This window comes from Ursus arctos, unplaced genomic scaffold (assembly GCF_023065955.2).
Source record: "Ursus arctos isolate Adak ecotype North America unplaced genomic scaffold, UrsArc2.0 scaffold_10, whole genome shotgun sequence".
Taxonomy (NCBI): domain Eukaryota; kingdom Metazoa; phylum Chordata; class Mammalia; order Carnivora; family Ursidae; genus Ursus; species Ursus arctos.
This window is the reverse complement of record NW_026622764.1, coordinates 38,683,692-38,827,870: the sequence shown is the minus strand read 5'-3', so window position 1 is coordinate 38,827,870 and position 144,179 is coordinate 38,683,692. Positions and strand designations below refer to the sequence as shown.

General features: G+C 34.6%; 1 non-coding gene and 1 pseudogene across 1 annotated transcript; one reads left to right on the top strand and one right to left on the bottom strand.

Moving 5' to 3' along the window:
• Nucleotides 1-15,189: 15,189 nt before the first annotated feature.
• On the bottom strand, nucleotides 15,190-15,292 carry LOC113251598 (U6 spliceosomal RNA). The gene has a single exon (XR_003314568.1). It is a non-coding gene; the product is annotated as a U6 spliceosomal RNA (small nuclear RNA).
• An 18,632-nt stretch (nucleotides 15,293-33,924) lies between these two features.
• Nucleotides 33,925-118,642, top strand: LOC113251113 (ubiquitin-40S ribosomal protein S27a-like; annotated as a pseudogene).
• The last annotated feature ends 25,537 nt before the right edge of the window (nucleotides 118,643-144,179 follow it).

The following is a 144,179-nucleotide window of genomic DNA, read 5'->3' as shown; positions in this document are numbered from 1 at the left end:
CTTCATAGCCACTTAGCAAGTGGGAAGGACGCAGGTGTGCACAGCAACTGAGTAACAATCTGAAATGAAGCAAGCACAGCAGAGTGAAGGAGGCAGAGGACAGACGGACATCAGTTACAGAGTGAGTGTGGAACTCCCTGTTTGACATTGTAGCAGCCTAAATGGCATAAAGATTAATGGCAAAATGAATAACGTGTAACCAGTCTGCCAGATTAAGAAATAGAATATCACTAATAGTTTTAAAACTATCTGCTTGGCCATAAATATCTCACATTCCTTTCTCTTTCCAGTGCCCTTTATTAAATTTTGTGTTTCTTTGTTCTTTTTATTTTTTTTAAAGATTTCCTTAATTTGTTCAGATAGTTAAATAATAGGGCTTTTTTTTCTTTTTCCTAGGGGTGGAAGGAGTAGGGATTTTTTTAACTTAATACAAATAGAATCATGGTATATAATTATTTTTTAATGTATTAATCAAATTAACTGATTCTTCGTTTCTCCAGAAGCTTTTGGAATTATCACTCTGTAACAGAATAGAGAGTGCATTTTCAGTGGGACAATATCATTTCCAAGGGGGTGAAAATTAGTTCTTGGCATAGGAAAAACATTACCATTATGATTAAGGCACGCTGTATCTGTAGTACTAAAATTCTGTATCAGAGGGAGATTAGGGGGAGAAACAGTGTAAAAAGATTTTTTAGGTGGGCAGTCATGAAACAGGTTAAAAAGTTCTTAAGTAGATGTGTAAGAATGGGTAAATCAATAATGAAAACCAAACAAAGCTTTCTTCGTGAAGGAAGGAAGGAAGGGAGGGAGGGAGGACAGAAGGAGAAGGAGTAAGAAGAAAGAAAGACGAAGGAAGGGAGGAAGGAAGGAAGCAAAGAAAATAAGGAAAAACAGGGAATGAGAGCCACGCAGCAGGCCTAGAGGCCAGTCAGTTTGGATCGAGTGAGGTGAGCAGCCTCGGGACACCCATTGCTGAGAAAAATACCACCTGTTGCTGAGAAAAATTTAAAAAAAAAAATGACTTCTTGATGGCAGAACATATTGCAAGAAGGGAGGTGGGAAAAATATGTGTGTTAACATGAAGTAAGACAGACTGAAGCACGTAAGAGTTGAGGAATTACAGCACCCAGAAAACTTTCTTGGAAGAAAACAAAACAAAACACAACACAATTCAGTGATGCTATCCAGACAAGAAAGTAATAATCAAAATGAAAAATTGCTTAATATACCAGCACTGGTAAAAAAAAAAAAATCGATTGTGAACTCTGCATTTATTTAAATATACAACTGAGACTAAACAAAATTATGGACAAAAAACCCCAGAATGTGTATGTTGTTAAGCCAAAAAAGATATACAAATATATTTTTAACAAATATCCAATGTTGGAAAAAGCAAGATGGCAGGAAGTGTATTTTTACTATTTCCTAAATTTCTAATCAAGAAGGCAACTGATAAGATTCTGAAAGAAAAAAGAAACTAAAAGGTAAATCTTCCCTTATCTCTCTCTCCGTATTACAAGTTGTGGTGAGGGTTGGAAATCAAGATTCAGTATTCTCTCTTGCCTTGACATCTGAAAGCTGGAGAGCCTTGAATGGCAGAGCACGTTTCCCTCTCCCGTTGAACTCTCGTGGATAAGGACCCCTAGCCAAATAATCCCTCTCGTAAGGGGCATCGGGTGTGGGGCTTGCTTACTGCTGAACAGCAGGTTTCCGTTCCCAGCCAGCCTGCTCAATTATTCAGAGTCAACTGCAACTTCCCATGGGAACCAGGAATCACCTCACTTTTGGCTCCTGTAAAGGATGCTCCCTCAGCTCCTTCTTGTTCACTCTGTTCCAGAGTACGTGATAGGCGGTGTTCTGTACCCTGGGCTGTGAGAACATGTGGCTAAATCAACTGCTGTCGGGGCACCTGCGTGGCTCAGTCGATTAAGCGGGTTAAGTGTCTGCCTTTGGCTCAGGTCATGATCCCAGGGTCCTGGGAAATCCTTGCTCACCGGGGGGCCTGCTTCTCCCTCTCCCTCTGCCCCTTCTCATGTTCTCTCTCTCTCTCTCTCTCTCCCTCTCTCAGATAAATAAATAAAGTCTTTAAAAAAATAAATCAACTGCTGTCAGTCTCCTCTCACCAGTGGTGGGTGTCATGTGTTTGGCCATCCCCTTATTCTAGGGCAGGAATCCATCCCTCATCAGCAGGGTGAAAAGGAGGTAATCAAAACACAAGTTCCAGCCAGCCAGATTGCCATGTTCATTTATGCTGTTGAGATATATATTTTTTTAAAAAGGCCAAAAAAAACCCATCTGTTTTCTTTATTTGCAAGATTTAAGGTATATGTCATATAATTTTTCCATAAAAATTTGGGATATTGATTAATTTCTCTGAGAAAAAAAAATTATTCTCTTTTAAGTATTGAATGTGAAAAGCTGAGTAACTAAAAATACGATCTCATAGTAACCATAGAGGACTTTTAAAATTTTGAGGTTTTTAGGGTATTAAGAAGTTGTTTCCATTTTGTATTTTCCATTTTGTTGAAAGAAGAATAGATATTTCATTTTACCCTTTAGAGAGAGCACGGAGGACAGGAGAGGGAGAGGGAAGGGAGAAGTGAGGAGAGGTAGGAGAAGGGGGAGGGGAGGGGGGGACAGGAGAGAAGATACTGAGACAGAAGGACAGAGCAAAGATTCCACCTATTGCAATTTTATTCATATTTTCAAAATAAAAAATAATGGGAAAGTCACAGTGATTTATTTCTAATAATAAGACTTTCTCTTTGTGAGAGTCACTAGAAAATACGCTTTCAATCCTAAGTAAGGGCATTTTACAAAGACTACAGAATTGATTTACTATTTCCCATTGATCTTGCTGTCAGTCGATCCTTGCACTAAACACAGAAGAAACAGGCCTTATGAGACAGGCCAGTGGCAACTAAATTGATAATTAAAGTGTGGTTGTACACGTATGACCTGAAAATGTAAGCAGAGTCACCAAGGGAACAATAGAGGGTGATTGATACGGTTTACATTAGCATGCAATTTGCAAGTAAGAGGTTTGAATTGGGGCATGCCCACAAGGATACGAGTAGACAGCTGTTAAAAAGGAGACACAAATCTCACAGAGCCCAAGCATGCAAGACTTCAGATGAAGGACAAATTCATGATATTGATGTAGAAACCACATTTTACAGGAAGAAATAAAATACTGTGGAAATCTAATCTGAACACAGCAGACAACTGGCATTATGCTTCATATCCAAAGCCACAGAATTCCCCTTACTACAATCAGCCAGTGAGTTGAGATTTGTCAGGGTACTTTTTTCTGGGATATTTCCATACATTTGCCATTGAATTTATGGGAAAGCAGGCACTCGTTCTGTCTATGTGGTCAGTGACATTCTAGTCCTAGAGTAAGTTGGGACATCCCAACATGCATGACACCACAGATAAAATTTGAGGACTGTCAAGAGAGAAGATATCTCGGACCATTAAAGTGTTCCATTAGTTTGTGTGTACAGGTAGTCATACAGGAAAAAAAAAAATGTAATTTTATTTACTCATTGATTACCACTGTTAAGGAAATGCGGATTTCTTTGATGCCTACTTTATAGTTGAAAGTTAACGTTATTGCCTGAAAGATCCCAAAAAAGTTTGTAATTTAAGACTATATAGATTACTAAAAATCTCTTTCCCTGCTAAACGAGAAAGAAAGAAAGAAAAACCGTACTTGCCAATATTAGGAATGAAACAGAGGACATCGAATCACTACCACTTCCACAGACGTTAAAAGTCCTATGGGAATATGTTGCAAACAACTTTATATCCATAAATTCTACACGTCGAACAAATGGACCAGTTCCTTGAAAGTGACACACTAACAGAACTAACCCAAGAATAATTGAATGATCTGATTGTTCTACACTGATAAAAGAAATTACATTTGCAGTTAAAAAGCTTTCTGAAAAAGAAAATTTGTAGCCAAGATTCTTTTACTAGCAGATTTTACCAAACACTTAAGGAAGAAAAAATAGCACTTCCGTAGAAACACCTCCAGAAAACAGGAGAGGAAATACTTCCTAACTCATGCTATGAGGTCAACATTATCCTAATACCAAAACTACACACACACACACACACACACACACACACACACACACACACGTTGATTCGTTCATAACCATTGGAAGTGCTGATGCAATATTGGTGAATGGCCTAAGTGCCTGGGCTGCTTGTCCATACCGCTGGCAGGTGATACTTGCTGCTCAACGCCTGCTCTTGATAATGTCACTTCTACTTTCATATTGATTGCTGCTGGGTTAGTCCAACTTTATGACTCTAGAGTCTAAACAGCCCTGTTCATCACAGGCAGTGTGGGATGCATGAATATTGAATGTCCTCCTGTCAAGTTCACCCTCTCTACCAGAACCCAGTATCAGGCCAACTAGTGTCTTTAAAAGGTGCTTAACTCTCTATTACTCAGATAGCATTGCCTAGTTTCACCATAGTTTCATCTTTTTGACAATGTCCTGTAAATGGAATCATACAGCGTATAACCTTTTGAAATTGTCACCTTCAGTAATAAAACAAAGACACATTTATGGCCCTTATCATAGGAAATTCCAAGGGTTTTAGGAACTGTGAGACAGGAGCCATGGGCAAAGACCAAATACATATGAAAAATATATTTTGGTCCTCTGAATGACCACATATATATTTCTTATAAGCTATAATATTGCATGTGGATATATCAGTTTGTTTATCCATTCACCAACTGAAGGACATTTGGGGAATTTCCAGTGGATTTTATGAAAGAGTTATTCAAAGTATTTGTGTATAGGTCTTTGTATAAATATGTATTTCCATTTCTCTAGAGTGAATACCCAGGAGTGAGAGTTCTGTGTCATTCAGGAAGCATACTTATCTTTATAAGAAACTTTAACCATTCTTCAGGGTGGTTGTACCAATTTGCATTCCCACCAACAATATATAATATTCCTAATTCTTTATCCTCACCAGCAGTGACTGCCTGGCATGACCTAAACTACTAACCTCTAAATACCTCACTGATAGGACATCATACTGAATCTTTTCATTTTTATTTCTTATCTATAGAGCACATGTGTTTTAACAAGGCTTCCAAGGCTACTTTTCACTTTTGCTTATTGCCAATTAACATGGTGCCATCAGAATATCCAGATGGTTTACATCCCTTTGGATGATAATTTGCAAAGGATGGGGCAGATAACATAGCCCTTGGGCAAGACTGTCAACGAATACTATTGTCTGTCTTTTGTTAATGAAAACTGCTCTTGTCCTTCCTTATGGAATATTAGAGAACATATTTGTTTGATTAATGACCTCTTACCTGCACCTGCAGCCATGTTATTCTGTTCTAGAAAAGACAATACATTTATCACTGTAACTGCAATTAGAATTACTACTTGGTTGACTTTCCTGAAATCCACTGTCATCTTCTAGTGTCCATCTTGTTTTCTGGGGGAACAGACATTGACTAAATAAGGTCCTGATTGGGGAATATGAACCCTGCATCCAATAGGTATTCAAGGATGGCAATAATCACTGTCATTCCTCCTAGGATATATTTTTTTTATTTTTTTGTTAAATATTCTGACCAGAGTGAAAGAAGTATCATAAACTTCCATGTTGCATTCCCTGTTGCAAAAATCCTTACACCATCGGCCAAGTAATCAATGTAGGAATTCTGCCAACTCCCAAATATTTCCATTATATTTATACATTTGGCAACCAGGGAAATGAATAACGGATGGGTCTGTGGACCCAGAGAATCAAGTTCTGCCTTTACTCTAACAAGTAGATTTATTAATCTTTATAAAATTAGAATAGTGAAGGCAACATAGTAAGTGCTTAATACATGTGTATTATTTCAGTGACATCGTTACAAGGTATCCTATGCATATCTTAGATTCTTACTGAAGATTTACAACGGCAGCTTGAAAACAAAGTTGACTCCAGATGTGTATAAAATCATTTATCATTGTGTATTTTAAATTAGAGGATAAATGCTTCCAATTGCAGTCTTCCATTCACTTTTATTTTCTTTTTAAGATTTATATATTTATATGAGAGAGAGAGGGAGAGAGAGAGCATGAGTGAGTGCAGGAAGGGGCAGAGGGAGAGAATCTTCAAACTGAGTGTGGAGTCCAGTGTGGGGCTCGAACTCACCACCCATAAGGTCATGACCTGAGCCAAAACTGAGAGTTGGGAGCTTAACCGACTAAGCCACCCAGGTGTCCCCCATTTACTTTTGTCACTGTTGCTATTTCATGCCTAAATGTTAAGTTTACCTCCAATTAGTTGTTTTTACTCTCTGTGTTTTCTGTCTAGTTTTGCTTTATACTCCTCACTTTCATTTTAAGCATATTTCAAGACCACGAATTATCAAAATTTAAAGGATGTCACTGCTAGTGGTGTAATTATGAGAATACACAGATGGCTTGTTAAGAGAGGAGGAAAAAAAAAACAAAACCCTGAGCAAAGCTGCAAATGCTAACTTTCAACCTGAGAATCTTTCTCTCTGTAACATAAGTTCACTGCCAGTACGTTACATGTACAGAAACCACACTGACAGCTATAAACGAGAATCTGGATTTTAATAAGAGACCGATATCCAAAATGCATTGATTCGCAAGTACAGTTTTATGTCTCTTCTCTACTGAGATAATTTCAAAATTTTCATTTTACTTTGAAGTAGAAATCAGTACATTAAACAGCAAAACCCAAACCAAATAGTCCTGACTTTAGCAGATGTTCTTAAGAAATTTTGGGGGAAAATATAGCACAAAAATATTTTATCCTTAATTCTGCAATAAAGGTGATGGTGACTGCGGACGCGTTGTCATCGTGATCATTTAATACATATAACGCTTCACAAGGCTTTAGACTTCAGTAATTGTTCACTGTCCACATAGGCGGGCATGAGACCAAACTCCATGTTTTGTTTCACTTTTTATCAAATTTGATTAAGTATATACAAAAGAAAGCCAGTTTGGCTCTCATTTGCCTGATTTTCCGCTAACACAATCACACAGCCAAACAGCGAATGATCGTCACAGGGTAAATGTTATTTCAAGGAATAAATATTTGCCCTTGACAATTTAAGCCACTATCTTTTTCTATTTCTCTTGGCATCTTTTAAAATTAAATAGAAAGGGGGCGCCTGGGTGGCACAGCGGTTAAGCGTCTGCCTTCGGCTCAGGGCGTGATCCCAGCGTTATGGGATCGAGCCCCACATCAGGCTCCTCCGCTATGAGCCTGCTTCTTCCTCTCCCACTCCCCCTGCTTGTGTTCCCTCCCTTGCTGGCTGTCTCTATCTCTGTCAAATAAATAAATAAAATCTTTCAAAAAAAATTAAATAGAAAGAAGGAAGGAGATGCATTGTCAAGTGATATGTAAGGCAAAAAGTTTTTATATATTTGAAAGTAAGGAAATGAACATAAAGGATAGGACTGTAGCGCATTATATTTCATACATTTGTAAATGACAAAACACTTTCATAAAATGCTTTAATTATTTTTACTTACGTATACTCTGAGTGGATATTCCATTCTGTGTGCTCATTTTCATGAAATTCCGAATACATACATAAGCATCTATGGGATCCATCATCCATCAGATGAGTGCTTCATAGCTGGGGACTGTCATGAAATTCCACCACCGAACTTTACATTTCTCTTTATCGTGGCTTGGATTCATATATACTACATTAATTGTATCAGCAATTAGAAGGAAAATAAAATCATTCTAGACCAGTTCCCCACAAATAACATAATCGAACTTCATCTCTGCCTTTGCTTATGACATTTCAAGTGAGATGATCTGATCATGCAAATATTTATCAATTAAACAACTAGGGTGTCAAGGCAGATTCAAGAAAGAAAGTTTTTGTTTGTTTTGTTTTCCTTTCTGTTAACTTGGCCATAACTCCTGCTGGCTGCCGTTAGGTATTTGGGCCAACCAAATTTTCTTTGACAAGTCAAATGACTGTGATTGAATGACTTCAGCATAAAAGGCATTTTTTTTAGAGGTGGGGATGGAGGCGTGTGGAGGGGCAAAGGAAAAGGGAGAGAATCTTAAGCAGTTTCCTTGCCTAGTGTAAGCCTGATGAAGGGCTTGATCTCACAACTCTGAGATCATGACCTGAGCCAAAATCAGGAGTTGGATGCTTAACTGACTGACCCACCCAGATGCCCCAAAAAGCATTTTTTAAAATAAAAAAAAAAAATCCATTTTAAATCATATAAATCCTTTTAAAAGTATATTTTTCAATCTTGATTAGCTGTGATCACTTAGAAAAATAACCATCTAATGATAACAATATATAAGGAACTAAAATTTGCCAAGTTCATGAGTAAATTCAAATCCACATGTTTAAAGGGTTTTAATGATCTTCCTAAGTGATACTTAGCAACCCTGTCCACATTCTTTAATCTAAAATATATTGGTTAACAATTTTAATGTTTAAATAATCTTTATTTTTATGTGTTATTTGCAACATAGTTCTCCCTTGTGTTTTAGTAGCACCCATAATCTTATTCACATTGAATTTTAAAATCCTTCATTTTTTATTTCATTATCACCATGATTTTTCCCAGATTCCCTCTAGCATTTCTCACTTCTTTCCATGCTTTCTAACTTTGTTTAACCACGATGCTATGAATGTCTCACCATTTTCTCTAGCTTTGTTACTATTCCTCACCTTTCTTTAAGCTAAAATCACACATCCTTTCCAATTGTTCTATTTCATATGATGGCCTTTCCACTTTCTTCCATTGTCCCCCAGCATACTTTTCTTTGCAATTATTCATTTGCTTTGCCAGCGACTATCTCCATGAAAAGACTTAGGTTGTAGTGTCCTACATTTTTAGAAAGCTTTTTCCAATCATCAGTTCTTCTGATAATTAGTACAAAAAACTTACCAGCAACTTTCTTTGCTTTTTTAAGTCCTGATAATGAATTATTTATGCAGCATATGTAGGATGATTTTTGGTTTCCAACTAGTTCTTTTATGAACCAGAGCTGCTATTCAGATACGATATTAAATACCTCATTCAAAATTTACCACATAATTAAAAGGTGAAATGGAATCTAGAGGAGTAACATCATTTTTTCCCCAAGAACATAGCATGATCTGGTAGAATTTAAAAAGACAAAAATCACAGATAAAACAAAACTAGCTTCATACTTTCCAAAGCACATTACTACTCCTTATTTTTAAAGGGGATATCTGTCCTCTACCATTACAAGGAGTTGTTGCTTAAACCAGTTATGTCTCTGAATAAAAACTATTATATATTTATATCTGTTATATACATTATAGATTATGTTACGTGTGTGCGTGTGTGTATATATATATATATATATATATATCTGTTATATCTGATGTTACGCTTATGTTTGCTTCCTCTACAAAATGTTCCTTTCTTTTAGAAGTCAGGTTTTACATTCCATGGTAACATTCTTGAAAAGAACAAAATAATTAAGCAGGATTGTGTAATGACAACTAATGACTGGCGAATAGAAATACAGGACAAAAGGACACTGTAGCTATTCTACCCTCTACTGCCACCATCACCCTGTGCATACACTACTACTAACAAAAACTCATTAAATATACAAAATTTAAGAAATTGAATTGAGCCACAATTATCTTAGTACTTAGCAAGTAGGCACTAACATAATGATTAACACTTGAGTTTTAATAAAATATTTTGCAGGTATATATATGCTAGGACAGTCAGCACTAAATATCTAAAAGAACAAGAGATAAAAATAAAATATATAGAGAGAGAATGCAGAGAAATTTTTTACGAGGCTCATGTTTCACACCTAGAAGTTTTATTTGACTTTATATCACTTGGTTCCTAAAAATTGATTAAATGTAGTATTATCATATTTACACATACATTATTTAAATATAAGTATATCAAAGCAGCATACATTTAAAAAATATAGTCTTATATATACATTTAAATGAACCATTAATATTAAAACAATAAACTGATGGTGTCTAACAGATGAACACAAGCACATAGAAACAATTGCAAGCAGTTTTATAGAACAGTTAGAAGTATGACTTTTCTAATTAAAATGATGTTTTTGAGGGGCGCCTGGGTGTCTTGGTCGTTGAGCGTCTGCCTTGGGCTCAGGGCGTGATCCCGGCGTTCTGGAATCGAGCCCCGCATCAGGCTCCTTCGCTATGAGCCTGCTTCTTCCTGTCCCATTCCCCCTGCTTGTGTTCCCTCTCTCGCTGGCTGTCTCTATCTCTGTCAAATAAATAAATAAAATCTTTAAAAAAAAAGATGTTTTTGAGCCCCCAGTTACTTAGTGACTTTACATTGAACATATGACATCATTATAAATTAATATTTACTAATTTCATCTTTATTTTGTTTATTTTATTATTTTTCTAACATCCACATATGTGGATGTTAGAAAGTCTTTAAAATGGTTATTAGAAAGTAGCGCCCAACTCATACTGCCATTATGGACAGGATGTTTCTGTCATAATAAAGTAAAAGTGTTTAGCCTTGGTGACGAGTACCTGATAAGAACTGAGTAAAGATGAAACTATTTTATTATTAATAATGTCTCTAGGACCTTCTCTAAACTGTCAGTCAAAAATCCAACCATGATACAAAATTGGAATAAAGCACTTTGAGTTCTTTCAAAGAAAGAGAGGGTTTAAAGATGAGGCACATTACACGATAAGGTCTTCCACCTCAGGGCAGTGCCTTTGTCTTTTCCGGCAGCTGGTTGGATCTAACACAATGCTTAACATGCAATAAGTACTAAGTCATTTCTTGGAGGATGAATGAGCTCTTTCATATGAAAGGCAACCCAAGCTACAAAGAATTATGCTTAATAGGGTATGCTTTGAATAATAGCTTATCTGAAACAAAACCATACAATAAGACAATGCATATTTTAAAAGGCAGGACGTTTTATTGAAAACCGTGAATTAAGAGGGGAGTGAACTAATATTAATGGAAAAATATGCAGTTCAACTCAGATTTTGCCCTTTTGTTATAAAATACAGACTGAAAACCATGTTTTCTCTAAGTTTTTCAATTGTGGATAAGAAATCATGACAAACTGAGCAGCAACCTTGGTAAAAGGAACAAAGTATCTTTTTATTCAACTGTAGCTTAAAACTTGTTGCATATTGATATTCACAACCCTAAATATAGAGTAATTAGAAAAAAATGATAAGCATTTCATATAAGTGATTATGATCTGTGTTGCCTTTATACAACTAGACCAAAATTTCAGTTTTTCTTATCTCGTTTTATTGAATTTTTAGTATTCCAAACTTTATTATTGTTAATAGATTCTCAGATACTGCCAAGTGTATTAGTCAGGGTTCTCCAGAGACACAGAACCAAGAGGATATATAAAAAAAGATATGTATAAAGGGAGTGATATTATGGGAATTGGCTCACATGATACAGAGGTGGAGAGGTCCAGCTATTTGCTGGCTGTAAACTGGAGAACAAAGAAAGCCAGTCGTGTAAGTCATCTGGGGCCTGAAGACCTGAGAACCAGGACAGCAGATGGCTAAAGCTAGTCAGAGACCAAAGAAAGTTCTGAGAACAGAGGGTCTCTGGTGTGAGTCCTAGTGTCGAAAGGCCCAGGAACCGTAACTCTGGGGCAGAAGAAGATAGACCTTCCAGCTCAGGAGAGAGAAAAAGGAGACAACTTGTCCTTCCTCCCCTTCTGTTCTTTTGAGCCTTCAGTGTGCTGGAGGGTGCTCGCATTGGAAAAGGCAGACCTTCTTCCTCAGTCTACTAACACAAATGTTAACTTCCTCCAGAAACACTTTCACAGACACACCCAGAACTAATGTCTTACTGACTATTGGGCATCCCTTAACCTAGTCAAGTTGACACATAAAATTAAGTGTCGCGCAAGGTGATTATCATCGTGTTCCTGCCACTACTCCCTTGCAATCCAAACACCTACCCATTCACAGATGAACCTACTTTTGTGGACAGAATTATTGATTCTCATTTCCCATTTTCCCCTTCTCATCTCACTTTCCAAAATTTCAGGCTCTTGGTTCATATGTGATTTATTTTTTTTTTCATATGTGATTTATTAATTCCTTTCCCCCTTAGAGTCTATTTCTGGCACTCCTTCACACTTTGGAGTCCGTGTCTAGAATGCTAGTGGAGTTGCCTTCTGTTAGAAGGGAGCAGAGGAGAAATAAAGCCATTGCTTAATCACTGTACTTTAGTGCAGGACGGCAGCTTAGCACTGGGCTGGGGCTGTGGTTTAGAATAGAAACTCCCAATATGAGATTATGCAAAAACATCCAATCAATGCAAGGGAAGGGGAGACAAAGAGTATTGGGCTAAAGAAGGAGGCCCATTTTTTTTGAAATATCTGGATGTTGTATTATTGAGACAAATATTAGACACGATTTTATGTTAGCCAACACGGAGACCTCTCACCATCACCTATCTCTCCTTACAGATACATCCTTTTACTTGCTATTGGCTAAGACTTTTGAAAAGTTTTCAAATGTTTATTTCCTAAATAAGAAAAGAGGATTAAAGTGAAAATTTCTGTGATCATTAACATGTTGAAGTTACTTTTGTTTTTTATAACAGAAATTACATCTGATTGAAATTTTTTACACAACAGCTTTATTGAGATATAATTCACAATCACACTACATACATTTAAAGTGAAGAGTCTGTTTATTATTTCATTCTTTCTGCTATCTTTAGGCTTAGTTTGCTCCTTTTTTTCTGGTTGGTTAAGGTAGAAGGTTAAGATACTGATTTAGTATTCAAGGGACAAAAACATCCCCTGCTTGGATTGAGGGTCAGAGATTGTACAAAATTAGGAAAGACCTTTGGATCCCTGAATTCTACTAGCAAGAAGGACACTGAGAGATCTATTCAGCTGTGTCAGTGGCAAATCCTGTTCCCTGGCCGCACTTCTTGAGACCAGCCAAGGAAGGATTCAGAGCCAAACTCTTGGTAAGCAAGCATGTGGAGCTGTTAAGGCAAGACTGCAGTCGAGGTGGGAGAGCGGGCAGGCCCAGAAGTGGCAACTGCATGGGGGCCGGGGTCGTCTTTTCTTTTTATGTTTGGATAGATTATGGGTCATAGCCAGGGCAGTCTCTGTCTAAGGTTGCCTCCAGTCATCTAAGTGACTCCTCCCACTGGATGGTACAGGGAATTTTTGGCCCTACACGGCACTTGTTGGAACTGTCATGGCAGCCACCCTCCACAACGGGGGTCAAAACCTCAAAGTAAATGTATTACAATGAAGCTATAGATTATTGTAGGGCAGTGGTCATAGGGGAGAGTTGCATGTGTGTTCCCTGCGGTCTCTCCCAGCTGAAACTTCTTAACAGTCGTAAAACACCTGTTCCCTGCTCATATCTGGCAAATGCCTACTCTATCATTGCAGATGCATGTTATGTTTCATGGAAAAAAAGGAAAGGAAAAAGGGAACGTGACTAAGAGGATGGTACTAAGAACCCTGAGGGAAGAATTGAAATTCATACAAAATTATTCCCTGGCTCAAGACCTACTCAAAGAACTGCCAATATTGGTCCGATTGGATGTTACAATTCCTATGAACTAGTTTCTTCGTCTGTGCTCCCAATTTTTCTTTCTTTTGAACTAGAATACCCGTAGTGGCCATCCTATGCCTATTCTATATTATATGTTAGGTGTTTTCGGGGAAGGCAGGTTGCTTATCTCTGTACTTTCTCAGATCCGCAGATTTGGAGAAGTGGCACTTGAAGTGCTGTACTTCAGCAACCACACTCAGGTTGCTTTATTGGTATCTGGACCTGATTTAGGTGTTGAACTTATGGACTTTGGACTGATGCTGTGAGGATGAAACTCAAGGCTATTTGGAGGGGATAGAGTACATTTTGCATAGGAGAAAGATAGGACTCATGGGTTATCTAAGGGAATACTGTGGTTGGCAGGCTCCAGGATGTCCCCCAATGAACTTTGCCTCCTGGTTCATTCTCTGATGTAATTTCCTTCACTAAATGTGGGCTGTATTTTTTTTTTTTTTACTTGCTTCTCGTGAACAAAATACAGAAGTAATGGGATGTCATATCTGGTATTAGGTTTTAAAAAGAGTCTTCCATCCTGGGAATTCTCCCTTGTTTCTCTCTTGCTCTAGCTTTAGTTGTCTCTATCTCTTACTTTGCCTTGGAGAAAGAAGGGTTGTCACAGTGTCTGTATTCCTGTGGAACTGACCGCATGATAAAGACCTGTTGTCTTAAGGCAACAGCCACGTGAGTGTTCTTAGAAGCTGTTCGTCCTCCACATGAGCCTGAAATGACTGCAGTCTCAGGTAACACCTTGATTGCAGCTTTGGGAAATGCCCTTAGTTAAATTCATCCAACTACATTGTTTCCAAATTCCTGTCCTACAGAAACTATAAGATAATAGGTGGTCTATGCTTTCAGCTGCTAAGGTTTGGGCTAATTTGTTACACAGCAATGAATAATGAATACATTGGGTTATGAAATGTCTTACTAAACTTCAGCTCTGGCTTCCGTAAATCCTTTTTAAATAACAAAAGATGAGTGGAAATGGTATGTTATGGGTCTCAGAAATTATGGTTCTCTTTAACTGTAATGCATTTCTTTTGCTAAAACATAGAAAGAGGGCATATTCATTACCCATGACACACATACTAAAGCGATATTTTTATTTGTAAATACTACAACAAATTTCAAACATGTCATCTAAGAGTCTGTTCAGTGTTGATAAATCTGTTCTTCAGTTGTCCCAGAGGGGATTTTAGAAAAGGGTAAGATTCAAGCACAAATAAATTGCTTAGTAATATATATTACTTGATCATATATATATATATTATATATACACACACACAATATATCAATATATATATTTTATGAGACCAAAATAATAAGATAATCAAACTCTCAGCCTGAATTCATTGGTCACCTGAGAGATTGAATTTCATTGCTCTGTCCTGAAATTCAGAATACTATCTATTTCATTGTGAAGTTACACATAAAGAATGGATCAATTATACCAATAATATTTTTAAATCATTGTAGCCTTGGCTACAAAATAAAAGCTAAAATAAAATATGTCACCCCAAATCTGAATAAATTAATATAAAAGTTAAATTGACATTTCGTAAGTTATTTTTTTTTTTAATACAAAACACTTCAGGAATCTGTGTGTCATCCTTGTGCAGGGGCCTTGGAAACCTTCTCTAGTTCCAATTTTAGTGTATGTGCTGTTGCAGAAAGCATGTTAATTTTTGTTCCAATAGAATCTTTCTCTCTATAGCAATTTGATAAAGAATATAATAAAAATATACCCTCACTAATTTGAAATTGAATTATTTGCTGCTTAGGTTTTTATAGCTACAGTGCTAAATGGGACTATTAGCAACATACGTATTATTTGTCTACTTACTAGTTTATAATTTGTTTCTCCACTTTGTCTATTTTTTGTATGCCTGGAAATTAGGAGATAGATATGTGTATAACCTTTTTTTTTTTTTTTTGCCCTGGAAAGTGTTCTTAAATCATTGTTTCTTATTATAATACACTGCTTCTTATTGATTAGATATTTTTTACTGGGCAAGTTGGCTATACCAATAAATCAATGGACTCTGTTATAACATTAGTAGAAAGATGTAAGTATAAATATAGATAGTGCCTTCTTAGTGCCAAATAAAGAACTGCTGAGTAAGTAAGCAATATCCTTGAGGTCAAGAATAATAGTCAAGGAAATTAAACAATTAAGCAAACAATTGTGATTAAAGTGTGTTAGGGGAATAAGTTAAGTAGAAAGGATTTAACACTACTGATGATGGATTATAAAATTTAAGTGAGTTATGGTAAGAGGTGAAGACAGTTGTCTTCATAAATAGTGATCCAATGGTGAGGTAAATGGATTAGAGAGACTGACAAATCAAAGAATTATGAATAAAGTTCTTGATTTTAGCACAAATTTGCTCTGGAAACTATGTGGCAGGAAGAGCTACCATAATAAGGAAAGGCTTCTTATTTATGAAAGAGGGCTTCTTTGTCATGCTAATACTTACAGGGAGATTTGGAATTGTGCTGTGAGTCAGAAAAGGGGAGTGTGTGTTTGTTTCACCATTCCACGAAAAACCAGAGAGGATATCACTATGTCATATCCCCACCAACTTGTAGTAGTGGAGATGGAATGTGTGGCCATGACACCATATGATTTATGTATTTGATACCATGATTCTAGAACTAAATTTTAAATTTAGTTTTTAATTTAATTAAAAAAAGATATTCCATTATGCCCAACATCTCTCTATGCTTTTGCCTCTACCCAAAATCTTGAACACCTTTTTTTTTTTCTTTTTGTCAAATGGACTCCTATTTTCATTTCAGTGCTCTAAATTGCATATTCTTGTGCTCCATCTTCCTTCTCAAAACTTACATTATACTTTCCAGAGCCCTTGATCTGCAACCACCTAGCTTCCATTATTTTAGAATAAAGTGGACAATGGGGCCAATTCTTGTCTGGCCTGCTTCTGCTTCTCTAAAGTTACTTTACTCTCCCTAACTCACTATATTCTAGCATAATTGGTTTTCTGACTGACTACATCATGCTATCTTCGTTCCTATTTCAGGTATTTTGCATTTGATTTCCCTTATGTCTAAAAACTCATCTCCTGGCTCTTTGGTGATCACTCCTTCCATTCCTTTTGGTCATAATTTATGTTATCTCTGCAGGAGGTCATTCCTTACCTCCCATCACCTTGATTTGCAGCCTCACACACTCATTATTAATTATCTATTGAATCCCCTTTCTAATTCCTGTTTGACAAGCTTGGTTTGTAGTGTTGTGTGTGTGTTGTTTATTGTTTGGAAGTCTCACTTCATTATATATTGTCATTATGACAATATGATACTTAAGAAACATTTAATGCAATATTGCTTTCAATATACTATTAGCAAATATTTCTGTATTGTCCATGCAGTGTGAAGTAGTAGACATTGAATAGTATAAGATATTCAGTTTCTTTTCTAACAGTTACTCACCAAAAAAGAAAAACAAAAACAATTTAATATGTGAAAAGCAGTATTGCATTAAACATTTCTTAAGGGTTCTGAGACAGCTAATATATTCCTGAAACTTAGATTATTATAAATGAGTCATTTTCAGCAGGGGAACATTCTTATTTTTATGAAAATTAAAGTCTTTTATTCATGATGCCATTATTTTTAAGATTCTTAACTACGTATTTTTTTCCTCCTTTTTCTACAAAGGCAAAGAAATGGGCACTATAAAAGGAACAATCATATGCTCTGATCTCTTATAATCATTCAAACAAGCTAATCATTAACATGTGCCTTTTCAAGCTTTGAATCTCCAAACTCAAAAACTTTGAGGGAGAAAAATGAAGTAAGTTCTGCTTTCTGTAAATATTGCCATTTATGGAATATATATTATGGGCTACACTGCTAGGTGTTTCGTCTTATTGTCATTCTATGCCATTTAATTCTTGGCTTGAACTAACAATGTTGGGATTACTAATGATGATAAGAAAATAAAGAAAACAAGTATAAGATAAGGAAAACAAGACAAAAATTATAAGAGGAAACTCAGTTTGAGAGATTAGTAAGTTTGTTAAAGGTAGTTATATATGTGTGTGTGATGGTTAATATTTTTGTCAATTTGACCGAGCCGTGATGCCCAGACATTTGGTGAAATACTATGCTCGACATTTCTGGATGTTTTTGTGAGGATGGTTTGGGGCGATATTAGTATTTAAATCCATGGGCTGTCCATAAAGCAGATTGCCCTCTGTAATTTGGATGGGACTCGTCATTTGAGGGTCTCACTAGAACAAATACTGAGCTCCTCTGAGCAAGTGGGAATTCTACGCACAGATGACCCTAGACCAGGACTGTAACATCAGCTCTTCCCTGGGTTTCCAGTCTTTCAGGCTACCCTGTATACTTTGAAGGTGCTAATAACTGTGTGGGTGAGTTCCTTAAAATAAAGCTCTGTATATACAGACATGCTATTGATTCTGTTTCTCTGGAGAACGCTGAACAATACAGAGTGGATCAAGGATTATAACCCATAACTATCTGATCCCAAAGCCCCTACTCTTACCAAAATACACATTGTACCTTGCAAAATATAAACCTTAAAGAAAGATTTGGTCAGACTTTAGAGTGTAGCTTATTTTAGCTGATAGTTTAGTCAATTGGGAGAAACCAGACTGAAAGATTAAAGTTCTAAATTAATATAAAGGAGGAATAACAGCATAGTACAGTAGTTAAGAACACAGAATTTTGAGAACAGGAAGCTCAGTGTTCCAATTCCTTCTCTACTGTCTGAGAGAACTTGGGCAGGTTATTTAACCTCCTTATATTGAAGTCTGTAGGAACCCACCCAGGACTCCTTGGATCTAGATCCCTTTAGCTGTTTCGTTCATTCCAGCTTCACCTATGTATTACTTGCTTCAAACTCCTACGGTAGGGACTCTATTCAGAGGACTCCCATTTACATCTAAAGATGTTTTGACTGCAGGTAGTGAGGGTGTGCCTGGAAGTTTATAACTGCCTGGGGTATTGTTAGCCAAGGACTAACTGGTGCAGTAGGGTGAAAATTCAGCTCATTTGCCTTCAGGACAATATATAAGGCCTAATTTATATTCTAGAACTTCCCTCTGGGATAAGGCCACACTTAGCAAGAAATTACACCTTACTTAGTTTCTTTACCTTCCCAACCTGCTTCCTCCATTTCCCTCTGGTTTCTCCTGGGAACACTTTCTAGATAAATCATTTGCTTAATAATCCTCATCCCAGTCTCCTTTGGAGGAAATTGAATAAAGATATCAAGTTTCTCATCTCTACAGCTGGAATGCAGTCTTTAAGTCAAAGGCTGTTGTGAGGATTAAGTGAATTAGTACATACAAAATACTTATAACAATAACACATATAATGTGATAAATATGTATTGGTATGTAAATTATAGAATAGTGAAACAATATATGTCCAATTAATACAACAAATAACTCGTCAAATGCTTATTATATGGTATATGCATTCTATGCTTTAGAAAACAAGTAACCAATTATCCCGTATTTACTCTCACATATGTTCAATTGATATAGACAACTAAGCCAATATTAATAAATGCAGTGTAGTCCATATGATGGCAGTAGTACACACTGAGTGCTAATGGTTTTCTAAAAAGTAATATAATAGAAACATCTTGCACACAGAACTCAGCCCAAGTAATCAAGGAAGAGATTTGTCAGAAAGGCTAAGTAGGGATTACACAATTCTAAAAGTGTGAAGGATGATGGAGAGTAAAATAGAGAAAACAAAATATACAACTTTTGAAAGATTTGCAAGAGTTTTACAAATTATTATTATTTGAGTTGAGTGCAGATGTGTGTCTCTTTATGTGTGTCTGTAAGTGTATGTTGAAGTATGTGGTGGTATAGGTGTGTATGTGTGTGTGTCTATTTGGCTGTGTGTTGTGTGTGAGAGAGAGTGAGAGAGAGGGTATATACATGTGTCTGTGTTGAGGTGTATTTGGGGGAGTAGGATTGGCATCGAGACTGAAGAGATAGGCAGGAGCTGTGTAGCATTCTATGCTATACTCAAGAGTGTGTGCTTCATTTTAAAGGCAATGTCAAGTCAACGACGGATTTTAGTAGGGGAATGGAATGTTAGAAAGACAAGTTTGGCAACTATGTTAAGAATGGAATTGAGGGCATGGATGGTAAATAGGTTTCAACTCACATGCCAACTCTGATCAATTGGCAGTGGCTGCCCAGAGTACTTGTTGAGAAGGATTTTGAGGTCTCATCCAGGCTAGATAGGAAAGAACTCCTAGATTGATTATCAATGTCTTCCATTTATTTCTCATGTCCTAACCCTTTCTTTATTGAATCTGGTCCCTACAGGGCATATCTGTTATAGATATCAGATGTAGATCAACTGATATCATCATAAAAACTACAGATGGAAAACTTTTCTCTGACAGCTTCTAACCTTGAAAATGCAGTAACATTTTTTACTTGTCTTAAGAAGTGTATAGGTTATGGGGTGCCTGGTTGGCCCAGTAGTTAAGCGTTTACCTTCAGCTCAGGTCATGATCTCAGGGTCCTGGGATGGAGCCCCGCATCAGGCTCCCTGCTCAGCAGGAAGCCTGCTTTTCCCTCTCCCACTCCACCGGCTTGTGTTCCCTCTCTCGCTGCCTCTCTCTCTCTGTCAAATAAATAAATAAAATCTTAAAAAAAAAGAAGTATATAGGTTAGCACAGACATTAGCACATAGGTATATTAAAATTATTAATTTAATGATTTTAACTGATTTGTAAACACTATTTGGAAACAGAGCTCTGGTAATCTATATCTGTAGTATCGGAATAAAAAGAAAACCAAACATGTAATAAGAGGAAAGTTTTAAGACTAAAGATTATGAGAGATTATTGTGTTTGTAAATATATAGACTTTGCCAAACTTTTCCCCCTTGTACTTCAGTTAGACTAAATACCCTCCTGTTATGTATTTTACATATTACGCTACTGATTTAGATTTAATTAACTAAATGTTAGAAAAGATTTCAGAGCCAGCTTTAAATAATAAATACTCCCTCATAGTGCAAAGAATAAAGCATTTAGAGCCAGACTAGCCTGCTTTGGAATCCTGACTTTGTCATTACCAATATTAGGGTCTCAGGCAAGTTTTCTGTGGTGTGTCTCCTGTCTAAGCATATAGCACTAACTTAATAAAGTTTTAAAAAGGCTCAAATTCAATAATGCACATGCATAAAAAATGCAGTTGATAGAATAATGTAATAACACCTGACGAGCTTTGAAAGCATAGTTCCTATGCCACATTTTATTAATTGTTAAAAAAAAGCATAAATTAATTTTGAAATCAATCACATGTTAGGAAATGTTTAAAAACAGAAAATCCGTAAAATGCTCATTTATTTTTAGTCCATTATATACTAAAATGTTAGATATTGGGGTCCCTAATTTAAAAATTCACGGTTCACCCAATAATAAGCTAATAGTACAAGCAGATAGATGTGTGCCTCACTCTCCATGAAACAAAGTGCAACTTGAGTAAGATTTCCTAAGAACTCCATAAGAGAAAATCACATGTGAACATTAAATATAAATTTAACTGTAAATTGATTTTTATGAAACTATTCTGAATTGCTATTGTAGCACATGGTTATTAATACATGAATTCCGAGTTGAAACATGGCTTCAAATACTATTGCACTTTCCAAAATGCCCACACAGGATATCAGATATGAGAGTAAATAGATCTTTTCACTTTTTAATGGCTAATGATCACCCTTCCAAATGACACCTTCATTGATAGTACCGTTTTAATCACAAATTGTGTGTGATTCTTTTAAATAGGATAATATTGGGAGTGGAACTAATGATTTCACGTACATTAACGATTTTCATCGTGCTTCATGTAACTTAAGAGAACACCAAGCTGAAGTGTGGTTGATTTGAAGTATGTTCAGTTTCTTTCTACTCCATCAGGTACCACATTAGCATGACCCCAGGGTCTCGAGTTTTAAAACCGGGGAAATAGAGCAAAACTTGTCAAGAAAATGGCCCCTATAGCAGCCAAAGACTTGGAAAAATATTGCTGTAAAAACTAGTGTTCTTGGTCCAGCAATAAATATACAGTAATTTTAATAGAAACAAGCAAAATATGAAATGACTCTTTTCACATTGACACTCATGTTGTAAAAAACTCAATTATTCAGAGGGTGTTTCTTTTAATTTTAAAGAATTTCACATTCAATGGATCACCATTTAATACACCATTAGTGCATCATTGTTCAATTATATGAATACCAAACTACTAGAGAAACGATCCATTTTATAAATTCTTACTATATTTAGAATTAAAATCTGTTGTTTTGTGATCTCTTGCAACTTTATGTCACACATTATCATCTTCTTTTCATTTAGTAGAAGCATGGGGAAAGAAAATGTTCTATCCAGTCATGGTTGAGTTTCTTTATGTTTCACTTCAGTTTTCTGGGCATTACTAGTAGCTTTTATTTCACAGTTGTTTCTTGTTTAAGTCTCACACAAGATGACAACAGCATGGGGCAAATCATTTTTGGCTTAATTTGAAATGCTGTTTTCAGGGTATTTTAACAGCAGCAATTCTCATATGAGCAAGTAAAGATCATAAATGTTATCTGTATCTCCCCAGATAAACTACGAATAGAAAAACAAACACACACCAGAATTCATAAAGTGATAAAGGAATTTAGTGTGTCTTAGCCATGCCAGTAGAGTTTCAACACAGACAAAATCTATACATATGAAATTTGACACAATCTTAAAAGGAACAAGGTAAAAACAAGGAAATAAAAATGCTTTCAAATCAGACAAACTCTACAATGGAAATTCAATCTAAATTTATGCTATCCAGGTGAAGTATATGTTAAGTGTCAAAAAAGTTAACAGTTACAAACTCATTGCTCTGTGTGTATGTGTGTGTGTGTGTGTGTGTGTGTGTGTGTGTGTGTGTGTGTGTTGGGGAAGGAGTAGTCTTAAGAAGAAACAAGAACTAAGAATCTATGAAAATCATTTGGTTAACTTACTGAAAAAGGTACTAAATTTATTTTAACAAAAAAGCATTGATGTAAACTGGGGAGCAGGAATTGTGCCTTGTAGATACTTACATCCTCTACCTCAAGCAAATGACCATCCATCTCTTGGCTAACAGCAGGAATGAGCAAACGGAATGGTCAGTCCACTCTCATTTACACACAGTCTACCACCAAGATTGTCAATCTTAATTCTAATTTGTTTTAAATATTTGAAAAAGTTACAGTGAGCAAGTATCATTTTTTCTAATGTCATTTAGAATGATAATAAACCTCTCATTTGTCATGTTTTAAGTGCAAATCCTTACTAATTCATTCATTTCATCACTGTTTGTAAATTTTTAGAACTTCTTACATCTGGTATAATCTCTGAGACCTGTCTATATTTGCAGCTATCTGATTTAGAGTGAGTACTTGAAGGTCACAAGCAAAAGCATTTTTATGTCTTCACCATCTCAAATTAACATCGGTAGTGAACTCCTTGCATGTAGAATTATAATGAGTCTGCATGTGGGTTTTTTAAATATAATCTTGATAAATTCTGACCATCAAACTATATAATGAGGCTATCTCCTCCCTAGATCTCTATTCTATTCTTGTATAACTTAAGCCTAAGATTACATCTGCTTTTTTAAAAAGCCATCAAATTACATTGACAATTCATGCTGTTTGTTTTATTTTTATTTTTTTAAGATTTTATTTATTTATTTGTCAGAGAGAGAGAAGACAGAGAGACAGAGCACAAGCAGGGGGAGTGGCAGGCAGAGGGAGAAGCAGACTCCCCGCTGAGCAAGGAGCCCAATAGGGGACTAGAGCCCCAGATCCTGGGATCATGACCTGAGCTGAAGTCAGACACTTAACCAACTGAGCTACCCAGCCGTCCCCATATTGTTTGTTTTAAATAAAAACCCCAACCTTTTTCACATGAAGAAATTAGGTTACATTTTCTTTTCTGTATATATGAAGTTGATGTTTCTGAAACTCATTGTAAAAAAATTGTGTTTAAGTCAAATGCAAATTAAAATTTTGGTTGACCCAAGTAACGGAAGTATTTAAAATTCATTTATTTACCACTACGAGGGACACTATTTTCATACTTTGTGTATTAATTAATTATTCTGCTTAGACTGAATGAATTTGGAAAAGAGACAATACTTTCAGAGATAGTGTCTGAGAATCAAACCCACATAAAAAGTGATGGCGAAAAAACACTTGAAGTATGTCAGCTGCTATTAAATCTTATTAAATTTAATTTTGTTTTTTGTTGATAGAATTTATAAACACTTCTCTTACCCATCACCTGCCCTAATGTGCACTACTTCACTCATATATATTCTATACATTTTCTCCAAACAGAAGTGGGACTGGCTATTGCCTGGGTCAGTTTGGTAATTAAGTGAACAAATATAAGCTTACATAAATTAGATTTGATTTCCACGCGTTTGCCGTCATAATGATACAGTGGATATTTGTAGTCAAAGCCAGTTATTTCTAAAAACTAAATGGAGTATAAATACCCTAGTAAAAGGAAGTTTTAAGAACAGTAGTCTTTCGTGAGGAAATAGAGAAGAAGAAAGAGTGCTAAATTACTCATGCAAAAAAAAAAAATGTAGTCTGAAAAGTTTGGTTGTGATAGGGTGGTATTAAGATTGAAATGCTTAGAATGGAGATTTGTTTTGTTGTGTTTTGATTTTTTTTTCCTTATGAGAATAGTTCTTAACTTGTATTTGAAATATAAATGTAATTGTTGAAACATATTGTAAAGAGATGATTTTTGAAGAAGGATTTGTATCCTGTCCTTTCCTACTTTTTCCAGGACCAGTAATGCCTCTTAGCTTAAGACAGATCTAATCAGCAATATTATTGTACCTCCTCTGACTTCTCATTTGAACTTAACATTTTTCTCTCTCCAGGATTCACAGATATTAGTTTTTGTTTTTCTGTGTATCTCATGTGGCTTTTCTAGTATTTATCTTCCTATTTTTGTAAAGAGTTCTCAGCTTATTTTGCCAACCCCCTTAAATCTATTAATAAATTGTTTCCATATTAATTCTTTATCTAATAACCATGTTTCCAGAAACAATGCATATTTCGGAAATATATCTTACTCATTAATAAATGCCTTGTTGTGCTTGAATCGATATTAAAATAAAGATACATATGTCTAGGAGACTAAAAGAAGCCTGCTTAGGGCAGCATTCCAAATTCAAATTCTAAGTTCACTTCTTTTACTTATTAAGAGTAAAAACAATAAACTCTTTAAAAGAGAGAATTAAATGATATAACGAAATACAAATGCAAATTACAGCTTTGCTTATACACCATATCTTATCTATACGATTGGCAAACATTCAAAAGTTTGCAAAAATACTTTGTTGCCAAGCTACAGAGAAGCAAGCAAGAACTCATACATTTTTGTTGGGAAAGCAAAATGGTACAACCTTATGGAAGGGAATTTGGCAAATTACATATGCATTTCCACTTTTACACTGAGATCTCATTTCAAGAAATCTATTCTAAAATACTCTGGCAAAAATCCAGAAATACACATACACAAGTATATCTTGTTGCAGTAGTGTTTGCAATTTTAAACAGTGCATTGTGGATACAATTTATTATCCATCAATAGGCTGAAAAAATCATGGTACCATGCAACAGTGGGGTCCCACATGGGGACTTTGTCGCCGTAGAGTAGTAATTTGTATGTCTGTATGCTTTTATGATGTAATATCTGGGATTAATTATTTTAGAATTAAAAAGTAGCATATGTAAAGTATGTATAGAATGTGGGTAAGGTTATCAATTTATTGTCTCTGAGCTCCTATCAACACTTCTTTGTCTAGAGCAATATCCTTTTCCTAAAAATCTCTTCTTTATAGCTAGCAAAAATATTCAGCTTTGTCAAGAGAAAGCACTAGGGTGACATTGTAAGGAGACAGAGATAGGATGCCACTTCCTTTCCCAGTTCTGGTCCTGCTTCCAGTTTTCCTTTTATTGAGCATGGTTGTGAGGTCCGTTGATGCTCATACTGTAAGAACAAACACATATTAAAAATGGAGGCTTAATTCTTCTTGTTAAAAATAAAGGAAGAGACTCCCCCCTTCCTCCCCTTTTTAAAAAGCGTTTTACTTTAGAAAACTTGGACGTTCTTTCTTTGCCTCTTTGAATTATGTGTGAATCTATTCAGTGGGTGAAAGAGTATCCCAGGAACCTGGGAACCTGTCAAGGCCTGGGAGCCATCTGTTGAAATGCAAGATGTCAGACCTATCTCCCAGTTTCCTGGCTCCAAGTTCCAAACCTAACCTTTCTCCTGTCATAAAGATACAAGAAATATTTTTTTTCTTCTAAAAGCATTTAGCAAAACAAGTGGCTACTCCAATTACCAGGTGATTTAGGATGAGCTATATGTAACAAATGGTGCTGTAGAGTCTTCTTAATCAAGGATTAGTTATTGTTTATCTGGAAAAAAATGTATAAAATGTATCACTTGGCTAGGTACAAGGGTAAGATTTCATAGTGGTTCTTGTTTTTGTTTTTTTGCAGTCTGTTTAGGAAATGCCTGTGATGCACATCACATCATGGTTTAATACTCTTTCAATAATAAAACTGGTTTTACTTCTCTTCTTTTGTAGAGAGGTTTTCTCAGGTAGCAGGAGATTCAGTTTTCAGTTATGTGTCCCCAACAATATTAGTGGAGCTCACAGGCTCTCCCAACACGAGGATGCTTTTATGGCAGGTTTTATTTAGTCAAGCTCATGGGACATTTGTCTACCTACCCCTAGGACCCAAAGTAAAGAGCCTCCCTGCTACCACCTCAGGCCACACTCTCCCAGTCAGGGGGCTATTTCTATGAGCAAGTTTCCGGGGTAATTATGGACCGCTGTCTGACTGGTGTTAGATGCAATCCTTTGAATGCACTACTTGTAGAAAGAAAAGCTCAAGTCTTTAACTCTCAGTCTGAATTCAGTCTGAAAACTAAAGAACTTCCATGACAGCCATAAAATGATGTGTTATTTCTTGAATCATCAGACCCAATATTGCTAAAAAGAAACACAAAATTTAATTGTGGGGGCACCTGGCTGGCTCAGTCAGTTATCGGCTCCGGTCATGATCCCAGGATCCTGGGACTGAGTCCCATATTGGGCTCCTTGCTCAGCAGGAAATCTGCTTCTCCCTCTCCCTCTGCCTCTTCCCCCTGCTCATGCTCTCTCTCTCTCTGTCTTGCTCTCTCTCTCAAATAAATTAATAAAATCTTTTAAAAAAAATTGTGTGCAGCAGAAATACAACATCAGCTGGATTCACAGCCTCAACAAGCTTCTCAGGTGACAAACAGGGTATAGATTAGGGAAACTAAGGGACCCCGAAACTTGGAATGGAGACTTTGGACCCAGATGAAACTGAGGATTTGGGGCCCTGGGTTACACAGCCTTCCTTGCTAGTGGGAGTGTCATGCCCTGGTGTTTCTTCTCAGCAATTTGCCTTTCCATACTGGAAAACCTGTAATACTTTTTTTTTTTTTTTTTTTTTTTTTTCTGGGGCACATGCCTTGCAAGGGCATGTTCATTCTCCTCAAGAATGTCACAGTCATCTTCTATTATAATGAGACTCCTCCTAATGTCCCCCTCCCCAAGATAACTACACAGAAGCACTGTCATGTCCTTAGCGAAACTGCAGGTGTTAATGCCACGATAAATGTATTAAAAAAATCATTGGTAGTAGCATTTAGTAAATTCAATGTATGTCACCTGTTTAGTCTGCACACCAGTCAGAGGGTACTTGAATAATAACTGTATTATTTCCAGCTTAATCTGGTTTTAACTCGAGTTGCAACTGCTGTTTTGATATAATATCTTATTGGGCAAATCCTCACCCCTGGCACTTGGTATCCAGCTATTGGTTTGGCTAATACTGGCTTCCCTGTATCAATATATAAAAATGATGAGAAGCAATTTTCCCTTACCTAGTAGGACCAACAGTGTGGCTTGCCAATTGTGTCAGGGAGATGTCAGTTCTGTTCTGTCATACTATTGTCTGTAACTATTTTTATTTTTTTCCTTTTATTTTTTTTTTTCACATTGCACTGCTCATTACTGATTGCATCATTTGGATGGGATCTAATGAATAGGAAGTACTGCAATATGACATATTCCAACTGGAGAACAGATTGACAAACTCAGTCTTATAAATAAAGTTTTATTAGAACAAAGCTATGATCATTTGTTTACATATTGTCTGGTTATTTCTATACTAGAGCCGTAGAGTAGACATCATATCCACCACAGATTTTAAAATATTTATTATATTGTCCTTTACAGAAAAAGTTTTCCAACCCTTGAAATAGAGGGTAAGAGATAAACACAATAAAACCTAAGGGGTTTGCTACCTAAATGAAGTTTCTGGGGGTTCAGTGGTCTGCAGCATGCCAAGACAATCCCTCTAAGGTGAAGAAAAGTTGCTGTACCTTGCAGCATAATGCAGAGTAAGCTTTTTTGGATTGAAGGCAATCTATACCACATTTAATGTGAGCAAAGATGAGGGTAAAAAAAAAAAAAAGATATGGGGATGAATCTCTCAGAATAGGCACAGACTTTAAAGATATTTGAATGACCACCAAAGGGCATCCACTGAATCAGGGGATTTTAGTAATCATATAGGCAAATCATATGCTCTGTGGATGTGAGTCATCCTCTTTCCCCATATATCTTAAGTGTTTGTTCAACTGGCTCATAAATAAAGTGGTCATGTTGGCAGAAAGGAGTGTGGTAATGGGTTTAACAACATAGACTTACCTCTTACTGCTACTGTTCAGCTACCGATTTACCAAGAGCAGAGTCCGACACTGAGCCCATAGTATAGAGCCATTACCCAGAGAACCAGCCAGCAACCTAGTGGAGGCCGGTTACATTGGATCTCTTCCATTATTAAGAGGCATAGATTTATCTTCACTAGAATAGACACATATTCTGGATTCAGTTTTGCCTTCTTTGCCTGTAATGGTTCTGCTGGCACCACCATCCATGCACATCCAGAACACTTATCTATCATTATATACTATACAGAACATAGCTTCTGGTTAAGAAATTACTTTTATAGAAAAGGAAGAAAAGCAATGAAGTCACACCCATGAAATTAACTGATCTTAATACAAATCTCATTACTCAGAAACTTCTGGATGAATGTCTTAATTCAGATTCAGTTATGGCACCTATCAGGACACAACACTCTGAATAGATGGGGCTTTGACTCACAAATGAGGATATGCTTCCAATGAAGGACCATAATGTGGTGTGGTCTCCCTTATAGTCTGAATACATGGGTCTGGGAATCAAAGAAAGGAAATACATGTAGGTCTTCCATTATTCCTAATAACTCACCCAGGAAGGTTTTGCTTCCTATACCAATGACTTTTACCTGTCACAGTTTGGAGATCTTACCTCTCACTTGGGCAGTGCTTCCACTAAAGGACATAACAATGGTTCCATTGAATTGGAAGATGAGATCTGTACCTCGTTATTTTGGGGTACTTATGCCATTCAAAAAAACATGTTAAAAAAGGGGTGGATCTACTGGGCAAAATGATTAATTTTGATTACCCAGGAGAAATTGGATTATTGTTGTATGATGAATACAAGAAATAATATGTCTGGAGACCAGGGGATTCTCTTAGGGCACCTCTTAGTACTTCCATTCCCACAGGAAAAATCAACAGGAAGCTATGAAATACAAAATAAGGCAGAAATTTTGAAAGCCAGACCATTCAAAAATGAAGATTTATGTAACTCTACAAAGTAAGGAACTCAGACCATTTGAAGATTTTACCAAAGTCAAGGTAAATATGGAATGGGTGGTAAAAGAATGAAGTCATAGCTATCAACTAATGCCTCACAATGATGACCTTAGTAGCTTTGCGTATTTTCTCCTTGTTTGTTACGTTTTTATGTATGTGTGTGCACATATAAAATTTTAGTCTTTGTGCTTCTTCCTATTTTTTATTTTTTAAAGATTTTATTTGTTTATTTGAGAACAAGAAAGAGAGAGCATGAGCGGGGTGGGGGGCAGAGGGAGAAGCAGGCTCTCTACTGAACAGGGAGCCTGACGTGGGGCTCGATCCCAAGACTCCAGGATCATGACCTGAGCTGAAGGCAGATGTTTAACTGACTGAGCCACCCAAGTGCCTCCAATTTTTATTTTATATATAATTTTTGTTAACTTCCACAATTAAGTCTTCTCAATTTCTCCTAAATTTCTGTCAAAGTACTACTGAACACCGTGTTCAGAAATTGGTTCAGTAGTACTTTGACAGAAATTGAGTAATTGATGTAGCTGGAGATGAATACAATTACTACTGTGACTTTCTGCGTCCATATTTGGGGAAGACAGTAAAACTGTCTATACTTGAAAGAGAAGTAGCTGCATCTTATTAGGTTTCAAGAACAGTATATATGGGAAGTGAGTAGCCAAAAGAGTGAACCATGCCAGTTATTGATTTAGTTTCTATTTCTTTCAAATCCATCATTTTCCCATGCTTTATGATACTGACACTGGACTTATAAACAAATTTTCTTTGTTAGTCTTTGCTATTAGAGTGTTGGAATGCCACTGTAACTCAAAAGCCTTGATAACCAGAGAAGAGTATGGAACCACTTTCCCTACCACTTTCTCTGGCCTCTTCCTCTCTCTACCCCGATCTAATATCTAACATGCTTTAGGATGATTATAGGTAGGCCAAAGACACATTGTCCACAATGAGAACTGAAAACCATATACATTGCTCTGGTACTCTGAGTAACTTTGGGGAGAAGAAGAAATAAAACTTTCATGTCTCTCTTAGATGCAGGCACCAAAGTTACAATCCTGCTTAGTACTATGGGGCAGTAGGGATGCCAAATTCAGTGGATGGGGTTTGGCAAATTTCACAGTGGAGAAGGGACACTAATGTGACCTTGTATGGGAGATCCTTTAGGCCAAATTAATATACTGTTGTTGCTTCTATTTCTGAGGGCATAATAGAAATTAATGAGTTACATGTTTGAACTTCACTCTACCATCATGATAATGAAGAGTTTCATGTAGAGAAATGTTAGCGAGACAAATTCTTTATGGAATTTTTCCCTCAATGGGTCTGTCAGAATTTAGCACGAGTGCCTCTATGTCTGAGTTCCTAGGAGCTCACTCTACAGATGATGTCCTATTGGCTGGCAAGTCAGAAGCCTCAGCTGCCTCAGTCCTGACTGCATTGTTATCAAACCTCTACCAGCAGAGGTTGATGATAATTCTTGACACAATTCAGAGGACTGTACACTAAATAAAGTTCCTTGGGATTATCTGGGCATATTTAAAATGCGCAATTTTTCTGGCAGTCAAAAAAACCCCCGTCATAATCTGATCACTCTTTTCCTTAAATTTTGAAGTGTCTATCAGAAACAAAAGGGATGGTCTTGGATCCTCTATGTCCCCCAAAATGCCTGTCAATACCTCAGGATGTTTTTCTCACTCCCCATCTCTTGGCTGTTTCTCTGTCTTTCCATGGGCTGAGTGAATACTATTTGGTTATTGATTTGGACAAGTTAGGCAGGTTGGAATAACTATCCCTCCAAAAACAAGAACTAGATTCAATCATTCAATTGAACTGGAAACCCCAAGACCTACCAGTCATTTGTGAGCTTATGTTGGAGGTTCTAGCAACTCGTGCCTCTTAGCAGATATAAGTACAACTTTCAAGGCCCCAATAGTTGTAACCAACACTTTCTTTCTATGGACCTCTAGAATTACACTTCTTCTCTGGATTCAACTGTAGGAATTAATTTATTTCCCTCCTAAAATTGTGACATACGCCTTGCAAGTGGTCATGAAGGACTTGAAAATATTTAAAGAACCATTACTAGTAGATCATGTAGCCCTCACAAGACTAGGATGATTTCTCTGAAATGAGCCTAAACATGGTTCCTTGGTGAACTTTTCTCTGAGAAATACTGCTGCTTGGAGTGCAGCCTTAATTAAGTTCTCCGGGAGACATACAGAACAGATTTGATCTCAGCCACTGTTGGTCACATTATTCAGAATGCCCAACAGCAGTTTACACAGGAGGAAATTCAACTGAAGCCAAAATGTTGTAAAAGCAATAGGTGACTGTTATGGGGAGACACTCATGTCTCTTCCATTTCTGCATGTTATTGTGAACAAACACACAAAATGTTTTGTTTTGACTATCTTTTTGGTATGTTTGTATGATGAACAATCTTGGAAAATATAGTGTCTCCTTCAGAACAAATGACGGGTACTCTTTTTCTTTATTATAAAAGATTCATGTTCTTTATGCTCTGGGTTCCTCTTCTGTAATGTAACAAACTGTGGATACAGGTATCTTTCTTGGCTGATCAGTGTTGCCCCTGTGGAACTCAGGATCAAGCAGAATTGAGGCAAATAGGCTAATGTCCATGATTTTTGCTATGCCATCAGTGATAATGTCATTTACCTCTGACCCAGGAGTCTCATCTCCTTAATCAACATCCATAAGATTGTGGTGAGCTAATGTGCTGGTTTGCAAGCAGGGTAAACATTTGGACCCATTACAGTTCTTAATATTCCTATTCCTTTTCTCTATTCTGCTGGGGTTTTTTTCTCTCTTAGATTTTATCATACAATGTATTTTCCTTCTTTATCTTGCTTTCCCCTCCCAAATTTCTTCCTAGAATATGCAATCCATTAAATTAGGGGTTTGTATCTGTTTGATTCACTGATGTAGTCTTGTTCTTAGAAAAGTATCTTGTACATAGTGTGTGATATGTAAATATTTATTGAATGAGTGAATAAACTCTGTAACCACAAATGTAATAATAAATATTCATCTCAATAATGAATAAAAAAATTAAAACTAACTACCAGGACATACTAACCTGATCTACACACAAATAAAGTAAAAAAAAGAAATAGTCTTTTTTGAACAGAAAAATAGAAAAAATATGTAGTATACAATAGAAATCAGAGTACTTTTGAAACAGAATTCGTATAATAAAATCTACTAGATAAAGCAAATGTATATTACAAATAAACTAGAGATTTCCATTCTCATAAAGATACAGTTATATATTTAAATATGTAAATACATAAATAAATGTGACAATAGTAGACATATAAAGGCAAATTAGAAATCTAATTAAAGAAAAAAAGAAAACAGGGAGAATCAAAAAATTACCTACCACAGCAGAATCTTAATGGAAAGACTTGGGATTCTCCAGCAGTGTGTATGATCCCAAGAGGAAATCTACCTAATTTAGAACAGAAGAATTAGCAAGTCTAAATGGGTAAGAAAAATAAGCCACAGTATCCTATTATAGTCTTTTTTGGTAATATAAATAATAATTTGATCTCCTTCGAACTTCCTTCTTAATCGATCAACCAAAATTATTTTTTCCAATTGTTTAGACAAAGGAAAAAGGTGTTATTATCAGCTTTCTAAGAATCTACCCATACCACATTCGGCAATATTTTTCCTAAGAAGGTAAGGATTGATAAACATGAGATCATTTATTAATAAATACCACATTAATTGAATAAATATAAACACATAAAGGTAAAAATCAAGGTAAAAAATAACTAAAGCTTAAGTGTATAAATGATTTTAAATACATACATTTTATTATTATTATTTTTTAGAGATTTTATTTATTTATTTGCGAATGAGAGAGAGAGCACACAGGAGCTGAAGGGAGAGGAAAAGGAAGAGAGAATCTGAAGCTGACTCAGCATTGAGCACAGAGCCCCACTAGGAGCTCAGCCTCATGACTGCAAGACCATGACCTGAACCAAAACCAAGAGGGAATGCTTAACTGAGCCCCCCAACACGACAAAACACATACATCCTTAAAAACCACGAGTAGAAGTCATCTTCTTTAGCATAGTAAAGGAGATCCTAAAAATGTAGAGCTAAGGTCATCCACAGTGATCAAACTTTAGAAACATCTCAATTCAGCTTAGTGGGAACAAAACCTGCTGTACTGCAGTCATTTCACATTACACTGGAAGTTAGCTAACTCTGTAAGTCAAGAAGAGGGAAATGAGAATCATGATTATTGGCAAGAAAGAAATGAAAATATCATTTGCAGAAAATATAACTGCCTTAATAGTGTATCAAAAAGGATTTTAAAATCATTTTGTGGTTAGAGAATAAGCATATGCAAATGATTATCGGGTTTATAAAATTGCAATAACTAATTAAAAAATACAATAGAATCCCTTTCTGAACTACCATCTGTGGTGGAACCACCACCAAGATGCGGATTTTTGTGAAAACCCTTATAGGGAAGACCATCACTCTGGAGGTTGAACCCCCAGATCCAATAGAAAACACACAGGCCAAGATCCAGGATAAGGAAGGAATTCCTCTTGATCAGCAGAGACTGATTTTTACAAGCAACAAGAAGATGCGTGTACTTTGTCCGACTGCAGTGTTCCAAAGGAGTCCACTCTTCATCCGTGTTGAGACTCTGGTTGTGCTAAGAAAAGGAAGAGTAAGTCTTACACCACGAGAAGAGAAGAGAAGAAAGAAGAGAAGAAAGAAGAGAAGAGAAGAGAAGAGAAGAGAAGAGAAGAGAAGAGAAGAAGGTTAAAATAAAAATATTTTAAGTGTATGAGAATAGCACCATCAATCACCTTTGTGGGGAGTGCCCTACAGATGAATGTGGTGCTGGAGTTTTCATGGCTAGCCACTTTGACAGACATTATTGTGGTTAATATCCGACCTATTGCTTCAACAAACCAGGAGAGAAGGAATTGTATAGGGGTTAGTAAAAGACATTCACTAAGAAAAAAAGTAAGCAATAGAATAAATTTTCCATCAACAATAACACAAGCTTTTTAGAAAATATCAGATTTTAGGAGACATTGATGGAGAAATTACAAATATCACTTTAAAAAGAATCTGATTAAAGGGAGATATTGTCCATGCTAATGGATGACAATATTTAAAATTATGAACAGATCAATATACCCAAACTTTTAAAAACAATGCAATAAAAACTTCAACTCTACTTTTTCACAATACTTAGAGAAAAATGTATCTTGAAATGAGTAAAGGGAATGCAAGCATAAGAGAAACAGGATAATTTTTTTTAATTTTTAAATTTATTTATTTATTTTTTTAAAGTTCCATGATTTATTACTAGCATATAACACCCAGTGCACCATGCAATACGTGCCCTCCTTAATACCCATCACCAGCCTATCTCATTTCCCCCCACTCCCGAAACAGGATAATTTTTAAATTAAAAAGAATGATGTGGAAAGTTTCCACATCTAATAACAAGACATCATAATGCTATGATACTTTGACTTCAAAAATATAATAAGCTACATGTTTGGAAACCCTCCTATGATAAAAAAAAAAAAAAACCTACTAATACTGGCATAAGTCAAATACTGGACAAGACAAATATCCTTTAAAGTGCATATCTAAACAAATTAGAAGAGCCATCTACAGAAACTAAAGCTTTACTGAACCCAGAGAGTTAAGGAACACTGGGGACATGATTTGTATTGATTTGAAAGTGATGGGGGAGAAAGTGGAGCCTCTGGCCCCCATCAGGTAAAAAGTGAAGACTTAGAATTCTAGGATGTTTGGACGGTTACATTTTGAAAGAAAAGATAAACTTGGAGGGAAAAAAGAAATCACAGTTTCAAAGGAAAATTTTGAAACAAACTAGTACATACCACTCTGTATGTGTATATATATATATATATATATATATATATATACACACACACACATATATATACACATATATATGTGTGTGTGTATGTTTGTGTGTGTATTTAATATATAGTGTATAGATTTATTTAATTTATTATATATTTAATTATATACTTAATGTATTATATATTTAGTACACAATATATTAGATATACTGTCTATTTTCCATACACTCCAAGAATTCAGAGTCATAGTACTGCCTTCAGGAAGCTTTTGTTTTTCCACTTGCATTTCTGTTGGGATCCAAGAAAAAACCTGAAGTTGTTGTCAAGGTTGGTAGAACACTAGGTACTTAGCAGAAGGAATACGTATTTTTTTCTCAATAGAATTGTCAATTGAGTCTATCTTATACTGTGACATAAGACTTCATGAGATGCTGAGAAATTATTGTAAGGACAAGAGATAGTAGAATTTGTCAGTTATGGCTGAATGTTTACTATACTGAGGACAATATAAATTTTGTTTTGCAAATAATTAAATGAAAATTACATACACATAAAATATTTGTATTCAGAGTGGTGTTCAGACTAATTTTTAATTCCTCAGTACTAACTAGCCAAGTATGTGTAAGATAAGATGTTCAATTCTTTGTTTTTGTAATTGATCTGTTTTGTTCAGTTTATGAATGGATATTGTCATACTCTGTGAGTACCCAAGCTGAAAAGAACTTCTCCCTTTGGATAGAAACACAGGCATCCTGAGAGGTAATTCTCTTCAGTGTCATGCCTTTACCCATCGTCTCTCTTTGCTAAAATGCTTATGGATGTGCTTACTAAAAACATAAAAAACTCACCATAAAATGCATTATTTAAGGCAGTAGCATTTTAATTTGTAAAATATTATGGAAAATAAAAAATAAAAGCAAATAAAAGTAAAAAATATTATGGAAAATAAAAACAAAGCCCATTTTTCATTTCTCAAAATTTTTCTAATCAAACTAAAGCATCATGTACTCATAATTATTTTTCACTATTTATGTAACTAATTTACTCTCTGAGGCAGAAGGCAAGACACAGGCAACGTCTTCACTATGTTAAGGTCAGGTAATCAATTTCCTATCCCAAAAGACAATACTAATAGTACAGAGGATTATCACTAAATACAAGCAGCTGCTTTTGTAAGACTGGAGCTTTTCTAGGGAATCCTGCAATAATGGAGTGGGTAGGAAACAGAATCCTATGTATGCCTATCTTTGAATTCTGTGAAAACTGCATAGGTGTTTTTTTAACTACAGATGAAACAAGGATTAATTTTGCTTTGATTCAAATAATTGCTATTAAACATCAATGCATTTGAAGTAAAACATGGAATGGTAATGGAGAAAAGAATATTTCCCTTTGTTCTGAATATCATGCAAGATTTTATTCTTAATAAATATAAGTCTAATTCTTACACATTTAAGAATTTCAGTTTACCTCATATAAACCATTTAGTGCAAGTATTAACTCTCATACTTGCTGTCTCTAAATATTATTATCAAAAGCTAACAGCATTTTTACACCATATTTGGTGGAATTGATAACAACCCCCTGTATTATTTTCTTTTCATAAGTTCATACAATTTTGTAACATTCTGTAAAGACTGATTAAATATAAGCAATTCCTAAATTTAATTAATGCTATAGATCAATTTCATTTCGCAAGAAAACACATACACGATTTTATTCTTCTCTAAGGGTTTTATCTAAAAATCTATTGATGCAGTGTTACTCATTAATATTTCAAATCCCCCTTAGTTTTAATTCTAGGCATGATACATGGAGGCAAATTGTATAAGTCTTTGTCTTGAATATAAACAAAGTAATCAGTAATCTTAATATTGAAATTATTTCTTTGCATATTTAGCAAATTAGTTTGACATCTTAGCAACATTCAACACAACTGAATGAACATTTCTTTTGAAATATTCTCTTTCCTTAATCTCCATCAGATTACATGTTGTTTTTTTTTTTTTCTCAGTTTTCTTTCATAGCTATCGCTTTTCAATCTGATGTGTCAATACTGGAATTCCTCAACACTTAAACTCTCTGGTTTTATCATGTCCACTCTATTTCTAGGTGAATTGATTTATTTATGCATTTTTCAAACCATCTGGTATCATCTCTTAATTTATATTTTTCATCTATGAAATTCCAGACCCATATATTCAACTGTATTCTTGGTCATTCCAGTGGTACATGTATTTCTTAGCCACTTTAAAATTAGTGTCTTCAGAACTGAATGCCTGATTTACTTCTCACCCTACCACTTTCCCATCCCCACTCTGCACTTGGCCCTCCACTGATTTAGTAAAGTAATTTAGTCTACCTGTGGTCTCCATTTCAATAAGATTCATTTTATCTAACAGGTTGATTCTTCCTAAAAGCTAGGGATTATCTTTGATATAATGTTACATATTCATTTCCTTCCTACTTTGGTCTTTAAAATATCACCAATCTGTAGACATCTAACATCTAAAATACATATCCATACCTTCACTGTTCTCCATGGCACCTGCCATCATTCTAGTATAACCAGCATCATCCTGCGTCACTTCAAGGCCCTAACATGTTTCTCTCATTCTACTCTTAGATCCAAGGCCATCTCCAATTCATTCTCCATAAAGCCGAGAGATTTTTCAATAAGCATAATACTCCAACCTGTCTGTGATTCAAACAATTCAATTATTTCCCATGGTAATGAGGCTATTCACAAAGCCTACATGTTTGCTCCCTACTTCTGTGCCATTTTCTATTTATGCTTAATTTACCAATCTTGTCTCTCTTGCAGTTGCTTTCCCCTTCATGTGCCAGTTCCACTTACTGTGGACTTTCTTTTTTTTTTTTCTTCCGATTCCTTGAACACAATGAAGTATGCATCACGCCAAAGCAAACATTCTTCTCTTTCCATAAACTGCCTTTCCCTGTTCATCATTTGGCTACCTCTTATGAGTGTTTCATTTTCAAATACACCTTATTTGACTCTCAAGTTCTAAGGAGGTATTCCTGTTATACTCACTTAAATTTATCTTCAGTGTTTATTCACATTGATTAATCTATCTAACTACGCATCTATGCCTGCCTATCCATCTATCTATCCATCTTTCTGTCTGTTCATCCATCCATGTAGATAGCTATGATCTATCTGTAGTCATTAGTTTAGGTTCTTGATTAATTTTAAGCATCATGACAGGGTGTTTGTATTTGTTTTGTTTATCATTGTTTTTCCAGAGTCTTCCAATGCTGTTGAATTGTCAATATATAATAAGTATTTGTTGAACGAGTGAAAAATTGACAAATAAACTAATGGGCAAATTCATTATATATACATGTATATAAATCGCCAAATTTTCTAATTTCAGCACATTTACACTTACTAATATTCTTCTTAAGTCTTCAAAAATTGATTCAATGCACACATTTATTTTTTAAAACATTTTAAAAGATTTTATTTATTTATTTGAAAGAGAGAGTGAGCTAGAGAGAGAGAGAGATAAAGAGAGAGTGAGAGTGTGCACAAGTGGGGAAAGAAGCAGAGGGAGGGAGAAGCAGACTCCTCACTGAGCAGGGAACCCGATGTGGGGCTTGATCCCAGTCTGAGCGGCAGGCAGACCCTTAACCGACTGAGCCACCAGGAGTCCCCAGTGCAAAAATTTAATATACTCAACATCAAATCCATTTTTGATGTCAAAATATGACCACAAAGAACATTATTCAAGCTCAAAATACAATAAAAATTACACGTAAAAGAATAATATAATCTTAAATCACAAGCTTTTGTTTTACCTTAGATTTGTGAACATCATGGTCTCAGGTATTGCTAGTAAAAACTATAATATCCAGCCAATTTTGCATTGTTCCTTGACAAACTATTATTATCTAGTGGAAATAACTGGGAATGTTTTGAACTGTTTTTGGTGCTGAAATTGTCAGCATTCATCTTCACATAACTATTGGGTGAACAGTTTGGAATATAAGAGAACTAGAGAAAATATACACAAATTAACATTTTTGTACAGTCATCTCAATTTTAAAAGTATTTTTAACACTCATCATGCTTTTGTAATTAGCAAAATCTATTGTAGAGCTAAACGATTACACCTACTTTAGTCACCAAAAGTAGTAACCATCCTACATACTTACAGTAAAATGCTTTTATCCTATTAAAGTATTGGTTTATTCAATATTTTAATAAATGTTTACTTATTTAATCATCATTGGTAACGAATAAGTCCTAAATACCCACTAACCTATTTGAAAGTATTTTCAGTGTTCACTAAGTCAGCAGGAGACTTTGAAGATGTTTTGCCTCTCTGCTTGGAGCAGCCACTTCTGTAAAAGTCGATAGCAGAGAAGCATCAAATATGCCTCACAAAACATCAGGAAGACAAATAGGACAAGTTAAGCATTCTTTATGACATTGATCCCTCAAAAAAAAAGATGAAAAACAAATTGTAACATTCAATAATAAAGTATGGCTGATTTATTATCATTATGATTTTATCATAATACTCTTCCTAATATAAAACTTTATACAAAATTCAAATTCAATAAAAAACTGATGAAAACCTATTTAGCTTGGTACCGTGGTTCACAAAATTATGTAATATAATCTCTGGCTTCAAGGAGCTTAAAATCAGAAATGAGCCACAGAGTCACACAGGGTTATAGTCAATGTATATTAACTGCTCTCAGATATTTCAACAGACAAGCACAAGGCACAGAGGGGAAAATATATAAATATAGTGCCCTCAGGTCCTAGCAAATTTAGAAGAGCTAGTTTTTTTTGATTCTTAGACGTAGGTAGTTGGCACTTTCCTTATGCTTAGACACATACATGTCAAAACCCTTCTATCTTCATTAAACAAGATGTTAGTTGAAGAAAAAAAGAAGAGCTAGTTTTTTGAGCTGAATTTTAATAACAAATGTTGGATACTAGAAATGGTGAATTAGGATATTTTTAGAAATGCAGAATGGTAGAGAAAAGTCTGAAGGTGTAAAAAAGTGAATAGCAAGTGGCTTAATCTAGTTTTAATTTGAGAATCCAGAAACTGTTAGTAGGTAATAAAACCAAAGGACAAATTAAAACTTGGTCTTAAGCTTATATTTTATAATAAAATTTTGGAGTTTTATTTTAGGGGAAATGAGAAGTTATTGAATGCTCTCAAAACGAAATCATTTAATCACTTCTGTGTTTTACAGGAGTAACTTTATCCAAACATGACCATCCTGCAAAAGAAAAGAGGCTCATTCCCACACAATTTATTTTTTTATTTATTTATTTTTAAAGATTTTATTTATTTATGTGACAGAGAGACAGCCAGCGAGAGAGGGAACACAAGCAGGGGGAGTGGAAGAGGAAGAAGCAGGCTCCCAGCAGAGGAGCCCGATGTGGGACTCGATCCCGGAACGCCGGGATCACGCCCTGAGCCGGAACGCCGGGATCACGCCCTGAGCCGAAGGCAGACGCTTAACGACTGAGCCACCCAGGCGCCCCACATTCCCACGCCATTTAAGTGGCCTTACTATGCTCCATCATTCAGAGGCAGATGGCACTGGTGAAATAGCCAAACAATATTAATTTAAGAAACTATGTAACTGAGATGCTGTCCCACATGACAGAGTGTATTTTTTATATATTTTATTTTTTTTAAGTTTTTATTGAAATTCCAGTTAGTTAACATACAGTGTAATATTAGTTTCAGGTGTAGAGTTTAGTGATTCAACACTTACATACAACACCAGGTTCTCATCGCAAGTGCCCTACTTAATACTCATCACCTATTTTACCCATCCCCCGCACCCCCTTTTACTCCCTCTCACCGCCCCCTCCCCGCCCAGGCAAGGTAACCATTAGTTTGTTCTCTATACTTAAGAGTCTGTTTCTTAGTTTTTCTCCCTTTTTTTACCACTGGGTTCATTTGCTTTATTTCTTAAATTGCACATATGATTGAAATCATACAGTATTTTTCCCTCTGACTGACTTATTTGCTGAGCATGATACTCTCTAGCTCCATCCATGTCATTGCAAATGGCAAGATTTCATTCATTTTTTTGTGGCTGAGTATTATTCTATTGTATATGTGTGTGTGTGTGTGTGTGTGTGTGTGTGTGTGTGTGTGTGTATATATATATATATATATATATATGCCACCTCTTTATGCGTTCATCAATCCGTGGACATTTGGGCTCTTTCTATAATTTGGCTATTGTGATAATGCTGCTATACACATCAGGGTGCATGTGTCCCTTTGAGTATTTTTGTATCTTTTGGGTAAATACCTAGTAGAACAATTGCTGTGAATGGTAGAGTGGTTCTATTTTTAACTTTTTAAGGAACCTCCATACTGTTTTCCAGAGTGGCTGCTCCAGTTTGTATTCCCACCAACAGTATGTTTTTTAAACCAAAGGTCTCTTAATGGTGCTATCTATCCCACAGGCAGAATGTATAGAGACCAAGGAGGAAAAAAGGATTGGCTCATTACACTATCAAAACTATCATCTGACTAAAGGAAATATTTTTTTTCTCCCTACAGTCTTGATGGGGATAGGCTCTAGTGCCAGAAGGATGAATTAAGTCACATTTCTGACAAAATAGAAGCTAAGGCTGTCATTGGGCATTTGGTGGTCCTTGTCCACTGAGCCTACAGCATAGGGGAAGGTTGTATACCAACTGTACTTGGAAAAAAATTGCTTCATAATAGGGACAATGACAAAATTTTTTTTTCTAACCAATATAACTCACTGTGGTGCTTTTTAGTTCTTTTCACCCAACAGTCCTAATAGAATGCAACTCAATAAAGATAAAGTCCCCAAGGACTCAGATGATGTGGGAGTGGAGATCTGGTAGGCGGAAGACCCTGTCCAGTTGAAGTTAAAGGGAACATAGAGGAGGGAGATGGTGAATATGATCACAATATTAAGCCTTATGACTAAATATAAAAGAGACGACTATGGCAATATGCTTTATAAAATAATAAATGATTTCATTTTATCAACCCCCTCCCACTACCTCATATGAAGAACCCTGGAAAGCTAATATTTTAGGTTTCTGGAAGGAGTATATTCAAATTAATGTCATCACTTATGATTGTACAATAGAGGATGAAAGACTATACTGGGAACACAGTATTTCACCTGAGCAAAAAAAAAGGGGGGGGGTATCTTTTTACCCACAGGTAAAAAGGGTAAAAAGAATGGAAAGAATGGAAGATATGGGATAGCATTCATTTGCCAATTTGGATTCATTCTCCAACCTGTTATATCTTGCTTGGTGCCCCAGGATGTTGGCCGTTTAGTGTATTTAATTTGGCTCCAACACCTGTTTACTTCCAATTGATTTAAGCCAATAAGTAAGAGCAGAAGTCAAGCAGGTGATTAGAGTGTGGGAGGAGTGGGAGATTGTGTTATTATCTTCTCCAATTTCCTGTCTTTGGATTCATCTTATACAAGCAGAGCCCCCTCTCCCCCCACCAAAGGCCATAGTCACTGCCTGAAGACCTTTCCAGCTTTCTCTTCCTAGATTTCATCAGCCACACCTTCTCCTTGCCCTTTTTGACCTCATAATGGTAAGGGCTCTTCCTCCATTCAACATTTCCCCTCACTGCTACTGTCCCTGTGGCTTCCCTATACTTGTCTGTCCCTGTGTGTTCTGCTTCTCCAAGGCACTAATCTTGCTGGATTTTGGTTTGTCTCTTTGTAAAATGATAAAGTCAATTATTGTGATCTCTAAATTGACAAAGTTAGGGTCTTTAGGTATTATTTTTGTCTTGGCAGCAGTTAGTTAGAAGACTGATAATCTGTAAGACCTCAATATATATCAAATGGATTTTTTAAAACTCACACAGTCTATTGCATCCTTCTTTAAAAATTCCAAGTATGACAAACGTATCTGTGAGTTTTATCTTATAATACACTAATCAGTATTGGAAAACACGTATTTAGGTGAATATTTTTGTATTTATTAGGCTGTGGAATCAAAGCTGATAGTTTATCATAAGGTGTATGGAGGAACTTTATGTGATTTGTCAGTATTTCTTCTTTTAAAGATTTATTTATTTATTATTTGAGAGACAGAAAATGAGAGAGAGAGAGTGCATGTGCGAGAATGCAGGGCCAGGAGGGGCAAGGGGAGAAGGAGAGACAGAATCTCAAGCAGACTCCCTGCGTAGCATGAGCCCAACAAGATGACACGGGGCTCGATTGCATCACCGTGAGATCATGATCTGAGCTGAGATTAAGAGTTGGATGGTCAACCCACTGAGCCACCCAGGCGCCCTGATTTGTCAGTATTTCAAATGTGGAAACCCCTGTTACTGCCTTGCTAAAGATCCTCAAAGAATTATTCAATGAATTTGAGCTTTCATTTTTTGCTTTCAACCTGACGTTATGCTAGTATACCGGAACTTATTTCATGTGTTATTTTATCAAAGACTATTAAAAGGAATCCTCAAAAGAAATAAAAATAAAATAGAAGTAGATGTAATAATTTGTAGGATCAACAAACATTATTTTAAAATAAAGCCCATCCCTTCTGAAACCAATATTAGACTACATGTTAACTAACTAGAATTTAAACAAAAACTTGAAACGAAACAAAAAACTAAACTAAACTAAAATAAAGCTATCCAATACCAGATTTTTAAAGTTATAGGTATTATCTATATTTGGGCTGTCTTTATCTCAATTTAATAATTACTTAATTATTGTATTGATTTAATTGAATATATTTATGAAGAGAAACAAAGAGACAAAAAAATGCGGATATATGCCGAAAGAATATTTTAAAGTATAGATTTGTTTTTGACTTTAGTCGAAGCACACCTCTTTTTGTTGAAAAGTTAACCCTCATCATAAATTATCTCTTTTAATTTTAAATTTATTTCAATGTTATCCCTTACAAGTTCAATGTTTAAGTAAAACAATTATTAGTGTGTACTCATTATAGTAATTTGTATATATTTGTAAATATTTTGAATTTATATACATATATTCACTTTTAACATGCTATCTATGATTTCTCATAAGTGAGTGTTACTACTTATATTTATGTATACATATTCTCACAAGTTTTTTTATCTGTGCCAAATTTCATGGCATTCTTCAGTATCTATGATATATTCAATCATATATTTGTTAAACTAGGAATAAATACATAGTCCAAAAATCTACCTGTTCCCTCTGAGAGGTACATGAGAGAAACAATCTAGTAGGGTCCTATTAGTTGGAACAATCACAAGCTTGTAAATTCTTAGTTTTCACTTTTCTCTATTATTTCCCCAATGTGTAGTATATAAAATGTGCTGATCTCACATGAGAAATAGAAAAATCTGGACTGATAAAATAAAGACATCTGGTGAAAATATAAATTATTTTATTATTAAGTAAGGATATAAAATATACATGGAAAAACATTTTATTATTTGATTTGAAAATAACTTTTTGATGGTGTATATTGTGTATTTCTTTATAGTCTCTAAGGCATTTACTTAAAAACAGATTCCAGGAGTGCCATTCTGGCATATGCAACTCAGAAAACTAATTTCCAGAACAACAGTCTAGCAAAATCCCCCTCAGAAATATCTCTGAATAAAAGCAAATTGATGGATGTATAGTTTCCATGCAATTCAAAATCAAATGAATCTGTCACCGAGAATTGGAGGAACTTGGCTGTAGTCGTTTTTTCTGTTTATATTATTCTACATTGATAAGTTCTTTCCTCTTTCCAGAATGTCAGTTTCTTAGCAAATTAAAGAATCAGTTCTCTTGTAACCCTATTATCTACATTCTGTGAAAGTGAGATTAGGTGGCTTTTGATTCTTCAAATTTTTAGGTATTTCACGCAACTTTTACTTTGTGCCAAATGGGCCGTATTTTTTAAATTTCTCACTTGTATGCTTGTTGGCTTAACAATGTACCCTTGCAATTTCAACAGTATCTGGCACCTAGTAGACCACCAATACATTTAATGGGTGAATAAATGACATAATTATGTATAAAGCTAGTTGTCAAATCACTTACATTATGAACTGACTTTACAATCGGCCCAAAATCTTAACGTCCCAATCTCAACACTCTGATATTCCAGAAACAAAAAATCTGTTATACACCGGAAGATCAATTCTAACAATTTAGTTTCCCCAATGTAGTTATTTTGAATTCTTTAAAAATTTACGATCTGTTGGTTTTAATCTATTCTCTTCTGGATGAGGGAGATACTTTAAAAAATCAAAATGATTATATCATGCTTTATACATAAAGTATCAATCTGCAACTTACTCTGTGATTCAGCTTAATTTTTAAAAATTTTTTTAAAAATTGTATTTATTTAATTTTCAGAGAGAACACAAGCAGGGGGAGTGGTAGGCAGAGGGAGAAGCAGGCTCCCCACTGAGCAAGGAGCCCCACGTGAGACTTGATCCCAGGACCCTGGGATCGTGACCTGAGCCAAAGGCAGATGCTTAACTGACTGAGCCACCCAGGTGTCCCAAGGGACTCAACTTTATTTTAAAAGAACACTAGCAAGATATTACCAAATCAAGAAAAAATGTCTTAAGTGTGATTGTTATTAATATATTTTTTTGCAGTTATGGAATGAAACATTAAGTTATTCATTTCAACCCCCCCTTTCTTCGTCCCATATGACTCATCCTGGTCTGGATTTAATTTTGAAATCAATAGAAAATATATAGATGGAGTTTTAGAGGCATGAGCAAAAACATTGTAGATGCACAGTACACGTGACCTTTGATCTTTAAGGCTAAAAAGATAAGAAGACAGACAATAGACAACGTGATAATGGCTTTCTATGAGAATTCAACTTCAAAGTGACCTAAATTCATAGGCTTAGAAAGAGAAATCTCCTCAAAACAAAAGACTGCATTATGAACAAAATATGCAAAGTTTTGTAGCGTTTCTTTCTTTAAAAGCATGTTGCACATTTATAGAAAAACAACGAAGACCTAAAATAGATCTCTAACAGAAGTACAAATGAGCAGAATAGCATCTCAGTTGTTAGGCTAACTGTAAAGCGCGACAGCATTACCACTGAGTCTGGAGAGCAGAGTGGCAAAGTCTCCATCTCCTAAGTGCCTTGTGCAGTTGCTTGTTCGGAAAGTATCCCTTACCCTCTCACATTCACAGTACATCTTCACAACCACAGCTCTGCCTCGGGCACTTCGTGGGGTCAGAGGCTACCATCTGGAAGCTGCTTGTGTATAGTAAATGAGTCTTAACAGAACCAATTGTGTTGGTTTCCTCCAGAGAGAAGAACCCCTAACTGCAAAAATTCTTAGCACAGCATTGAATTTTGCGGAAGGAGAGTCTGCCCTACCTATTTGCTGTATACATACTCGCCACCAGCTGTTTTATGCACTCTTGGCTCCCCAGCTGAGACAATTAAGGGAACAGGAGTTGGCATTCTGTATAAATATGAGATAAGACTGGAGCTGTTTCCAGGTTGGCAGAGCATGGGGTAAAAAACAAGGCTTTGCTCCAGAATAAAGACTTTTTAATCTTATAGGCAGTGATCGAGGAATGAAAAAGGCAGATGCTAAGAGGATAATGTGGGAAAATATGGAAGCCTGGCCATCAGCAAAATATTGTAAATTAAATTAAGTACAGAAGAGTAACTGCATCCTATGAAACAGAAGAGAAAGGAGAGAAAATGCTAAATGTTTGGGTAGGGGGAACAGATTGGGATATTTTACTCTGTGTGATGCTTTTCCTGAACACTGCATCTGGCTAAACATTATCCATAGTAGCTACATTTCACTTCTGCTTCTATCATGTATTGGGCTACTGAGTCTGAAGTCCTATAAAGAAAATAGTATGGGGGACGGGATTTTGGAAATGATGAGTGAGGTAAGTATGTTCTTGAATAGAACTAGTGTTGGAGTTATAGAAAAAATTACTTCCTAATTAAATTAAAATCGTTTGGTGATATTTTAGTTGCAACGATGTTACCAAGTGAACATTCTTGCTTTTATAATTTGTTATAGAAAATCTATAAATAAATACAACAAATTACTAATTGTTATGTTCATTTGTGTTGAGACTGTTATTTTCCTTACTTTGCTTTAAAATTTCCTATAATCAATACTCTATATTTAAGTGGGAAAAAAAAAACAAAGTAAAAAATGGGATTTTTCTTTCTCATATCGTATAAAACCAGTGATTGAACCTATTTTAAGTACGCTTGTAGGTTTGTTTCTTGGGAGAAAAAAGTACATGCATGTGAAGATGATTCCAAAAGGTATATTTCCTGCCCGGACTTCTAGTCCAAATTCTAGATACATATCGATAATTACTCAATACCTCAACAAGACAAACATCTCAAAACTGAAAAAGCCAAAACAGAAATCTGGATTCTGCTATCACTTAAATCACACGCTTACCAGTCTCTCAATTTTGTAAAAGGCAACATTAGCATCCACTTGTTAGGGAAACACTAGCACCCAATTGTCAAGCCTAAAGTAATTGTATTCCCCTTGATACTTTTCTTTTCCCAACTACACACTCTGAAATTTTTTTCATCAAAAATATCCCATTTATACTATCTGCAAACATATATGGACTCTGCCCCGTCTTTACATATGTTTTACAAAGATGCCAATAAAAGCCACTGTGGACTCCCACTGGGATTACTGTAGTAAGGTAAGAGGGAGGGAAGAAAGGAGGGAGGGAAGGAGGAAGGAAGATTGAAACTCTTTCCCCTAGTTTAGAAAGCCTTATGAGGTCTGGCCCCAGTCGTGTACGGCATCACTTTTCATCTTACCTACTAAGTTAAACTCACACTGTAGTTGTAGTTTTTTAAATATGATAAACTTTGAGCCACTTAAGAGTCTTTTAAATAGGTGTTCTGATTTCCTGGAATAGTCTTTCTTCTCTTTCTCTGGTTGATTCCTTGACCTTCAAATTTCTTCTTAAATGTCACTCCCTTGCCCATCCAATCCAAGAAAATAAAGAAGTCACTATCACATCACTCAAATTTCCTGTACATCACTTAACACTATTTCACATATCACACACACATGTGCACACACGCGCACGCACCAGTTTGTACCCTCCTGTTAGCATAAGCTCTTTAAGATCAGAGACTTTAATTGCATTGAGTACCACCCAATTCTGCTCATTTAGAACAGTAACTGGCAAATAATGTTTATTCGATAAATATTTATTGGGTAAGCCAATAAGACTGGAGATTAATTATTCTAATACCTTTAAATTTTATATAATTTTGATAACCAAACTAACACCATTATATGTAATTCTAAGTTTAAATTCAAGCCAGGCATATCAGGAATAATTTTTTTAACGAGGAAATTGTAAAAATGTACCCATTTTAACAACTATTATGCAACTTCTATATTGATGGAATATTTTAGGCCTATTTTATTTCATTCACCTAACATAAGGTAACCAAATTATATGGGTATAAATATAGTACATTAAAACATTTTGATACTTGCTTGAGTATCCATTTTACTAACTTTTTAAAACCTTAGTTTCAAAATTCCAGTTGCTTTAATGTTTTTCCTAACATGGATCAAATGTTTTTATACAATAAATTACACTACTGTATATCTTGCATTTCTCAGAGTTCTGTGCTTTCTCCTAAATAGATTTGCTGGGCTGGAAACAGGCATAAATTAGATGGTAACTTGCAGCTATTGTAAAAGAAATTGAAGATTGGCAACCTCAAGCAGAATAGATAAATTTAAATAGTGGCACAGAAATGCAAACTACGAGGAAATATCAAAATAGCCTAGTGTATCCGAATCAGAAGATGATTAAAATATTTTCTTCTAGAAGGTATTTAGTAAACAATAGATGTTAATTTCCCATGATTAACTGTGTTTATCAGCTACATATAGGTCAACATATTAAATTTTGTTTCTCTACTCTGTATATGACTTAGCTCTTTCTCTCAAGGCAATGTCAATAACTTGTATTTCATGACATAAAGTAAGAATTAACAAATTATTTTTATAAAGTGCTCTCAATCTCCATTGATAAAAAAATACATTAGTTCTAAAGATTATCAACAACTGAAGAGCAATTAAGTCAAATGTTCCCACTTAAATGAAGCACTTCTGGCAATTAGCACGAAGAAAATGATTTCTTAAGACATAGTGACAGTACAAAAAGACAAATCCCTTAATGCTATGAGAAAGCAAGAGTGTGCATAAGGTAATTTTTTTTAAATGACATTGATGTTTGTAGTCATTTTGACCTATCTCCATAGACCTTCACAGCTATACTTCCTAAAATTGTCATTACCGGTGTTATAAAAGATAAATTTCATTGTGTGAATTGCTCAAAAAGTAAGCTAGATGGTGCTAAAGAACACGTTCTATTTATTATGTGATCATATTTACAACATAATTGTTGGTAAGAATGAGTAAAAAGGGTGAGACCCATTGCATTGACCTGCAATTTGGTATTACACGGTGAACTCAACACAAAAGTTTACAAAGAAGACAGATTCAAAAATGGGGTGAGATTAAGAGGTAGTCCACATCCATAAGCTTGTATTAAACACACCACAACCCACGATCACAAAATATTAATCGTCACTGTATAACAAGTCTATGCCAAATTCCCACTGCAGAAAGGTTAACTATTCTTCTGATAAATCTGTGGTACATGAATATTTTCATTCTTTTGGAATAACTTTTTCTTGCATATAATTTAAAAATAGAGCAGTGGGGTTTACAGTGATAAACTACAACCAGGATATGCCAAATGTTTAGGTATTATCCATAGCTCACCTTGGTATGGCTTTTGACCCCATTTATATTTATGTCTGAAGGAAAACTGATGTTCCATTCAAAATAACTCATCATTTTCTCAAATTAAAGAGTCCCTTTTGGAGTAAATCAGCTTCTCTGATGCTTGCTAGGTTGAATGAATGCTATCATCTGAGAAGGGTTCCAAAGAGTAGTTGGCTGCTTGGGCTTTGCCTATAGCTTTCTGGGGTTCAGAGTCTTTAAGGCCAGAAGAAAATTTTGTGATAGCACATTTTTTTTTTCATTTTAGCCATTTTTATAGGTATATAACGATATCTCGTCGTGGCTTTAATTTTCATTTCCATCAACAGCTATTGAACCCGAACATAGTTTTACTGAATGTTGTGTTTTAAGAGCAGACACTGACATCGTGCTATATACACTGTGCCTGTGGCAAACGTATCTGTTGACGTGAATAATAAATCTTCCAATCCATGGACAAAGTGTATGATCTTATGCTCATGAGACCATCCATGGGTATTATACCTATGTCCGAAAATGGCCTTGGTTCAGAAGAAACTGAAAACCTTTATAATGGTTGCTGAAAAACTAACTGCTCATCATCAGCATCAGGAATTATAAGCTTGTGCTGTTTTTCAAGTTAGTAGGAAGTTATTATGTACTTTTTGTAAGGATCTTGGCTGCTGGCATATGCCATATTCTCAAACAGACTAGCAACTGGCTTTGGGAGAAGGGGACAGGAAATTGAGGAAATAAAAGGCTTCCCTAAGAATAGCCCATGTTCTACTGTTGGAAACATGGACTCTATCCTCTTGTGAGTTTTGCGGTGAAGAATATTACAATTTAAATTAAAACTCTGGTTACTTAGGATTATTCTGGCTGAAAAATTGCATAGAATATTTTGGCAACAGGTACACAGCTCCTGCGCAGTACTTGAAAAGGAAGAGATAAGGAATAAATGTGAGGACAAGCAGATTTTTGAGTTGTGTTGAAATTTTCACCTAATGAAACATACTCTTATGTAGTATGGTCATTAAATCCGCCTCCCCACCCACCCACTGTAAACACCACACTGGAGGCTGTTTTGTTCCTTATTTTGATTTTGTTTCATTCAATGCAGTTGTAGGAAGTTTTCAGAAATAGAAATTTGTAATTACTTTCTCCAGTCTCTTTCTTGGTCCTCTGCATGGAGGAACAGATGAATAAACGGACGGCATCCCCTACTGAGTTTGAAAGGTAACCAAAGCATTTTGCAGAAGCCAGAATGTGAATGAACCACACACATACACATGTACAAGTGAATTGTGAAGTGCAAGAAATTGAGAGCAGATGGATCAGTTATGCTAGTAAGACCATAACAGAATCATCTTCTCAGAGTCGAGGCTGTTGTTTTTTCATTCAAAGCATGCATCACAGACCATCCCAGAAGTTTAAAATCAAATATACAGATTAAGCTGGGTGAAACGGTAATCATGTAAAGCAAAACCGAAGGATTTAGGTTTCACACAGCAGTATGCACCATATGCATGTTAAATATCGGAAGACAAAATTCCATCCAGCTAATTGAAAAATAGATATTGAATAAACTTAACGTTAAGGAACATATAATTATAGTGATGCCCCCAAAGGCTTGATTTACTTAATGAGAAGCTGTTTAGCAAGATGAACCCTTACAATGGAGTGAATATTATTACAGATCATTTCTGTATCATAATTTTCCTTTTATGACTTGCACCTACCAAGACATCTTTAAAAAATAAAATGATGGCAGAATTGAGCTGTATTAATCCTTCTAAAATTTTAAAAACGTTTAAAGTTAATGTATCTTCAGTCCTCATATAAATAGTTTAAATAATATAAGCCCTTCTAAGACACTGAAATATGTAAAAAAAAAAAAAAAAAAAGAAGCCTAACCAAGTTCTAAAGTGCCAAACAGATCCAAGTACACTGTTAAGCAATGAAACTTAATTTGGTAATGGCCGTGAGAAATCAGAAAACTATAGACCATATTAGTTACTTGATATTTAGTCTTGGACTGAGTATTGAAAAACAAATGATAGAGCTCCCTATATATTGTTTAAATTGGGTGAGTCTAGTAAGTGTACTTCAGGTAACGGAAGAGTTAATTCAGGATTCTTCTTCCACCTTCAGGGCATTTCCTTACTAGACAATGGAAGAGAATTTGGTAACATTATAAAGCACAGCTTATCTTAATGCATTTAATTCCAACTGCATTCAATAAATACCTTCCTTCTCATGGAGAAGCTTTAAAAATGCTTAGCAAATTGTTAGATTGAAACATATATGAGGAAGCAGTGTTTTGACTTATTTTTGTTCCCCCCTACCTACACCAGCAATTTATGTTATCTATTGAAGGAACTGCATGTCATTTCACATGAAAAATATTAAATGTTTAATTGACCACCATATTCTAAAAACAACAGTGTATCATTTATATGGTAAACACTTTGTTTGATTTGCACACTTTCCTGAAACAATAATCTTAATTGTATCATTTAAAAAAATTTTTTTAGACTTACATGGTAGGCAGAATTCTAAAATGACAGCAGGATTCCTGCCCCCTGGCGTACATGCCCTGTATAATTCCCTTCTGTTGAGTACAGGCTGGACCTGTGAATATAATGTCATAGCCCTCCTTTGCTTAAATTACATTACATGGCAAAGGCAGATGGATTTTGCAAATGTAATTAAGATCTCTTATCAGTTGACTCTGAGTCAATCAACAGAGAGATTATCTCTGGTTGTGGTTGTAACACAATCAGGTGAGACCTGTAAAAGTGACTCTAGAGGTAAAAGATAGGAAACAGCAGTCACTCATCTTGACCTTGAAAGAACAAACTGTCATGTCGTGGAGAAGGCCATGTGGCAGGAAATTATAGGTGATATCCAGAAGCCTGAGAGCCTCAGTCCTACAACTTCAAGAAACTTGTAATAACCAGTAAACTTGGGAGAGGACCCTGAGCCTCAGACAAGATTGCAGCCCTGGCTACCACCTTTGACTGAAGATTGGTGAAGACACTGGATAGAGGATCTAGCCAAGTAATGTCCAAGCTTCTGTCCCACAGAATTTAAATTTTGTTTTAAGCCACAAAATTGGTGGTATCTTATTACATAGCAAAGATAACTAATACCACTTTTCATTAAAAACAAAATATTAATAGACTAATATCATTCATATGTCAGGGACTTCGAAAGGCCATTCCAGCAATAGATCAGTATTGATGAAAATATAAACACTCTGGGAAATTTTGAGAACTCTGAATGAAATAGAAATTTACAACTATTTTTTTCCTGGAATTTAAACTGTATTTTCATTGATACTCATATGAAGTAAGGGTCAGAAATCCAGAACATAAGTAAATATGATTTTTCAGTTTGGTGGTCTGTCTCGCTTTACTCTAAATTTCTTCTGGTGTGTATGAAAATCCCCAAATATAAACCAAAAACTTATCTTCTGAGTATATACGCAAAGCATGAAATAAACAGAAGTAAATTCTACTCTCAGAATGAGGAGAAGGGAAAGCACTCAGCTATTCATGCATTTGTTAATCACCTTTAACTAAATACTTACATATTTGACTGAATAAGAGTAATAAGGAATTTCAAAAACTAGTAGAAAGAAGCTTACAATAGAAAAACAGTGAATGGCTGCTTGGCAAAGAAGTACTTTACTAATCAGTTGAAGAGTTATTCGTATTTTAGTTTTTACCTTCCATTTCCTGTTCTTTCTGCTTACTTCAGAAATTAATGTATTCAATCTCATTGAAGAAATATTACCAGATTTTTTTTTTTTTTTTTTTTTTTTTTTTTTTTTTTTTTTTTGTGAGAGAAAGAAAGAGTTGGGGGAGGGACACAAGGAGAGGGAGAGAGAAGATCTTAAGCAGGCTCTGTGCCCAGCGCGAACCCTGACTCAGGGCTCGGTTTCACAATCCTGAAATTATGACCTGAGCCGAAATTAAGAATCAGACGCTTAGCTGACTGAGCCACCCAGGCACCCCTAATATTTATCTTTTAAAAAAAGTTTTTATTTAAATAATCTCTACACCCAATGTGGGGCTCAAACTCACAACCCCAAGACCAAGAGTCACATGCTCTTCCTACTGAGCCAGCCCAAATATTACTAGATATTTTATTTCAGATGATTCGAATATAATGAGGACATTCTAATTTATATTTAAAAAACAAAACAAAATTTTGTATATTGGTGGTTACTATGTATCCTCATATCTGAATTTGAGCTTTGTTAATTATAGGGTCTAGAAGAGAAATCCTAAAAAAAAGAGCAAAGAGGGAAAATTTTATGATGGATTGAGAGATAGACAGATAGATCTGTTCTTTTATTGCACTTACTTTCCTGCCAGTAAAATATGATAAAATCTGAGGGGAACAATTTTAAAAACAAACTGAAAGCAGAGGAGTGTCAGCAAAAGCAGGTAGAAGTTGGAGGAATTTCCACCTTTGAATGAAGAGAAGCATCATGGATGATATCCAAATGTAGCCGGCTTCGCCCAAGCTGGCACTGCAACTAGAGTGTCGGCACAAGAGGGCAGCCTTGTTGGGCTGAAGAGGCAGAGGTCAACACAATTGCATCAGAACACAATATGAAGCATACCCTTCCCCATTTTGAACAGGTGAAAAGTTCCTTCTTTTATTAGGTGTCCAAGAACAATTTGGTGAAACAAAGCCATCTCATCCTGGACTAACACTACCAGGCTCATGAAACTTGATGAAACTTCTTCTTTTCTAGTTACCATCCCGCTGGCCTCCTTACACTGTTTGCTTATGGGCCCTTCTTACATTCCAGAGCTCGCTTGCATGCTGACCCCTTCACTTAGTTATTCTTTATTTTCAGATCTCAGCTAGCCATTCATTTCTTTGGGGGAATTTCCCTTGACAACTCCAACAAGGACAGACTGCTTTCATAGTATCAAGTACCTCTTATTGAAAAACTTTTCATACTGTGTCATTTCAATTCATTGAAGTGATAGTTTTGATGAATGCCTGTGTTCCCTACTGTCCTATAATTCCTATGACATGATCTTGCATTTCGTGTAAGTGCTAAATTATAAGGGCTAAATCACTATTTCTTATATGTTTCCATGCCGTTTTAATCCTTTCCAACAAACATGTGCTATATCTGCACTTGTAAGAAAAATTAAGAACATTTAAAATCATCATTAGAGGTAAAAACATATATGCATTTTTTCTGGATGATAATAAGGAAGACTCTGAAGTAGGGGATTATAAATTTAGAATAGGGCCCATTTGCTCTGTTATGGAGTTTTCTCTATTAGAACTTAGCTGCTTTGGGATAACAATGGGAAAGGGCAGACAGGTAATTTTATGGGAAATAAAGTTTCTCCAACAGGTGCACCTAAAGATAGAAAGCCCTAGAGTTTATATTGTTTTCTCTCTCTTAAGGTTTTCTTAAAATAATCAGACTGCAACATGATCTCAATTTTTACACTTTTCCACTTATATAAAATCATACTCATAAACAATATATACAGTTTTACAAGTAACTACTCTGTAAAGCAACATACACATAAAATGTTTGCCATCTTTGTCCTATAGGCATCATTAAAGAGATGTGATTTGCCATGCATATGTACTTCTTGGTGCTCAGAGGTGCAAATTTTGAGTCATAGGTTTTCCAAAAATATAATTTGAGAACACTATCCAATGCAAGTTTTATGTAGTTCTACACAATTGGCATTGAAGAATAGAAGAATAGCTCACATAAGCAAAAAGCATGGTTCATCATAAATACTAACTCTCCATAAAACCAGAAGACCTCTTCAACCATCACAATCCCTGTTCATTTACACCGAACCCCCTCCTAATTGTCCTAAGAACCCTCCACAGATGTCGGGGTATGGTTTTCAAACTAGCACTCATTGGAACATTTAAGTGTTTCAGGAGGCTTCCAACGGTCCTGAAATTTTTTCATCAGCTGTAGGGAACTCAAGAGCATCCACTTTATTCATTAATTCCACAATTCAGTGGAGAATCCTTTGGGTCTGCTTCATGGTAAATGTAAACTTACAACCACCAGAGAAGTGGACATATCACACCGTCAGAAAGAGCACACTCTAATGCCTGGCAGTTTGAATGACCTGTGTGAAATCTCAAATTACTGTAATGCTAAATCTCGGTGATAGATGTTGTCTGACATGATCTTTTATTCTGATTGCTGAATGTTCATAATGAAAGTCTGTATTTTAAACCGAGGCGTTTTTTAGCATCCCTTCGCATAGGTTAGAAAATGTTAAGGAATCCAAAGTTTATGAGCATTCTTCATTTTCTTTAATATGGGCTATAAATTACAGATTTCAGGTATCCCTAACCAAGATCTTCAAAGCAAAACAACAACACGTTCCATTTAGTTTTAGTTTATTGCATGGCCTCCACCTACTTAAAAAAGCAGCAATTCAAAATATTTTCACTTATTGAAAAAATACTTAACCTGATCACCATAACTAGCAGATGCTGGAGATGAGAACATATGGTTCATTCATAGTACCTAAAATTAAACCTTAAAACTCGACTGTTTGTCTCAATTTTTTTCTATGGAGAATCCCTTTCTAGCTTTTATATCTCAACATTACATTGTTATGTTTCATTGTCTACTTAAAGAAAGGATCTTTTCAATGACTTCATCAGTCATACTTTGAACAATCACAGAGAAAAATGATATACTTGAAGTTAATAGGAAACAGTTAGAAATTATCCTTTTTAATCCTGGCTGCTTATTTAAATTTAATGCCATTACATTGAATTAATGAAATAAAAATCAATCATTCGATATTATGGTTGTGTTGCAGAAGATAATAGAAACTTAAGAAAATCAATTTAGCTTTTGTGCCATTTGATATGATACATGTGGTTTGTGAGAGCTAAGGAAGTAAAGAAAGGTCTTCGGTAACTACTAAGAGTGATAATTCAAATCCACATAATGCTAAACAAACTGTGTTATAATCTGATCTTTTGTCAGTTGAAAAGAAAAATCCCTTTGTATTGTGTAAATGACTTAATTTCACATACTGCAGATGCCTTTTTAAAAACTATCGTTTAATAATCATATTCAGGCATATTGTTTTAATTTGTATTTAAAACAATCAAAGATATTGGCTTTACTGGCAGTTACGGTGCCTAGGGACAGATAAACTAACTGAAGTTTCTGATAATGGCCTGACTTTTAATTTAGTTTATTGAGTGATATTTAAATAGAATCATAGATTAGGAAGTGATTTAAAGAATCCATTTTGCCTATTATCTTTTCTTCAGATAGGAAAATACTTAAGTGTACTTCCAGCATAACTATGATTCTGAATTATAGGCAATAAATAATGTTTAACAAATTACTTTATATGTAATATTGTCCATTTTAAATATGTAAGTAACATAAGTTTTATGGTTACATGTATTTACAAATATTTTATATTTACAGATAATGCTGTTGGTAATGTGTGTTATTCTCAATTTTCTCCACTTGGAGTATACAGATAATAATTAGTGGTAGAGAATCCCAGGTACTTTCTTTGAGAGATCATGGTGTAGGAATTCAAAAAAGAGGAAGGAAGGATGGAACGGAGGGAGGAAGAGGAGAGGGAGAGAGAAAATGTTTTTAATTAAAAAATATTTTATATCAATGTTGCTAAGCAAGAATTTATTGTCATATTTGCTTAACTTAATATTTTTACATTAATTTGTAATACTATAAGCCACTGCTCCTCTCCTAATGATAGGCTTGTATATGTTTTCTATCCATTAACAAATTTATTTTAATTACTTTCTTTATTATTGAAAAAATGCCTTCTAATTTCCTAATCCAAATCTTCATTTGTGAACATTTCCTATTAAATTCAATGTCTCAATCTATAATAAACATCATTTAAAATTAGCAATAACATTTATTTAACACATTTTCTGGTGGTACTATTCTTACTGCTATTGATCTTTAGCTCTATCTGTCATGAATTGACTACTGAAATGTCTAGATGTAACTGAGGCAATGATTCCACAGGAGACCTAAGACATTAATTTTTATGGCACAGTGTACCATCCATATGTATCATTTTTCTCATCAAAAAACACTCATAAAACACCAAATCAGGAAATGAAATATTTATTGAATATATTGTACACAAATTGGTAGGTAAATATCATAGACATAGAGAGTTAAAAAACACAGATAATAAAAGAAAAATACGATGAAATATTTTGGATAATAGTTCTTTATCAGATATATATTATGCAAATATTTTCTTCCAGTGTGGCTTGCTTTTTATTCTCTTAACAGTATTTTTCATGGAGCTCAACATTTTAATTTTAGTGAAGTCAGGCTTATCCATTCTTTCTTTTATGGATCATGCTTTGAGTGTTATATCGAAAAAAATCATCATCAAACTCCAGATCATCTAGATTTTCTCTTATGTTTTCTTAAGGAGTTTTAGGTTTTGAGATTTTGCATTTAATTCTGTGATACATTTTGAGTTAATTTTTATGAAAGATACAAGAACTCTGTATAGATTTACTTTTTTTCCCCTGTGGATATCAGTTGTTCTAGCACCATTTGTTGGAAAGATTATCCTTCCTCCATTGTATTGCCGTTTCTCCTTTGCTAAAGATCAGTTGACTATATTTATGTGGACTCATTTCTTGGCTCTCTGTTGCATTAGGCATTTGTTTATTCTTTTAGCAATACCACATTTTCTTCATTATTGTAGCTTTATAATTAGTCCTGAAGTTGTATTGTATCACTGTTCCACCTTTATTCTTCTTTTCATAGTGTGGCCTATTCTGAGTCTTGCCTTTCCATATAAATGTTACAATCAGTTTGTCAATATTCACAAAATAAGGTGCTAGGATTTTGAATGGAGTTGCATTGAATCTATAGGTCGAGTAGGGAAAACTTTCATCTTGACCATGTTGAGTCTTCCTATCCATATCACGAAATATCTCTCCTTTTATTAAGTTCTTTGACTCTCATCAAAGTTTCATAGTTTTCCTCATACAGATCCTGTGATTTTTTTAGCTATATACTTAAGTAGTTCATTTTTTTGGAGTGCCACTGTAAATAACATTGTGTTTTCAATTTCAAATTCCACTTGTTCATTGCTAGTATATAGGAAAATGATTTGACTTTTGTATATGAATCTTTTATCCTGCAGCTGTACTGTAATCATTTGTTAGTATGAGGAGTTTTTGAATTGATTCACTTGGGTTTTCTATATAGAGAATCATTTTATCTATAAACAAAGACAGTTATATTTCTTCTTTCCATTTTATTTCTTTTTCTTGCCTTATTGCATTAGCCAAGACTTCCAGTATGATGTTGAAAAAAAAATGGTGAGATGCAATGTCTTGCCTTATTCCAGATGTTAGTGGGAAAACTTTGATGTTCTTACCACTAATTATGATATTATCTTTAGATTTTTGTAGGTATTCTTTGTCACGTTAAGGAAGTTCCTCTGGTTTACCAACAATTTTATCATTAATGATTGTTAGATTTTGCCAAATATTTTTTCTGTATCTACTGATATGACATGATTTTTATTTTATTATCTGTTGATGTGATAGATTACATTAATTGATTTTCAAATGTTGAACCAGAATTGCATACCTGGGATAAGTTCAAATTGATGGGGGTGAATAATTATTTTTCTTCAATGTTTGATTCAGTTGCTAATATTTTATTGAGGATATTGGTCTGTAGTTTCCTCTACTTGTGAGATATTTGCCTGGTTTTGATACTTAAGTAATAATGGCCTTATAGGCAGTATTACCTCTGCTTCTATCTTCTGAAAAAAATTGTAGAAAATTGGTATAATTTATTTCTTAAATATTTGGTAGAATTCAACAGTGAACACATTTAGACCTAGTGCTTTCTGTTTTGAAAAGTTGTTATCGATTCAATTTCTTTAACAGATATAGGTATATTTGGATTGTCTAATTTTTCTTGTGTGATTTTAGGAAGATTGTCTTTTTTGGAATTGGTCCATTTCAGCTGTGTTATCAAATTTGTGGGCATAAAGTTGTTCACTGTATTCTTTTATTATTCTTTTAATGGCCATCCATGAGATCTGTAGTTATATCCCCTCTTTCATCTCTGATATGAGTAATTTGTGTCTTTTTTTTTTTTTCTTACCTAGTCTGGCTAGAGACATTGATTTTATTGATCTTTTCATTGATTTTATTGATCTTTTCATTGATTTTCTGTATTAATTTCCTTTTTTCATATTTATTGATTTCCAGTCTAATTTTAATTCTTTTCTGAATACATTGAACACAATTTGTTCTTCTACTTACATAGGTGGAGGCTTAGCTTATTGATTTTAAATCCTTCTTTTCTAGTATATGTATTTAATGCTATAAATTTCCCTCTAAGTGCTGCTTTCCCTGAATCCCACAAATTTTGACAAGTTGTGTTTTTATTTTCATTTAGTTCAAAACATTTGTAATTTGTCTTGAGATTTATTCCTTTATGCCTCTGTTATTTAGAGGTGTGTGGTTTAATCTTCAAAAATTTGAGAGTGTTCCAGTTATCTTTGGATTCTCAATTTCTAGTTTAATTGTATCGTGGTCTGAGAGAAGATTGTATTATTTCTATTCCTTTAAACTTATTAAGATGTGTTTTATGGCCAGAATGCAGTGTATCTTGATGAATACTCCTTATGAGCTTGAGATGAATGTGTAATCTGCTGTTGTTGGATGAATAGTTTATGTATGTCATTTCTATCCAGTTGATTGATTAATTAAAACATCAACTGTATTTTTTCCCACTAATGAGCCTAGATTTTAATCAATTAATCTTTTCCAAAAAATATAACAAATATAAATTACATTTCAGAACTGATCATTAATTTCAGCTTTAATTGTATGTTATACAAGTCAGTATTCTATTCTAGAATAACATGTTAACAATCTATTTCTACAGTTTTTCCCCCAAAATTGAAATTGCTCCAAATTCCAAGAGAAACATCTATAATTTCTAATTACAATTTCCCATTTTATTTCTAGTTTTATCAAAGTTGAGGTAGAAATATGATTTGAGGAGTTGGCAGATATCTCAAATATTTACACATTACATTCTGTCATGTATTATACACTATCAAAAATCACATTTATTAATATCACTATTGATCATATCAGAAAGCATAAATATTGAGAAGCTTGAATACTCCCACTTTATCATTGGCAACAAATACTGTGGTTGTTTTTCACGAAGTGACAGTTTCACCTATTTCATTTTTAGGAAAATGTTTGCCAAAGACCCACGAGTGAATAATCATAGTTTTTTTGTCAAGTCGTTTTTTGAATAAAAACAGCCGGCCATGGGTTGGGGGGAGGGAGATGTGTTTGGGCTTGCAACTCAAACACTTTCTTAGGTATTTTCCCTGGAGAGAACTACTATAATTTGGTATGCAAATTATAAAAAAAAGCATATTTCCTCACAGAATATTTTAAAGTAAAAAGATATTAAAAGTTGGATATTTAAAACAACAAAACAAAGCAAAAAAGTTTGATATTTAAAGAAATTAATAAAAAATATGTATTCAATAGAGATTTTAAAATATTTGTTTCTGCTTCAAAAGAATATTACTAAGTGAATGTATATTATATATGCTATATATATAAAAATATAGACTATACATTGTATACGTACATATATATATATGAAGGTACCCACTACTATTTTTGCATCTCCAACAAAAATATCAACAGAATGAAAAAGGCAAGTAATTCTTTGCATTATTGTTTTAAAAGTTGGGACTTTGTGACCACCTAGTAGAGACTCAGGATCCCACAGTTACAAATTTTGAGATCCATAGTAAGAGCACAGTTTTGTGATTTTTTTTAAAGCTTTACAGAAGTTATTTGTATCTCTTCTGGACAAAAATAATTTATAACATATTTATGTTTTAAACATTAATATAAAGTATGGATTTGTAGTCCTAAGAAATAGTAAATTTTAAGGTTAGCAAGCACATCTCTATGCAAAAGATAATCAGAGACTATTATGAACAACATATGATTACATTTACAAATATAGTTAAACAAATTCCTAAGAAAATATAAATAGTCAAGTTCGAAGTAAAAAATGGAAAACTAGAATGTTGCTATAAACCTTAAAAAATTGAATCAATAATTTAAAATGCATTTTCAAAGATAATGCCGCCACACTGTTTTAATGACATGTTCTTTTAAATATATAGTGAAGAATCAATTCCAATTTTACAAACTCAGAAAGAAAACAATTGGAAAGTATATATAAAAAAGACAAGTAAAAAACAGACTTTAAATGTGAACGTTTAATAAACAGAAAATCATTACTAAAACTTACCTGTCGTCTTCCCAAGATGATTATATCTAAAATGACTTACTGAAGAGTACTTTTGTAGAAAAATCTTTGACACACACTCACCACACACATTCTCACACATATATACCTATCGACCATACAGTAGGAGCATCCAAATGCCAATGCCAGCTTTTCTGTTAGGCGCTTTGCAACACTCCGTGTAGAGAAGATGTGTGACCTTGGTCCCCATTCAAGGGAAGACTTATCCTAATTGCTGAGAGTACTGTCAGCAGACATTTTATAGCTATCAGCTCCTCAGGAATTGTCTCCACTGCAGAGGCCACCATGCCCTACATCACATCACATCCTTTTAAGGACTTGCCCTGTCCAATAACTGAGGGGCCATTTTACCTCCTCAAGTTTAGGTCAGGTCAGCAGAAATTGTTGCACGTGCCCTGCACTCATTTTCTCTCTGCCCAGTCCTGTTTCCTCAAGTCCCTTCCACGGGTGTTGATCTTAATGAATATTTGCACATTTAACTAGACCCAGAAGTGTTTCCCAAGGATCCAGATATCAGCACTTATGCCTGACTAAATGGGCAAAAGACATACATAAATATATACCTATATAAAAATCACAGTGAGGGGCACCTGGGTGGCTCAGTCAGTTGAGTGTCTGCCTTTGGCTCAGGTCATGATCCCATGGTCCTGGGATCGAGCCCCATGTTGTTAGGCACCCTGCTCAGCTGGGAGCCTGCTTCTTCTCCCTTTGCCTCTCCATCCATGCTTGTGCTCTCTCTCTCGCTCTGCTCTCTCTTTCTTCTCAAATAAATAAATAAATAAATAAAATCTTTTTTAAAAAATCACAGTGAAATTGTGAATAGATTTTTTGCACTTCCCCTCCCCTCAGAATTAAAAAAAAAGCCATCCAAGAAAAAAATATATATTTGAGACAGATATCAAATATGTAGTACTTTCTCTTATGAATAAAGGCTTTGATAGGGGAATGTTCTTGTTAGAAGCTGTGGCACAGAGTTGATGATAGCATGGGAAAGAGACTTCTCAATTTCAAGATACATGATTTATAAGATTCCATCTGGAAAAAGAAAACTCATTTTCTTATAGAAGGAGTAAAAAATTAAGTAGTAAGCATGCTTTCAAAGACCGTCCTATTCATTATATACAAGAAACCCCCAACTAGTACTAGGTAAATGTAAACACTAAAAATAGATTCTAATTTTTTTAAGCTGTTGGGACTATAGGTACAGCTGTCACACACTTTTATTCCACACTATTATTTTCAATGCATGCCTCAATCTTAAAGTAAATATACATTGAACATACTACCTATATTTTACTAATATACATATAACTTATATAATTTACATTTTAGTTTAAAATATATTTTGAAATGTGTAACATTGCCTCTTACAAAAAGAAATACAGGTTTGTAAGAGCGCTTAATTAAAAATTAAACTAGCGGGTACCTTCTAAATTTGATGTCTTAGAATAAATACACTGAGAAAAAATGAGCAGCTCTCAGGAGAGGAAAGCAACTTTTTAGCAAATACACTGAGTTTGTATAGTGTAATATGCTGCCTGTGCTTCTATACTACCTAAATTCCTAAGCCAAAATATTAAACTAGTTTTACACAAAATTGTGGAGGCCAGGTGATTTATGGAAAACTTACAACTTAGGCAAAAATAAGTTCCTATTCCAATATTTGAAATTAGATTTTCTTATTCCAAATATAGTACCTTTAACTTCATCCAGTGATTGAATGAATAAAAAGCTTCTGGGAGTATGGTGAAAAGTTGAGAAAGCTGGGGGTCTTCATCATATATTAACATATATATAATTAAAAATAAAATAAAGATATTGCCCATGAAGACTGGCCTTTTAAATAAAAATATTTCCCTTATTTTTCTTGTACATAAAATCAGTATCTATTGTATTCTCAATAGATATTTTTGCCTATTTACTATAATTAAAAATATCCATTAGGCTATCTAAATTAATTATGTGATCAACTTAAACATGTTCTTAGATATTACAGAAGCCAACAATATGCAAACGTAAGAAATGTCAGTTGCATAAATATTACCCACTTAATCCTTTAGGTTACGGTACCCTTTTTAAATATGTGCACCATTGTTTAGGGTTTGCTCCTTCTGGTTTACTTAACTGATTTTTTATAGGTTGCCACAACTGGCAATAAATCATGAGTCTTTTTTATTCTTTGTGGTGTCAAGAAAATAATGCAGCTATTTATATCAATATAAAATATGCAGATATGTAATTAGAAAGTGATTCTAATTAGTATCTTTCTTGCTAATAACAATAAACGTAGTCAGTTGATGACATAATGTATCCCAACACAATTCTTCTAATAATTACTAATAGTATACAGCTACAATTAATCATTATAAATATGACTTTACAGGTAAATCCCACTTCCCATACGCAAAACGACTTTTGTTATGTATGTCTTTTATAAGACAAAAATATGGAATAAATGCAACATTTAGGGTACAAAAGTAGAAAATTCACTTCTTGGTAATCATTATTTTAATTGGTAAAATACCATTTTTAGTTGTAATATTTACCATCAAGGGAAAAATAAGGGGCAGATGAAATTTAGCATACATAAAATTTCTTTACTTGCCAACAGATGTACTTTAACTCAAACATCTGTTTGCTCTATTTTTTTTTTTTTTTGGTGTCTATGCATGTGTGTGAGTATATAATTTATATTAATTTATAAAATTATCTTAAGAAAACACTAAATGTTTTAAAGGAATTGCAGCTTTGGAGAAATTGTGTGATACTCTGAATGAATGCTATACAGTGGGGAAGCAGATCTCAGAAAAATTTTCAAGATGTTTGTACATCTTTGAAATGCTAAGAATGTATTAAATATGTGTACAGTTCATTCATGGGTAGAAAGTATTAGTAGTATTTGTGCAGAGTTATGATTTCAGTTTAATAAGAAATTTTAAAGTTTTTAGTATTTTCTTTTTTTTTTTTAAGATTTTATTTATTTATTCTAGAGAGAGAGAGTGCCATGAGAATGCTCACGCATTGAAGGAGGGAGGGGGCAGAGAGAGAGGGAGAGGAACAAAAAGACTCCACACAGAGCACGAAGCCCAACTAGGGGCTCAATCCCAGGACACTGAGATCACAACCTGAGTCAAAACCAAGAGCTGAACGCTCAACTGACTGAGCCACTCAGATGCCCCTTTAGTATTGTCTATAAAATCTTCCTGAAGAGGGTGAATCATAATAAATTTATGCTTCATTTGAAGCCTAAGTGATAAGAAGAGTTTTTTTTATCATTATGTTAAAATGGAGACAATTTATTTTTAAAATTTAGCTATTTTTAAAAAGAAAATACTATTATATCCTGTAGTTAATGAACTTTTTCAAAATTTTCTGTAAATTCAACATTAACAAGGCAGCGGTCAATGAAAGAGAATACTTCAAATGATATGTCTTTAAAATTTCATGACTGTGAAGCATCCAAAAATAATTCTCTAACTCACAAAAAACATTATTGCGATTTGACATTATTGGAGATTCCTCATTTATTGTCTGCAACCTGTCTTCTCCATCTACAACAGACATATTCAAAATATGATCTCCTAGATAGTTGCCAGGTATGGGTGACAAATGAGAAAATTTTGATTCATCTGGAACTTATTTCAGGACCAACATTGCCTTGTTCATTATTTTGAAACTTGTAACCATTTGCCCTGGCTTTTTAGTGAATAATTAATTTTCTTCTTAAGTAGTAAGTGCCTTTAACCAGTTCTCCACTCCTTCCCCAGCACACAGGAAAATTACTCTTGCATTTATGTGGAACACGTGATTTAGCTTTGTATTTTCCTCCAACTTAAGGTCTCCTTAAGACACACTTCAAGAGTGGCAATTTGTCTTACAATATTCTTCTTCCCTTGTCTCCCCACCACCACTCCTAACTCACTCACTAACATTCTCAGCCATTCCATTCCATTTCCAGATCTTGGAAGGATTTTGGAAGGAGACAGCTGGCATGACAGTGTGTGGGGGCCATGGCACTGCTAGTGTCCAGCTGGAGAGAAAACTTCACCGGAGTCCCTGGAGTATTTCATTTCCCCAGCCTTCATATTCCTTCAGAGTACTTTGCCTTATATATTTTCTCATTTAACTTCCTTTCTGCTAAATTCCTGTTTACTGAAGGAGATAATTAACTCTGGGTGATGATGATAATTTTGCTTCACTCTCTAGTTATCTGCCCAATGGGATACACACACACATAAGTTTTTCATGCCTTGTGGAGAAAAGGAAACTTATGAGTAGCTTCTGTCATTAGGATGTTTGGGATTTGTGTATCTGCCCCCCGAATTTCTGCCTAACTTAACCATCTACTTCACTCCAAATTAGAAGTAAAAAAAAATTTCAGGATTTCTGTCTGATTCACTTCCTTTTTCTTTCTTGTCATTCTCACAAAACTTTTTGTGAGGTCTGTGGGAGGGGAGAATGGGCTGGATCAAAAGGTCAGAAATTAATCTTTGCCTTTCCTTGCTTACCAGATCAACTTGGGAAAGGAGGCAATAGATGCATTTTCCTTTGTTTGCTGTTTGGATTCCTGTGATCTATTAATATAGATGTAGATGTAGATATATAGATAAAGAGATACAGATTTAAAATTTCACTTTTCACCTTTCCTCCCAATTTTTAACAGTGTCAAGTAGGGTTTATTTTATATGGCTTACTTTGCCTACATAAACCATAATTTAGCAATAACTTTGGGTTTACAGAACTTTTATTTAATTGCACTCAAATCTCTTAATTTTGTACTATGTGAATTTATTTTTTATTTACACGTATCAGTACAGTTTATACATGCCTTTAGGCGTATATACCACCCAAACATGTCTGTGAAACAATACTGTTCTTATTGTTACTTTGACAGAGTCCTCACACCACCCCAAAGCAGGGGGGGCAAAGTCATGATAATTTTGAAGTTTTGAGTCAAAACTTGTTTAAATTCAGTCTCCAAACACAGGGACTTGATTAAATTTGGGTAAGAATCATGATAAAATAGTTGAGTATTACAATAAAACAAAGATTTTGACTTGAGTGTTTCAAAAAGTCTTGGGGAATAAACAGTCACTTGATAGGCTATCTTTAAAAATGGAAAACTTTAAAGGGGCACCTGGGTGGCATAGTTGGTTAAGCATCAGACTCTTGGTTTTGGCTCAGGTCATGATCTCAGAGTCCTGAGATCGAGTCCTACATCAGGCTCCATGCTCAGTGCAAGAGTCTGCTTAAGACTTTTTCTCCCTCTGCCCCTCCCTCACTCCCTCAAATAAATAAACAGATCTTTAAAAAAAAGGAAAGCTTTAATGTTTATATACATGGGTTTTTCAGAACAATGAAGTTATCTACAATTTGTATCTCCCTTATCAAGAGTTCCCTGAAGTAGAAGTATAATTTCCTATTGATGAAGATAGTATATAATAATCAATTCATGTTGGAAGAAACTGACAGCTCAGTGGTTGTAGATAGCTTTGATTATCATAATGCATCGATTTAAAAAAATATTATGTTCAATCCTCTCATTTTTAGTAACTGAGTTAATGTATTACCCTAGTATATCTGTTTTAATTTAGTCCTTAATGAAAACAATTGAATCATAAAATAAAATGTACAACTAAAAGGGAATTTGGTAATCTTCTTCCCAGAGCAGAAATCTGCTCCACCAAATTCTTGATATGCAACTGTCCGGTGCTGGCAAAATAAAGCAATCCTGCCAAAAAAGTTCCCTTCACATCGTTACAGAAGAAAGTTGGAAAACAATTTAACATTAAATAAACCTTCTCAGATGTGCATATGCATGTTAAATTAGCAGAAAAGTAACTAAAGTCTGGATGGAATTGTACACGAATTTAAACAATAAAATGGAAGAAAGAAAAATTAAAAATTCTCTATCTCCTTGAGAAACAAATAGATGTACCTAGTGATTGTCTCCTGTATACATTATGAGAAGGTTAATATCAGAGTTAGGTATAAGCGGTCCCAAGAGTCAGAGAGTCTGCAATCTTGCATTGTAAAATCAGAACTTTGGATTTCTTATCCAGCCTATTTTGCTTTCAAGGAGACACCCTACAGAGGAATGAGCAGGGATGCAGCTACTGTCTCATCCCTCAAAGAAAATGTTGCCCCTTTACCCCCATATGATCCTTGTTTGGATACTTCCCTTCCTTCATGTATTCAGATTTGACATTCTCTCACTTATTTGCTAAAAGATTCTGTATACATATTTATTCATAATTTTTAATCTTGCATTGTGATTTATTCACTTTTGTCTGCCTCCTTTAACTACACTTTGTGTTCATAAAAGAGGAACTATGTTTTATTCTTGATTTCCTACCCAACCTCTAGGATGCCACATACTAGGTACTTGAAAGAAAACTGAGTTATTTGTTTGATATAATTATAATTTTATCAATATTTCTATTAAAAATCAATGTCTAGAACAGAAAGTGGGGGCCCAGTGTAAAGCATGGACTATACTTTTTGAACTTCACACACTTTGCTAAAATTCCCAAGCCTTTGGAAACATTGATTTTTCTACTGCTCGGAGCATCATGAATGATTACGCTCTCGCAGCTGATCGTGCTTACCCCGATCTTTTTAACTTCTATTTGCTTGCATTAGCATGGACTAATACATTTTTCATTAGAAACTGCATCTAATGCTCATTTCATACTTATTTTTGCTCTATTAATGGTTTTTATGTTTCGAGACCCAAGCAATCTAAGGACTGGGTAATTGTATAAATGGAGGATTATCAGTGTGATGCACAAATCATTTTTGATCCAATGTTATAAATGTTTAATTTCTATGATTTCTGATGTGACCTCTCCACTAACACAGCTTAATTGCTCTTCTCAGGGCAGCAACATATATCAGCTGGAATAGAGGTACTGCCTTCTAAATTAGAAGCTGCCTCCACATTATAAGAACGATTTAGAAGCTGCAAATGTCTTCAAACTGTCTTTAGTTCAAAACTATAGAGACTTTTTACTTAAGCTTTGATTGAAATAAGTATTTATAGCATGGTGTGGACAGCTATTCTGCTGGGTTTTTCTAACAGAAAAAGACGAAAATGTACGGAGACACGGCTCCATTGGAACAACTGAACAGTGTGAGAACAAATGGAGAGAAAATGGGAGATAGAGCCAGGATTTAAAATGTGTTAATGCCGTAGAGAAGATACAGGTTTGGGAAATTTTTCACTTAAAAACTAAGCATAGGGGCATCTGGGTGGCTCAGTCAGTTAAGCAGCTGACTCTTGGTTTTGGCTCAAGTCATGATCTCGCGGGTCATGAGAGCCCCATGTTGGGCTCAGCACTCAGCTCTCAAGGGAGAGTCTGATTGAAGATTCTCTTCCTCTGCCACTCCCCCCCCCACTTGTGTGTGCTCTCTCTCACTCCCTCTAAAATAAATAAATCTTAAAAAAAAAAATCAAAAACCTATAATGGCATTCTACTGTCTTCACATGTAAATATTGAAATGTCGCAGTATGAACTATTAATGAAAGCTAATACATTTTCTAGCATTCCCAACTAAAATTTCAATAAATATATAGAAGGAACCTGCAAAAAGTAGAATGTCATTATTGAAAACAACGTTATACACAATACCAAATTAGGGAAGTTCAGACTCTATGTAAATAGATTTAATGCATGAAACAATATATAAGGATTAAAATTTTTATCCTGTTTTTTCTAGGAACTATCCAAAATTATTTCAATGTAAAATATGAAGGCAGATTAATTTTTATTAAAACATGTTATAAAATGGAGTAGATGTTTAATAGATGTTTTTAGAATGATATTTTAGAGGGAGTGGTTGATCTCTTTGTGTTATTAAAGTTTTAGCAGTACCTTTTACAGAAAGTGTACCATTAATCTATCTGACTGTAATTTTCCATTTTGAAATTTTTATCTTTAGCTGTTTTAAGAATATAAGATTAGAAGTGGCATTTAAGGAAAGATTTGGTGAGTAAAATGTGAAGAGCTAGAAATGCTTATAAGGAGTAGTTTTAGCAAAGTCAAAACGTCCCCCAGATTTGGCTGTTATGAGTTTAGAGTAAATTAAGACAGCCACATTGACATGTATGTAAGTAGCTAGAAAAATGGAATTAGACCTTTAGTGAATTATACGGTGAAAATATCCCAAACAATGAAATCGAGTTCTCCTTATTCAATTTGTTGACTAACCCTGAGTCAAACAAAGTTGACAGGGTGTGAGAACTGGATGTTTCTGTGACTAGGTTAAAATATAATTATGGTAGCCTAGCAATGTCAGTTTATATTAGGGACTCATCTAATCATCTCCAGGTACACGTCTCAACAGAAAAAGATGGATTTCAAAGGAACTTTTGAGGAGATATTAGATTTTATTTTATTTCTTTGCTAATACTACCATCTCTTTTAGTCTCTTGCACTTCTTTGCGAAATAAACCAGGCACCTATACACAAGCATAATTTTCTTCTACCCTTTACAAAGCACCGGCTTACCATGGGTAAAGATTTATGCTTGAAAAAGGATCAAACAACAATGCCCAATGCTGTAGAACTTGACTAAAAGCGTACCAATTGGTTTAGAAAATTCAAAAAAGTAAAATCAAATAAAGATTACATTATCATTCATGTGACTCAATGTAATTTCACAGATAAACAAAAGAATTTTTGATTCAGACTTTGTTTCAATACTTGTTATGTCATTTGTTAGTGTCCACTTAGGAGATATGTCTCGAGCCAATTATTAAAACTTTCATCCAGTTTTCACATTTATTAAATAATAATAACTAATGTTATTGGATGGATAGCAATACAGTCATTATGATTTTAATGAAATACCAATACTTGACATTTTATCATTTAAATATTAATTATTCCCAATAAAATTTTAAAATGAGTTATATAAAGAATGAAACCAAACTGTAACATGAACACATGAAATAAGTTAGATGTTCATACAGTAAACCCTTGTTCTGTTTCTCCAAAAGACATCAAGAGGCATAATGTCATCTGTCATTAAACATTAGTCAGAAATGAGAGAAAAAGAAGCATTTAGATATATTAAAAGCTTTTTATAAAAACTGATGGACAGGTAGGGTCAAAACAAAATGGAAAAACTACTCAAGAAGGACATCCAAGGTGAAAAAAATTTTCATCTCTCAGTGGACTGAGTAGAACACAGAGAAAATTATAGAAGAATTGGCTTTATAAATAACACAAATAATTGAAATCATAGGATGGATTGAAATTAATGCAAATAGAAGAGACAATAATTTAACTAATAAATTTCAGAGAATACTTTCCCACAAAGGAAACTCCAGACCCGAATGGCTTCATAAGTGAACTCATTCAAGCATTTAAGAAAAAAATGTAATACTCATATTACTTAAAACACTTCAAAGAATAGAAGAAGGAGCATTTCCCCAGCAATTCTATGAGACCTGTATAACCCTCCTCTTGATACCCTCATATAAAAGCATCAATTACGAGAAAACAAAATAATAGGTAAATATTTTTTGACTATAAATACAAAAATCTGAAGAAATGCATATTATTTCAGAAAAGCAAGACTGGATTAATTTTTGAAAAATTAATCTCATCATTTACCACAGATAATGTAAGGTTTTTTGTTTTATTTTGTTTGTTTTGAAATGTTGTCTCAACTCAGTTTTGAAGCCTTGTACTGTGTAGTCATTTCCCTTTCTTATAGCAGCTGATTAAGTTCATACCATTTCCCTTGTCAGGATCTCACAAGTCTGTCGTACACCCTCCCAGTAACCTGTGGGGCCAAGGATCAGACATCTAGGGACAGTCCTCTGTTCTGGAACATGCAAATTAGCCAACTAACAGTGAGCCTGCAAAACTTGGCTAACCCACCTCCCCTGCCATATGTAAGCTGTCCCCACAGTTCCAGCGTGCTGTTACCCTGTTCCCAGGTACAGCTCCCTGTGTGGTCCTACCTGATGGCCTCCTCTCATTTGGAGCTGTAAATAACAAATAGTGCTGCCTTTTATCCATACAAATGTTAATGTAGTCCTTCATGCTATCTAAAGAGTCTTTAAATTTTATAAAACACCACATTAGCAATATTTGGAATTTTTAAGTGTGGACATATGGCATATTGTTAAAAATTCCCAGATAGTTTATTATTTTATATTTTTATATTTCACACCAAATTAGTATTACTTTTACTTTCAAATTTTGATGGTTTATTGCTAATATGTAGGAATAATACTGGTTTATATATATATATTTAACTTTAACTAGCAATATACCCAGTTCATTTATTAACTCGATTCATCTCGTCATAAGTTCATAGTTTCTATTCTATTTTTCTCCGTATATATATATAAATACAATCATGAAATTTGCAAATCATGATAGCTTTACTTCTTTTTCTTCAAGTACCATATTCTTTTTTTTTCTTTCTTTTCTTATAATACTTCCTAGGATTGTCAGTTCTATGTTTAGTAGAAAGTCTCGTAAATACACATCCTTGGTTTGATTCTAAACTTAGGACAGAGACAGTTAATTTAACATTTAAATAATATATTCATTGAAGGTTTATATAGATATCCTGTCTGTGTTTAAGTGCCATATCTGCTATTTACCAAGGCTGAAAGTTTTTATCATAAGTGGATGTTGGATTTTTTCCAAAGTCTTCCACGCTGAATGCAATGGTCATGTTTTTATCCCTTTTATTTTGTTATATGGTTAATTTACATGGAAATGTAAAGGAATTAGAATACTAAAATACTGTATTAGTAAAGAAGGAAGAAATAGTTAAAAGAAAAAGGACCAAAAAACATACAGAAAACACCCACTGTCCATAAGAAAATGTGTGAAAAGAATGCTATTCAAATCCTGAAATTCCGGTCATCAGAAAACACCAAAATTGTGAGTCAGTAATTCACAAATTGGTAAAATATAGTTATAGTACTCCATTGGAAAAATGACTCTTATCCGAATATATTAAAAAATTCCCAATAAGAGAAGGCAAGTATCCCAATAGAAATGTCAGCAAAAGGCTTGAATTGATAGATATTGAATTGATAGAAGATATTTACATAGCCATTAGATACATAAGACAAGGTGATCAACTTTTTTTAATTAGGAAAATGAATATTATGGCGAGTGTGAAATATCACTACTGTACTGATTGGCCCCGGTGGGACACAGATGTCGGGAGGAGGGTTGATATAATACTGGGGATAACACCTATAAAAGATCAAGGTTAGAGGAAGCAAGTAAAATACTTAAGGTTGCAATGTAGATCTGTAAAAGAAGAGGGAGGAGGATGGAGGATTGGGAAGGAAGAACCTCAGTCTTCAGGGAAGTCCTGAGAATGTTTTAGCTAGCCCAAAAAGGAGAGCCAGCACAAATGTTGGCCAGAAAGAAATTGTGCACTTTGGAGAAATTGCAAGACCTTACAGCAAGGCTCTACTCACTCAGTGTCTTGACAGTACCAGAAAGGCACATGGTCCCAGCTCAAAATCCAAGGCAGATAATATGATTAACTGCTGGTAGCTATTAGCCAACTATATTCTTTTTTTTTTTTAAAGATTTTATTTATTCGGCAGAGATAGAGACAGCCAGCGAGAGAGGGAACACAAGCAGGGGGAGTGGGAGAGGAAGAAGCAGGCTCATAGCAGAGGAGCCTGATGTGGGGCTGGATCCCGTAACGCCGGGATCACGCCCTGAGCCGAAGGCAGACGCTGAACCGCTGTGCCACCCAGGCGCCCCAGCCAACTATATTCTTTATGTCAGGTTTTCTTTTGAACGATATCTGAGAGATGTAATTCCAAGTCTGCTATAGCCATAAACCCATCACAATGGCTAAAACTAAAATCACTTACAAAGCAATTATTGAACTCTCACATCTTTCTTGGTGGCAGTATAAACTGGCATAACTATTTTGAAAAACTGTTTGACAGGATGTACTAAAACTAATCACATAACCTATCCTTTATCCCGGAATATATATCCCTGGGCATAAAGTCCCAAAATAATTGAGAGCATTTGCCACCAAAGAGATTCGTACAAAATTTTTATAGCAGCTTCATTCACAAAATGCCAGATGTGGTAAACAGTCCAAATTTCTATTAGTGATACATAAATTTTGGTATATTCGTTCATATAATGGAATATTGCACAGCAAGAATAAATAAAATACTTAACGTTTTACACAGTAAAGGAATCTTAACAATCAATAGGTTGAGTCAAAACGCCAGGTGCCAAGTGTTACATAATATATAAGATACATAATTCTAGTTAAATGAAATACAGGAACAGGCAAGCAGTCCAGCTTTTAGATCTAGTCCCTCAGTTACCATGCTACTGTGCTATACGTATGTCCTTCCCTCAAATAATACAGGCTCTTCAGCCATGCACCCTTTCTCTATGAACATTTCCTGAACACATCAATCCTATATTTCAGGCGTGTTGAACTCTTGTCCAGAAAAAATTCCCAGCTTCATCATGCCTGCATGCTTTGATGGGTTAAATTATTTTAATTCTGAAAAGCTTGATTTTAAAGTTACTTCATTTGGCAAAATTCATAAACCCTGAGAATAACAATATGCTCCCCCTACATGCCCTCCTGGAAAAGATTGTGAGATTCTGTTCTAAGCACTTTACATATGTTTTCTCAGTCAGTCGTCATACAAACACACAACTATCAGATAGCTTATATTGTCATTGCTATTTTGAATTAGGAAAATTAAAACATAGAAAAATTAATAACTCACAAAACGCATACATTTACTTATTTTTGAAGTAGGCTCCATGCCCTATATGGGGCTTGAACTCACGATCCTGAGATTAAGGGTCACATGCTCTATTGATTGAGCCATCCAGGTGCCTCACATACATTTTTTTAAAATGGTGAATCCTTTGTGTTATTATTCCCTTTAACATTTACCGGTAATTCTCTAATTCTCGCTCACTCACATTCCTCTCTCACTCTCCCTTTACAAACTGTTCCCTAAGATGTTAGGTACTAGAGACTTTTCTAATGTTTCATTATACTGACACTGGCTATCCTTAAGTGCCTCCTATGTATTAAGTCTGTATTAGCTATTTAAATTTCACTGAGTGTATTCAGTGAATAAAAGTCATTTCTTTATCTTAATAGATAGTAATATGTGAAATTGTTTACCTGCCTACAAGAATTCACACTAAATGCATGAATACTTGGTTTTATATGTCTTTGTTACGACCTTACTTGATGTTAATCAATTTAGTTTCTATAGCATTTTCTTTAGTCATAGATTACCAATATATTTCTGTCAGAAAGACTTGGTAAAAGAGGAGAGCACTTATGAAACGATACCCAGGGACCAAAGATACAATGGTTAGTGTGAAAGATCATTATAATTACATTCTATTATAGCATTGATTGGAGTGCTTCTGTGAATTAAATGTATCATCATTCATTGGGACTTACCATTATGGAAATAGATGACTCTCTAACATGATGTCTTACTGTACTGATTTTTAAACAAAAGGTCAAATTTACTGGTAGCTAAAATTACATGTATCTAAAGGGAATTATTAAGATTTTATATACACATCCACATATGCATTTAACCAATTATTTGCTTTGCATATCCATTTAAATATGGTCTTCAAAGTATTAGTTAAGACCTAATTAATCATATGTTAACTAACTTATATTTTTAAAACGCTCTACAAAATTCCCTTGATATGGTATTGACGAAATTACTCAGGAACTTTCCTTTAGAGACTTGATGTTATAATTCCAAATCAAAGTAAGCTCAAGGTCATCCTGCTTATAGGTAACTCAACATTTACTTGTATTTTGTTTACAAGTACTAGCATCATTTTCTTTCCAAGCTATTGCTATTTTCCATGAAAGGCTCACCTGCAATCCAAATAGGAAGAGAGAATTCTGATTTTTTATTCTGATGTTTGGTGAAAATTTTTAAGATAAATTTCATTTTGTAATTCTATAAAATTTCAACAATATGAAAATGCTGAAAATAGATGCAAAAATCTCCTATTATTAAATTGACATCTCTGAGTGTGCATGTATATATGTTTAATTAATAAATGACATGTTAAGCACTAGAGAAAACAACAACATCCTTAATTAAATGACTTTGCAGATGGATGCTGATAGCCTAAGCCATTGAAACAAAAAAAGTTACTTCACATCTTCTAAGCATTCCACAAACTGACATGCGTTGCTGAAGCAATGTTCATTTTGTCAAATTTATCCTATATATTTGCAATTTTATCATGCTGTTGTGAATAACAAAGCCTATCTTAGTGAAGAGTGTGAGTTTGACACTTGAATAATCTATGCTTTCCTCTGGTTATTACCTTTAAGTACTATGTCAGTTTGTTGGGGAAATTATTTCTCCCATATATGTTAATTCCAAGTTTATTTGTTTCGATGAATATAGGTTATTTTTTGTTGGGAGAATTGAATGCACTTATTTTTTTAAAAGATTTTATTTATGTATTTATTTATTTGACAGAGAGAGAAAGCACAAGCAGGGGGAGTGGCAGAGGGAGAGGGAGAAGCAGGCTCCCTGCTGGGCAGGGAACCTGGTGCTGGGCTCAGTGCAGGGCTCATCAATCTGGGAACTCCAGAATCATGACCTGGGCTGAAGGCAGATGCTTAACCAACTGAGCCATCCAGGTGCCCCAGATTGAATGCACTTAATTATTGGTACATCTGATTCTAATTTTATGTGGCAAGTGATAATAGGAATGAACTAAGAAAAAAGAATGTTGTACACTGCAATTAATATTAATTTTTACCAGCTATAAAGAGGAACAACCATGAGAGCTAAGTATAAATTGTAAGATTTCCATTACTATACTTCAGGGACTGATATTTAAGTTAATCTTACTTCCTTTTTGAAAAGTAGCTAATAGGTTCCTGACACCAAATTGTATGTATAGAGTTGGCTCATTTTGTATATATCAGAAAACGAATTAAGATTGTTATGCTGCTGCTTTATTCTTTTCATTACAACAGGTGTATCACCACATTTAATCAAGTCAAATTATCAAATCAACATTACTGCCTTGCAACTTATGCATCAGCTCGATTCAATATAATTGAACTGCATTGATACTCATTAAGAACTTATGTGTAATTATAAAGCATATAAAGAGACACAAAAATAACTCATGTTTTGTGTTTATTATTCAAATCCTGTGTTGGTATCATTTTAGTAATGAAAATTAATTAGGTGTCTTTGATGTAAGTATGTACTAGGCTGAGTTATTAAATTTTAGTTAATCACTATGAACACAAGCTCCCAGAAAGTCTTTTGAACAAAGAACGGTATATGAAATGGTCTTATTCTCAATTACAAAATAAAGATATAGGCATCTTATAGCAGGTAAATTTCAAAGAAGAATAAAGACATCTCAAAGAGTCTGTGCTCTCTACCTGGGGCTTACGCATTCACAGGCAACATAAGGAAGGGCTGGAAGATCTTGGGTTCTCTTGAATAAGAAAGATATTTCAAAAATAAATTATTGCAGGGTTTCTAATAAAGATTGACAAAGAAATTGACTAATAGCCTTTATTCTCTAACAAAATAGTTTGAACAAGGCAAATGTTTCTACATCTTTGATATCAAAATTCAAGTTCAGCAGCAAAAATTCTCCAGGTAGCATATGTTGAATGTACTAAACTAATAATCTCTCAAGTATCTGAGAAATAGGAGGGAGGCTGCCTTGATTGGTTCTTGATAATGGATCTGCTCAGAACCTAGCATTCACAATCACATTTACTTTTTGTTTATTTGTTATCTTTGGGAGATGCCAAATGGATAATCCTTGATTGAACAAATTGGGGAGTGGGAAACTCAGCTAAAAATAAGGATGGCCAGGAGAACCAGAGATGTGGGGGGACATTTATGAAGAAGAAAAATAATCTAACAATACATTGTTATAGGGTTCATAATAAAGAACAGCAATGAGGCTGGCCAGTGGCTACAGTTAAAAGTTTCTGGAGCCAAACACTAATGAAATAGAAGGTAATTTTATTAACCTCAAAAAAGTTATTTACCAAAAAGTACCACAATGCCATACAAAATGAAACAATTTTAAAAGTACTGCTCAATGTTTGCAACAAAATAAGGATGTTCATTATCACTAGTATATTCAGAAATGTAAAATGTATACTGAGAAATATAATAAACATACTTATCTTGTCACAAAAATAACAAAACAATGTAAGTAGTATAATGTTGGAAGTGAAAAGTCAAAAGGTTTGTTATTTGGAGACATTATAATGCTTTAAATGGAAAACTTAAGAGAATTAATTGGCCCGAATAGTAGACCAATAAGAGTTCAGCAACTTGGACCGATAAAGCATCAATACTAAAAGGCCAAAAGTGCTTATACCAAAAATACACAATAAGAAGATAAAGAGGAAAGAAACACAATGTTTGCAACAGTAACATTAAAATGTATATAAATATTAAAATTGGGCCTTTATAAAATACTTTAAGGCTCCATTGTAGCATACAAAGAATATTTTAATACTAGAAGAGACATATTGTTCTCAGATGACTACATACTATAAATGTGTCAAATTTTCCTAATCCAGTCAATAAAAGGAATTTAATATCAGAATTCCAGCAAAATTTTTGATAAGCTAAACAAGCTGATTCTAAGATTTATATCAAGTTAAAAAGGCCAATAAAAAGTTGATACAATTTTGAAAAAAAAAATAGCAAATGACAAAAGACACCACTTATACATGGAGACATATTAGCCATCATTTAGTATGGCTCAGGGTTAGTTGAATAAATAAAATACAAAGTCAGAGTTATAATTTATAATCAGTGTATGGGCTTCATTTGTAATCAATGTCACATTACAAAATCATAAATGTTCATAGAAATTTGAATTTTAATAGCATCAAGGTACTGCTTTACAACAATTAGATTAGCAAAGAATTAGAATGTGGGAAAATTAAGAGTTAGTAAGAGTATATAGAAATTATTTCAGTAGTATGGATAGGTAACATAATTTTTGAGGAGTAATACAACCCCAGTTAGTAAAATCGTGGATCAAAATGCCCAGGAATCCCATTCTCAGGGACTTACTAGAGAGAAACTACCAGAGAGTTTTAAGATGACTCATCACAGGATTGTTTATGAAAGCAAAGAGTTGGATATAGTGTAACTTTTCATCCATAAATGATAAGTACACTATGTATCTGTGTTTAATGGGCATTATGCAGCAGATAGAAGGACTGAGTTAGGTTTATATAGAGTATAATTACCTGATTTCAAAATGAAACATTGAGAGTACAACGTAACACAATTTAACTTTGGTAAGTTAAAAAACACATACAAAACAAACAAACAAACAAACATAATTTTTAAGAATATACCTCCAGGTAGCTACATATATTTTAGTTATATGCATACATGTATATCTTAACTTCTGTGAGTGTATATATATATATATATATATACAGATTTTGTATACATAAATACTTTATATATGCATATACATAGATTTTATTAGAATACAATTATTCATATACTCTCTGTGTATAGAGTAAAAAATGAAATTGATTGTAGTCTTTTTTACAGTGACATATATCACTCCAACTCAGGATGGAATAAGCACACTCCCAAATTAAGCATCGCTTCTGCCCTTCAAATATAGTGACTGGTTTAGTATTTATTCATGAACTCCCACATGTAGAAAGAACAAATGTTCCCAAACATTTGCATTCCATTTGAATCAGAAAAATTACGATATTTAAATTTTATTACTTATTCCAGGCTCCTAGTTCAGACCTATTGAATTTGAATCTCTAAATGGGGCCCAGAAACCAGTATAATCTTAATACATCCTTATAATCATTAATACACCTTAATACATTGGTGACTCTGGCAAGTAACCAATCATGGACAACAGGTATTACAAATGCTTTCATTAAAGACTTCAAACTATAACGATAGAGTAATATTCTTTCCCTTATGAAACTATTATGGTAATTTTTCAGTGTTGTTTTCTTAATTTGTATTATAATTTAAAATATCTTGAATTTAAATTATTAGAAAAATTAAACATCAATCTATTAACATGCTTTTAATTTCACTCATATCTAGGATATCTATTATATTCCAATCTGAATTATATAGCCAATTTTTATTATCTAAACATGAAATATCCTTTTTTGAGGAGGCATATGTTTAAGGGAAAGATACATTGGTAATTTTACTAAGTGAAGTTGAAATAGCCTCAGGAGAAAAAAAAAAGATTTCTCTTGAAGCCAGGTACTTTTGCTTTTTGTGTCAAATTTTTAGGAATAAATAATTGCCGATTATTTATCTTCTAGTCTTCACACCAACTTCATGTTTAAAACACACAGATATGCACACACACAAACACACACACAAATATTTTCTGTTTTAAAAAGAAGAAAAGCTCAAGGTTGAGTGATAATTTTGTCCATAAAAAATGTGTACCTGTGTATGAAAAACTAATCAAAAGTGGTTGTTAATGGGGAAAAATATTGGCCAGAAATAGAACATTATACAACAAAGAGAAAGCCCTTATAAAATCTTCCTTGGAAGAAAGCTAGAAAAACTGGAATATAATTTGATCATTCATTCATTCTACTAATATTTACTGAGTATTTATTAGGTTCAACCACCATATGATACTTAAGAACTACAATCTAGAAGAAAAGATAAAGGAATCCTGCCATCTACAACCTTGCAGACCAAGATGGAAGCCTTACTAATAAAAAAACATATAGGGGCGCCTGGGTGGCTCAGTTGGTTAAGCAGCTGACTCTTGATTTCTCTCAGGTCATGTTCTGAGGGTCCTCCAATCGAGCCCCGAGTCAGGCTCTGCAGGCAGTGGGAGTCTGCTGGAGGATTCTCTGTCCCCTCTCCCTCCACCCTTCCCCCCAACTCACACACTCTCTCTCTCTCTTAAATAAGTAAATAAATAAATAAATAAATAAACCTTTAAAAAATATATGATCATGACAATTAATTAATACTTGTAATGAAAACAAGTACTTTCACATTATGCGATGTGTGATTACAGAAATATAAACGCAATGGGAAATATATATTTATTTCTAATATAAACATCCTGGAGATACATATCCAACGTCACTTGACTCTGAGGGTGTGAAGGTTGTGGATAATGTTAGGGAAGGGTTTTAGACAAGGTAATACTTGATACATGTCATGAAAACTAAAGAGAATTTTGTCACAAGATCAGAAATGTGAGCCTATTTCAGATAAGGAAGAGCATATACAGATGAAAAGAGGTGAGAAACATCATGGGAAATGTGAGGAATTACATTAACTCCATTACAGATATAAGCAAATTATTCACGTCCATGAAACATGTCTCATTCTTCTATCTGCGACACTTAGTAGGTGCTGCCGAAACGTATCATTGGTAATAGGAAAATAAGTGAAAGCGTACCCAGGAGGAAGAATATACAGATGCCTGAAGCAGTAGAAGCTATGAAGAAGACTAACAGTTTGCAAAACTAGGAAGCAGTCCTGTAAAAAGAATGGAAAATCAGTCATCGCTGCCCCCCACCCTTGAAAGAAATAAAAAGCCAGTAAGCCCCATGGACGGAAAGCGTGGGATGTGGCCCTGAATAAGCTCGAGTTCTAAAACCACAGCCTGTCTTCCCTTGAGTCCTGTATGTGCTGCTCTGCTTTGCAGTCACTCCTTTGTGTTTATGTGCATTTTTAACACTGACGCCTGTTTCTGAGAAAACCTGAGTATACCTGTTTCTTACTGTCATGAACACCTAGGGCATGGTTGGAGAATAAGAGTGAGGCCTTCAAACCAGACAGACAGGAACTCATATCTCACTGCGTGCAAATACTAGGTATTTGGCTTCGGTCATATAATCTTCCAGAGCCTTAATTTTCTGCTCTGTAGAATGGGGATAATAATTGGCATTTCATAAAATTTCATCATCAATGATTATATTTTAAGCTGATGTCTGGCATACAAAAAGCTGGTAATAAATGTTATTCATAAATTAACAGACTTAACAGAACTTATTAAAAGGAAAAGTAAACTGGGGTAGAGAGGATATTTATATTCAGGCCCCAGAGCAAAATCATTAACCCTCTCTTTTTTATTTCACGTATTTGTCATGGTCTTACTTGAGATTTAAATGGCATGCATATCAAATTTGTCCATCACACAAAGCTAGTCACATCAGTTGATGCTGGGTAGTAATTAAGTTTTCAGAGAGATCTTGAAGCAGCCTAACAATGAAAAATTAAAGTCATGTCTTGAGAATTTTTTTTAAAGTAAAGGAAAGTTTTTAGTGCTGAAAAAATTTTAGATGTGACTACTCTTTAAACCAACTGTTTACCAGAAAACTTTCTTACGAAAATAATCACAGGGGCATGATGCTTATTGCATCTTACAATAGTGAAACACTGAAGACAACCTAAAGCTCCATCCACTAGGAGAGTCTTAACTTCATTGTGATGTGTCTCTATTGTGTAATGACAAACAGCTCTTAAAAGGATGAGGGCGACCTCTTTGTAGAAAGGAAGTATGGTGCAATATTTAAGAGCCAGTTCTTTGGAGCCAGATGACCTGGGATAGAATCTCAGCTAGTGACCATGGGCTAGTTATTTAATCTCTCTGTGCTTCTGTTTCCTCATCTATACGATTCTTATCTTATAATAGGCCTTCCTAGTAAGGTTGCTGTGACATTTATATGGGTTAATATATAGAAACCTTCAGCACAGTACCTGAAATACACAGTAAGTGATATATGCCTGTCCTCATTTATGAATGGTGTTAGTGTGGAAAATGATCACAATACAGGGAGTGAAAAAAGAAGTGTTGAACAATCTATAGTTTGACTCCTTTTCTGTTAAAAAATAGAAAAAGTGCGGGGCACCTGGGTAGCACAGTCGTTAGGGTCTGCCTTCGGCTCAGGGCGTAATCCCGGCGTTCTGGGATCGAGTCCCACATCGGGCTCCTCCGCTGGGAGCCTTCTTCTCCCTCTCCCACTCCCCCTGCTTGTGTTCCCTCTCTCGCTGGCTGTCTACCTCTGTGAAATATATAAATTAAAAAAAAAATAGAAGAAGTGTGATTGTGCCTGTGTATAGAAATAAGTATAAATATAGAATCAGGTAAGATTAGAGGTGGAGAATTAAATGTAAATAAAATACAAGTACAGGTATGAAATTAAAATGAGAGAGTAAGATTAATGACATTAAAGAAGATATTGTAACTTCCATAATGGATATTATTTTTTAACTCTTTCTGCGTCCCAGAGTGCCCTGGAGGGACTATTTACATTGTTTGGTGGGAGGATAAAAGGGAAAAGATTTGGTGAGAAGCAAAAGAAGTAAATACAAGGAAAGAAGAAGCATTTCATAAGTGGTATAGTTTTCATAAGGAAATTAATACAAGCAGGCAGAGATTATCACTTTTTTTTACAAAAAGTATCTTTTATAAAATTTTTGCCAAGAGCAGGGTAGCTGGGAACATGCAATGACATTATTCATAAATATAACTTTACTTTAAAGGAATCTTTACAGGGAATCTAGTTTTTCCTTTTTCTTTCCTTCCTATTAGCAGCAATTTCTAGCATTAAAACAAGCTTGGCAAGACATGAGTTTTCACACAGAACCACTGAAGTTGTCTATTGTACAAGAAAGTGACACACGTTTAGTGTGTTCTGGTTCTTTCCACAAATATGTTCATTTGTGCAGTGGATCCTCAGCCTTCATAGGAAAGGTGACTATGTCAAAATGCTGAAGAAAAACAGCTAAATGATTATTACAGGTCACTTAGGGTATAATTAGCGTGAATGCCATTCACAAATCAGAGACCTCTGGCAGCTACCTGTGCCCGATCAAAATCTATTTCGTCTCCTTGACACTGGAGCAATAAAAAATCTGCTGAAAGTTTGGCCCACAGAGAGGAAACACATTTATCCTTGGTCAATACATATTACTGGACTCAGTGGGGCTTGAGTAATCGCAGCGACACCCTCTGTAATCAGCTATTTGTGTACTTACCCAGACGCCTAGTGTGCAACTGATGGCATGCCTTTTGGCTTTTCTGTGAGAAGAACTATTTATTCTGCTGTGTAAATCAGGTAAGTCAAATATGACATGACATAAGGGCAAATTGTGGCTCATGTTCTCCCTCCACAGGAATTATTGAAAAGGAAAAGGCTTTTTTTTTTTTTTTTTTTTGTAAAAAGTAAATGTGATTGCGTTATAACCTCAAAAGCATGGAGTGTATTAAATGATTATGTTGCAATACAAACGAAGCAAGAGGGGGCCAGTGAAAGACGTTCATGTTGTCGAGGGGGTTACACACTAAAACTCACAGATGACAACATTAAATTGGTAAACATTTGTTAAAGCAGTCACAATTTCTAATTGTAATTATGTCATCACCTAGGTGGAATGTGCTGAATTAATAAAAATATAAGTTCTATGGTCAGTCTTCCATTACATGATAAGAAATTAGCAACATAAAGTAGTAAATATAAAAAATTAACAACATAAAGGGGTAAAACATTGGAAACTAAAAAATATAAAAATATTCTACAGCATATTTTATTTAAAAAATTAATTGCAGGTCACTGGTTAAATCATTTAATATTCTGAGACTTTAAGGGCCTTTAATTGATTCATGTGAAGTATTGCCCATACTCAATGTTAAAGTCACTCTTCCATAAAATAGTGCACCAAATGCAGAAATGACTGTATATTGTATTGTCACCTCTTTTTAAAGTCATACTGGGTAGTAGTTTTCATCTATCTTTCCAGTCTTTGCTATAGATGTTTTTCCATGTATAAGTCATCTTTAAAATTTCTAATATACATGCTTAATAAAAATGAAGCCAATTCTTTGGTGTAAATATTTCCACCATATCACTACAGGTAAGGTAAACTTTTCTCTTAATTTTCTATTCCTTTGCTTGAAATATAGGTAAATGCTCGATACCTTATAAGGAATAGCTAATCTTACGGGGGTTAAAACCTCATTAACACAATCAAGAACATTTGCTGATACTTTTTTTCTGAGTAGAAGACAGAATTTAAATCCATAAAAACCTCATTACTAGAATTTCAGAGGGGGCAAATCCATATATTGACCGGGAAACTAGATAATTTTTTATGCTTGTATTTTTCATTCCATTTGTAAGTTTCACATAATCCATGTGGTTTCAGATAGAGCAAAGGAAAATGTCACTTCGAGTGCTGTAATGAAATAGACTCAACGTCGTGCAGAGCTTCCAATTTATTTAGTTATCATATTTTTAAAAAAGATTTTATTTATTTATTTGAGAGAGAGAGATACAGCCAGGGAGAGAGGGAACACAAGCAGGGGGAGTGGGAGAGGAGGAAGCAGGCTCTCAGCGGAGAAGCCTGACGCGGGGCTTTATCCCAAAGCGCTGGGATCATGCCCTGAGCCAAAGGCAGACGCTTAACAACTGCGCCACCCAGGTGCCCCTAGTTATCATACTTTTGTAATTTAAAAAATTTCATTTAATGTTTCTTTTAGCAAACACTTTGAAGTCCTTACTATAAGCCAAAAGATAGGTTTGGTTCTGGGCACATCAAGATGACCAGCAAGGACTCTGTCTTATAGCAATTTGCAGTCTTAGCCCACAGTCCCTAAGCATAAGAAATGGACATTTGACCTACACATTTTCATTCATTCATTCATTCATTCATTCATTCATTCATGTGTTATAACTTCATATAAGTCCATGTGTTAGTCTTTATTAACTTATGTGTAGCTCACTATGTATCAGGTCCTGTGCTAACTAAACATTTGGCAAATATGAAATATTTTAATTTTCCAACTGAATGAAGTAGAAACAATTTTTGCCCTAATTATACGAAAAAAATGAGACTTAGAAAATTTAAATTATTTACGCAGATTATGTAGTTAGTGGATAGCAAGGAACGCTGTACATCTTTTACTTAACACATTTTATAAAGAGAACAGTACAATAGAATTTGCCAAGTCTAGTCACAAGAAATCTAGATCCTGGTTCCTAGACATGTTCCATAGAGGAAAAAAATGCACGCATGGTCAAATACCTTCTGGAAATAAACATTTTTCCCTCTCCATATACAATTTATGTTAGTATTCATAACGCTATGGGAATATTGCACTGAAAACACCTGCTTGACTTTTTTTTCAAATCCTCCATAAACCCATTTTTTTAAAAAAAGATTTTTATTTATTTATTTGACAGAGAGAGAGACAGCCAGCGAGAGAGGGAACACCAGCAGGGGGAGTGGAAGAGGAAGAAGCCGGTTTCCAGCGGAGGAGCCTGATGTGGGGCTTGATCCCAGGACTCTGGGATCATGCCCTGAGCCAAAGGCAGACGCTTAATGACTGAGCCACCCAGGCGCCCCCATAAACCCATTTTTTACATCAAGTACACATTAATATTCCCTGCCACTTGTAATACTCACACACTCACTGATCTATAGGAACAGTTAAGATTGCCAACTCTCCTTATGAAAAACGAAAACAGAAGAATAAAGAAAACCAGCTGGATTCTCCAGCCTAAGTCCAAAAATCAGTAACCCATAAATTCATTGGGCAAACAATAAATGTGTATCCTGATCTTTCCAGTCTTGGGAAATTTTAAAAACAAGCAAACAAACTTTGGTCATCACTGTTTGCTGTGGTCCATTTAACTGTGCTCTGTTACATAACCTTGGACTCTCCTCTGATATCAAGGATGTTTCCTTGTGAAGGTGAGCTTTTCATTACTAGAAGTAATAGGGGAAAGTGTGCAGCTGGCTAATTAGGAAGCTAGCACCATCACCAAAAACAAAGTTAAATTACTCGTACCTCTGATAGAGACCAATAGATCTATATCTTTGCATAAACAAGACTGAACCTTTTTGTTAGTTTACTTTTATGATTGTACCCGAGATTAGTAGACCGCGCTCAGTGCTTTCTGTATGGCCATCTGTTACTTTAACATTGCACTACGTGGTAAGCAAGGATCGAGTGGGGGGTGACGCTGAACAGTCTTCTGAAATAATGGCAAAGAAAGTGAACTTATTATCCCCATTTGAAAAGATAAGATTTAATCATTCATCAGGTCCAAAATGATAATGCCTCACTAAAAAAATCCATCCTAAGTAACTCACCATCTTTATGCTCAGTCATTCCCAGAGTTTAGTAGGATTGGTGTCATTCTTTACTCCTTGAAGGGCGAGTTTACCAAGTTTATTTCCCATTACTCCTTTTCTGAAAGGACCTAATAGCAGCACTTTTCTTTCTAAATTTTTGTAGATTGCCCTGTGTTTCTCTCTCTCCCTCACTCTCTCTTTCTCTCATAGGCTAAAATGTATGGTATTTCAATTTCCTGCTCCTGGGCCGTCATTTGCCTTTCTTTAATCTACACTAAAACAAATGGGAGGCAACGCCTAAGAAATTATTCTGCGGTGTCCTAAGCATCCTTGCTTTAAAATTTAAGAGAGGGTTATAATGAGGTTCCTACTGTCATGCAAGATAGGTAAATCTGTAATTTCATGACACATTCAAGAATTATTTTCCATTTCGGTGGACTAAAAGAAGTGTTTCTCATTCCTGGAAACCAAGGGACTATTTGCTGGCTTCTTACAAAATGTGTTATGAGTAAATTTAGCTCAGTGAGCTGAAGGAAAAATGTGGAAGTCATGCTGATAGACAAAATGCAATAGAGCCCTTTGTAGTGCATTAGGAAGTCCTCTCCTTTTTACTCATCACCTCTATTTTCTCTCACTGCATTCAGAAAAACCTAAGTAATGAATGTGTTGGAGGCTTTTAGTCAAGAAATCATTTCCGAAAGGTGAAAAGAATTCAAAAGGAAAAGCGGCGGAGTTTTGTATTAGTTCAGGGAGTGGAGGAAGTTGTACTAACCAGTGAATTAACCAGATTCATTAATACTCCCACATGCTTGGGAACTTTATCTAATATCTTGTGAAAGTAGTTTTGCATGTCTGCCTGAGTCTGTCTGGGCTGCTATAATGAACTACCACAGACTCAGTGGTTCATAAACGACAAGAATATATTTTTCCCAAATCGGGAGGCCGAAAGTTCAAGCTCAGTGTGTCAGTTTGGTAGGTTTGTGATGACTGCCCACTTCCAGCCCAGTCCTCACGTGGTGGAAGGGCAAAAGTGGATGTCTGGGGTCTCTTTATAAGGGCACTAATCCCACTCATGAGTGTTCCATCCTCACGACCTAATTACCTGTCAAAGGCACCTCCAAATACTATCACATTGGAGATTAGGTTTCAACCTATGAATTTTGCAGTGTGTGGGGGGTAGGACACAAATAGTCAGTGGATAGCAATGCTTTCCACAGATAAACTCCTCACGGAAAGAAAAACAAATGCATCTAAAAGATGACTTCCTGCACTGATAATTAACATTGCTTTTTATTTATATTAAGGAAAACTTTTTCACATCTAATGTCATTCATGAGATATATCAGTATATCATCAAAATTTCATATTCTAAGTGATAAAAACATCTAGGTAGAGTTTCCTCAAGCTATTAACATGCAATACTTTCAAACAATAGAATATTTTTAGTTTCAAATACATGAAACTGAGAGTTGGGAGTAAAAGGTAAAATAAAGTCATTAAATAGAAGTATTTTAATGTATAGGTAATTCATAAGATGAAAAAGTTCCTATATTTTAGACTTTGTTAATCTCTCTAATAGGTCTGAATGAAAGCAAAGAGTTTCCATGAAATATACAGAATAAAATATAAAAGTATATTTTCTATATTTCAAGGCAGTCTTTCCCCCTCTGGTTGTGATAATTAATATTTATGAAAAGCACCAAAATGTGTTCAACTTTTCTAAATTTTACAGCCTACATCTCTCTTTTGCCGGGTTATCCATAGCAAAGATTTCCTCTATACACTAAGAGAATTTGGATAGGAAATTCATTGTGTATCACAAAAAAACCCTATTTGATTTCTCATAGCATTCAATGACAACTTTATTCTATTATTCTATTGCATTCTACAATTGTCTTTTCACTTCCCTTTCCTCTCTGAATTCTGAAAATGGCAAAACAACATTCTATGTATCCACAGAATGGTTCTGGACTTGAAAATGGTGCCTTAAATTTCCAGCATTAAAAAGAATTAAAATGAGGTAAAATCCCCAAGGACTTAAAGCCAACACATATTTTGATCTAAGACTTATTTTTTTCAGCTTCATAGGGAGAAGTGTCTAAGAGATTAATGCTTTACTGGTTTAAAAGGCCATTTTTCTCCACTTCCATTGCCAACAAAGATTGAATAGCAAAAGAATTGTTTGTATTGTCTTTAAGATTGGAAGCTCCTATGGGAAAATATTTCCTTCACACATTATTTTGGGCATGAAGGAAATAATATTTGCACCAATGGCTTAGAAAGGGCTCTGGACTAACATCTTGATTACAGAAGGGAAACGACTTTGATGTTGAAGAGAGTTTAATGTGTTTTTTTCTTTATAAAGTACCTGATGATGTCGTAACCTTCTACTTTATTTCATTAAGTAGTATTCCAAAATGTATAAACCAGAATAGTACCTTATACTAATTCTACTCACATTCCCTGTGTGACCTTGAAAAAATAAATAGATCATTCTGGTGTTTGAGTTTCATTTGTAAAATGACTGGTTTTAACTTAATGATTTCCCCCCATTTCATATACATAATGATTCTAGGGGGCTATGCGCATATGAGTTTATGTAAATAAAAGTTAGGGTAGACGGTGAACTGAAAGACAGATGTGTTAAGATAGAATCAAACTTTTGGGTATTTATGTTCCCCCAGAAGTGCAAATTACGGTAATACATACTGTTTTTTCTCATGCCAGTTGGGAAGAGGATCAGGAGTTAGAAACCCATGATTCAGGTATTCAAAATATAGACACTTTCATTCCTGCCCACTTTTAGGAAACCCTTCGTGGATAGCTTTGAGGATTGTTGTTAAAGATATTTAAAAAATGGTCAAGGGGGGAGGTTGGTAGGGGGATGGGCAAAACGGATGAAGGGGAGTGACGCTTCCAGTCATGAAATGAATAGGTTATGAAGATATAAGGTACAACATAGGGAATACAGTCAATGATATTGTAATAGTATTGTACGTGAGAGATGATGGCTACACTTGTGGTAAGGATAGTATAATGTATCGAGATAACAAGTCACTATGTTGTACACCTGAAACTGTTGTAACATTGTGTGTCAACTATACTTCAATATAAACATAAAAATAATAAAAATTAAAATGGTCAACATGGGATGCTTGGGTGGCTCAGTAAGTGAAGTATTTGCCTTTGGCTTGTCATGATCCTAGGGTCCTGGGATCGAGTCCTGCATCAGGCTCATTGCTCAGAGGGAGCCTGCTTCTTCCTTTACCCGCCACTCCCCATGCTTGTGATCTCTCCCTCTCTCTCTGACAAATAAGTAAATAAAATCTTTAAAAAAAAATGGTCAACACTCTAAAGCCTCCAAGGTGAGTCCAATCAAATAAATCTAGGAATTGCTAAACTGTGGGCTTTGCAGTTTGAATTAATTTCAAGGAAAGCATTCCTTATCATCTTTAAGGTCCTTGGAATAGGGTTACTTTATCTCTTTCTTTTCCTTGGCTCTCTTCTTAAAATTGTACATGAACAAATATGGAACACATGGATCTCATTAACCAAATAAAGTTATTTAGCAGAGAACTTGTGGAGGAAAATGTTTACACATTCATATTCTGTAAACCAAATCCAAGTAAGAGAATTAGTTGAGAGTGACTTTAGTATTACTAGGTACATAATTAGTTACTGAAGATATCACTAGGTACATAATCAGTTCCAGAAGGTGTCCCTGTAATCTTAATATGATTAAAAAAAAAATAGGGATATCTTTGGACAGAAATAAAAATAATTCTGTTTCTGTCCAGGTGATCCTGATGCTGTAAGCCATTTAATGATTTTAAAAAGTAAACTGAATACAAAAATGAGGAGTGCATAGGTGGCAGCATTGTAATTTGTACATAAAACAATGACCTAAAAATTATGAGATGGTTTAAGATTTTTGACTTTACCAAGGCAGAGCAAGAATACAAAGACTTCAAGGAGAAAGTTGCATTAATAGTTTTTATGTAGCAGTTATCTTTCTCACGAAGTATTACTCTTTTGTCTCTTTTATTTTGGTTTTTTGTTTTACTGGAAAACAGAGCCAACTTTTCAGGTTGTTTACCTTTTCAATTTCAGGTAAAAACAACAGGAAATGAAGGACAAAAGAATGAAGCAAGGGGAAAAGAATCCCTTCAGGCAAATCTTGAACTCACCTTGTTATGTTATTAATGCATTAACCTCAAAGGAATCAATACTCCTTTGAGGCTAACACATTAGCAAATCTAATCCTTTTTTTATTTGAAGCTGTTATAGAAATACTAGTTATGTGAACTATGGTTTTGGAATTTTAATTCTCCTGTATTTGCATAGGCAATTTAAAGTTGATAAAATACTTTTAATATGCATGATTTAATTTTTATTTTTATCTGTATAAGCACTGTGAGAGGAAGGCAGCGTAGGCATTATTATCAGATTTTTTATAGAACAGAAGGGTGAAACGGATAGACTGGATATTTCTTGCTCAAGTTAGTGAAGCAAGGAAGTGAACCCAGATTCCATGGATCTGAGCCCATCACCTCTCATGGCTTCCTCTCATAGTGCACTGATCAAAGGCACTTTTTAAACACACCCCCTGCTCAAAGTCCATTTCCCATACATGCATTCAGTTTTTTTCTATGAAAACATTCCATAGAAGAAAAGATGTATTTCATAGCTTGAAAGATAAGAAACAGAAGTTAATTGGATATCTTGCTAAAAAATGTTTTCTTCCAATACTTCATAATAAGTTTTTAAAATTTTCCACAGTTGTTTATATGCTATCCCACTTTAGCGGGAAATCCTCTATCCTCCTAAAATCTACAAATGTCTGTTGCAGTTTAATGACAAAAACAACATGTAAACTTGGGAAAGTAAAGCACTTTCAGTAATTGTACTTGGTTAATTTCAAGCTGCTTTTCCCTTGGCTTCATTAATATATTAATACACAGACTAAACAAGAGATAATTAAAATTCAGAAAGGTAATGTGCGTGTTTTTAATATTAAATAAAATTAAATAGTAATCCACAATACTGTTGCCTTTCTTTAATGATAGCTTAGAAGTAGAAAAAATGAAAGAAGAATTATCTTTTATTCAATCTCATTCCCAGTATGTGAAGCTCGTGAATGTTGGTAAACTGACCTTTGTAATTGTATTTCAATAGGTTAATAAATCTAATTCCCATCTTCTAAATTGAACTACACCTAAAAAAGTATCATATTTAATACCATTAATTGATATCAAGTCTGAAAATGATTTATATTGAACAATATTTGTATAACAGATTGAATAAAATTATAAAATTTATAAATTTAATGTTAATATTGTGCCTGAAAATGTTCAATTTTTGTAAATTTGATGTAAATTTGTTATTTTACGTTTACAATTTGGATGGAGTATTGTCCTAGTTACAACACATAAATACAGTAATGGTTTCTTGAAGTTATCAAAACTTGGGACAGAGACTGAGTGTGCCAAAAGTATTGAAATAATGCACACTGAAGATTTATGTGACAAAGAACAATCCAAAAGCCACACGTCCATATGGTACAGACATTCTACACAGAGAGTCTCCGGGTTTGGAAGATGTGAAGCCCTAAGCTGATATATGTCTTATCAAGCAGCCGAACAGCAGTGGTCTCTGAAGTGGTTCTTTCTAATACGTCTGAAACCCTATACTCTTCTTAAACAGTTTGCCAATGTGCAAGGTAGAAAATGAAACTTTGCATAAAACACATTTATAAAACTTCAGTGGGACTAAGAATTCTGAATGGATAGAAGATAATTTCTCTCTCTGATCATACACATGTATGTGTGTGTGTCCTTCTGTATAAATCTATCAAAATAAAGACTGGCCAATGTCAGCAAAATCAATCCAAATTTAACATTGTCTCAGTGAAAAACATTGCCCTCGACCTGGACTAAACAGAATCTCATTGTTTATTGTAGCATAATTTGTTAATATGAGATACTTAATGAAAAGTCACCTACATTAATATGTATTTACATATTTACTTCATGCTAATATATACACTCATCTACACATTTTAATTGGTGACTAATATCTGTATAAAATACAATTATAATATATCACTAAGTTATTGGGTAAAATTACTGAAAGTAAAAGTTTGGCATATCATTTAGAAATTTGAGCATTTATGTCACTAGGCTTTACAGGCTATTAAATTTTGGTAGAATTAATAGCTAGAATTCTAATAATGTGGCTTTTCATTAATCTTTTTTATTCCTCTGATTTTTATACAAATTAATTTTTAAATAGTATACTTTTACCATCACTGAACTTATCAGTCTCTTCGTGGTAACTGCACACTTGTATAGATGTATATTTGTAAGTTTATAAAATATTGTGACAAAACAGCTCATAAAATCAAAATACAAATGTTCCTTTCTATTTTTTTTCCCGGCAATGAAAACTTACCAAAGCAAAGAGTTGGAACAAAGAGTAATTGGGTAGGTAGCTAACGCTTAGAAAATTAATACACAAAAATCCCTTATTTATGTTATGGCTTCAAATTCACATTTTGCTTAATAAACAAGCATAACCAAGCATTAGCATGATCAATCAACCAAGAAATAATTATTAAACACCTGCCACATGTCAGACAATATTTTAGAAGTTTCGTTTTGGGAATGAATAAAATAGACAAAAATCTCTGCTATCATAGAGTTTATATTCTAGTAGGAGAAGTCAGACAAAACTCAAAATATGCACTTTTGAATGGTGATGAGTACCGGGGAGGAATGAAGTGAAGGGCCTAGGATATTCCAGATGTTTGTTTGCTTGTGGCGGTCTGGGGCTCGTCTGCTGTATTCAAAAATAAGTAGAGGTGTAGGTAGGAGGTGAATAGTTGAAATCACATCACACAGAGCCTCCGGGACATTGTAAGTCCTTGGCATTTTACTCAGAGCGACATCAATGTGGTGGAGCAGAGGGGTGCCTTGATCTAACTTAATTTCATAAACAGACCAGGGTAGAGCTGTGGAAACATGGCAGAATTCTGAACACATTTTGATTTCGGATTTGAACTCATTTGATTAAGCATAATGCCAACAATCAATTTTGAACCCGTGTAGCTCCTTGCCAAAGCCATCGTATAGAGTGAAAACATGTAGTAGGAATGTGTTCTCTTAAGCTTGTTTCATTGTAATGTATGCAAGAGACTATTAATTCTGTAAGTTTTGAATTGATTTGTGTAGTATTACATCACAGATATTTGTGTCCAACTACATTGTCAATAAATCAAACAAACCTATTTCAGTTTAGGACTTCTTACATTTAAACTTTGCTATTTGCATTTTTCTTGTGTGCTAATCGTTGATTAAAGTTAATAGAACTTGTGAAAATACTGGCACTAGTCCTATTCAACATGAATACACAATATTTCCTACTGGGCTTACACCTATCAAAATGGAGAATGTTCAATGAGTTATTTATACAATATGTGAATACTATATATTTTTCTAAAGATGTTAAAAGGTATCATATCATGAAAAGTGGGAAGAAAATGATTCAGAATACCCTTTCATATCACCAGAGTTCTACACTGAATTGTCCTCAGGTATTCTGAAGTTTGTCCATTGTGCCCAACAGCAAGCCTCATGAGAGTGCGTGTGAGCTTTGATTAGGAGCCAGGATATGGCCGTTTTCATCTAATGCCTCCCTATAGCGGAGAACCTAAAATGAGCGCACACTGTTATCTGCTCTGAAAACAACATCCTATAATAACCAGAGGTCATCTTCCAGACAAGTCTATCAGCAGGAACGTTGGGGTCCAATGAGAATCCAACAGAGAAGCAGTCACGGCATGTAAGTTGCAAGCTGAGCACTTCTTCCATTACGTGTACTACAGTCGAGCTGACCTTGCCTCTGGGTACCAACAAAATCATACTTTACGTCAGCTATTTTATGTTAACCACAGACTCCGCGATTCTCACTGTTTGGTTTTTTAAGTCTTAATGCTTTTTGCAGCATTATTTCCTGGACAAGACATGCTTATACAGTAGTAGGAAGCATTTAAAATATACACAAGAATGGATAGCTGAGATGCAGTTTTCTTTTTACAGTGATAGTTGCCCTTAACTTTCAAGTTTCATGTGAATTTAAGCTTCCTTCTTGCCCTACTACTGTGCAATTGAAAAGAAATGATGAATTTTTCATCAGTTACTTTTTTTTTGTAGCACAGGTGATGGGTCACTGGAGTAGAAATCAAAATAAATAATTACTTATGTTGGTCTTGTGAATTATGACCCATGTGACCTTGGGAAATCTCTTTGACCTACAATTTCTCATGTTATAGAAAGGGGACAATATCTGTCCTATTTATCTCACAGAGATATGGTAAAATATTTTTCAGTTGTAAAATGTTAACATGTGTAAGGTGTTTTAAGTACAGATATTTTTGGTTTGTTTTTCACCATGTGTGTCATGTGTAAAGCTAATCCTTAACTGAGTGATAAAATGTGACATTTTTAAAACATACAATGTATTTCACTTGTTTCAGATATTACCCAGTGTAACTTTGTTGAACATCTTCCACAGACACTAGTCTTTGGATTTCTGCCTCAACTTCAACATTAAATATCTGATATTATTACTAGTTACCCTATTACTATGTGTTTTAAAAATTAATTTCTTGAATAAATTCATAAATGTGTAAGAAATTAATCAACCATTCATTTATTTCTTCAGTACTAATATATTTACCTATCCATACAAAACTGTGGAGAAACCCTATTGAATTCATATATTGATAAAGCAATTTTCTAAAAAGATTTTATTTATTTATTTGAGTGAGAGAGAGCGAGAACAAAGCAGGGGGTAGGGGGAGGGAGAAGCAGGCTTCCCACTGAGTAGGGAGCCTAACATGAGGCTTGACCCCAGGACCCTGGGATCATGACCTGAGTTGAAGGCAGAAGATTAACTGACTGGAACACCCAGGCATCCCTTGATAAAGCAATTTAAAAATGCCTAATTCTACATAAAAGTTTGAGGTCTATATATCTATTTTTTTTTTAGACTAGGATCTAAATCTTGATTCTATTTATTTCCTGCAAACTGCTAGGCAGGTTTTTATTTTATTGAACACGTATCTTACTCTCTGATTTCCTGTCCCAAAAGAGTTTAGATGTTCACTTCTTAAATCTGTACTTTCTCAAGTTTACTTGTGACAGTATTAGTCCAAATAACTTATAGTCACTAAAAGAACCACTTAAACCATTTTTAAAAAGTGATAAGTTTTCTGAGATAAATAAATTAAGAAATATAGAATGAGGGTTGTGATTTCCATAGAAAGTTGAGTGATTCCTTAAGAAGATAAATGATTTTATTTGGTATCTTTATGGTTAGTTGATATAATGGTGCATGACTACAAAACTATCCACCAATTGATGACTAATCGAAATTTGCTGATCAAGAAACATCATTGTGAATAAATACATCTCAACAAGAAATATGGGGAAAGTGTACCAATACCTATCCTGCAGGATTATGTGAATATGTGTTAAAATAGAGCACAGACAATATTTGTCAGAGATGACATTCTCTGCTTGACACAGAACAAAACCTGCTAAGCACAAAAAGGGGTCAATTTTAGCCCAGGACCCCCTGTCCAGATTGAATGCATAATTTCATTTTAATATACATAAAATGTAATATTTAAGTATAATAGTAAAATTGTTTTATATTTTATAATGCCTTTCAGTATTTCCAAGCTTTCCCAACTCAGATGAGTAAATTCACCTCTAGTTTTAACTAAATATAAGTCATAACCACTAGCAAAGTCCAAAGAAAATATGATTAAATATCTAATTGAGACCAATAGATTTCTGGTAAAATGTGTGCCATTTCCATATTTACATAGGTCTTAATGTGACCATTTAGAAACCCTCAAATTGAGAATTGTGTGAGTATATATATGTGTGTGTGTGTGTATACGTGTGTGTGTACATATATATTTATGTATGTATGTACACATATATATACATACACACATGCATACACACATACATATGACTTTTCTAGAAACAACTGTTTGTTCCTATAATTATAACACATGCCCCATGTTACCTTCAGAGATTGTGTCCCAGCAGTATTGAAAATCAGGAGAACTGGAAGATACCCATACATTAACAGAAAGAGAGGAAGAGAGATTCGAGCAGTAATAAATAATTTGTCTAATCCTATTCAGTTATGAGGACAGCTGGTTCAGAAACTAAGCTGATCTCTGAATTAGTTTTGGTGTGCTTAGATAAATTAGCTTGAAAAGAGCAGAAAGAGCTGCCAAATTGAAATCATTTAAGTCCCTTTATAACGTATTTGATCCTCCTTACTATTTGCTCCTCTCTGCAGTTATTGATACCAATACCTGAAAAGAAATTTTCCCAATTTCATGTCTTTTACCATTGATGATATATATTTTTAGAAATTTATACCACAATATAAACCTATCATAAAAATAATGAGAGTGGCTAGTTATTTGATAAATAAAACTATTTTTTCAAACTTTAAAATTAAAAAAAATTCTTTATCCAGGCTTCTAAAGAATTTGATTCTGTGTATAATTGTTGACCTCTGCTACTAGAATATGTAAGTTCCAACAGTCTTTCCATAGTTATGTTGATAAAAAAAGTTTGGTGGAAGAATAGGCACTTTCTTTTCATCTGATGTAGTTCCAAAAGCTTCTAATATATGATCTGAAACTGCAACTTCCTCTTTAGAAATTGTCTTAATGTTTAATTTACCTATTACATTTACCAGGGAGATTAGATTTTTATGGCTTTTGGAAAGAAACTTTTAAAGAGTGATCAATGAAAACAACCTCAAAATATTGTCATACTCCATATTATTTTTTAAGATTTTATTTATCTATTTGACAGAGAGAGAGAGAGAGCAGCAGAGGGAGAGGGAGGAGGAGAAGAGGACTCACTGCCAAGCAGGGATCCCTATGCGAGACTCAATCCCAGGATCCCAGGATCATGACCTGAGCCGAAGGCAGACGCTTCACTGACTGAGCCGTCCCTATTATTTTCAAAACTAAATGCCATTGTTAATATTCATTGTAAAATGTAATTCTTATATGTAGAAAAATTGTCTCTCAGTGAGTACATTTCTAAGTTCAGGACACAATTCTTTTAGGTTTTCAGAGATTCATTTCTTAATTTTTATGTGTTTAGAAGAGTTAGAAGTTTTGCTTATCTTGATAAGATGATATAATTGATTTGATAATTATTGGGACTATTGTGCTAAACGTGAATGGAAGTCATTATGTAGAAAGTTTTTTTTTTGATAAGTAAAACTAACACCTCTATAACACCATATGGATGATTTTAATTAAATTTAACTAAACATAAACTAACCTGTTTTCCTTAATACACACGTATTTTTCTTCTAAATTATTTTGCAATATTCTAAATTATTTTTGAAATTTGCCCATAAATTTGATTAAAAATATTAAATTTACAAAATAATTTGTAGAAAGGAAATACGCCTCGAGGCAAAGATGTAACTCTAATAGATTTGGAGGGTTGGGGGTTTTTTTTGCATAATTTTTCCTAAAATACTTATGGCATTGGCTGTCATTTTTCATTCTGAGTTTGTAGTGTGAGAACTCAATACTTATTTTCCCTCATAGATCCTCTCCAGCAATGTGGTTAGTTGTTAGCAATTTAAATAGGTTTTTTGTCATTGCCCCCAAATTTTGCAAGAGTCATCGAAGAATGAATACTTTTCAAATAAAGATGAAAGCTTGGTTAAAAATGACTAAATGTGACCATAATGAAAACTTTCCATACTCTTCAGACACATTTTTTGTCATTTTATTTATTTTTGTTGTTGTAGTTTGATTTAATCCTTATTCCTTACTGATTTATTTCTTGCAAGGTTAGAGTAAAACCTCTTTTAATGTTAAAAAATTATGAGGATTGGTACACATCTCTGGAATTTCAGCTCCTTTTGGCTACTACATGTGGGCAATCTATCTTCGGAGACATTTCTGGGGTTGTCATTATTCATGTTACTCCACAGAAATAATTGCCACAGATTTTTGACTCAAAACACAGGCCCTAGAGAAAATGGTTTCAAATGAGACTAACTCTGACTCTAATTACACATAATTTAATTTTTCTTAATTTCATAAATCTTAAATGTAAAACGAAAGTGATAATTCTTACCTTACATTAAGAATAATGTTTCTAAAGCGCACGACATACAATTGCACATAGTTTTCCTTCACTTTCTTCCTCGGGTAAAACCAAATCTTGTTAATTTATTTTTTTAAGTACATATAGATTTTTTCCTTAATACATAAATTATATTTATTAAATTATAAAATAGGATAAGCACCACATTAGCCCATAAGAAGACCATGCAGTGTTTCTGGTTTGTAAAATTCAGGGGACATTAGCCTGATACCACCAGTAAAGATAAAAGAAATGCATACCTGTAGATGGATAAAGCTGAGTTTACTAGGGGGATGCGTACCTCAAGAATTTTTTTTAGGTTAAAAAAGTGACGATCGCAAACAAACTACAGATATGAAACAATTGATTATAGGCTGTAAAAATTGTGCTAATAAAAGAAGTGGTTAAGCCATTAAAAGTCTAAGGATTCATTAAAATGAGTCAAATGTATTAGATTAAGTGCCTTCACGAGGTAGACATTTTATACTGTTCAGTACTTGCCTCTATGTGGTATTTCTTGTTGATTTAGTAATATTGTGGGGATTCTTATACAGTTGGCTATAAATTGCTTATTGGTGGAGGTAGGGGTGTTAAGTATGAGAGCACAGCCAGCAGTCATAAATCCTGGAGAGAATATAAGGAATGGAGCATTGCTATAACAAGACGACAGGGAGAGCAACTTCCAGAATGGTGATGTGAGAAGTTCTGCAGACACTTTCCCAGCAAAACAAACTTAACTGGTGAAAATTACCAAAAACAAAACACAACAAACAACCATTTAAAGCCTTTGGGAATTGTCCTAAGGGCATAGGGCACGTTAAGAAGTATTCATCAGGAAAATCCACTAAATCTCACTAAGAATAGCAAGAGTCTGTGGCATTTGACCTACGGCCCACTTACTCCTCCTATCAGTTCATTGTAATGGAAGCTGTAATATGGGTGGGAACATTCAAGAGCCACAGGGCTGGCTTTTCCCCAATATACCAGGCAAGAGATAATTTATCTCTACAGCAGCGGAAGGCCACCACCTTTTCCCACTCGCATGGCTCCATGTTTTGGAAGTCTATTGCAAACAAGATAATCAGAACAACCTGAGATTCCTTTCTCCACCCAGCCCCACTCCTAGGGCAGAAACTCCAAACTGAGAATACCTCAGTCCCAGTACCTTCACTAATAGTTCATAGGTTCCACACAAGGAGAGTAAACCTGAGAGGAGTAGAGGCTAATGCCCTGGACCAGCAAAGATATAGGCAAATATCCACACACCCTTCTCCAGAGTAGTAGCACTGAAGTTATGACCGGAGGATGAGGCAGGTTATAAGAACAGAGAGTTCGGAAGTTCTTAATAAATATACCCTTATTTGAAGAAGAATGTGGAGATGTCAAAACCAATAGAGACTTCGGTAGTAGCTAATTAGGAGTAAGCACATCAGTCTATGAGAACAAGAACTTTAGACCATCTAGAAATTTAATAAAGAGAACCAAAGAAAGAGCCAGCTAAGAAAGATTGTTCTATAAGGATTGGTATGTCTTCTACAAGAACTGATTGATTGATTGATTGATTGATTAAAGATTTTATTTATTTATTTGACAGAGAGAGAGACAGCCAGCGAGAGAGGGAACACAAGCAGGGGGAGTGGGAGAGGAAGAAGCAGGCTCCCAGCAGAGGAGCCTGATGTGGGGCTCGATCCCTGGTCCCTGGGATCAGGCCCTGAGCCGAAGGCAGACGCTTAACGACTGAGCCCCCCAGGCGCCCTGAGAACTGATCCCTTCATTACTCTATAAGGCCCCTCTTATCCCTGATACCTTGTTGCTTTTCAGTCTATCTGAAATTACCTACTCTCTCTTTCTTTTGATTAGTGTTAACGTTGTGTATATTTTTCCCTTTATTTTCAATTGATATGTGTCTTTATATTTACAGTGGCTTCTTATTAGCAAACTATAGTTGAATCTTTTTTTTTAATCCACTCTGTAAGATTTCTGTCTTTTATTTGGTGCATGTCAATCATTGATGTTTAAAATGATTATTAATATAATTAGGTTAAAATCTACCATATTTGTTACTCTTTTCCTGTTTTTATTTTGTCTTCTGTTTTTCTGCCTTTTGTTGTTTTAATTAAGAATTTTATATCATTCCACTTTCTCTCCTTTAGCCTATTAATTATACTTCCATTTTTTAAAACTTTTTTTAGTGGCTATACTGGAGTTTGCAATATACTTTTACAGTGAATACAAATGTACTTTTAAATAACACTATAATGCTCTATGGGTAGTACAAGTACCTTAAAAGAAAGTATTTCTAATTCTTCCCACTTGTCCCTTGAATGATTGCTGTCATTCGTTTCACTACGCAAAAACAAACCAAAGCATATATAGTCATTTTGAACATTTTGAACATTTGAACTGTTTGATGAGTTAAGAGTAAGAAAAGTAAGTTTTTATTTTATATTCACATATTCATTTTAGATGCTTTTCCTTTATGTGGGTATTAGTTTCTGTTTTCTTTTTTACTATAGAACGGTTTTTTTACTTGTTTTTTTTTTCTTTTTCAAATTTCTTTTTAAATTCTAGTTTGTTAACATATAGTGTAATATTAGTTTCAGGAGTCGAACTTAGTGATTCACCACTAATGTATAACACGCAGTGCTCATCACAACAAGTGCCTTCCTTAATGTCCATCACCCATTTAGGCCATCCTCCACTCACCTTCTCTCCAACAACCCTCGGTTTGCTTTCTGTAATTAAGAGTCTCTTATGACTTGCTTTGCTCCTTTTTTTCCCCTTATGTTCATCTGTTTTGTTTCTTAAATTCCACATATGAGTGAAATCATATAGTATTTGTCTTCCTCTGACTTTTTAAACATTTATTACAAGGCAATTCTACTGACAAGAAAGTCTTTCAATTTTTGTTTGTCTGAGAGTATTTCATTTTACTTTACTTTTGAAGGATAATTTCACAGGGTATAGAATTCTAGGTTGGTGGTTTTTTTTCTCACAACACTATAAGATTACTCCACTCTCATCTTGCTTACACGGTGAGGAGGAATTGAATGTAATTGTTGTTATGCCTTCATAGGTAAGGTGTTTTATTCTCTCTGGTTTCTTTCAAGACTTTCCCTTAGTCTTTGATTTTCCATAGTTTGAATATGATATGCTTAGTTGTAGTTTGGGGGGCTTTTTGTTTTGTTTTGTTTTTGCTTTTTTCGTATTTATTGAGTTTGGTGTTCTCTGAGTTTCCAGGATCTGTAGTTTCATGTGTGTCTGACATTAATTTGGGGGAAATTCTCAGTTATTATTGCTTCAAAAACTTCTTTCTGTCTTTCTCTCTCCCTCTCCCCCTCCCTCCCTTCCTTTCTTTTCTTTCTTTCTTTCTTTCTTTCTTTCTTTCTTTCTTTCTTTCCTTCTTTCTCTTCTTTTTCCTCCTTTTAGTAGTCCCACCATGACTATGTTACTCCTTTTGTAGTTGTCCTACAGTTCTTGGAAATTCTTCAGTCTTCTTTCACTTCGCTTTTCAGGTTTGGAAGTTTCTATCATATACTTACTTTTAGAAATTCTTTTCTCAGCCATTTACAGTCTACTACTAATACCATCAAAGACATTTTTGTTACAATGTATGCTACAAAGCTACAGTAATAAAGACAGTATGTTATTGGGTATAAGAACAGACAAATAAATCAATGGAACAGAATAGGGAACTCAGATATAGTTCTATATAAATATAGTCAATTGATCTTGACAAAAGATTAAAGGCAATACAATGGAGCAAAAATAGTCCTTCAACATACAGTGCTGGAAAGACCGGACATTCACTTGTTAAAAAAAAAAAAAGTAGACACAGGCATTATATCCTTCATGAATATTAACTCAAAATGGACATAAACCTAAATCTATATAACTCTTGGAAGATAACAAGATAAAATCTAACTGACTTTGTGTATGATGATGACTTTTTAGATACAACACAGAAGGCACAATCCATGAAAGAAATAATGGACAAGCTGGACTTCATTAAAATTAAAAACATTTGCTCTATGAAAGGCAATGTTAAGACTATTAAAAGACATACCAAAAACTGGGAGAAAATATTTGCAAAGACACATCTGATAAAGGATTGTTATCAAAATATGCAAAGAATTCTTAAACTCAACTATGAGAAAAGAAACAACCCTGGTAATAAATGAATAAAACACCATAATAGAAACTTCACCAAAAACATATACAGAAGGCAAGTAAGCCAATGAAAAGATGTTCAATATCACATCATTAGTATATTGCAAATTAAAATAACAATGAGATATCACTATACACCTACTGGAATGTCCAAAATCCAAAACAGTGAAAGCGCCAAATGCTGGGGAAGATGTGGAGTAACAGAAACTCCCTATTCTTGGGGCGCCTGGGTGGCGCAGTTGTTAAGCGTCTGCCTTCAGCTTAGGGCGTGATCCCAGAGTCCTGGGATCAAGCCCCACATCAGGCTCCTCCGCTGGGAGCCTGCTTCTTCCTCTCCCACTCCCCCTGCTTGTGTTCCCTCTCCCGCTGGCTGTCTCTGTCAAATAAATAAATAAAATCTTTAAAAAAAAAAAAAAGAAAGGAAACTCCCTATTCTTGCTGATGTGAATGCAAAAAATAGCATAGCAGCTTTGGAAAACAGTTTAGTGATTTCTTACAAAACTAAATATACTCTTAACATATGACACAGCAATCATGCTCCTTGGTATTTACGCAAATTGAAACTCATGTCCATATAAAATCTGCATGCTGATATGTACAGAAGCTTTACTCATAATTGCTAAAACTAGGAAGCAACCAAAATGTCCATCAGTAGGTGAATGAATAAATAAAATGGTACATTCAGGCCATGGAATATCATCCAGTACTGAAAGAAATGAGCTCTAGTCATGAAAAGACATGGAGGGACCTCAAGTGCATATTACTAAATGAAAGAAGCCAACAATCTACATACTGTATGACTCCCAACTATACAACATTCTGGAAAAGGCAAAGCTATAGAGGCGAAACAAGCACCAGTGGTTGCCAGGGGTTGTTTGGTGAAGGAGAAAGGGAGAAATGAGTAGGCAGAGCAAGAAGGATTTTTAAGGAAGTAAAACTACCCTGTATGATACTATAATGGAAGGCATATGTCCTTATACATTTATCCAGATCAATAGAATGCACAATAACAAGAGTAAACTCTATTATAAATTTTGGACTTTGGATAATATGATGTGTCAATGCAGGCTCATCTATTTTAACAAATGTGCCACTGTGTGGGGAGATGTCAATAATAGGAGAGCTTGTACATTTGTGAGGACATAGAAACTCTCTACCTTCTGCTCAGTTTTGTTGAGTATACCTAAAACTGTTCTTTAAAATGTTTATTAATTTAAAAAACTTCAACATTACTTCATCTAGTTCAATTGACTAAATCACTCTTAACTTCGAGGGCTCCTGATATACAATAGGAAGCAGATCTGAGATATGCATTTAGCCTTTAAGTGTGTTCTCATTGCATTATACCATTGCTTCTGAAAAGCGGGGGACCCAAGTAGCACCATAAAAGTCATCTGGCAACTTGTTAGAAATGCACATTTTGGACCTTTTCCCAGACATACTGAGTCAGCAACTCTGGGAGTGAGGCCCAGCAATCTGTTTATTAAAGAAGACTTCCAGGACTCCTACGTAGGCTGAAGTTTGAGAACTGATTCACTACACTATGTTATAGAATGAGTTCAACTGTTGCATCTCCTTAAAAGGCTGCCGTACCGCATACCGGTGAGTGCTTCTTCTCTACCCTCCATTTATATAACCACACTGGAAGCGAGCTTGACTCAGCCCCAGGCCCGAGCTGCATGGTGAGTTAATATGACAGTATTAGTCCATTAGAAAGGCACCTTACTGGAGATTGACCAATAAAAGCCCCTTACTTGGAAATTTGGCTTTAGGATTCACTTGAATAAAGAGCTTAAGTTAGCATTCCTGGATGATGTCCATGTTCAAATATAGTCTGGAAGGGATAAGATAGTCTGCCAAGGAGGAAGGAAAATGAAGCAGAAATGCAGAGATATTTCGGTGACCAATTGAGACACATGCTTTCTTGCTTTTCCTACTATGCTGTGTCAGTGGTTCTGGTCTCTTCCTGAGGTAAAGCCAAACTCCCAACTTTGAGTTCTTTGTGGAACTTATGCACTATTTTAATTAATAGTTTTACTTAAGCTAGCTTGATTGGTTTTCTGATTTTAAAAAGTTAACAACCATCACAGTAGGTAGAAGATTGCCTCCTCATTATTTGGAAACATCGATTTCACCTACAATACTTCCTAAGATTTACTTAACAAAAGACAGAATATTTTATTTCTAACTTAGAAATAAAAATCCAAAAACTTAAGAGGAAGAGATTATACATGGCTATATGTATGTGTTCCAGCGAAAGGGCATGTTGTAAAAAAGGCTGCATCCTCGTATGTGGTTGACCAAGGAGTATTGACTGCTCTTAGTGCAGTCAGTGTGGCAGCACGTGTACGTGTAAGGGTAAGCCTCTCTGCCTGCAGGAGCGTCCACAGACACACACACACACACACACACTCCTATCTTTCTGCTACTGTCTTAAATGCCTGTGTACATTATACATCAGACCTGTAAGTGCTGAAATATCTGCCTTTGTCCCAGATATCTACCTCTGTTTCATTCCAGACACAACAGCAGAGCTAAGGAAAACCTATATGACACGTGTGTATATAATACAAACAGCTCACATGCATATTTCCTTACATGCATAATTTATAATATATATGTAATTTAGTACGTATAATTTAGTACAATGTGGGAAGGTTTCATGGCTTATTGCAATATATTTTCTCAAGTAATATCTAAAGTCCTGGAAATAAAGACGCCAAACTAAAGTAAAACTAAAGTGTAATACATCAGGGAGTTTCAAGAGCTATTTTGCCAAGTACAAGCAAGCCACGCAGAGCCATTTGTTTATTTTGTCTCTCATCAGATCTTTTTTCAGTAAGGCATTCCCAACAAATCCCAAAAGAAGAAAAGCATTATGATCTGATATTTACTGCTGCTTATTAAAATACACAAAATTCCTTCAACTCTTTTATAGGACAGCTGTTATGAATGCTTGTTGCCCATCAGCATGGAGCAGAATAAATATCTGAATGCTGAACTACAAGCAAAGAGTGATGTGTAGCTGTATTTTTCTTAATTCATAGCCTAGCTACTTGTTTAAAAAAAAAAAAAGAAGAAGAAGCTTTTAAAATTTAAATTTTTTTATTGTGGTAAAAAGCCTGTAACATTTTATTTATAACATTAAATGTATCATTTTAGATATTTTTAGGTGCAGTTTAGTAGTGTTAAGTCTATTCACGTTTTTGTACAACAGATCTCAAAATATTTTCATCGTAAGAAACTGAAAGTCTACACCCATTAAACACTAACTCCTCCTCTCTCATTCTTCCAACCTGTTGCAACCAGATTTCTACTTTTTGTTTCTATGATTTTTGACTACTTTAGATACTTTATACTAGTGGACTCCTACAGGATTTGTCCTGTAGTGACTAACTTATTTCACTTAGCGTATTACGTCTTAGAGTTCAACCACGCTATAGCATGTGACAGGATTTCCATTTTTTTAAAGGCTGAATGATACATCATTGTACTTATATGTCACATTTTTTTTTTTTATCCATTCATATCGTTGGATGTTTAGGTCATTTCTTCCTCTTGGCTATTGTAAATAACGCTGCGAGGAACATGATTCTGCAAATAACTCTTCACAATAGTGCTTGCAATTTTTTCGAGTATACACTCAGAAGGATTGCTGGGTCATATGATAATGCTGTTTTTAATATTTTGATGAAACTCCTTACTATTTTCCATAACAGCTGCACCATCTTGCATTCCCACCAACAGTATATAAAAGTTCTAATGCCTTTGCATCCTCACTGACACTTGTTATTTTCTGTTCTTTGGTAGTGGCCATCCTAACAGGTGTACGATAATATCTGAATGTGGTTTTGATTTATATTTCTCTTATTATTAGTGATAATGAGCATCTTTTCATATCATAGTTGACCATTTGTCTATCTTCTTTGAACAATTGTCTATTCCAGTCATTTTCACAATTTTTAATTGGATTATTTGAGATTTTTAATTGTTGCTTTAGGAGTTCCTTATATATTCTGAGTATTAATGCCCTGTCAGATATATTATTTGCAAATATTGTCCCGTATTTTGTAGGTTATCTTTTTCATCTTGGTGATATCTTTTGATGCACGAAGTTTGAAAGTTTGCCGTAGTCCTATTTGTCTATTTTTGGCTTTGTTGTTTGTGCATTTGGTGTCATATTCAAGAAATCATTGCCAAATCCAATGTCTTGCAGATTTTCTGCTATGTTTTCTTCTAAGATTTTTATAATTGAAGCTCTTATATTTAGGTTGCTAATACATTTTGAGTTAATTTTTATATATGGAGTAAGGTGAGGGTCCAGCTTCATTCTTTTGTATGTGGATATCCAGTTCTCCCAACACTATTTTTTGAAAAGACTGCCCATTCCCCATTAGGTAGTACTGGCACCCTTGTTGAAGATAATTTGACCGTGTATGGAAGGATCTACTTCTGAACTCCCTTTTCTGTTCCATGGGTCTATGTTTGCCTTTATGCCAGTGCTACACCTTCATGATCACAGTTTCTTTGTAGGATATTCTGGAATCAGGAAGTGTGAGGCTTCCAACTTTGTTCTTATTGCTGCTATTACTGCCACTATTCATGAAAAGCACCAAATTGGATTTGATTACAAAATTACATGACAAGCCACTAGAAAAAGCCTATGTTGAAGGAAGCAATTGAGAATTCTAATTTTGAAGGACAAATACTACCAATTATAACTACAAAAAAGTCGGTTTATTGTGTACTTGGGCATCAAAATTGGTTTTAAGTTAAATTTGAAATGTACAAAATTTTTCTTTGTTGTCTGTTTCTGTCCCTCCAATTTTTTTAGTAGGTACTTCCTTTCTATTTTTGACATTCTTATTTCCCCATTCTGAACCTTCTTCTGACAATCCCAAGTCCCTCGTCTTAGAATGTTTCCATGAATCCCTTCCTATTTCTTCATCCATACGTAATCAAAACTTGTCACCACTTATTATACTAGATTTCTCATCTCTGCCAGGTGCCCATGGAAATAAATAGACCTGTACAACTATGTATCACCCATTCTCATTAAGAACCCCTTAATAGGGGCGCCTGGGTGGCACAGCGGTTAAGCGTCTGCCTTCCGCTCAGGGCGTGATCCCAGCGTTATGGGATCGAGCCCCACATCAGGCTCCTCCGCTATGAGCCTGCTTCTTCCTCTCCCACTCCCCCTGCTTGTGTTCCCTCTCTCACTGGCTGTCTCTGTCCTGTCGAATAAATAAATAAAATCTTTAAAAAAAAAAAAAAACCCTTAATAGGGTTCACATATACACTCATGCACACGTACGTATGATTGTACGTATATATGTGCATGTGTATAAATGTGTATATCTATCTATCTATCTAGTAGATTAACATTTTTACCTACTAAGTGAATGCTTTATAAAAAAATATTAAACCGTACACTTTCGGTGCCTGGGCTCTGGTAAACAGATGAAAATATGTTTTGGTTTAGTTGGGTTTTTAGTGTCCAAATTATGACCACAAGTTAATTTTCAAATTCTCCACACATTTATTATATATTGCTCACATCATAGTTGAGACCATCTCCATTCAAGGAAATTGGAGGGTCCAGCTTATTAGCAAATATGCTCCATGTTTTCCATGTTGTGAAGTGTGAATTGACTCCAGCCATCCTTACAGCTTTTTGAAAATACTATATCTGAATTTTTTCTAATATTTTGTTTAACCATTCAGTCTAGGGTGGGAACTGTACATCCTTTTTATAGAAAAAGAAAACTGACAAGTTAATTTTGTTGGACAAATAGGGTTAAGTGACTGATCTAGGAATTAAATATAGAAGATAATTCTTGTTCACATTCAGAGTTCCCCACCTTAACACCGGAATTCAGATAAATGCAGTGTTTTTCTTTTTTTTTCTTTTTTGTTTTTTTTTAAAGATTTTATTTCTTTATTTAAGAGAGAACATGACTGGGGGAGGGAGGCAGAGGGAGAGGGAGAAGCAGACTCCTTGCCGAGCAGGAAGTCTGAGGTGGGGCTCGATCTCAGGACTCTGAGATCAGGACTTGAGCCTAAGGCAGACTTTAACTGACTGAGCCACCCAGGCGCCCCAAATGCAGTGTCTCTGAGGCACTAAAGGATAAGCAACCAGAGTGTCAAAACTATGTCAGGGAGAAAATATGGATTATAATCAGTCTTTTTCTCTTAGATTTCTTTACAGCAGTGCTTTGCAGATATTAATATGCCTAGGAATCACCGGGAAACTTATAAAACTGCAGATTCTGATTCACCAGGTTTGGGGTGAAATGTGATTCTGCACTTCTTACCAGCTTTCATGGGAGCTGCGGCCGGACACCAGGCCACATCCTGAGCTTTTCAAGGAGAAATAATCTAAACTCAAGTAAATTTTATAATGTCATTGTAAAGGTATTCAGCAAAAAAAGGGGAAGAAAGCTCAAATCTCTGTTTTAAATAATAAGACAACTGAATATTCATTAATATAGTATGTGGCTTTAAGATGTCAAAAACATATCCTTACTGGACATATGTGTGAAATCTGTTAGATAAACATATTAACAAAGAAACGTCTTCTATTTTTTGAGTTTAGGTGTCTTTTGCATGATATATCATGATATAGTGTGCTTTACATTATGTTAGAATGTTAACAATGTGAGTTGATCATTTGCCAGAAATATCTCCAAATATTTTCAGTGACTGTGTTATCAAAAGAGATCTTCATTAGGAAAATCAGATTGCCTTATTTCATGAAATTTATTTTGAACTGTTTCAAGCTAATGTGATCACCATAATTTGCATTACATAACCAAACACTTTTTCATTTATTTATATTAAAATTAAGTTAAATTAAATAAAATCTTTGGATTTACAAGGTGGTGATCTGTGTAAAAGTAAGGTATGGCAAATGCTTGAAATAAATTATTTTTTAAAAGTCATTCATTTCTTTAAAAGATGCACGAGGAAAAAAAATGTAATGTCTTAGATACATGGGAAACTTTACGCCTAGTATTTTTTATACTTCTCTATTATCTACATTTTAAACCACTGACAAGCACAGTACGATGATCTTTTAAATCACTCATTATACATGATATTCTATTATCTTACATCCATTATAACTTGTTAGAAACTTTTAATAATGCACGGCTCCAGAAGGCAATTCCCCATAATAGATACAGATACTTAAATATTACTCCATCCATATTTTATTATTTTATGAAGCATACTGGCAACTGAGCTAGTAATTTTGTCAGATATGAAGGGTTACTAAGCAGTTTCAAAATTATCCAAAATATTAAATATGACACCATAAAGTAGCAAATCAATTTCATTTTCTTTTTTTAAATTTTATTTTCCCAGTAAAGAAAGAGTTACTGAAGCACTCTTATGAAATTGAAAACTCAATACAAAGGTAAGATAATAACTTAGATGTGATAAATATCCAATATATATCATATTATCTCAACTAGGATGCTAAAATTTAAGGATTTTTTTTTTTATTTGAAACATTCGTTTTTGGCAGAATTTCTTTTTTTATCTTCTCTGATCAGCATAAAGACCATGCCGAATTAGAGCATATACTACCTAAATAAAACTTCGACTATTTAAATTTGTTTTCAGGTGGAGAAGAGAAAGAACTTCGACTTTATTTTAGTCCGCTGATATAAAATCATTCCATTTTGGAAGTATTTGTAGAACCATTTCCCAAAAGGAAGTAATATAAACAGTATAGAGAGGGCACCTGGGTGGCTCAGTTGTTAAATGTCTGCCATCTGCTTAGGTCATAGTCCCAGGGTCTTGGGATCCAGCCCCACATGGGTGGGCAGTCCCTGCTGAGCAGGGAGCTTGCTTCTCCCTCCCCCTGTGCCCCTCCACCCCACTCGTGCTCTCTCTCTCTCTCTCACATAAGTAAAATCTTTAAAAAGATTAACTGTATAGAGAAAAATATGTTCCAGGGTATGACTAAACACCCTTTGTAAGAAATATTAAAATTCACATTGCTAGTTCTGAATAATGTAAAATTATTTTTAGTATAGCTAAGTGAAGAGTTTACTTGCTACTTATAAAATAGTGATTTTACATTATATATTTAATAAAGAAGGGTTACATGGAGTGCAAAAAGTTGCCTGTAATAATTGGTAATGTTTATGAAACTGACAAAAGAGTAAATAGAGAAATCAATATTACCGAGCTATTGTTAATACCTTTTCCAGAAACACTAACAAAGTGAGTCGACTCCAGATTAAGAATTTCTGTGGTTGTATAGAAGATGCTGCATCTTCCTTGATAACCCATTCTTACATTTAATTTTCTAGTCAATAAATTTACTGTGTATTTTAAATATGCTTTGGTACCTTTTTAGTCCTGGATATAATTCATAAACTAACTCCACCCCCCATAGAGTTACCATTTACATCTTCAGATCAAATAAACACCAAGGCAGTTTCTAACAACCACATACCATACAGCTGCAATTTATGGAAATCAGTATTTTTACATTTCAGGCTCAAACTTGAAATTATTTTTATCAGTTAGAATTTTTGTCTTAATGGCAAGTTAATGGTTTATGCATGCATCTTGAAAAACCTGCCTTCTAAAAAAACATTGTATATACATATATGGACAAAGTACCTTTGTGTTCATTATGGTGGCAGCAGCATTCTCTAATGCTAGAGTCACGAAGGGGATTTCTAAAAGGGTATAATAGGTATTATATGATGTTATTCTAACAAATTATTTTAAAGTATAATTTTGCTAGGGAAGCCATTTTTGTAGCTCTTTTGTAGACTTTCTCCAAATGATTTTAATCCATTTTAAAGTATTGCTACTCCCTCCAGCACACTGTCTTGCCTGAATCTTTCAAACATTTTTTTCTTTTAAATATTAAGTTTTCATAGGTTATGTTATACAGACTTCTGATTACCTTGACCACATGGCATTCCGGATGAAAAAACTGAAGTTTTGTTCAATGGAAACATAAAGAAGTTTCACACAAATCAAAATACATTCTTAACTGAAAGTATAGATAGTAAAATCCATTTTGATACACTGTCTGGTTACAATGATACTTGAGTTATACAAATTGTATATTTAGTGTAAAACAGATGCATGATGTTGATCCAGGGATTGTAATTTAATATGTAACATAACTAAATATGATACCTGGTGAGGCAATTTATCATAAGGTTTTACTCTATGTTTACATGAAATTCAAATTATTGTAATCTAATGTCCATCCCTGGTACAGAATGTAATCATTGATCTTAGGTGGTGATTAGTTTAGTCCAGAGACTTTAATTTGATTCTATACATGCAACTGAATATTTCTGTCATGTTCACTTTTCCGAGAATTAGATTAAAATATTTTAAGAATTTCTCCCGTGAAAAATGAGGTACACAGTTTCACAGAACAATGAAACAGTCAATATAACATTCTTCATATGTTTATATGGCTTTCTTTGTATTTTAACTTAATTAAATAATTAAATTGTCAAGAAAACTATTAGGAGAAAAAGTATGCAATCCATTTAAATATTTACATCTCAAGCCAGTACAAAGTTTGCCTAGTCTTAGAAAGATATATTGTGGAAGACTTGGTTCAATGTAGGTTTTCAGAGCTGTTTCACTTTTTTATTAGAAAAAGAGAACTAATCCAACTTATAAATATTAATAAAGTCATACACTAAAAGTGGAGCTAAAAAAAGTCAGTTGGTGTTTTCTGCAATTCTTTAAAGCACATAGTCTAAATATATGAGAATAGAATTCTTGGCTCTCTTTCCTCTCTTTGCCCTACCCTGAGATTAAATTTGCAGATTTTCCACATCTAAGCATTACTAGAAAAATGTGTGTAATGTTCAATAAAATTGTACTACATTAGTGACTGTGAACAGCATTCAATAAATGGTTTTAATATTAAGCATGTTTAGCAAATATGCATAAAATTATATTAAAACTGAATTATTCACAGAGGACTAGTTTTCTAAATTTGAATAAGATACATTAAGACACCAATTTTGGCACATACCTTCATTTTCCCTTTCCCTTGCCCCACAATTGACTAATTCAGCAGCAAGTAGTGAGACTGTATGCATTGCTTTATGAATTCAGGGAGAGTAAACAATAAAAAAAACCCATTAAGAATATAAATTGGAAAACATAAATATGTATGCACACATCTAACATATATTTGCATATGTTGGACAGATGTATGCAAATATATCATTACATGTATTAGTGGTAGCCTTGTGTAGTGTCATGATATAAATACCCTCTTAATTAGCAATGGGATATTATCTACTGAAAATTGTTAAAAGAGAAACTCAAGCTATTTTTCAATATTATTAAACTTATTTACCCTATAGATTATTGAAATAATAAAAAATCAGTAAGAACTGAAAGTACTTGTTACATATCCAGTATGATGTTAAGCTATGCTTGGAACATATGGTTTCTTATTTATTTACTTTGAATTTATCCACCAAATTTAATAAAAGTGTTTGCAAGAGTATCTGTATGCAAAAAATATGTTTGCATAATCTTCACTGGGTTATGAGTAAATAATATAAATAAAATGCTGTGCTGTAGCATGGACAGATATATGTGGGCTTCAAAGGAATTATTAACTCAGTGTGTTCCAGTTCTCTCTAATCACATTGCACCTCATGCCAAAAGGTTGATTTTTATTTAATTATGCTTAGCTGATAGTCTACCAACCAATATTTAAAAAAGTAGTTTAAAAGTTCTTTCAAAGATATACTATATTGAGGAGAATTTTTTATATTACAATTTTCTTATTAAAAGGTTTCCAGTAGAATTTTTTCTTTTTTTCTTTTTTTTTTCATAAATAGTTACATTTCTGAAAAGTGCATTTACTTTTGTCTTAAGGTCATGGTGAACTCAAAACTAAGCATGTTTAGTCTTTTCTATTGACTTCTAGGAAAGAATGTTAAATTTTTATCAAAAGTGTTCTCTGATTTCCTCAAATGATTAAATAATCTAATTTTCTTTTATTTCTTTGTCTTAGAAGTTTTTAAGGTGTCATATTAGGCTTTAAAAATTAGAACAGGTAATATATATCACAACAGGAAGGAAAAAAAGAAATAAAGGTAGTTAGTGCTATTAAAATGAAGTTAAATATGTAGTTATGATGGCAAACAATTCTCCAGAGATGGTATTAGCTTTCTAGAAACCAGTCCTCAAAGTTACACAACTCACTATAGGCACAATTTAAATCCAGATGATTTCTTAGTCATAGTGTTGCCATTCTTGGTCCATAATCAACTAAATATATGTTCTAAAATATTTAAAAAGAAAATAGTCTATACTGCAATCATCATTGTCTTTATTGAAAATACAACAATGGGGGTGCCTGGGTGGCTCAGTCAGTTAAGCGTCTGACTTTAGCTCAGGTCATGATCTCAGGGTCCTGGGATTGAGCCCCACACTGGGCTCCCTGCCCATTCCTCACTCTTTGCCCCTTCCACCGCTCATCCCCCCCCACCAAGAAATAAGTAAAATCTTTTTTTAAAAAAAGAAACTATAGCAACAGAATTCTTAGGACTAATTTTTTAGAGAGTTTCTCAACATGGGTTGATGATACCTAATGAAAGCATGATTCAATCAAAGGACATTTACTATAAGAACAATATGATACACCAACCTGAAGGGCTGGTAAAACCTAGAGGTAAATTTCATGGAAATCAGAAGAACACATGAATTTTTACATCCTTCAGGCAATCCTCCACAGATATTGTTTCTTTGAACTAAGCTTTTGATAAACATTGAATGGTTTTAAGCTTGAAATTATCCCCCCTGGCTAATGCCTGGAGTGCAGCTCTTCTCTACTGTTTGTGGGTTGAAATCTGTTTCATGTGCCTGACCAGATATCCTTATTCTGAAAAGGTAAGCACCTTTTATGAAAGCTGAGGAGGCTAGCAAGGGATTAGGATAAAAGAATGTGTATACTATCGCAACACAATCTCCATTCTGAATTGAGTTAGGGAGTGTCTGATAAATGTAGGACTTTATTTTTATAATATTCAAGATTTATTTACTCATTTGAGAGAGAGAAAGAGAGCATGAGCTGGGGCATGAGGAGAGAGAATCTCCAGCAGACTCCCCCCCTGAGCAAGGAGCCTGATGTGGTGTTTGATCTCATGACCCTGAGACCATGACCTGAGCCAAAATCAGGATCCCATGCTTTTAGCCAACTGAGCCACCCTGTGCCCCTATAGGATTTTATTTTATTTTTTTAATGTTAATCCTTACCCATGGACACACTGATTAAATTATTAAGGTTCCATATTGCTTTACCATATGCAATATGAACTTAATTATTTTTATATAACTTTATTTTAGGCAGTAGTAATAAGAAGTCCCAATTCTCTAGAAAGTCAAATCTCAATAAAATATTAACATAACTAGCTTGGAAGGGAAATATGATAATGGATAAGTAGGTGTAGAAATATCAGTCATGAAAAGGAGATTCAGGAGAGAACTGCAGTGGGAAATGGATGATGTTATGTCTTAGTGGTAAAAAGTATGGTTTTGGGGTCCACACTGCCTATGCTCAAATACAAATTTATGTGATAGTCATGGGAAATTTACTAAATCTTATTAAGCCTCAGTTCCTTCATCCAAATATCAAAATGATAATTAACTTCAGGCTTAGATAAGATAGTATCTGAAAAGTATCTAACATGGTCTCTGAAAGGGATATGTATGAAGTTTTTGAGTTTAGGAGTCAGTTTAGGTACTAAAAATGGGCTTAAAAAAACATACAATTATATGGGGTGCCTGGGTGGCTCAGTTGTTAAACATCTGCCTTCAGCGTGGGGCGTGATCCCGGTGTTCTGGGATGGAGCCCCACATCAGGCTCCTCCGCTGGAAGCCTGCTTCTTCTTCTCCCACTCCCCCTGCTTGTGTTCCCTCTCTTGCTGGCTGTCTCTCTCTGTGTCAAATTAATAAATAAAATCTTTAAACAAAACAAAACAAAACAAAAATCATACAATTATAAAACATCGAAGGTTAACATTCATTCTACATCAAGTTAAAATAATGATCACTAAATAAATCAAATGGATATCCTGGAACAGGTAGGGGTGGACAAATACTAGTGGAAAGGTAGCTCCCTCGGGGCACCTGAGTGACTCAGTTGGTTAAGCATCAGGCTCTTGATTTTGGCTCAGGTTATGATCTCAGGGTAGTGAGATCCAGCCCTGTATCAGTCTCCCCACTCAGTGGGGAGTTGGCTGGAGACTCTCTCTTTCTCTCCCTTTGCCCCTCCCCCTGCTCTCTCTCTCTCTCTCAAATAAATAAATCTTAAAAGAAAAAGAAAGAAAGAAAAAAAGAAGGTTGGCCCCCTAAACAAAAACCTTCCTGATTCTAACATTTTGAAGGCCTTTCAACTCACCTTATAGGAAAAGCCTCTTTAATCACTCTAAATTAGAAGAAGCCCATCGGGTAATCGATATGCTCTAGGCATATACAGGTCTCAGTCATCTTTCTCATTCTGTTAAATGATTACTGAAGAAAGATCATTCACTTACACAACAAAGAAATCAAAGCAAACTTCATCAAATATAAGAATGTGCCACCGAAGATTGATATGTGCATGAAGAAAACTCTGGGATAAAAAATAAACTTAAAAAGTTGAAATAAATAACAAAATGAATCCCAGGGGACAAAAATATAGGATAATTTAGAAAATCAAGAGCAGATTGCTAGCTATCAAATTGACAGGAACTAACAGAATAAGAAAAAGCTCTTGAGATTTAAAAGAAATGTTTAGAAATAACAAAAATTCAGTTGTGTTAAAGATTAAATTTGACAATATTTCACAGAGCACAGAACAAAAACACAGAGTTGGAAAGTATGAGATAAGATGAAAAATATAGAAACTATTCAGGATGTATAACGGCCAATTGATATGAGTGCAGTACATAAATGCAGGAGGAAAATTATTAAGGCAGGAATAAAAAATCCAAAGATGAATTTCCCGCATCTTATGGATAAAAGAATTCACTGAAAATAAAGAAGGATAAATAAAAAGGAGCTAGAATTACTGTTGAAAAATGTGGGTGGGAGTGAGTGATTAACAATACAAAAATGAAAAGACAAATAAGTGATAAACAGGCCTCCAATCTCTAGATAATTGATATAAAAAAAAAAGCCTCGCATTCAAAGTTCTGAGGGAAAATATTTTTATATCTCTACAGGTCAAATCATTCAACTAAATGTAAGGCAAAATAAATACATGTAAAACACAAGTTAACATATATATGGATCTTTCTGCATTACAAAATTAAAACACAAGTTTATATTTAACATATGTAACATATATAGTTAACATTATAACATCTATAACATTCCGGCCTGAATCTAGATAGATCATCACCGTACGCACTGGCCCCGGTGGTACAGGGTCTTTACCATGGAAGATCCAACCTTTCTCCAGTCGTTGCGTTCTTCGAAGGCGAACTGGCTCAGGTCCACAAGTCCGCTCGAGCAGCTCTTCCCCACCGATCACTCGTTCACGGGTTCACTTACCGGTTTGCCATAGCGACGTTGGGTGGCCATCCATACCGCCCATGATGTCGTGGGAAGCACTTACACAGCACGCTGCTGGTTAAGCCTCTCTGCCTCCAATTTTAACACCGTCCTTCACCACTGTAATTCCTCCCACCTTGCTTCTGACGGTTAAACTTTGATGCTTGGGCCTCTGTTATCTCACGATTCTCTGTCTCTTGTTAGCAGCGAGCCTCTGTAGTAGCATTATCCGCCATCCCCGGAATCGTCCGCGTAGAGAGCAGTCACCCCTGCGTGTCCCGGCGGTGCTCCGCCCTCTCGAGTCCATGTCTCATCCCTCCAGTCTGTAGTGAAGGCGTTGACTCGAAGGTCCTCCAGCAGACGCAGACATCTGGTCAGTTTCCCGCTCTACTAACCCGGCAGGCCCGAGTCCCTGAGCATTTCAATCTGTTCTACGTCCCCCTGCCCTGACAATTATGGCATTTCTACTTCCTCTAGCGTGCGGCACTGCTTTCTTCAAGCTTCCAAGAGCTATTTTTACAGTGTGTTAGCATTGACTCCACAGGTGTTTGCCAAGGAATCAATCCTATGTCCTAGGAAACCTCTGTCATACTGGTAAAATTTCACTTAGCACCCTTATGCTTGGCCCAGTTGACTCAGTGGCTTCAGAGCCAGTGCCACCTATTTTCCCAGCTTCCTGCTGTTACGTGTTGAGTAGGTTCTGAACCTCCTCCAGGCCGTGGTTACTTTTCTCTTTCACTAGATGTAGACTTAGATTATGTCATGTGACCTGGCCTGAGTAGCTAGGTGAGTTTACAATAATTATTGGTTTGGTGACCAGGAAGAGAAGCGTCTCTTACCTTGTCTTTTGCACGTCGTGTGCAGAGCAGAAAGCTTGGCGTCATGTGCAAGCTACGGTGGAGTGCAAGTCTTCGGAGAGGGGGCAGGCCCCCTCCAGAGACACCACATGAATTCTGAGGATTCCGTATTTTTATGTTCACAAACCCAATTGCCCACAATACCCAAGCTCAGAGTCTCAGTCTTTCCTAATTAGACCTCAGGGTTGGGTGTAGGGAACTTGCCAAGATAGAGAACTCAAACTTGTTTGGATCTCTATAAATTATATACACCCTGGGCTTGAACATCAGCTTTATTTACATTCCCAAGCTCCAGGAAATGATAATCTCTTTTTGCTACCAAGAAAACCTTCTCAGTTTTACTCTTAGCCTTTAACTGATAATCAATCAACCCTCATCTTTTATGGTCTTTCTTTAGTGGAACCATTTTTTTCCTGGTAAATACCATCAAATCCCATAATTTTTACAATTAGAGTTTTTTGCTCTAAGTCCTTTTCTCATATGAGATTCCTTATACCAACAAGTGTATTCCTTCCCACTAGTATTCCATTCTGTAGATGAAATGAATGTCCATTCCATTCACTGTAGATGAAAATTTCAAGAATTGGATAACTGCCACAAGCCAAGGGTTATCATTTCTCCACTTACTGCCGGGACTTTGTCCTTACTACTAACCAATAGATGATCTAGCTCCAATTCCCATTGTATCATTGCTTCGACAGTCCATTTTGGGTTTGGATTCTCTTTTGATTTTGCTCCTTAGGAAACAAACACAGATACATTCTTCTATAAGTTTTAGGGAGGCATGTTGTCAGGGTCAAGATATATGAGTGAATGAATGCAACAGGATCAGGCAGAGGAAGAAATCGAACAGTGTGACAGAGTTCAAATGAAGGCCTCAGCCAATTCCAAGGCATTTCAGAAAGGCCTTTCAAAGATACTCGGAATGAGACAAGAGGATGGATCTTTATACCTTTCCATCAAATAGGCATTATCTGTGAGCTGCCTTCAGGCAGGGCACATAACTTTGGATGAGGTGACTTTTCAACAGAAGGTAATTACGGGAGAGAGATTCCATTGAGAGCTCTTAGCCAACCCAGCATATGAAGGCTTTCGTCTTACAAGGAGGGTCTGGGTGGCACAACATCACATGGACTAGACTGGTATGTGTATACATATACATTAGGAATGTACATAAATACCTAGCAACATAAAGGCCTTAATGATGCAAGTGTTTACTTCTAGGGAGAAAATCAGAAATTGTGGCAATCAGAGATTACAGATAGGTTTGCCATATCTGTGTAGGCAAATTTTTTCATAGTGAGAATGTATTGGTATACCCATCTATTATTTTAAAAATATCATTTTATTTGCAACTGGTACAGATTTCAAAGGAAATGTTCTCTGAATGAAGTGAGATATGGCTATGACTCAATAAAGTAATGAATAAAAACCTAAAAGATCTTACAGATATTGTTAAAATAATCTTCCCCCCAATCAAATAAATCATGCAATAACAAAGAAAAAACAAAACCATAACAACACCAGTTTTTGTAAAAAAAAAAAAAAAAAAGTTGTCATGCAGTAAGGTACAAATGCTTTTTAACAACTGATAATATTTAGAAAAAAATACCTTCCTTTAAGAGATTTCCTCTTTAATTAACACAGGAAATTTTTCATTGGATTTATAGAGAAATATATGTATGATCTTTGCATCTTCATTTTCTTTGCCCTAAATTGTATTCAACTAGCATACCTGTTAGACGTTGGCTTTTAATTAGACATTCACAGTGCTGTAAAGGCAAGTCAGAAGACTTACATGAGGTTAATAAGCAGTGTTATATTATTATAATACTACTTCATTATTGTTGTTGCTATTCATTTTTATAACACCTAGTCCATTGTTAATATTATTATTGCTATTTTATTATAATTTGTTACATTAGTTATATATATATATATATATTTTTTTTTTCCATGGGAAAGTAAGCATAATGCTAATAAATTGATTTGATTTCAACTTTTATTGTGTGGAGACAAAATGTATTCTAGAAAATCAGCCGGAGTAAGAAACAGTTTTAAGTATGTTATTTAAATTCAAACCAGGGAGAAATTTAAAATTATTTTTAAAAGACAGTAAAAGTTGAGGGAAATTAGAGCAGCGTGATTGGGTTAAATACTCATCTTACATGGTATGTACGTAACAAAGATTACACAGGTTGATGGATCAAAACATACTTAATCATGTTATTTAAAATGATAAGAAATCACAAGAAGATCCCCTCCCCACCAAAAAAAAAAAAAAAATTTAGCATTGAGTATGGATAATTTGGTTGAAGGTAGAAAAAGTTAGGTGAACGACCCTCGATTCTTAGAGAAAGTCCTTTTATCTGATATTATCTATGCTGTTTATATATTACTTCTAGTAAAACAAAACATTGGCAAAGTGGAGAGTTATCTTACAAATAACTCATTTTATCCCTGTGGTGGGGGTGAAATTCAGCTGCTCTCATCCCGTATCTCTAAGTCTTTTGCAAGCATTGCAACATTTTAGGGCATTCACCGAATAGGGTCATTTCATTCCTGGCTTCATTAAAAATCTCCATGCATCCTTGGTTTCCTGTGCCTTTATGGTTTTAGTTCTTTTTTAAGTTATCTCTCCATGTTTTATGAATATCTGCAACTACTAACTACATTCTGGATCTGGGCAGTATAAACCAAATATTTTAAATTTGTTTACCTGAATTACTCCTTTGATATCACAGTGTGGTTTGCAGCATTGCCACTCTGTCCGTGCAATATGATGGGTAATCCTCTCTCTCTACGTTAAAAATCCTTCAAGCAGGTAGGAAGGTCACAATTTCTTGAATAAATTGGAAAACATACTCATTCCTAATATTCTACATGCAGTAGAAATGCCTATTATTATTTATCATTCCACATTTACATACTATATTAAGAGTATTTTTTAATTGACAATTTTCTTTGAGAAAAGATTTAAGTTTTGCTTATAATTGAAAGCATGCCTTAAAACAGCATTTTATGAATGAAGAGTGTCACTAATTAGTACTTTTCCTTTAAACCACCACAATCATCTCTGAGACTCAATTCTTTGTCGAAGGAAGAAAAGTAATCAAGCTTTCGTACGCCTGTTCTGGAACACTCGGTACTTCTGATTTTTGCAACATTCAAGCCATCCTGGGAGGCAGAGTGAGGGGTGTCACAGAAGAGCATCTGGTAGTAAGGAATTACTGGAAAGAGTATAATGATGTAGTTTCAATAGGTTGCCTGAGATTATATTTGTTCTGAAAATATTTTGATTATAAATTTATGGATTTTTAAGCCTTTTCCTTTCTACGGAAACATACATAGTCTTTGCATCTCTTAGGTGAGTTGTTTCACTAGCATTTTTACACAAAGGCTTGGATTAATGCGCTAATCCACTAAGGTAAATAGCCAATCTAAATCCTCTTCAGGGCACAGACGTCTTATAAAGCCAGTATTGTTTCTTTAATATTGTTTTGCTAATCACATAAATCTGCCTGTCTGAAGAAATGCTGTTGGAACATTTCAGACACTGGTTTCACTACACTTGATTCTCCTCTAATTGTGCTTTAATGATAGTTTTCCATTTTGTGGATAACTGTGTTTAAATATTCAGAGAACAGATTATTAAAATTTTTGCTGAATGACTCATACAGGAACACTAATTAGAACAAGAAAAACAGAGTTGCAATTTTCCAAAATAGTAACTGTGCCAGGTGAACTCAAGAAATGCTTCTGTTAACTAAAACTTTTATATAGAAACTGGCAAATAATACATGTAATAATGATTAATGGTTTCTTCTGGATATTTAAAGTGGATTGCTTACTACAAGTCAGAACTGCTGGTTCTTATTCTAAGTGCTGTCACTCACGATTTTACTGATTGACCTTTAGTTGGTATTCTGACTTATTTTTGCCCTACTTCTTTTCTCAAAGTATAATCTGGGGATTATAATTAAAAATAAACAAATAAATACACTCGGTAAAGTGACAAAGTGAAAAATATTTTCTGGCTAAGAGGTTCTGACTTAAATTTTGTTTGTTTTTCACATGTAATATTAATTAGACCCAACAGCACCAACCCTATAAATACAATGTCACACCATCAAGGTACTTACACGAAACAGGAAATAATCTTCGGTTATTCTTTCTTTAGACATTTCCCTCTTCTAAGAGAATAACTAATTAAATTACATCACGAGTTCTAAAATTCCAAATTAAAGTCTGAATTTTTAATCATATAAGCATAAAGACCTTTGTAAAGGGGAAAATATATTTTTCACAACACCTGGAACAGGAAATAAAGTCACTAATACACTTCTCTGGTTATTTCAAATTAAATATCTTAAAATTAATATCTGAAATAGCTACAGCCTCTTATAAAGGGTTTATTTTCATGTTCTCTTTCCCACCACCAAGTGCCAATATTTTTTTCTGTTACGACATCATGTGTCATAACAGACAACATTTTGGTTCAAATTACTGAATATTCCTAATGTGAGCCCATCAGGTTTCTGTTACCAATTAAGCGGCCCTCTTGCCACCTTGTCTTCTCCATTCGCTCAGTTGCTTTTTTTTTTTTTTTTTTGGTGTCTTTTCCAACGGGCAGTGCCGTCAGGCTCAGTAACTGTGCTCATGACATTTCCAGGCAAACACTTCAAAGATCATTTCTCCCAACACAAACATCTTTAGAGAGATGGGAGGTTTACTTAAGATCACACTGCCCCTTGTTCAATCTTTGCTAATGCTGCAGCATTTGGAAGTCTTCCGGAAAATAAATTGTCTGATGTTTTTCTATAGTATGCAGAAAGTACCGTACCTGAAAGATTGTACTAGTCAACTCAGCACATAAAATTCCTTTTCTGGCACCAAACTAAGCTCCAAGGAAATAAAATGATCTGCCCTCTTTACAGTGCCTTGCACATAGAGGTGCTCATTAACTATTTGGAGCTGGAGAAACTTTTATTCCCTATCCATATCGCAGTAGCAATGCCCCTGCCATTGACTATTTGGTTCATCTAATTTTTCACTAGAACTCTCGGGGCCATTAAAAATACCACCAGCCAAGTTATAATTTATCTGTAGATTTACAATAAATTCAGCATCCTGACTTCATTTGTTAGCAGATGCTGAACTAGACTGGAATGAACGGATTCTGTTGTAGTATCTTGTAGCAATTAAATCTGTGGTAGTTTTTTTGAAGTGTTGAAAGATCTAATTTTTCATTTACATAATTATTTGCTCTAGTTAGAGAGTTGTTCAAAATCCGATATTACACAAATAAATGTAAGGAAACAAAAAAACATTAAGTAAATCAGCAGCTCTGTGGTCGAAGGTTACCTACTACATTTATAGTCGATCCTAAACTTTTATTACATTTGCGCAGAATCGAACAAGAATTTTCAGAGTTTGAACTTACTAACAGCTTAGATTGTCACATATCATTTATTATAAGTGAGGAAAAACAAGGACCGGTGGAAAGAAAGCTGCGTCTGACTCACAGAAATGATTCAGAGATAGAAAAAATCACAGAAACAAAATGCCTTTTTTTATGTCAAAACAGATTGTTCTCTTCTGGCTTCTGGCTTTGTTCTCTTTCCTGTTTGTTAGTTCCCCACTCCCTGCCCCTTTCTTTTTCACTTAGGATTACACTGTAACACTCCAGGTCTGGGGTTTTGCATGTTAATAGGCAGGAACACAACTTACCCAAACCAGTAGCCAGAGGATTTCCTCATCCTCATGAGAGAGTGAAGTATAAAAAACTCACCCTAACCTTTATCAAATGTAGTTCCTTAACATGGATATATCCATTCATTGCCTTAGCGTGGACATACCCACTTAGTGCCTTCCCGTGGGCATAACCGCTTGATGCTGTAGCAGAGACGTACACACTCAACCTCTTAGTAAAGATTCGTAAACTTCATTCCTTAGGGTGGGCATACCACTCAATGCCTTAGTGTGGACCTGACCACTAAATGCTGTGACCTAGACATACACACTCAGTGTCTTTGTACAGATGTGCAAACCCCATTCCTTAGTGTGGTTATACACACTCAGTTCTTTGGCATGGACGTAATCCAATCAGTCCTTCAGCATGGATGTGCAAACTCCGCTCCTACTGCGGGTATACCCACTCGGTGCCTTAGAACACACACACTATTTCAAGGAGAATATGTACACATTTCTAGGAATGTTAGTTGAAAAGTGTCAGAACATCTTCAATCTCACCAAATACCTCCCCTTCTTCTATGAATACCGATGTTGCCTGAAATTTCCAAAATTCATTTATTCAAGGTAATTTTTTCTTCTGGGTTTAAATAAAAATACAGAGCAGTTGTATCACAGTCTTCTTGGTTAAGATTATCATCTTCAATTGGGATTAGTTCACAATTTTTTCAAACTGCCACTTGACTAAAATCAGAGTAATTTAACAAAAAAATCTGTAGAGTTTGGTCTGTAGGACAACAAAATTGTTCAGGTGAGGTTGCCTGGATGGGAAGAAGAAGGGGAAAAAAATGAACAACTTGTAGGAGTTGAATAGGTGGGGGATAGGGGAGAGAAGAGAAAAATACAGCACCAGAAAAACTGTCAACTTTGTTATTTCGCCAAGTCAACCCCAACATATTCCTACACAATTCTAGTCAAAAGCGATTCTTGATATATTCATGTAACTAACTTAGTGGCACCCTTTTTATGTGTTGCCATATGCATCTCTAAATTAATTTTTTAAAATTTTATTAGGGAAAAATTGAAATATATACGAAGTAGAATAGTACAATACGACGACACACATGTGTCTGTCACCTAGCTCCAACAGTTGTCAGTTCTTGGCCCATCTTGTTTCATCTGTACCAAGAACTACCTCTCACACTCATTTCCCCTATCCCAGATTATTTTGAATAAAATAACAGACATCACGTTATTTAATCTAAAATTATTTTAATCTATATCATCAAAATACTAGAAATCATATAAATGTTTATCTTAGCTAGAATACCATTATGACACTTAAAAATAATTACCAGAATTTTTGTTTGCTTTATGTTTTTAGTTTCTTTATTCAGACTTAGAGTCAAATATAAGTCCCTACATTTAGATTAGTCCGTAAGTCTTGTTACTGTCTTTTAATATATACATTATTTCTTCTCCTCTTTATTTTTTTCTTTCTTGCAGTATGTTTCGGGAAAAAAAATGTTTGTCCTGTAGTATCTACTGGAGTCTGGATTTTGCTGATTTTCTCCTTACTGTGTTTTAAACATGTTTTTCTGTCCCTTGCATTTTCTGAAGTTGCTAGTTAAATAAAAAGTAGAAGGTGGCAAACTATAGCCTGTGACCAAATTCAGCCTGCAGCTTATTTTTTGGCAAATAAAGATTTATTGGAGCACAGCCACAACCATTCACTTACGTATTGCCTGCGTTGTGTTCACCTGAAAAGGCAAGAGTTGAGTAGTCGTGGTAGAAACCGCATGGCCCACAAAACCCAAAATTTACTTGCGAGCTCTTTACGGAAAACGTTTGCTATTTCCTAATTTTGAGGATTGAGGGTTTTTGTTGTTGTTGTTGTTTTGTTTGTTTTTGAATACTTTATATTTGGAGCTGTGTACTTCCTAGGAAGTAAATAATGTCCACTTCTCTCCCTTTTTGTGATGTTAAAAAACCCTGATGATCATTACCTGGCTCTAAGTTATCCAGGGCTGGAAACGTTTAAGGATATACAAGCTAATTCTTTTCTTTCTTTTTTAGATTTATCTATTTATTTTAGAGACAGGGAGAGAAAGAGAGCACAAGCAGGAAAGGCAGAAGAGGGAGTGAGAATCTCAAGGAGACTGCACGCCGAGCACAGAGCCCAGTGCAGGGCTGGGTCCTGAGATCAGGACCTGAGCTGAAACCAAGAGTCGAATGCTTAACCAACTGCACCCCCCAGACGCCCCCAAGCTGATTCTTTTAATACTATGACCTAAAACTGTTCCCTTGAGATCTGATTTTTATAAAGAGCCCTGCAAATATTGTACTAAAATAACTCATTGCTTTATTTTATAAGGAGAGGATTCACAAAACTTTTTGAAAAAATGTTTATCAAAGACTATCACATTGAATTGATAGTAAATCCTAGCTTCAGAAATGCAAGTTCTCAATGTTACTTGGCATCTATTTCCTAATATGTGAAATAGAAATATCAGAACCTAGAGGATAGAAGCATGGTGACTATTAAAAATTATATTCATAATTATTCTGTTATGTTAATATTGTTATATTAAAATTATATTTAAATTACATATAATTATATGATACATAATAGACATTCATTAAATGTTAGCTCATTTGTAGTACCATAATCCATGAAAATTCACTTTTTTTCATATTTCAACGTCTCTGAAATTGGACTTCATTGTATAATTGACGGATCTTAGATTTGAGGAAATAAGACAGTAGCAGTGTTACTATGATAACTATTTCTTGTCTAAGTGTATTAACTCTGGGTCATTGATGTTGCTACTGGGAAATCAAATAATTACCATTTGGGATAGAATTTTCTCAAATGACCAAATTCTGTTAAGAATTTCTATTGGTCAGTGAACTTTCTAAAATTTGATGGAAGCTCTGTATTGTGGTATTTCACCTGAAATACAATTTCATGTATCTGGTTCATATTAGCAAAGGAGAATTTTCAGAAATATTTGAAATTCTAATATCATCAGGCATCTAAGAGACAAAAGAAAATTAGAGTTTAAAGAGTGAATTTCTACTTTCCCATTTTATATTTTGATTTTTTATTATTTTACATATTGTAAATTTTTATGAAATGTTATGTGGAGGAAAAACTGGAATTCTCGTACTTCATCTAAATCATAATTAGCATAAAACATTTTATCACCATCTATGCATACTCTAAAATGAACACCAGAAACTCTTGAGTTTTCCTGAGGATTCTCTGTTAGCCTAATTCAATTATATTATTTTTTATTTCCCGCTTCTCTGTAGTCTAATATAAAAAATTATAGCATTTAGCATCTCACACATTTTTATTATAAATGTTATTTACATTTAAAATTTTAAAAAAGAACAAAATTCTTCATAGTGCTGTTAGCGAAACTAAATTCTGTTACCTTATTACAGTTTCTTCCAACTTACTTTTCTTATGTAGAAATAATCTTAATAAATATATCATTCTATCCAGCATTTAACATGTTCCACACCATAATATCTTTCTAGTTTCCATATTATTTTAATTATTAAATGTTAAAGTTAACATTAAAATATTATTCACTTGGACATAAGTCAGCTTATCAGTATTCTATGCTAATACTTTTCCCATGTTTTCTGCTAAAACACCTTGCATTGAAAATAGTTAAGCCCTAAATTTTCTCTTCTTTTGGGCCAACCGTTCTTGTCTTCAACTCCAATACCTGGATCATCATTGTATCTCTTTCCTTTAACAGATTTTTAAAATTTTGTGTGTATTGGATCTTTACACGTCTTGCCAAGTTTTATTCTTGTGTGTAAAGAACAATGGAGGTGAAGTGGATTATGTGTGTGTGTGTATTTGTGTCTAAGTATGTATCTTCCCCACCCTCACTCCTTAGAGAATACTCTTCTGTAACAGTGATTAAAGTTGATCAGTTTGACACAATCAGGAGTGAACTGCTTAGGGATGTGACTGTAATTTGATCCTTTTAGGACATTCTTGAAATTCAAACACTGCAGGTTTAAGATCTCTCTTTGCTGTCTATATACCTCCATCTTATGCCTCCGTGGGCATACAATCCATTTTTCTAATCACCCTGAGACAAAACTGTAAAATACCCCTACTAGTACTAATAACACAAAACATTTATATAAGCTTACTGTTTTCTGAGGACTATGACAAACATTTTACATATATTAACTTATTTAATCCTTACAAAAATTCTGTAAGGTTCTGAGATACTATTGTCCCCATGTTACAGATGAGAAAGGTTAACTAATTATGCTGAAAATCATGTAGATATAAGTAGTAGAGGAAAATATTATATATGTTAAATATTTGTTTGAGGTAATAGCAGGGTGAGTTTTTTACTGTTGTTGTTTTGATTTTTTAAAAAATAAAACAGATTTGGTTTTAAACCCCAAAGCTATGTGGTAACAGGCAGTAACTCTTGGTTATCTATATTCCCTAGGCCTGCAAGTCTGCAAGGAAAACAGGTTTTCAACCTGCAGACTCAGTGAGAAAACTAAATTAAAAGAAAACCAAATTAACCTTAGCTGAATCCTGGTGGATTTGTGCCAGTTCACCTCCCTTCTGAGCACATAGGAAAATCGTACTACTTTACTCCCTAAATTTAATCATGATCATATGATTTACATTGGCCAAGAAAAAGTAAACAAAAATGACGTGTGTCCCTTGCAGTCAAACTATTCATGATCCAGAATAAATTCTCCATTTACTCACTCTTGCCACAGCGTCTTGTATGCATTCCTCTGTCAGGCTCACGAATGAAGACGCAAGAAACAGACATGGCTTCTGATCTGAAATGGATGTATTTAATGAGTAAGAGTAAATCTTTAATCTTTAAGATCGCTGTGGCTTGAAGGTTGTCACCATGGGCGAACTTAACTTATCCTCATTAGTATAGTTGGAATTACTTTTTGTCAATACACATTAAACTTGAATAAACCTTTATGATTTGGCCCAACACTAAAGACCCCAAAGAAATTTCTACTTCTATGTCATTTCTTTTCATTATACTTATTATGAAATATATAGAAATTTCAGACATTTTTTCAAAAATGAGGAAAAACAGAAATAAGACAATTACCATTATACAAAATCCCCCTAAATCTGTTACTATGTTGATGTGTTGGCTTACTTTTTATCCCAGTAATGCAAATATGAAATTTGAATGTGTGTAAACATGAAAATATTTAAAGATCAGCCATTTTTACAAAATTTCTTTAAAAGCATCTTCCTCTGCTTCATCTTCCATTACTATGCACCAGAAACAGCCACGGTCACATAATTGAGGAATTATTTTAGGAGTGGTTTAAGTCCCTAAACAAGATAATGTTGCTAAGCTTATTTTTGTTAAATACATCTATTCTCTACCCTCAGTGAATTAGAATTTAACTTACTTTTGTTGTTCTGTAACTACAATACACACTCACCACTGTGCCCACCATCCCCTCCTTTCATTATCATTCATCATAATTTGGGTGAGGTCAATATTTGTATGTATTTCATGATTACTATTTGCATACTATTCAAATCTAAGTAATCAACTTTAATTTTTTGAGCCTTTGCATATCTATAAATATGCTACATTGACAATTGAGTGATAGTTTGATTGATTATGGATCTAGATTTCACTTTTCTTCAGAATTTTTAAGGCATTTCCCATTTTTTTTAGCTTCTATTGTTTTTCATAAAAACCTGAAGCCATACCAATGACTGAGGCTCAGTAGGTAAACTGTTTTGTTTTGTTTTGTTTTAATCTGAAATAATGTAGGATCTTTTCACTGAATCTCTTATTTTAAATTTCAAAATGATGTGCCTTGGCATTGGTCTGATTTTCTTTACTCTTATAGACACTTAATGGATCCTTAAAATATGAAAATGCCTGTTCTTAATATGTGTGAAAACTTCTCGAAAATTGTATTTAATAGTTTTTAAAAATACTATCTTATGTAGTTTCTTCCTTAAACTCCTATTATTGGGATAATTGAATTAATGGAGTATGTCACTTCACTTCTTAAACTTTTCTATCCTCTTCTCCATGTGTGTCTTCTGTTGTTTTTCTCTTCTTTCTGTGAGATTTTCTCAACTATATCTTTCAACCGTACTATTGAGCTTTTAATTTCTAATTCCAAATCAGTGTCCTTTTATTCATTTATGAATACACAAACCCACACCTTATATATAGTCATCTTATTTGCTTTAGGAAGGCAATATCTTTTCTTATTTCTCAAGAATTTGTCTTTTTCTTTCTATAATTTTATTCTACTACTCCTTTTTTGTAGACTTTACTTTAAGGTTAAGAATTTTTTAAAAAATATTTTTTCTAGAGCTCAAGATATTGTTTACTAATCATGATCTTTACTCAGAATTAGGAATTACCTAGTGATATATTTTAAATATAAACCAAGGATAAAACTTCTGAAGAAAAATCTCTATTCAATGTTGTAAAGACCAAAAAAAAAAAAAAAAAAAAAAAAAGAGGGTGGTGGGGGGAGAAGTATGCTTGAAGGAAACAAAGAAATCAGAAACTTTAAAAAGAAATGCAAAAAGTGACATCATCTTTTGCTCTCTTCAGAGAACAATTTTTAGAAAGAGAGAGTGTGGGAGGTGGAGGCAGAGGGAAGATGGAGAGGGAGAGAGAGAGAATCTTAGGGCTCGAATTCACAACCCTGAGATCATGACCTGAGCGGAAATCAAGAGTCAGACACTTAACGGACTGAGCTGCCCAGGCACTCCTCTATTTTTAATTTTTTGAAGACCCTTCATACTGTTTTCCACAGTGACTGATCAGTTTCCATTCCCACCAACAAAGCACCAGGGTTCCTTTTCTCTATATCCTCGAAAACACTCGTTTCTTGTGTTTTTGATTTTAGGCATTCTGACGGGTGTGAGGTGGTATCTCATCGTAGTTTTGATTGGCATTTCCCTGATGATTAATGATGTTGAGCATCTTTTCATGCGTCTGTTGGCCATCTGGATGCCTTCTTTGGAGAAACGTCTGTTCATGTCTTCTGCCCATTTTTGATTGAATTTTTTGTATTGAGTTTTATAAGTCCTTTATACATTTTAGATACTAACCCTTTATCAGATATGTCATTTGCAAATAACTTCTCCCATTCACCAGGTTGTCTTTTAGTTTTGTTGATTGTTTCCTTTGCTGTACAGAAGCTTCTTGTTTTGATGAAGTCCCAATAGTTTATTTTTGCTTTTGTTTCCCTTGCCTCAGGAGACATATCTAGAAAAATGTTGCTATGGCTGTCAGAGAAATTACTGCTTGTGCTCTCTTCAAAGCTTTTTATGGTTTCAGGTCTCATATTGAGGTCTTTAATCCATTTTGAGCTTATTTTTGTGTATGGTGTAAGAAAGTGGTCCAGCTTCGTTCTTTTGCATGCAGCTGTCCAGCTTCCCAGCACCACTTGTTGAAGAGACTGTTGTTTTTCTTTCCCCATTTCATATTCTTGCCTCCTGTGTTGAAGATTAATGGAACTTAAAATTGAGGGTTTATTTCTGGCTCTCTATTCTGTTCTATTGATTTATGTGCCTATTATTGGCATTTTGGAAGAATTTTAAGGTATAAGCTCAGTCATTTCTTAGCTTTCCTCACTGCTAGCCAAAGATGCATTTCAGATAGGTTTTCTAAGTGGTTTTACAGCAGATTCCTTTGATTTCCAACATTAATAGTTTACTGATGATGTGTCATTTAACATTTTCCTTCTTCGTGTGTGTTTACTATAAAAACAGAAAAACAAGGGAGCCCGGGTTGCTCAGTTGGTTAAACGTCTGGCTCTAGATTTTGGCTTAGGTCATGATCTCAGGGTCATGAGATCAAGCCTCATGTCAGGCTCTGTGCTCCACAGGTGTCTGCTTGGGGTTCTCTCTACCCCTCTGCCCCTCCCCTCCACTCATGCACGCACACACACTCTCTCTCAAATAAATAAATAAAATCTTTAAAAAAACCAAAGATTTTTATAAATAAAATTTGTTTGTTTTTGCTATAACTATAAAACTGTATTACTATATAGTTGGTTTTCAGCATATAGCAAGAGTAGATGTATCCAAATTTCTTTTTAATAGTTTTTCTGATTTCTTTTTTACATTGCGTTGTAAAAGTTTGTCCAAAACTTTAATTCTTTTAGGAAAACCTAATTTTAATACTGTCCTAGTACTCCATCATGCCAAAATCACTTAGAATTTGTTTTACCGTTTCTACTTATTGAATAAATATCTTGTTTCCCAACTCTCATTATAGGTATTGCAAAGTATAGTAATGTATTTTGAAAAATATGAATCCTTTAACATTTATCCAGTCACAAATTTGTCCATTCATAATTATTCATGTTATCATGAACTTTTCCCTCCTTATACCTAACCTCAATCTTAAAGATAATCAGATCTATTCTAGGAGCTTAAGGATAAATGATAATTTATTTCTAGAAAAATACCAATCGAGGACATCAGCAAAATGGCAGAGTAGGCAGCTCCAAGCTCTTGTCCTTCCACAGAAACATTGAAAAATAAGCAGAAACGACCAGAGCCAACTTTGTCAGAATTCTGAAAAGGGTCAAAGGTATACAACAGCCAAGTGAATGCTGAGTCAAGAAAAAGGCAACTTGATAACAGCAGGAAAGTTTTGTGGTGTTTTTATTTGTCTTTGCTCCACCACCTTCCCAGTGCAGTAGTCTTGTCCAGGGTTGCAGAGGGAGCAGAGAAGAACTTATTTGCAAATTGTTGTGCATGTCTGTTATCCGTCTGGGGACTACCTGAGGGACCTGGTGCTTGTCTCTGTTTTGTCTAACTTGAAGCTCAGGCTGGAAAGGAGGAACTGCTCAAAAATACTGCAAGTAAAACAGATGACTTGTAGTCACCTACTGTACGAAGAAATTACGATGAAAACAAGATAGACCACTTAATGCCTAAAAGAAAACAAAATTGGTGAAAATTTCCTTGCAAAATTAAGGCATTCAAATGTACCCATGTACATGGGAGAACTTCGAAGGTCATATACATGCCTAGGAAAGACCAAAGAAAACCCTAAACTTCCCCTTAGGCTGAGACCTAGGCTCAGTGGAAGCCTAAGAATTAAATGAGTGCCTCAGCACAGAGCTTACCTGTGAACATTGGGAGAGGTGTTTGCTTAATTTTCTCCACAAAGAATTCAAAAGAAAGCCACTAGATCTAGTAAACAAATACATCAAAATTCTAGGGTACAAGATCGACACATTGAAATCAGTTGCGTTTTTACATACCAACAATAAACAATCTGAGAAGGAAGAAACAATAGTTTCTAAAATTATAAAATAGCTAGTAATACATTTATTAAAAGAAATGAAAGACTTGTAAATAATTTATGTCATGATATGTAATGATTCTGTATTCATGAATAATTGATATTGTTCTACCCAAAGCTATCCACAGATTCAATCTAATCAAATTAAAATTTCAACATTTTTTTGGTGAAATCGAAAAGCCAATCATCAAATTTACATGGAGCTGCAAGGGGCTCAGAAAATCAAAATAATCAGAACAATGTCAGAATATTCACATTTCCAGATTTCAAAACATTTTTTGGAAGATTTTATTTATTTGGGAGAGAGAGAAAGAAAAAGAGTGCATATGAACAGGGGAGAAGCAGAGGGAGAGGAGAGAGAATCCCAAGGTGACTCCGCACTGAGTGCAGAGCCTGATCAGGGACTCGATCCCGTGACCCATGAGATCAGTATCTGAGCTGAAACCAAGAACTGGAGACTCAACCAACTGAGCCACCCAGGTGCCCCCAGATTTCAAAACTTGATACAAAACTACTGTAATAAAAACAGTGTTTCACTGATGTAAGAACAGACATATACACCATGGAATATAATTGAGATTCCAGAAATATCCATATTGTACACCTTAAACTTACACAATGTTATATGTAAATTACACCTTAATAAAAAAATAAATAAACCAATGACCTAGAGACAAGAACTAAAACTATAAAACTCTTAGAAGAAAACACAGAGGTAAATCCTCATGACGTTGGATTTTGCAGTGGATTCTTCAATATGTTATGAAAAGCAGGAGTAATAAAACAAAAAAAAATGCGAATAGAACTTCATCAAAATTAAAAAGTTGTGTGTACCTAAGGACCTCATCAAAAAAGTGAAAAGGCACACAACAGAATGGTAGAAAATATTTGCAAGTAATTTCCCTGTTAAGAGTTTAATATCCAGATTATATAAAGAAAACTACAACTCAACAACAAAAGGGCCAACTATTCAAATGCCACTGAATTGCACACTTCAAATTGTTGAAATGGAAGATATTATGGTATATGTATTTTACCACAGTAAACATCTTTTTTCAAAAATTGTTTAAATTCCTTTAAAGGGATATTATAGAATCAGATTTTAAATTGCTATGAAATGGATGTTTGTGTGGGCTCATATGATATTTTCTACAAGGTACAAAAGAGGGCAAAGAACGGATTTTCATTTAAATTTGTAAATTCAAGGATCAGACTGCTAATGCCATATTAAAATCTTGGGACTACCCCTTACTAAGTGGACATAGTTTAGTTACTTATATTGTTGCTTTTTTCTGTTTCTTCATCTGCAAAATGCAGTTTTAAAAATGTCCATACAAGATTGTTTCGAGAATATAATAGCAAAACATATGCATAACCTTCAGGAGAGTACATAGCAAGCTCAGAAATGTTAGCAATTTTGATATTTCCTGCATTTACACTAGAGGGTATTCTTAAGCTCTTGACAAAATATTCAGGATAACAAACCTACATTGGCTTTCAGGTAAAGAAATTTCTATTAATATGCCTATACATAAAAAGTTAAAAAATAGAAAATTTAGTTATCTGATGGATTTCAGCCCCCTTATTTAACTGATAATGTAAAATCATATTAGGGCAAAAAAATTATCCCCCCCCAATGAAATTATCTCAAAATCCTCATAAACCTTCAGTCAATTTCACAAGTGTAAATAATTTCAACTATATGAAGAATATGGAGCAAAACTAATAAGTATAAATATAAACATAAAACAGATTTATAAACCAATGAATTTATAATATACTTTGATTCACACCTAGCAAATTTTAATGTTAACACTTTATATTTTGAAATACATACCTACTAAAAATTATTACATCTTCAAGACAGCAGAAGTTTGAAAAACAAATATTGGTAGGCTCTTTTTTTAATATAGATTCATATAGTTTCTAGCAAGTTACCTCATCTGAACAAATGGCAGATGCGATCTCTGATACCTGAGCAATTTAACGACCTGCTGTGTCACAGATGCACGAATCCTAATACATGCAGAATATAATGTTGCCAAACACAGAGACTCACTGTTAAATGCTTTTTTCCTCTGTAAGTTATATTTACATTTTTTTGCAGTTTCTTAAATGGCTGAAGGTTTACCCCCTGGGTATTACATCAATTTATTTTTCATCTATGTGTGCTACCAACTTTAGAATTCTTTTTTTGGAAAGTTTATTATTTCAGTTTTTAAAAACATAATATTTTCATAGAAAAGCAGTGTTTTCTGGGTAATGTACAATGTGGGTAATGTATTGGAGTTGTTTTTGCAGTTTCCAAAAAAGAGACAGATTCTGTGTAACTATGACCATAATATTGTAATTCTGATGTATTGCTGATGAAGAGATTTTTAACAAAATTAGTAGTATATCAGTTTAATATTTACCAATCAGTTTTCATACTCACAAATTATAATAACATTCACTCTCAGACATCTTGCTAAAGAACATATAAAATATACTCCCTAATTTCAGACTATACTACAAACCTATAGTCATCAAAACAGTGTGCTGTTGTCATAAAAATAGACATATAGGTCAATGGAACAGAATAGAGGGCCGAAATAAATCCACACATATATGGTCAACTGGAGCTGAGAATATACAATGGGGAAAAGACAGTCTCTTCAATAAATGGTGTTGGGAAAACTGGACATCTGCATGCAAAAGAATGCATCTTACACCACATATAAAAATTATCTCAAAATGTATTAAAGACTTGAAAGGAAGACCTGAAACCATAAAATTCTTAGAAGAAAAGAAAGGCAGCAAGCCTCCTTGACATTGGTTGTGGCATTGAATTTTTGCATCTGACTCCAAAAGCAAATACAACAAAAGCAAAAAAAAAAAAAAAAAAAAAAAAATTAGGACAGTATCAACCTAAAAAATCTTCTGCACAGTAAAGAAAACCATCAACAAAATGAAAGGCAATTTACTAAATGGAAAAGAAATACTTGCAAATCATATATTGAATAAGGAGTTAATAACCAACATATATGAAAAATTCATACAACTCAATAGCAAAAAATGAAACAAATAAACAAGCAAAATAAAATAAAATAACGAAATTTAAAAATGAGCAGAGGATCTCATAGACTGTTCCCCAAAAAGACACCTAAATGACCCGTAGGCACAAGAAAAGATGCTCGGCATCACTAAATCATCAGAGAAATGCAAATCGAAATCACAATGAGATACCACCTCACACCTGTCAGAATGGCTAAAATTAACAACGTAGGAAACAACAAGTGCTGGGGAGGATGTGGAGAAAAGGACACCCTTGTCCACTGTTGGTGGAAATGTGAATTGGTGCAGCCACTACGGAAAACAGTCTGGAGGTTCCTCAAAAAAAATTAAAAATGCAGCTATCATATGATCCAGCAATTCTACTACTGAGTATTTATCTAAAGAAAATGAAAGTACTAATCTGAGAAGGTGTATGCACCCTTATGTTTATTGCAGCATTATTTACAATAGCCGAGATAGGAAGACAACCTCAGTGTCCATCAATGGAAGAATAAAGAGGAGGTGGTATGTATATACAATGGAACACTACTCAGCCATAAAAAAGAATACAATCTTTCCATTTGCAACAACATGGATGGATTTTTAAGGGTATTATTCTATGTGAAATAAGTCAGACGGAGAAAGACAAATACAATATAATTTCACTTGAATGTGGAATTAAAAAAAACAAAACAAATAAACAAACCAAATAAAACCAAACAAAATCAAACTCATAGGTACAGAGAACAGATTGGTGGTTATCAGAAGGGAAAAGGGGTTGCAGGGTGAGTGAAAGGGGCAGGGGGGGTCAACTGCATGATGATGAATGGCCCCTAGACTTATTGTGGTGATCACTTTGTAGTGTTTATGAATATCAAATTATTATGTTGTGCACCTGAAATTACTGTAATGTTATAAATCAATTTTACCTGAATAATAGAAAAGAACATATGGAAATTCAGCATTATGTAAATAGAATTAGTTCTGAAAAAAAAAAGCCACTGTAAAATAGTTAAAACATTCACCTTAATTCCATAGTAGAATGGTTAAAAAAATATGCTTACAATTTTATCTAGAAGATGCATCTAAAATAATATAAATATTGAAAATTGCTTTATTTACCTTACTTAAAACAGAATTAGGTTATTTTAATGATGCATTAAATCTTTGAATACTTCAAGAATACGTTAAGCTAACTTTTGTTTGTGTATCTGTATGAGTTGTAATTTTTGCCAAAACTTAATAGCACATTATACTGTGATTGTTTCAGAGAACAATCACAGAGAAGCCATTTTTGCCAAAATATTTTAGGGTTTCATCAATTTTCCCAAGGACTTCTCTCAGTTCTTTGATATTCAAATCATTCTTTTTTTGAAGCACATATTCTATCATCATCCTTGCCAATATTTTTCTTCAATTTTTAACCAGTCTAACTCTGCTACAACCTCATTTGTCAAAACCTTTCTTTGCTTGTGAGTCAAGTAATTCTAACTTTACTTTATTGGCTTTATGAAATCATGCAGTTTTTGCAAGATTGCAATTTCACTTTGCATTATACTCTATGGCTTTGTCAGATACATACCAATCCTAAAACTAAAAGGAAAATGACTGAAAAAGATGTTGCTCAGTGTATTGGGAGAAATATTATTGGGAAGCAGAAGGGAATTTGAGGTGGAAACCAATTTAATCAGTGGTATTAGTAAATAATGTCATGTTATGACAACTTTTGTTCTCTAACAAAATTGTAGATAATGACTACACGGGTACTAAAGAATTCCTATATACTTGGAAATTTAAGAGTTTTCACATCAGAGGGACGCCTGGGTGGCTCAGTCATTAATCATCTGCCTTCGGCTCAGGGCGTGATCCCGGTGTTCTGGGATCGAGCCCCACATCAGGCTTCTCCTCTGGGAGCCTGCTTCTTCCTCTCCCACTCTCCCTGCTTGTGTTCCCTCTCTCGCTGGCTGTCTCTCTCTCTGTCAAATAAGTAAATAAAATCTTTAAAAAAAAAGAATTTTCACATCAGAGTTTGAGTTTTCATATTTTTTTGGATGATAAAATCACCAACTACATTTAAAAGACCTTCGACTGTGTCTTACAATGGCTAGTGTGTAAGGCACCTTTGCTTGTCATGGAAATTTTGAAGATGTCTGTGAAGTCTAGCAGTTGAAACCCTAGTCTAAAACATTTATACATTTATGTTTAGTTTTTCTGAAGAATGCTCAACCATCCTTTATTCGAATACCAATCCTCAAGTTCTATTTATTACCCAAAGTATTAGGCCATTTTATTTTTAATTTTTCACTGCAGAAAATACACCCTCACATTTTTTTCCCGTATTTGAAAAGCAGAGTGCCCTAAACACATTCCTTTGTTGATTCTAGTTAAGAATTCTGCACCGATGCAGACTAATCAAATTTCCATTTTATAAGACAATATTTTAGATGCTTCTATATGGTATAAAAAGCCTACAATCTGATGTACTTTAGGTGATGTCTCTTCCAGGCTCAAGTTTTCCAGCTCCTGGTATCATTCCTCATGACATCTTTATGCCCTATTGTTACAAGGTCTGGATTCAATTTGGTTGTAGATGTCCATCTTAAAATGAGGTATCCAGAACTAATCAAGTCCGTTAAGAGACATCCCTCAAGGGTATAAAAGGCTTGGACTATTTTGTGATGGCTCTCTCAAAGAATGAAACATTCTTATTTTCTAAAGTTCCTGCTTGTGCTGCAACTGACAAGGGGTGATCTATTACAACCCTCTCTTAAGGTGACTTATGCCTCATGTCATTTCTCTTACCTCAAATCCTGCTTGAGGAAAAGGAGAGTGTCTTTTTTGAAATGACTACATCTTATCTCTACTGCCACGCTGTGTCTCTTTTTAATCGGTTTGTGTCTGTAAAGCACTGAGGTACGTTACACACATGTATTATGCAAGTGAACTTATAAAAAATTTTCCTGACAACATCTAATCATGAAGTAATGCTCGTGCTCCCTCCAATTTCATTATATGAATTTGAATTTGTAAGATTTTATATGACTTATATACCCTAAAAAGTTCTCTATTCCTAAGAGTAGATCACAATTTTCTCATATTTCCTAATTAAAATCTGATTTAAATGTTCTCTGGAAAAGAACAAGAGTAATAACACACATTCTCTTAATTTACAAATTATTTTATTTGCTGGATTTTTATTTGAGAATTTACATAGACCACATGCTTCCAAACAATAAGAAGAGTATAGAAGGCAGGCAGTTGTAACTGCAAAAAAATTCTGATTACTGCAGTGAGCCCAGGAAACCCAATATCAATAAGCAAACAAAGTACCTGAACTCACAGAATTTACATTGTAAAGGGGGAAGGAACAAAAAGGTGTTTTAATTTGTAATAAATATTATAAAAATATAAAATATTAACAGAAATGGAAAATAATCAACTAGCAGCCACTTTAATAGGATACTCAAACATTTTTTCACTAGGAAACAATTCAACTGAAATCTGAACAATGACAAACACCTAGACCAAGAAAGAGGCAGGATACATATTCTAGAAATAAAAGAGAACATTTATAAAACTATCTAATCTTACCTTATGAGAAGTGTACCATTAGAAGACATTGAGATAGCTTCAAATTTCTGTGGAGAAGAAATCTAACAAAATGGAACTCTAGACTTAGAAAAATTGTGATTCAAGATTGAGACAAACTAAAAATATGTTTATGTGAACTAAATGGGAAGGTTTACCACTCAAGGATACTGGAAAAATAATTATACCTGTTCTCAGGAACAAGGTGAAATACTGAGTATACAAGTAGACAATGGCCAGACCATTTATGAGAATGGAACTCTGACCCACAAATTCTGCAGCAACCATTTCAGGAAACCAAATGACAACTTCTGGAGCGATTTTTCCAGAATGGTCAAGACCTGGTCACCAGCTACTAACTTGCTGGTATTTTACTTCTACTTCTAACAAAGCACAAAAGAGATAAACTCACTTCTACCTAGTCTTCTTCCATCTTCCCCCTGCCTACAATTTCCAAAGAGAGCACACTTGAAGTCTTCCTCTTTTTTTTTCATTATAAAGTTTGTCCACTTTCCTGCTTGAGTCTCTGCCAAAGAAAATTGTTGTAGTTGACTCACTTCCTATAGTAACCTCCGACTACATAGTGTCTGAAAATAGTTTATTTTCAGCAAAGAAATAGGAAATTTGACACAGACTGATGTTAAAGGATGAAAGAAGGAAGAGTCAACAGAGACTGGTACCGACCTAGACAAAGTAAAATAGGTGTTTCTAATAGAAAACAATCCAAATAATTATATCAACGAAGAGGATTTAGAAAAAAAGGCAGAACTAGAATTCAAGATGGTAATAATATCAATGGCTTAATGAGGTAAACCACCCAAATGTCTTCATATTATTCTGGTAGAAGGGTAATATTTACACCGTATTAAATCAAGTGTATGTTTGAACAATTTAAAAATTGATATTCACAGCTTATGAGACATTTGAGAAAAAAAGGAGTAGAAAGTAAGAAAATTTAAACAATCCAATCAAGAGCAGAAAAGGGTATAGGTACAGATAGAGATTTATCAGAATCCTAGAAATATGTGAGAAGGCAAAGAGCTGAGGTTGTGAGTCTTACTTTTTTTTTGTTTGTCCTTCTCCTCTAAAGAATTTGATATTTCTGTTTGCACATCTGTCACGATTGCCATGGAAGTTAGTACTCTTCCTTCTCACCAGTGATGACCATGTCAGTTTATTTTTTGCAACCCGCATCCTTCATTTACAAGTAGATTTCATTTGAGCTTGACATGCACATGTGAGAGAGAACAGTTACTACAATGTCCATTAATACATGGATGAGAGTCCTAAGCTGTATCTAATATAAGGAAATCCTGTAAATATTTAAGTAACACAAATGCTTATTAGTAGACTACCTCCTCCTAGTTCTCCGGTGGATCTTAATACACTATCTAGCATTCTTTTCAGCATTACAGTTGCCCCCAGGTTGAGTGTCAATGAATCATGTGCTTTATTCTTCAAACAAAGAAGACTAAGAGCAAGAAATCTTCAGTATACTAAAAACTTAAAGAACAGTCTCTGTATTGAACAGAAAGTGGCATTTTAACATTATGATTCAATTAGAAAAACTTCATATTAGCATTATGAAAGTCAGTAGAGACAGTGTTGCCAGTGACACCCACCAGCATGTTAATCAGACATGATCTGATTGTCCCAAGCACTTCTTGCCCCTGTTGAACTTGATCCTTTGCCCAGATGGGATTTAAAGAAAAGAATGCTGGAATAAGCACTACAAACCTTGCAAACTGCAAAGTGGATAATTCAATCTTGAGACAAACTCTCAAAGTAATATTCTTTCGTAGACAGGTGATGGGAATATTTCCATAGTTTATGCATATTTTAAAGTGTAATTTTATTCTCTGAACTTATCAATGTTCTTCTTACCTCAAATATGTATTTTGCTTTGTTTTTATCCAAAAAACATGTATTTTGTTGTGTATGACCTGTTTTTATCTGTACCTATTTCATTGAGAGGTTTATGATACTTAAAATACTGTATTTGAAATAAGTTAATTCCAAATTAATTTTTTAAAAAATTATTTACCTCTTTGCCCTCAAAATTATTGTGCAGTTTAAACTTTCAAATTCAGTAGTCTGGCTACCAATTTTATTATTCTTTTCTGGGGTATTTTTTGACATGCAATATTATGTAGTTTCAGGTGTACAGCGAGTGATTTGGCATTTGTGTACATTGTGATATGGTCACGGCAATAAGTATAGTTGCAATCTGTCACCTTGTAGTTAATACAATGTTATTGACTATATTTTCCATCCTATACCTTATACATCATGACTTATTTGTTTTATAAGTGGGAGTTTGGAATTCTTAATCCCCTTCACTGATATTGCCACCCCCCACAACCCATTCCCCTTTGGCAACCGTATCTGTTTTCTGTATCTATGAATGTACGTTTTGTTTCATCTGTTTTGTTTTTTAGGTTTCACATATTGGTGAAATCATATGGTGTTTGTCTTTCTCTGTCTGACTAATTTCACTTAGCCTAATGTCCTCAAGATCCATCCATGTCGTTGCAAGTGGCAAGATTCACTCCTTTTTATGGTTAAGTAGTATTCCATCTTCTTGTGTATATGTCACATCTTCTTTATCCATTTATCCATCGCTGGACACTTAGGCTGTTTCCCTACCTTGGTTATTGTAAATAATCTACAATGAACAAAGGGGTGCATATAGCTTTTCAAATAAGCGTTTTTGTTTTCTTTGGATAAATACTCAGTAGTGGAATTGCTGGCTTATATGGTACCTCCATCTTTAATCTTTTGAAGAACCTCCAGACTGTTTTCCATAGTGGCTGCACCAATTTACATTTCCTCTAATGGTGTACCTGGGCTCCCTTATCACCACATCTTCTCCAACACTTGTTTCTTGCATTTTTCTAGTAGCCATTCTGACCCGTGTAAGGTGATATCGCACTGTGGTTTTGATTTGCATTTTCCTAATGATTAGTGATACTGAGCATCTTTTCATGTGCCTGTTGGCCATTTGTGTGTCTTCTTTGGAAAAATATCTATTAGATCTTCTGGCATTTTTTACATTGCACTTTTTTGTTGTTGTTGAGTTGT